Here is a 141,946-nt window from a genome sequence, read left to right as displayed (position 1 = left end):
GTATTGACCCAAGTTATATCAGCATGGTAAAAGTGTAAAGATGAAAAGCAATACATAAAGTCATTGTACTCCAAAAACTTACCATTGAAATCTACAGCTTGTGTCTCAAATAATCCCTGTACAAGAAAATCGAACATAAAAGGAAAAGAAATTAAGAAAATTACTACTGACCCAGAATAGAGGTAATATGTTCTATTTTACCTGAAAATAGTGGCATTGAAATTTACAACTCATCCTGCAAAAAAAACAAGACCTTGAATGGTTATATCAATGGAAAGTTGGTTAATTTATCCAACTTTCATGTGAATGTTCTCCTTGTGGCTGTAGATGATAGCGGGAGCCAAGGTTTTCAGGCAATCCAAGAATCGACCCTTAAGAAATGTTTAATGTTGAGACATCGGCCAGGTTTTAATTACATCCCTGGTTATCTTTCCATGGAGTCTTCAGGATGGTGCCTGCGTCTGACACATTGGTTAAACAGTATGTCATTATACGAGTCCAGGAAAAGCCGCAGCACCGTACAGATCTTGTCATGTCGTCTGCACATTGTAACCTGTTCTCATCATGTTCCTAGCCAAGCCTTCCCTGACGCCCACAAATCACGAAAATAGACAACACAGCCTTGTTCGGAACGGTTTTATAAGGTGACAGAGTCTTACATAACAGCAGGAGCTAGAAGATATTCACCCCTGTGTCTGCGCTGTCTAAGTAAAGGACAGTCGCAGGGGCGTTAAGGGCAAATTACTGTCTTCAAGTTGCAATCCAAAATCCACATCCGGCATTGTCCTTAGATGCCTCCGTGTAAATCAGTTCTAGCAAAATAATATAATAATGACCCCAAATACCAATATTATGTTGTCCATTATTCCAGGTGTGGCCACTAGAGGTCACAGGGAGACCAGGGAGTTCCCATGTAAAGGAATGTTGGCAAGGACCAGTGTGAAAATCCCGACATTCCCGGCACTGGCTCTGTGTTGTGTTCTTGAGAATCCGCCATCTAATGACATTTCTAGAGAATTTTTAGCCTCTGGGAAGGTAGAAAAAGTGATTCTAGGAAAGAACTTCATACCAGAGCTGAAAACTAGGAGTAGAAAGACCCACCCCGGAGACGAAATCTGGGTACACGGCCAAAGATGGGAACCCGAAGAATGGACAGGAAATTGTTAAAAATGTTTGCATCGAGGTTTTATGGCTAACATTGGTTTTCAGTTTCCATGTCGCTCTCTATGTATATAGTCTTTTAGTTTTCATTCTGTGATGTAACACTAGCTTTTTGTCACTTTTCAGTCTGTTTTGGGGGGCTGGGGCAGGTGGGCAGTACGGGGTGTAAGCAGTCATTTCACTTCTATAAGATTGTAGTGTTATGATAAGAGGTAAACCAGAGTCAGGTAACACCACTGACAATAAGTGATGGAGACTGCGCAGTGACCTCTGTATGGCGCAGGGCATGCCCACTACATGGTGTCATGGATGTCAGTAGGTATATGAACAGGTCAGTCCTTACACCTACCTGCACAATAACCTCTGTATGGCGCAGGGCATGCCCACTACATTGCACCATGATTGTTAGTAGGTAGGTGTACCCATGTGCTCATCACATGATCATGGTCAGATTTTTACCCACTACAAGTAACACAATGAATGACAGCAAGCAGAAAACTAGAAAATCTGGAGGAATCGATACAGAAAGTATATTGGAAAATTGTAGAACGTTTTATTATACAAGGAATAACATTTGTCTCTGAATCTCGGTCTGAAAGTGAACAACCCCTTTAAAGAGTTAGTCGTCAGAGGGTCAGACATGACTCGAGACACTTTCCATTTGGACGGAATCATCTCAGACCCAAAATTAATTTTGGGAAACTTGCTCGCTTTTACTTCTATTGTAGCAACAAAAGCAGGGGAGATGGACCAACTTCTTGCACCCCCCTAAGAATACACAAACCCTAAAGCAGCGTTACTCAATCTTCTCAAGCCAAGTACCCCCTTGTGGAAAGGTTCCAATGAAGTACCCCATTGTGGTGTCCATTACGTGATAGATCCTGCACCTGATCTCAAGTGGGGAAGAAAGACTGGCACACCTAACGTGCCAAGGAAATCCTGTTGCTTGTGGGGGCACCAGCGGCAGACACACCCTAACAGTTCTGAGGGTCTTTTAGCTTCTGACCAGCTTGTCACTCATCAAGTCACATGTTGATGGGTGCTACCTGGCAATGGCCATCAGCCCCATCCAGCTTTCCACTTACCCTGAATAACTGATATATTACATTCCTCCTCTGCCTTTGAACTTGCCAGCCTACACTTTAGCTTTGACATGAACCAGGAGCTCTGGATGAGCAGAATTACAGTCATCACTTCCTGACTGCCCTTTCCAGTTCCCATAGGTGCAGCTGAGAAATAGCAGAAGATTTTCTTTTTGTGGTCATAGCCTTGTGTTGTGCATAGTAACACCATACCAGAGCGCAACGTGATACAGGAAGGCAGCAGCTTGTAGCACAGTGACATCCATGACCGAGCAATAACCGAGCCAACTCCTCCAGGACATCCTAGCACCGGCTATTTTAGGTGCCTTATAGTCGGTGACAAGATGCCAGCCAAGGCCTGAATTCTGCCTTTTGGGCAACTGGACTCCTCCCTGGTCTGACATGGCTGATAACAGGGAGCAATAGAGGACATTGAAGTACACTGGGACAGAGCACCCATTTATGCCCCAGTTCACACAGTGTCAGTGTGCAGATCTCAGAACAGACTGCTATACAGTGTGGAAGTAATTGACATGTAGTGCCGGTGGCGGGGATTAGAGCGGCACACGATAGCCGTACAGTGAGGCCCTTGGAAGGGAAGAAAAATTCCTTTAGTGTACAGAGATCCAGGAGGAGGTGCAGGAAGGTAGACATAGTAATCTCATGTACAATCTCTACCCCTCCCCCTTATAGCAGGACACAGAGGGGCTGTATACAGTGACTAAGCCCCAATCCTTCTCCAGGTTAATCCCATATGCAGTCTAGGAGCTGCAGTGACCTAGTATCAGAACTCCATACACCCTGCGGATAATCAGGTGACTGCTTTATAGAGGGGAGGGTGCTGTACATTGGGCAGAGCGCCTGCTTCCTCCTCCACCCTCTTACTTCTCCTTTAGCTACCTCCATTCACACAATTTTTTATCTGCCAATTTTGCATATATTGGTGGGATGTGCCAACCACCTAGTGTGTATGGAGCCACCATGGTCGGGGGCAATACGGTGGCTCAGTGATTAGCACTGCAGCCTTGCAACGCTGGAGTCCTGGGTTTGGCTATAGAAATAGCCACAGCAGCAACACATCGCAATTTTTTTTTCCCCCTCCACAGCCAGCGCTTCCATAGGTATAGTTTGTTTTTTTTTGTTTTTTTTTTTTTTTTTTATAGATTGTACATTTTTCCCTATCAGTATGTCTTTGGAGTATGGGATGGAAATCCACGCAAACACGGGGAAAACATACAAACTCCTTGCAGATTTTTTTTTTGCCCTTGGCAGGGTTTGAACCGAGGACTCTAGCGCTGCAAGGCTGCCGTGCTAACCACTGAGTCACCATGTGGCCCCTTTCCATCACATGCAGTGATTTCCAAAACTGTAACGGTTCCGCTGTCCATATTTTTCTGCAATGTGTGCGAAGCCCATCCATTCTACAGAGATTGTACAGTGTTGCCTATTTTGTTCTGTTCACGTCACCCAGAGATGGAACCATCTTGAAACCTCCAGGTCAAGTGTCAAACCAGGCAAATTGAATTTCAAGTCCCTTCAAGTTTAACTAAAGAGTGCCTACAGATGGTTGCTAGCCAAACAATACGAGGAGAAGCCACGGGGAAAACATTGCTGCTCTGGAGGTGACTAGAGTACAAAGCGTGGTATAACAAGAAAAACTTCGAGGTCCCCTTCTATGGCTGTTGAGTGAACATTCTGGGCTCCCCATGGACGCACTCATGTCCTGAATGGGGAGAGGGAATGCCCTACCCAAAGAGTTAGAAATTTTAGATGCCATGTCAGCATTTATAACAGGGCTAGATACTTATATAAATACACTTGACCTTGATGGTTAAATTTATTAGCACTAGATTTTTTTTTGATAGGAGCGAGATACAAGGATTCACTCTCATTACCATATGGGGTCATTGGCATTTGTCCAATTGGACTCGTTTTGCCTTCCGCTGGATAAACACTGTAGATTTATAGCTTGTACTTCATTACATAGTTAAGGTTATAAAACGAAAATGTTCGTAAAGGGTCAGACAAAAATAGTTATAAAATTTTACTATTAAGTTCATAGAACAATATAAAACTTTCTACAGCAGATTTAAAAATATCAAAAATTAGTATCTAAACTGCCTGGTTATTGCAGACAAACATGGGCTCAGCTTCACCAGTCACACAGTCTCTAGAGTTAGAGGATTAGTTATGGTCAAGCAAGAGACCACCAAAGTTGGGACAGAAGAACACGCCAAATCTCAATCCAAGGGGAAATTCCCACAGATTGTCGCATACAAGTCACATGCTTCAGGTTTAGCTTCAGGCTTCTGTACCATCCATTTATCCCAGTTGCAGGAACCAGAGAAACCAGTCACTTCGACCTAGACCGGTGGTACCAGAGGAATAGGTCTAAGTGAAGAAGGAGACGACAGGCAATATCCATTTCAGTACGACTTGTTCATGGAAACCAAAGCCCAAACCCAAAAAGTTGACCTTAAATTCCATTCACCAAGTTGGGGAGTTAACCGAGGAGAAGCAAGGTCACAAGGAGATCCAGTGAAGACTGCTACCAAAAGAGCAATGGCTGAAGATGTTACAAGATAAGGGTGGAAGAGTTCTTTCCTTTACACAAGAGCCTACAACATGGACATTGTGATATGTTGACATTACTTCTCGGAGTTAGTAGGTTTCACCCTCTCAGATGTATTGTAACATTGAAATCTTGGGCCAATGGTACCTTAGATGCCAACAATCATTGGAATGGGAAGAAGTTCCTCTATATTGAGTCACAGTTGGACCCTGCCGTCTTCATTGTATGAAAGAGGTCACGACACAACTTCAAAGTCATCCAGTCTACCCCTGAAGTCCCAGTACAGTAAAGAAAAAAAAAAGCTATGTACAAAGTTGTGTCCTCATTGAGGTAGCCATGTCTAACTAGAAGTGTTTGAAGTAGTATCTGTCTAGGAAGATTGTGTCTGAGGAGTCTCGATTGAAGAGAACTACACGGGGCTTTCGGCTAGGAGGATCACCAGGTCCCTCTCTGTTTGGGTGAGCCACTCGTAAAAGCTCTTACACACCATGTACCCAGCCACCTTTTTCTTCATGGTGGTTGAAAGCGTTGTCAGAGAAGGAGAAGAAACATCTTGCTTCTCCAGGAGTGTGGTTAGGTTGGAGCTGATGGCTTTGGAATTATTCTCTGCAATTTCAAGGAGGTTGAGAAGTTCCCAGGCTTTAGGATTGAGGGATCTCTGCCATAGAAGAACTGAAGCCAACCACTCACTCAGAGACAAGAAGGCTCGGAGGCTTAGAGTTAGGCGCTTCCACGGAGAGGACGGGAGGTTGTTCTGATCCAGAGTTGGCAGGTCTTCTATCGTGGCTTGAGGGACAGCAGCTCCGTTAACTGAAAATGGAGCCCCTTGATGACTGAGCTGTGGGGAGAAGCAAGAAGTGAGTTACCAGGGAAGACATTTTAAGAAGATGAAGTCACCGTTTGGAAACATTACTTGTAGGTAGGTGGCAGAGAAGACAAACAAGCTAAAAATACTGAGTTACACTGCCAAGAAAACCAACAACTGGAACAAAGTGTCAGAAGAAAATAGATTCACTTCAGAAGAACAGGAAATCAGGCCTACAAGTTATGTCAGTCAGGTCATCTTTGTGGCAATTTGCCAGCGTTATGACAAACATTCTCTCCTACCATCCATGTATCTTTCAGGATCACCATTAAAAAGTAGAACTTTACAGAAACTTTGTAAACATCTATGGACTAATGAATGCTCCATATGGGAGTGATGGATCATTTGTGGTCCCCGATATGTCCTGGTGGTGCTCCAATCCTACATGTAGCTGATGCTCAGGATCAGATGACTAACTCACAAACCCGCCCACATCACCCACCCCCTTTAATTTCCCTAGATGCCACTTACGTATTGCTCCACTAGGCTGTCAGCTTGGGACTTTGCCATGGAGACCAGTAGCAGCGCCTGCCGCTTGGATTCCTTCCCATCTTGTTCTTGCGAGAGACTCAGAATTCCAGCCAGATGTTCTACTGACAAAAGAGTAGATTAGTAATGGTAAAGTCTCAGCCAGATCTGACACTTTAACAAGCAAGAAGCAATAGGAAAAGTCCCTTTAAGAATTTACTGCAGAGACGCCTCTACTAAGGAGGAAGAGCCACATAAATAAGGAGGCGCTGAGACAAGAACAATGGCCCATTATTAGGTCCCAGCGCAGATTCCTGAGAGGTTAAGAATCACACACATAACCACCAATATCATCCCATCCCCGATCTGGTCAGAGATATGGGTAAGCAGCAAGAGAATGTAGGACAAGTGACAGAATTTGGAGAGAGGTGACAAATTGCAAGAGAGGTTAGGGACAAGGGTAGCATATGTGCACGCATGGGGGGGGGGGGGTTGGTTCAGGGTACAGTGATGACAGAACCAGACAGGAGGGGGATCTCACAAGAGAATGTTTGATAGTTTATATAACCTGGGGGTGGGGGAGCATAAGAGACTAGAGAACCGCAGGAGGAGGAGAGAGGAGCAGAGGCTAGAGAACCGCAGGAGGAGGAGAGAGGAGCAGAGGCTAGAGAACCGCAGGAGGAGGAGAGAGGAGCAGAGGCTAGAGAACCGCAGGAGGAGGAGAGAGGAGCAGAGGCTAGAGAACCGCAGGAGGAGGAGAGAGGAGCAGAGGCTAGAGAACCGCAGGAGGAGGAGAGAGGAGCAGAGGCTAGAGAAGCATAGGAGGAGGAGAGAGGAGCAGAGACTAGAGAACCGCAGTAGGAGGAGACGGGAGCAGACACTAGAGAACCGCAGGAGGAGGAGACAGGAGCAGAGACTAGAGAACCGCAACTAGAGGAGGAGGAGGGGAAAGAAGTGAAGATAGGAGAATATTTTATAGTTGACAGAATTTGGCAAGAGGGTGACAACAGTACCAAAGAAGAGAGGGAACAGAAGTAGGCAGCAGAATAACAGAAAGCGAAAAGAATTCCAGGGGGCGACAGAAGATTGCCACCAACATGTCGTAAGTTATGGGGAAAAAAAAAAAAAAAAAAAGTTGCTAGTGGTGAAGTCTTAGACAGGATAATACATGAAGGCAATCACCAGAGACCGTGTACCACTGACCTGTTGTATCTAAGCCTGTCACTCCTGATACTACCTTCACATTTTCTGTATCTAATCCAGTCATGTGAGATACTGCCTGCTATGCTGCTGTATCTAATCCTATCATGTGCAATACCTACATTAGTTACATAGAACATGTGCACAGCTGTGAGATCACGTGGGATACATTTGGCTGTAAATGTATAGTCCCTAGAAGCGGCTGCGTCACACGGTTCGGTCTCCACATTCCGTTAACCCTCTGCTATTCCAGGCTTGTCGCTCCACACCCCTGTGTCAGCAGCGCACGAGAACAGGGGCTAGAACATTGTCCGCTCTAGAACCTCCACAGCAGAAGCATGCTTGTACTTATAGTCCCCCTACTTATAGTGCCCTTTAGAGCAGCAGCCGGTCGTATATGTAGTATCAGACAGAAGGTCACAGAGTAAATGCAGGAAGATATTCTATACACCAGCTGGAGCATGCTGGGACATCAAGGCTACAGGAACAGGTGGCTGACAGGGATACAAAACCTGTTTCGGGATTTAACTCACTATTGTTCCCCGTTTTCAGCCACTCAAGGGTAAAAACCACCATGCACCCCCCCCCTCACCAAGTTATACAACATATCTAAAGCATTATATATACACGTGACTGATAATAGTATAACACGCCAGCATTAATATAACATCCACAAACATTTACATCATTTGTCACTGATATCGGTCCTCATATAATCCTCCAGTACTGATATGGATGTAATACTGAAGCATTAGAAGGGGAGCAACAGATATCAGTCACATATGATGAAGTCTTTGGGGATTAGATCAATGCTGGAGTGTTAGAAGACGAGCGACTGATATCCATCACATAACCTCCAGAGACATTTACATCATTTGTCACTGATATCAGTCCTCCTCCTATACTACTCCTGTATTGTCACAGTATATAACATCCAGACACATCATATGTGACGGATATCAGTCATCCTTATAACACTCCTGTACCATTATAAATTGCAACTTCCATGCTACATTTTTGAAACACATCATCATGTGAATCCCATCAGCAATACGTGAACATCAGGTGTCTTGCTGAGAGTTGTAGTTCTACAGCACAAGTCCCTTCATCTGCACACAGAATGTATTAGACATTGCCTTTATATAGTCACAGCTGCGCATTAGTCAGTATTAGCAGATGCTGGGAGTTGTAGTCACAAGTAAAGTATACAGAATGTTGTGCTATGCACTGGTATCTGCTCATATGGAGGATTGTCATGCCTTCAGCTGCTCCTACCTGCAATGATCTCCATCCCAGCTGCACACTCCACTAGTGCCCGTGCCCTTGTAGTGAGGCTGGGGCTGCACTTCCCTCCTTTATCCCGGCTCCTGTCTCCGCCCTCCTTTGGCCCACACACACAAGTTCCCTGGAAGTTCTCCTAGTGATGTCAGCACATACCTCCCCCAGCCGCATGCTATATGCTCTGCCACCTGTAGCTCACTACCCACACAACAGGGTTCTGCGGTGTGAGGGCACCCCAAGAGCTGACCGTCTAAGGCCGTGGCAACACGTTGCGGAAACGCAGCTTTTTGTTGTTACAGATTTTGCTGCGGTTTTAAGAGTGACTACAAAAGGAATGGGAAATATATAGGAAGTTCTTATATGTTTACAGGTCTGGCTTTGGCTCAAAAAATTGCAGCAAACTCTGCAGCAAAAAACAAACAAACTGCGTTTCCACAATGTCCGTCTAAGGCCCCACAGGCCAGAAACGCCACGCTAAAGCGCTGAGGGAACAACCACGGCGGGAACGCATCGCAGATCTTCATGAACAGAAAGTTTACTGAGTTTTCCTCCGCGGACTTTCTGTTACAATTATATTTGTGCAAAGCCGCCGGCATTTCCGTAGATAATAATTGACATGCTGCGATTTTAAAAACCGCAACGAAGCATGTCCGTGCTGCAATTTTTTTCTGCAAAGTGGACATGGGATTTGCATGAATCCCATCCACTTTGCAAGTACGGTAAAACGCCACGATTTTTCCCAAATCGCGACGTTTCCGGCCCGTGGGGCCCCGACCTAAGGCAGCTGTCACACATGCAGGTTATCCTTCATACCTGCTCTCTCTTTACAATCCTCAACTGGTTTTGGTTTCAAAAACTGCATCAAATAACCGCTGAGTGTGTCCTTATCCTAAGAAGATCCCACAGGACTGCTGGGAATCTGCTCCATATGTCGCATTTTTTTGTTGCAGATTTTGTTGTGGATTTTCTATAGGCTCGGTTGTGGATTGACAGACGGTGAATGACATATCTGTAAGTCTCGCTGCTACTGTATAATTCTGCAGAATTTCTGTTCCAAATACTGCAAAGAAATTCTACTGGCTTTCAGTCCTGTGTGAACATTCCCCAATGCATGCAGATGGCTGTGCTAAAAAAAATGGCTGTAAAGACAGATGAAGAGATCACATATTTGTATCACATATTTAGTACACCCTGGCGGTCTGAGTAGGGGGCAACATGGTCACAAGTCCGGCAGGTGTGTGGCCCCATCCATGCCGTGGTTCAGGAAAGTGGCGGGGATGGGGCAAAACAGAAAAAGTCACAATTTTTTGGTGCAAAAACATGATTTGTGCTACAAAAAAAACCCAAAAAAACAACTGGTGTATGGCTAGGGTCACATCCGCGTTTGGGGGATCCCCAAGCAGACCTAATCCGCATAAAAAAGTGGCTACCTTAGTAAACCTGTGGACCCCATAGACTGTAATGGGGTCCATGTGGTTTCTGCATAGAAAATGCGGAGAGGGGAACAGAATCCCCAAACGCAAATGTGAACCAAACCTTAGAGACATAAATCTGCCCCAAGTGTGTTTTAAAAATGGCGGCCACATGGCCTAGGGCCAGGTACACATGCACATATACATACAGATTGCTTGTGAACCAAACATAGAGCGGGATCCGGGAGTCCGAATATCGTAGTCATTTAGATTTGTTTTCTGAAAGCTGCGCTGTGATTGGTTGCTATGGACAACAAAGCCCATTTTTCTTTTAGACATGACAATGAATCTTCCCCCAGGGTCACACATGGTTAGAGATGACAGGAGTTTAATTTTTCTCTAAAAATTCAGGCAAATCCCGTTCACTCATCTTTATTGTTGGACATTGTGGACTGTGGCGCCATGTCCTATGAATAGTAATCCAACCTCCTGGTATACACTAAAAAAAAAAATGGCGGCATGGACAGGAGTTGTAGTTTGTACTCTAATGAAGACATTGGATTGTGATCTCTTCTGGTATAGGCCTGAAGTCAGTCTGGGGGGCGCCACCAGTGTTGGACTTGGGGCCACCAGATAACATGATCTGGGGCCCACCCTCCAATAACCAATAGGAAATAGACCATAGTGTTTGCGTGCTTTGTGATAGACAAACGTTGTGGGCCCATCGGAGGATCCTCTGGTACTCTGTTGGGTCAGTCAGACACTGGTCACCACAGTTCGGAACATTACGCTACTCCGTATGATTATGGAAAGTAATTAAATGACATAAGTATCTCCCCATGTAGTGACGTCCTGGTGGAGCGGCCATGTTTCCTGGACCAGGATGTGGCAGGATATGGTCGCCTCTTATCGGATGGTGTTGTCTGCTTGTGGTCAGGCAGGATACATCTCATTTTGGCCCATTTTCCAGTTAACTCTTTCAAACTTGTGTCCATTGGTTTGTATTACTGAGAAATATGGAGGCTTAAAGCAAAAAAGATTCCAGGAACTGGGAGTGCTAAGGATAGAAATAATGCCATGACGTATGTTCCCTGGTTCTAGGAAGCCGTATCAATGGAGGGATAACAAGAAATCCCATTCTCCATTACCTGATCTCTGCTTCGTAATGGCTATTACCTCTCACTTTTCTGCTTTGCTCCCATCTGATCCTCTTTGGTGTTTCCTTTAGTCTCCTATAATACAATTTTCCCCCAGACCAGTAGTGGTGGTGGTTCTGACTGGTCTGACTACAATATTTTTGGGTCCTAGATGGTGGTATTGATGGGTCTCTGGTGGCAATTTTGGTAGGCCTTTAGTTGGTTTGGTGATGGGTCTTCAATGGCAGTTGTGGTGGGTCTCATGGTGGATCTGTGATGGAAGTGATGCTGGGTCCTGTGGTGCATCTCTGGTTGCAGAAATGATGGGTCTCTGATGGCAGTATTGGTAGATTTTTGGTGGCAGTGGTGGTAAGTGTCTGGTGGCAGTGGTGGTGTTGGGTCTCTGGTGGCAGTGGTGGTGGGTCTCTGCTGACAGTATTGGTAGATTTCTGGTGGCAGTGGTGGTGTTGGGTCTCTGGTGGCAGTGGTGGTGGGTCTCTGATGGCAGTATTGGTAGATTTCTGGTGGCAGTGGTGGTGTTGGGTCTCTGGTGGCAGTGGTGGTGGGTCTCTGATGGCAGTATTGGTAGATTTCTGGTGGCAGTGGTGGTAAGTGATGGCAGTGGTGGTGTTGGGTCTCTGGTGGCAGTGGTGGTGGGTCTCTGATGGTAGTATTGGTAGATTTCTGGTGGCAGTGGTGGTGTTGGGTCTCTGGTGGCAGTGGTGGTGGGTCTCTGATGGCAGTATTGGTAGATTTCTGGTGGCAGTGGTGGTAAGTGTCTGGTGGCAGTGGTGGTGTTGGGTCTCTGGTGGCAGTGGTGGTGGGTCTCTGATGGCAGTATTGGTAGATTTCTGGTGGCAGTGGTGGTAAGTGTCTGGTGGCAGTGGTGGTGTTGGGTCTCTGATGGCAGTATTGGTAGATTTCTGGTGGCAGTGGTGGTAAGTGTCTGGTGGCAGTGGTGGTGTTGGGTCTCTGGTGGCAGTGGTGGTGGGTCTCTGATGGCAGTATTGGTAGATTTCTGGTGGCAGTGGTGGTAAGTGTCTGGTGGCAGTGGTGGTGTTGGGTCTCTGGTGGCAGCATTTATGTATCTTTGATGGCAGTGGAGGTGGTGGGTCTCTGATGGAAGTAGCAGTGGTAGTAGGTCTCTGGTGGCAGTGGTGGCTCCTGTAGCAGCAGCAGTAGTAGTTGGTGAAGATGTGTACGTGTGTTTTTATATCCAAGCATCCGATAATTTAGCATGATTTGAGTATAAGCTCATCCTCATAACCCTCCACATGATAGAGTTCCCCTTTGAGTCTGAAGATTGTGGCATGGCAGTGTCAGGCAGTGCAGCGAGGGCCGTACTCAGTAACCTCTGCTCTTCATTACTGAGATTCTTGGCTTCTCTCTTTGGCTCGGTATAATTATTACCTTATCAGCTGAGAATTCTTATTTACAGGAAACAGTCTGGAAGAAAGAAGTTTACGGTTGGACGGGTCAGAGATGAGTATGATGGAGAGGTCACTGCTGACTGTGGTCGTGGGTGCAATTGGCAAATCATTGAAAAGAGAACACAAGCAGTAAAGGATCTTCAGGAGATCTTATGGGAGGTCCCACACTGAGAGTTACATAGTGAAAAAGCAGGGTCCCCAGCAGCACAGAGTATTTCAGGAGCGGTGTGTGCTGATCTTGTTAGAGGCAGTGACCTCCTTCTTGTATATTGCACCTGAACTTAGAATCTGACCTAGTGGCAAGCTGGTGAGGATGCCGGGGTCCATATGCCATGTAAATATTATATGGTGTATCATTTTACCTTTTATAGTTATTATCAGTGGTCATTTTGTGATACAATGGGGCAGATTTACTAATAGTGCCTAGTGTTATAGACCAGGCAGTCTTATACTACACCAGATTTACTACAGTGACTGATGCTTTTTGATGCATTTGGTGTCGTGTTAGTTTAACTGTGCACCACTTATTAGTCAACATAAAAATTTTGCTTCATCTAGAGGGCACAGCGGCACATACTTAATCCCTCCCTTTTCACATAAGCCACACCCCTTCTTGTACAAGACGTCTAAAACATTGATAAATGTGGCGCACATCATCTTAGACAGTTTTTGGCACAAATTACACCAGAATTCTGACACTATTTGCTTAAGAAATCTCCCTCAATATTGCTTGTAAAATATCCTGGAGGGATCTGCAGGTGTATGGTTGCAAGTCAAAAAGGACCCCAGCTCGTAATCAGTAAGTAAGGGCCCCGGCTCGCGATCCTCACAAACACTATCATTATACTCGGGCGGTCATTTCAGACCCCTGAGTATAACGATCGGAGGCCCAGGAGAGGTGAAGGAACATAAGAAACACTGTTACTTACCTCTCCTGGCTCTTGAAGGCTTCAGGCCTACTTGTTTGACTTCCCAGACGTCGCATGGGCTGGGGCTTGTGTCATTATGCGTTGTGACGCAAGCCCCGGCTCAAGTGATGCCTCTTCCATCATTGAAGATGGCCAACATCAGCTGGGAGTGCGCCTGAGCCCAGGAGAGGTAAGTAACAGTGTTTTTATGTTTGTATCCTCTCCTGGGTCTCTGATTATTATACTCTAGGGTCTCAAAAGTTCGACACGGGTCCCCGCCATTCGTAGTTATGTCACTGCTTCCAACAAAATGAATAGCAATCGTGGAAACGGCCTAGAATATCTACGCTGTTTCTGCCATTTCAGAGCCCAGCCTGTTTCTGTGGTCCCGAACACATCAGTGGGCTCTAGGAAATACGGACCTTAGAATAGTGAGAACCTTATATTGTATTTGATATAAGGTATTTCAAGTGTCTGGTTGGAGATCTAATGGACCTGGGTTATTGTTCACACTGACTCACACAGCGATAGGTTTCACAGTATCACAGGTATCTCTTATACATACCGCCCACGCTTTCCTACCCCTGTCCCGCCGTCCCGCGCAGCTCCCTACATGTCCCGCTATGTCCCTTTAATGGTTTACTGATCAATCATTCCTCCGATCACCGCCTGCTCTTATAACAGATAAAAGGCTGCGGTGATCGGAGGAACACTTTACTATGGATCAAGGACCTTGTGTGACATCACACGGTCACGTGAATAGGTGGGCATGCCAATGTCCCGTGCAGTGAAGAGAGAAGAGATCTGTGTAAGGTACTGAGAAGGGAGGGGGGGTGTGAGATGCAGGATGGAGAGAGAGACAGTGTCTGTGTGTGTGTCTGTCTGTGTTTGTCATTATACTGTGGGCAGAGATGGAGGGGGGACATGAAACGGGGGGAAGATGAAAGGGGTTATGAAACTGAGGGAGAAATATGACATTACTGTGCAAGCAGCCATTTTCTAGTGGCCTGTGGGCATGCACAGTCTGCTCTGCTCAAGGCCCGAGGCCTAGAAGTTATAAGCCATCGCTGGAAGAAGAGGCTGAAGATGACACTGCTGAAGAAGAGGAGGCGGCACTGGAGAGAGTTCTCTCGCAGCATTGGGGCCACCCCCAGTGCTGTCTGAGCACTGGGGCCCACCCCCAGTGCTGCGAAAGAACTCATTTACATACTGACAAGAACCCGGGATTATAGGCGAACAGCGGCTCGGAGAAGACGATGAAAGGTAGGAGACGAATAGCCTTTCTTAAGACTATTCCGACGCGGTACCTACAAAAAATTGTGTCTGACTGATAGGATCCCTTTAATGTCCCCTCCATCTGCCACCAGTTTTATGTTCCCCATTATCTGCCCCTAATTTAATTGCCCCCTACATCTGCCCCTAGTTTAATGCCCCTTCATCTTTCCCAGTTTAATTGCCCCCCCTGCCACTAGTTTAATGCCCCCTTCATCTACCACCAATTTAATATCACCCCCAAAGTTTAACATAAAAAAAATCACTGATCCTCACCTCTCCTCGCATCCCTGCTGCTCTGTTTCTTCATCTGGAACTGTTCAGGGAGCAGCGGGTGCGATGTGAGTGATGTTGATATCCTGTTACACCATGTAATATGATAATGTTCTGGTTTCATCCTTAATGTAAATCATTACATTTTTGGGGTCACTATGGGTCATGAAAGGGTTACTCTGGCCCACACTGACCCCCTCTGATGGACCCCTTCATGTCCACAGCCCCAGGGAGCAATAAAATAGAGACTCTGCACCTGACCCAGAATCCGTCACCAAACGCTGAGAATATGTGGCAGATTTCCCAGAGACAGCACAGACGTCAGGCCTGGCCCATCGCCCATTATGTAGGAGCTGCCAGTGCCAGTGACATGATCTTATATGGAGGTGTCTGTGCGTGTAATATGTCATCGAGGCCACAAGATGGCAGCAGAGACATAGGAAATAAAATTCAGAAGGAAAAATAAAGAGGAAAAACTAAAACTGAATTTTTTGTGTATTTTCTTTCTCAATGTTCCTGCAAAATTGCAGTAAAATCTGTGCCTGTACATGGGGTGTAAACTTTCCATTGGGATTTGAAGGATTGAATTTATTTAAAGGTGGTGACCACTGTGAAGTTTGTCACTGAGTCCTTTATGGAATTATACCTATGAAGAGTATTGTCACCTGGAAGAGCGCCTCCTACAGTTACTAGGTGGCATCTAATGTAGCATGATGGCCCTGCTCTGCCATCTACTGGGAAAATAGTGAATTAAAAGTTATAATAAAGCAGAGCTGTGCCCTCCTCTGCAGTTTACTAGGGAAATACTCCCCCTGCTGGACAATGCAGGATTTAGCAAATAGAATATTTAAGGAGAGTGACCAAAGTAAAAAGGAGGTTTAGAAAAACATGGCTGCTTTCTTCCCAAAACAGATCCCCACCTGTCATTTGTGGTAGTTTGCCTCAAAGCGAATAGGCCTAAATTGCATAGAAGTTTGGAGGAAACAGAGGAGTCTGGAGGGGACAGAAGGGTTTGTAGAGGACAGAGGGGTCTAGAAGGGACAGAGGAGTCTGGAGGGGACAGAAGGGTTTGTAGAGGACAGAGGGGTCTAGAAGGGACAGAGGAGTCTGGAGGAGACAGAGAGGTTTGGAGGAGACAGAGAGGTTTGGAGGAGGGCAGAGGGGTTCAGAAGACACATGGCAGTCTGGAGGAGACGGAGGGTTCTGGAGGAGATAAAGAGGTCTGGATGGGATGGTTGTGTCTGGAGGGGACAGATGGGTCTGAAAGAGACAGAGATGTCTGGAGGGGAGTAGGGGGGTCTGGAGGGGACAAAGGAGTCTGACGGGGATAGAGGGATCTGGAGGGAACAGTGAAGTCAGAGGGGTCTGGAGGAGATAAAGGAGTCTGGAAGAGACAGAGGAACCTGGAGGTGGAAGGGGGCAGAGGAATCTGAAAGAGACAGAGATGTCTGGAGGGGGATAGGGGGTCTAGGGGAGACAAATGAGTCTGGAGGAGACAGAGGAGTCTGGAGATGGAGAGAGGGATCTGAAGAAGACAAATGAGTCTGGGGGAGACAGAGGAACCTGGGGGTGGAGAGAGAGGTCTGGAAGGGGGCGGAGGAGTCTGAAAGAGACAGAGGAGTCTGGGGGGGGGATAGGGGGCCTGGGGGGGTCAAAGGAGTCTGGAGAAGGACATTGGAGTCTGGAGGAGACAGAGAAGTCTGGAGATGGAGAGAGGGATCTGAAGAAGACAAAGGAGTCTGGAGGAGACAGACAGGTTTGGAGGAGGCAAAGGGGTTTGGAAGACAAAGAGATCTGGAGGGGACAGGATTTCTATTTTTTCGCAGGGAGACATTACATAATAATATTACATAAAGTTTATAGGTTACCGGAAGCGGTTGTCCGCAGTTATTTTGTCTAAAGGTTGTGCTACCAAGTATTAGGCTGAGGGGGCCAATACTTCTGTCCGGCCCATTTTTGGAGTTTTGTGTAAAATGATCAATGATGTGACTTTTTTTTCATTCTCTTTTGTGTTTTTTCATTGCAAGCAAAATAAATGAAGATATTAATACCAAAGAGTTTGTGCTTGCAATCATTTTCTGGAAGAAACTGAGTATTATCTGACAGAATTGCAGGGGTGCCAATACTTTTGGCCAATACTGTAGCTATCTGAGGGTTTATTCTTTGCGTGATGAGTTGTACTTTTATTTGGAACCATTTGGGGGTATATATAATGTTTTGTATTGTACATGTCATCTGAGGGGTTAAGTTTATGGAGTTGGAGCATTTTCCCACTCCTTCAGCTAGTCCTGAGTCCCTGTTGCCACCAAAGCCTGCTAGGATCTTAGTAGGGTTCAGGATACGACATCTTACGCCAATGACCAGGCCATACCAGTATGAGTTTAGCAGCTTTGGTCCAGCTCACTGCCGAGTTCTGGGAAAAACTATTCAGGCTTCAGTCATAGTAATCAGATTTTTTAGGGAGCCACAAGGTACAAGAGACACCTGCTAGTCTTTAGATTCTTGGAGAAGACGATGGGAATTTTTCAAGAATTCCTCAGCTTATAAAAGTGAAATAGACAATCCATATACAAGTAAGCTAAATAAATAAATAATACATTATATGATAAGCTGAATGGCACTACTAGAAAATACAACCTGTCCCATAGAAAACAAGCCCTCATATGGCTAAAATGGAAAGTTACGGATTTTGGAAGATGAGAAAGAATAACATATAGATGCAAAGTGGCAGGAACATGAAGGGGTCAACAATGGCAGTAATGTGTGCATATAGTGGACATTGATGTAATGGCGAGGTTCTCAGTAGTGCTGCCTTGAGTTTGGGGCCAGTAACTTCACAAGATGGGATCTCAGCTGAGAAGAAAGATTAAAATTGTCTTGTTTTCACATCTTTAATGGTCACGATAGGGATTTTCTGTGCACAGATCTGCCGTATGACATCACATGTAACGGGAATCAAAAATAATAACAGCTCAGAACTTTATATCTATGACTAGGTAAAGTGTATCTGGTCCTGGTATCTTGGATTCAGAAGAAGGTGATGATGGATCTGGTCTCCAAGATTCCTCCTGAGGATGGAGCCTTCATCTCATGTTCATCTGTACGTTCAGAGGGGGATTGTTCCTATATAAACATATATGGTAGATTAGTACTGGGCACCCATCACCCCCTCACATCCTCTACAGTCTCTATTGCAAGCCATAGACATCAGATTCAAGTCATTCATGTATATTGAGATTTACAAGGAGGAGGACTATCGGGAATAGCAGTGCCAATCCTATAACTATCCCCAGAAATAAGACGCAGTAGAGTTATATGGTTTGTCAATGGTCTATATGGAAACTTCCCTCGTGCTGCACCTTCCTACATCTCTTCTCTTTCCTTTTTGTACCATCTTGGACAAGTACCTGGATTGGCTGAGGATGCAGGACAAGGTGCCAAACAGCGCAGGTTTACACAGGAACGTAAATCATGGGGCAGAAGTCTAAATTGGGCGCCTTTTCCAGAAAAAAAGCAGAGGAAAGAAGGGAAGTGGTTGTAGATATAATGTAAAAAATAAAAACCCCTCAGCAATAATGACAACAATGACGCTCACCTCTGCCTACAGAGAACTGTAGTCCAGCCGGTGGGCAGATACTGTAACCCGCACAGCTACATTCTTCTCCACAACTTCCCTTATACTAACCTACTGCTACCTTTTATGAGAGGGTTAATGGTCTCCTGACTGGGTAGGGCGCCATGTCTGCTGTTTCTCTGCTTATTTAACCCTTGCTTGTATCTCAATCTTCTCTTCTGGTGTAACCTTTGGATTGCCAATCACGTTTAACCTGGGCTACATGACCGGTCTCTGTTTTTGCCCTTTGGACTTGTTACTTATTTGTCGACTACTTGGCTTCGATCCCCTCAAAATCCGCCTCTATACAATGGTGGTCTATGGAGACCGCTAGCTTTCGTTTTCATGCTAGCAGTTTTTTGCTGTTAGCAGAAAAAAGAAGCGACATGACCTTTCTTCACGCAGATTCCACCTGAGGAAAGCAGTAGAAGTGAATAGGAGACGAAAAACACATTGCGCTTTTTGCAGAAAAAACAAAAACGTGACGCGTTTTTTATGGTCCATTCACTTTAGGGGGGGGGGGGGGGGGGACCGCCTGGCATTTTCTGAAGCGGTTGTTACCAAAAACTGCTCCAGAAAACGCTCCAAAAAACGCTTCCTAATTACGAAGCGTTTTTTTTTCCGGACTAAAATAAGCCAGGCGTTTTTTACGTGTGAACTAGCCCTTAGGCTGAAGACGTACACAGAGTTTTTGTTCCTTTTTGTGTTGCAGGTTTTTTTAGCCAAAGCAATGGGTGGATTCAAAAAGATTAGGGGGGATATAAAAGAATAACTTATACTTTGTCCTGCTGAATCCATTCCTGGATTTGTCTCCAAAAACAGCAAATTCTGCAACAAAAACTTACCACACTATTACATCCAGGACATATCTCTACACCCTTACAATCGCATTATATATAATATGTCAGTATCAATACACCATTGTCTACTTCCTCCTTGATCACAACCTGAGGTTAGAAGAGTCTATAGGAAGACAGAGGAGACTGGAGGAGAAGGGGAGGTGGGGTGGATAGCGGCATCTGGAGGGACGCCTCTGTCAAGGTACAAAAATACTGCCTTCTGCCTAAGCTAGTTCGCAACCCAGACATTAGGCATGATGCCTCATGCTCCCCCCCCCCTAGTGTCACCAGGAACAGTAGTAGAGCCCTGTGCCAAGGTGCCGACCGGTACCAGCGATTGCTGACCACTGGTCTAGAGGATTCAGAGGAATCTAGAAAGGAGTGAAAAGAACCCGGAGGAAGACAGAGAGGACTGAAGGGGAACAGAGAGATCTGAAGGGATGAGACGAGTCTTGGGCATACAGAGGAATCTGCAGGAACAGAGGAAGGTGGAAGGGACATAGACATCCGAAGGGTGATACAGGAGTCTGAAAGAAAATAATATAAGGGAAAACAAAGCAGGAGATCATAAGAGTCTGGAGGATACAGAGTAGTCTAGAAAAGGATATAGGAGTCTAGAGAGGTCTAGAGGGGAACTCAGGAATCTTAAGAGGACAGAGGAGTCTGGAGGCAACAAAGGAGTCTTTAGGAGACAGAACAGTCTGGAGGGGACAGAGACTCATCACACAGGAAAGAAGTCTGTGACTAAAATATCTTCTACGCAACAGAATGTCCTACATATTCCACCATGGTGACCACCAAACTACCTAGAAAGCTCAACACACAGCACGAGACTCAGTGTAGTCACATACTTCTATTAGTAATGCAAAATACAACCATATTGCCTCTTCAATCCAAGTTCAGGTCTCCAGTTCATGGCTACATGTCCTGATTCCTGTCTCTGACTTCAGGGTGTTCTTATCTATTGTCCATTGTCCTATATTCCCCTCTTATATACCTGCAACCAGTGCCCCCCTGCACCATAGGATCTACTATAGGTAGAAAGGGCTAACGCTCACCAGATACATTCAGTCAATCTCTTGGCCAGCTCTGTCTGTTTGATCTTCTTCAGGACTATGGACGTGACCTTCAGGGCTCCTTCTCTCGTGTAGTGACTGATGAGACGATCTGTCACATCAATACGGTCTTTATCCTCCAGTTGCACTCTAGGAATGGGCTGGAAGTCATGACTTCCTAAAAATTGCTCATCTCTCAGGACCGCTTTAAACATTTTAAAGCTGTCCTTATCAAGTTCCTGGAGGACGGAGAAGATGAGGTCCTGATCACTTACAGCCATTGTGTCGATACACAGGAAGCAACTGCCGAGACGTCTAAGACGACTCTCTCCTCTCACTTTCACTTTTGATAGTTTTTTTCTTAGCAGTAAAGTTTCTGGGTGTATATGGCAAACAACTCCTTGTGTAATAGACGTCCATGGAAAAATGAATCAACACCTGGAGCCTGAATAATACAGGTTACTTCCCTCCCAAATCCTGAAGATAACCAAGAAAAGGTCAAAAATATGTGTAGACTGTGAACACCTAAAACATAATTTTTAATGATCAAATAAAAGTACTAATAAAAAATACAACTCGTGAGGAATTTGAAACTGTGGAAAGACCTCACTCATGGACTCCTCGTCCATTCATCTCCTGATAATGCTATACATCTCTACCCTACGCGTTTCACTGTAGGTGGGCTACTCTCATGAGGGGAACTAAGGCTAATCGCTGTATAAAGCTAGAGAGGTGTAAGACCAGGATAGTACGGAGGCAGAAGGTGGCCACCGGCTAGTGACACCACCTCTCTGCCTGTCAGTCAGTGCTGGAATGACCGCCGGAAGGGGAAACAACCCTGGGATATACACATAACTGTTACTGAATGGCACATGAATTTTAGTGTAAATTGTTACCCACTTTCTAGGGTATTTTGTATAGATAGGTTCCTAGGAGCCCTAAGAGTTTTCTACACTATGTTTTATAGATATTTTCCTAGGAGCCCTGACAGTGTTATACACTATGTTTTATAGATAGGTTCCTAGGAGCCCTGACAGTGTTATACACTATGTTTTATAGATAGGTTCCTAGGAGTCCGGACAGTGTCCTACACTATGTTTTATAGATAGTTTCCTAGGAGCCCTGACAGTGTTATACACTATGTTTTATAGATAGGTTCCTAGGAGCCCTGACAGTGTTATACACTATGTTTTATAGATAGGTTCCTAGGAGCCCTGACAGTGTTATACACTATGTTTTATAGATAGGTTCCTAGGAGTCCGGACAGTGTCCTACACTATGTTTTATAGATAGGTTCCTAGGAGCCCTGACAGTGTTATACACTATGTTTTATAGATAGGTTCCTAGGAGTCCTAAGCGTGTTCTACACTATGTTTTATAGATAGGTTCCTAGGAGCCCTGACAGTGTTATACACTATGTTTTATAGATAGGTTCCTAGGAGTCCTGACAGTGTTCTACACTATGTTTTATAGATAGGTTCCTAGGAGTCCTAAGCGTGTTCTACACTATGTTTTATAGATAGGTTCCTAGGAGCCCTGACAGTGTTATACACTATGTTTTATAGATAGGTTCCTAGGAGCCCTGACAGTGTCATACACTATGTTTTACATATAGGTTCCCAGGAGTCCTGACAGTGTTATACACTATGTATTATAGATAGGTTCCTAGGAGCCCTGACCGTGTTATACACTATGTTTTATAGGTAGGTTCCTAGGAGTCCTGACAGTGTTCTACACTATGTTTTACACATAGGTTCCTAGGAGCCCTGACAGTGTCATACACTATGTCTTATAGATAAGTTACTAGGAGCCCTGACAGTGTTATACGCTATGTTTTATGGATAGGTTCCTAGGAGCCCTGACAGTGTTCTACACTATATTTTATAGATAGGTTCCTAGGAGTCCTGACAGTGTCATACACTATGTTTTATAGACAGGTTCCTAGGAGTCCTAAGCGTGTTCTACACTATGTTTTATAGATAGGTTCCTAGGAGTCCTGACAGTGTTATACACTATGTTTTATAGATAGGTTCCTTGGAGCCCTGACAGTGTTATACACTATGTTTTATAGATAGGTTCCTAGGAGTCCTGACAGTGTTCTACACTATGTTTTATAGATAGGTTCCTAGGAGTCCTAAGCGAGTTCTACACTATGTTTTATAGATAGGTTCCTAGGAGCCCTGACAGTGTTATACACTATGTTTTATAGATAGGTTCCTAGGAGCCCTGACAGTGTTATACACTATGTTTTATAGATAGGTTCCTTGGAGCCCTGACAGTGTTATACACTATGTTTTATAGATAGGTTCCTAGGAGTCCTGACAGTGTTCTACACTATGTTTTATAGATAGGTTCCTAGGAGTCCTAAGCGTGTTCTACACTATGTTTTATAGATAGGTTCCTAGGAGCCCTGACAGTGTTATACACTATGTTTTATAGATAGGTTCCTAGGAGCCCTGACAGTGTTATACACTATGTTTTATAGATAGGTTCCTAGGAGCCCTGACAGTGTTATACACTATGTATTATAGATAGGTTCCTAGGAGCCCTGACCGTGTTATACACTATGTTTTATAGGTAGGTTCCTAGGAGTCCTGACAGTGTTCTACACTATGTTTTACACATAGGTTCCTAGGAGCCCTGACAGTGTTATACACTATGTTTTATAGATAGGTTCCTAGGGGCCCTGACAGTGTCATACACTATGTCTTATAGATAAGTTACTAGGAGCCCTGACAGTGTTATACGCTATGTTTTATGGATAGGTTCCTAGGAGCCCTGACAGTGTTCTACACTATATTTTATAGATAGGTTCCTAGGAGTCATGACAGTGTCCTACACTATGTTTTATAGACAGGTTCCTAGGAGCCCTGACAGTGTTCTACACTATGTTTTATAGATAGGCAACTACGAGCCCTGACAGTGTCATACACAATGTTTTATAGATAGGTTCCTAGGAGCCCTGACAGTGTCCTACACTATGTTTTATAGATAGATTGCTAGGAGCCCTGGCAGTGTCCTACACTATGTTTTATAGATAGGTTCCTAGGAGTCCTGACAGTGTTATACACTATGTTTTATAGATAGATTGCTAGGAGCCCTGGCAGTGTCCTACACTATGTTTTATAGATAGGTTCCTAGGAGTCCTAAGCGTGTTCTACACTATGTTTTATAGATAGGTTCCTAGGAGTCCTGACAGTGTCATACACTATGTTTTATAGATAGATTGCTAGGAGCCCTGGCAGTGTCCTACACTATGTTTTATAGATAGGTTCCTAGGAGCCCTGACAGTGTTATACACTATGTTTTATAGATAGGTTCCTAGGAGCCCTAAGAGTATTCTACACTATGTTTTATAGATAGGTTCCTAGGAGCCCTGACAGTGTTATACACTATGTTTTATAGATAGGTTCCTAGGAGCCCTAAGAGTATTCTACACTATGTTTTATAGATAGGTTCCTAGGAGCCCTGACAGTGTCATACACTATGTTTTATAGATATGTTCCTAGGATCCCTGACAGTATCTATTTGAACATCTCTAATAATGACTCCAAGACTCCTGACTTGTTGTTTTTATAGTTTTATTACATAAAATCTTTATGTTGATAACAAAAGTTAAAAAAAAACACATTACCATAAAATTCAAGTGAGCAGATTTTTAACAAAAACATTGTTTGAGAACCTCCTTAAGAAGCTTAAAAAATCGAGTTTGTCAATCCTTGATGAAAACCACACAAGCCTATTCACGTTTGACCCCTGGTCCTACATGTTAAAAACATCTGCAATATGTTTTGTGTTCCAGGGACTAAATTAATGAAGTATTTTTCACCTAGAATTACAGATGTCTTGGAATTCTTTCACAGACTGTAGAGGACGGGGCCGAGTGGTGGGGATGGTGACAACTTCATTACTTCTAGAAGATATTGGACCACAAATTGTTCAAAGATGAAGAGGTCTCCTTGGTCTGTAGCAAGTAATACTAATACCTTATAGGCACACGACCATCTCTTTGGTAGAAGTGTCAACACATTTCCTTTGGTAGAAGTGTACGCCTTTGGCAGTCTACTCCGCTTCTTTGTTCGTCATTTTGTAGAAGATATTTAGAGACAAGACTACGAGGAATTTATCTTTAGCTTTTCTATCTTCAGGATCTCTTCTATTCTCTCATCTTCTCCTGGATGTCTCGATGGTGTCTCAGTAACTTGATCAGCCTGAACTGTAGCAAATGAATGAATAAAATATCATTACACACAGAACTCGTCTTATTTTAGAGATCTATTCAGATGTGTCGATAACATTCATTTTTTCGAGTACTCTACAATTTTTTTACTCCTCTTTGCAGCACTGAGGAACGATAGTTCAAAAGTTTTTAAATTTTGCCCATTGCTTATAGAGATGCGTGAACTTATTGCCATGCTGGAGCTTTGCAGGAAATTTCATCAGTTTGCATGGTGCGATAAATTGTGGAAAATTTCTGATCAACTAAAATTTTAGGCTGTTCCCATGTTCCCACAAACACCTCTCCAAAAGATTACTCCACTTCATGCTGTCCAACACCACCCATTACTCTACATCTCCGTTTTACCGGTTTTTTGTTTCCTTTGTCTTTTAGGTTTGGTATCTTCAGTGGCTTGTTGGCTTTCCCCTGTAGCGCCCACCGTGGATTGTACATTCGTGGTAGGTTTGTTGCTTTTTTCTCCTGCAACATTCTGCTTCTGGTCTGCCGCGCTGATCTGTCCACCTCCCGTCTGAGGAGCTTTGTACAAGAAATGGAAAAATCAAAAACACAAAAACATGACTACTTCAAGCTCCAACAGACAATGTGGCTACACCTTAGTCACTGATCCAACTGTGAACTACTGCGAAAACCTGAACATAAGGTAACCTTCCTTATTGACAAAATTTGTCTGGATTTTCAATTTTCTTATCTTTTATGCACACCAATGAGACATAGCACAGTCAGCAACTAGTCATAGTCAGCAGCAACTTGTTCGGCAATTTCTGCTCCAGTTGCTCTTCTGTGGGATCAGACCAGATGGAATAACCTTTGCTCCTCATGGACATCAATGAGCCCTACTAATTCAGCAGTTGTCCTTCCTTGGACCACTTTTTGGTAGGTACTAACCACTGCCTACTGCGAACGTCACACAAGACCTGCTGTATGGAAATGCCATCAGACAGTCGCTGCCATCACAATTGGGCCTGTGTCTCAGTTACTCCGATCCTTGCGCTTGCCCATTTTGTCTAATACCAACGTAACAACGTTGAAAACTGACTGTTGGCTGCCTAAAATATTCCACCCTTGTGATCATATAATGTTATTTATTTCATCTTAGTGTTATGGCTGATCCTATATATTGTCCATTTTTGAGATGATCATCCCCCTTGAATCCCATTTATCACAGCAATTTTGGGTGGTCATCTCAGAGACAGGGGCATAACTACTGTAGAGGCAGGTTGCCACAGGGCCCGGGCCATTAGGGGGCCTGGTGACAGACGCTACCGCTGCAGGGTTTTTTTGTTTTTTTTTAATAGGCCGTTACAGGCCCTATTTACTTGCCGATCCTGGCTGGGCCAGGATCGGCAAGTGACACCGCGGGCCCCACAAATACTATCATTATACTCAGGGGTCTTTGCAGACCCCCGAGTATAATGATCGGCGGACCGGGAGAGGTAAGGGAACGTAAAAAACACTGTTACTTACCTCTCCACGATCCTGCCAGGCCTCCTTCATACTTGTCTGACGTCTCTGACGTCACATGAACCCGACCTGCTTCCCGGGTCATGTGACGTCTGACGTCATTAAAGAAGGACAAGAGTGGCGGCCGACAGCATAGGAGCCGGGAAACAGGTAAGCAACTGTTTTTTTTTAATGTTTTTATTTCCTTGGGTCTCCGATTATTATACTCTGGGGTCTGAAAAGACCCCAGAGTATAATAATTGTTTATGGGTGTCCACAGTGGGACATAATACTTTGTGCAGGGGCCACTAATGGACATAATAGAGTGCAGAGGAGGGGGTCAGTCGAGGTCTTCGGCGTTGGTGTCGGTTGGGGGGGGGGCCATGTCAAAAGTTCACCACGGGGCCCCGCCATTCCTAGTTACGCCACTGCTCAGAGATATTTTACTTGGTATACAATTTGTAAGACCACAACCCAGACATGAACTTTAATAACTTTAAGAGCAATTTGGACTCTTATCCTGTATCTTTCTATATATGGCTCCACTGAGAAACACAAGTCTCCAGGAGATGTTTCCAGGGACAGAACTTTTTTCCATGTATGTTCATGTCCTTGCTCTAAAGGGCAGATACACCAAATACTCTCCAAAAATGATCAACACTTTTACTCTTCATAGAGCGCACAGTTACAGTTCACTTACAGCTTGGTTGTTTCCTTTCTTGTTTTTTCTTGTTGCTTCCCATTTCTGGTTGTACAATTTTGTCACCTTCCTTCTCAGTCGTGGGTTTGTGGTCCACAGCTCCATCCAAGGTTTGCTCTTTCACAGTTGACTTCTCTGTGGTTTTAGTCTCTGCATGTACATTAGTGTAACATCATAAATAACACTGTTATTCCAATTGTATAGCTGTTGTATGAAATAGCGTCCATGTGCCACCACACAATGTATGGGGCCACCAGCCTCCTGCTCCATATACTGTGCCTGACCAGGTGGTTGGTGGGGATGTGGGGTGTCGTGCTCCCACAATCTAATATTAATCATCTACCCTAAGGATAATTTATTACAATTAAGTCTTGGACAACCAATTGATGAACTTTTTGAGTAAGGAAAGTCATCAAATGTCCATCACGTGAAACTTACTCAAACGTCTTCAGTCCTATCCAACACAAATTCGTACCCTTCAATACCACCCAATAATCTACATCACTGTTTACCGGTTTTAGGTTTCCTTTGTCTCTTAGGTTTGATATCTTCACCGGATTGTTGGCTTTTCTCTGATTTACATCCTAGAGCGTCCCCCATGGATTGTGTAGTCTCAGTTGGCTTACTACTTTCTTCTGCTTCAACATTCTGGCCATCTTCCCCGATCTGTCCGCACATCTGAGGAGCTTTGTACATAGATTAGAAAACAAAGGCATAAGAGACATGACCATTAAATGTCACCTCATATTGACATGCAGAAGAGAAGTTTACAGTCTTGTCCAAAAATTTTAGGCAATTATATTCGTCAATTACCAAAAAGTAAAGTGAATGAAGTCAAGTGAAATATAAATCCCCTCACTATTCGGTATGACCTTTACCCATCAATTCTCCTTGGTACTTGCAGACAGTTTTTCGAGAAACTTGGCAAGGAGGATGTTCCCGCCATCTTGGAGAACTAAGCACAGATCTTCTGCGGATGTAGACTGGCTCCAATCTTCTGTCTCTTCATGTCCTCCAGAGACCAGGCCTATATCTGTACAGGTCATATCATCACTTCCAGGATTCCTCCTCCTCCAAAGGTCACACCAAATATTGATGGGATTTATATTTCTCTACATTTCTGTTTTAATTAATCAAATGTAATATTTCACTCACCGGCCTCGGTTACATTTGGGGCCTTCTTCACATTTACCTTTGTGATATCTGGTAAGATAAAAACAACGCATCCCATTACAGCCATGTTGTGGTCCAGCGGCTCATCCTACTCCACGTATATGAATGGTGACCGCACAGGTAGTTACAAAAACATCTAAAGCAGAGCATGGTGGGCCTCCATGTTGGGTGTCATGGTGCCAGGGATTAGTATGGAGCTTTACAAGGATTGGATTTTTTCTGCCCAGTGCATTAGGCCCAGTTCACATCTGCGTTCGGTATTCCATATGGGGAGTCCGCTTGGGGAACCCCGAACGGAAACCTGTCCAAAATCTGTCCACATCCTGTCTGAGGAGCTTTGTACAAGAAATGGAAAAATCAAAAACACAAAAACATGACTGCTTCAAGCTCCAACAGAGAATGTGGCTACACCATAGTCACTGATCCAACTGCGAACTACTGCGAAAACCTGAACAAAAGGTCACCTTCCTTATTGACCAAATTTTTCTAGATTTTCAATTTTCTTATCTTTTATGCACACCAATGAGACATAGCACAGTCAGCAACTAGTCATAGTCAGCAGCAACTTGTTCGGCAATTTCTGCTCCAGTTGCCCTTCTGTGGGAAAAGACCAGATGGAATAACCTTTGCTCCTCATGGACATCAATGAGCCCTACTAACTCAGCAGTTGTCCTTCCTTGGACCACTTTTTGGTAGGTACTAACCACTGCCTACTGTGAACATCACACAAGACCTGCTGTATGGAAATGCCATCAGACAGTCGCTGCCATCACAATTGGGCCTGTGTCTCAGTTACTCCGATCCTTGCGCTTGACCATTTTGTCTACTACCAACGTAGCAGCGTTGAAAACTGACTGTTTGCTGCCTAAAATATTCCACCCTTGTGATTATATAATATTATTTATTTCATCTTAGTGTTATGGCTGATCCTATATATTGTCCTTTTTTGAGATGATCATCCCCCTTGAATCCCATTTATCACAGCAATTTTGGGTGGTCATCTCAGAGACAGGGGCATAACTACCGTAGAGGCAGCGGAGGCGGTTGCCTCTTTGCAGACCCCCGAGTATAATGATCGGTGGATCGGGAGAGGTAAGGGAACATAACAAACACTGTTACTTACCTCTCCACGATCCTGCCAGGCCTCCTTCATACTTGTCTGACGTCTCTGACATCACATGAACCCGGCCTGCTTCCCGGGTCATGTGACGTCCAACGTCATTAAAGAAGGACAAGAGCGGCGGCCAACAGCATATGAGCCGGGGTACAGGTAAGCAACTGATTTTTTTTAATGTTTTTATTCCCCTGGGTCTCCGATTATTATACTCTGGGGTCTGAAAAGACCCCAGAGTACAATAATTGTTTATGGGTGTCCACAGTGGGACATAATACTGTGTGCAGGGGCCACTAATGGACATAATAGAGTGCGGAGGAGGTGGTCAGTCGAGGTCTTCGGCGATGGTGTCGGTTGGGGGGAGGGGCCATGTCAAAAGTTCACCACGGGGCCCCGCCATTCCTAGTTACACCACTGCTCAGAGATATTTTACTTGGTATACAATTTGTAAGACCACAACCCAGACATGAACTTTAATAACTGTAAGAGCAATTTGGACTCTTATCCTGTATCTTTCTATATATGGCTCCACTGAGAAACACAAGTCTCCAGGAGATGTTTCCAGGGACAGAACTTTTTTCCATGTATGTTCATGTCCTTGCTCTAAAGGGCAGATGCACCAAATACTCTCCAAAAATGATCAACACTTTTACTCTTCATAGAGCGCACAGTTACAGTTCACTTACAGCTTGGTTGTTTCCTTTCTTGTTTTTTCTTCTTGCCTCCCATTTCTGGTTGTACAATTTTGTCACCTTCCTTCTCAGTCGTGGGTTTGTGGTCCACAGCTCCATCCAAGGTTTGCTCTTTCACATTTGGCTTCTCTGTGGTTTTAGTCTCTGCATGTACATTAGTGTAACATCATAAATAACACTGTTATTCCAATTGTATAGCTGTTGTATGAAATAGCGTCCATGTGCCACCACACAATGTATGGGGCCACCAGCCTCCTGCTCCATATACTGTGCCTGACCAGGTGGTTGGTGGGGATGTGGGGTGTCGTGCTCCCACAATCTAATATTAATCATCTACCCTAAGGATAATTTATTACAATTAAGTCTTGGACAACCAATTGATGAACTTTTTGAGTAAGGAAAGTCATCAAATGTCCATCACGTGAAACTTACTCAAACGTCTTCAGTCCTATCCAACACAAATTCGTACCCTTCAATACCACCCAATACTCTACATCACTGTTTACCGGTTTTAGATCTCCTTTGTCTCTTAGGTTTGGTATCTTCACCGGATTGTTGGCTTTTCTCTGATTTACATCCTAGAGCGTCCCCCATGGATTGTGTAGTCTCAGTTGGCTTACTACTTTCTTCTGCTTCAACATTCTGGCCATCTTCCCCGATCTGTCCGCACATCTGAGGAGCTTTGTACATAGATTAGAAAACAAAGGCATAAGAGACATGACCATTAAATGTCACCTCATATTGACATGCAGAAGAGAAGTTTACAGTCTTGTCCAAAAATTTTAGGCAATTATATTCGTCAATTACCAAAAAGTAAAGTGAATGAAGTCAAGTGAAATATAAATCCCCTCACTATTCGGTGTGACCTTTACCCATCAATTCTCCTTGGTACTTGCAGACAGTTTTTCGAGAAACTTGGCAAGGAGGATGTTCCCGCCATCTTGGAGAACTAAGCACAGATCTTCTGCGGATGTAGACTGGCTCCAATCTTCTGTCTCTTCATGTCCTCCAGAGACCAGGCCTATATCTGTACAGGTCATATCATCACTTCCAGGATTCCTCCTCCTCCAAAGGTCACACCAAATATTGATGGGATTTATATTTCTCTACATTTCTGTTTTAATTAATCAAATGTAATATTTCACTCACCGGCCTCGGTTACATTTGGGGCCTTCTTCACATTTACATTTGTGATATCTGGTAAGATAAAAACAACGCATCCCATTACAGCCATGTTGTGGTCCAGCGGCTCATCCTACTCCACATATATGAATAGTGACCGCACAGGTAGTTACAAAAACATCTAAAGCAGAGCATGGTGGGCCTCCATGTTGGGTGTCATGGTGCCAGGGATTAGTATGGAGCTTTACAAGGATTGGATTTTTTCTGCCCAGTGCATTAGGCCCAGTTCACATCTGCGTTCGGTATTCCGTATGGGGAGTCCGCTTGGGGAACCCCGAACGGAAACCTATATGCATTAAAAAGCAGTTAGCTAAGAAACCACAGAGTTTCTGCTCGGTTTCCGCACGAATCATGCGGAGAGAAAAGTGCTACTGTTCTGAATACGGAATACCAAGATGTGAACTGGACCTAAGCTTCTCCCCCATCAGCTATGACTTCTCCACTCTTGACTTGGTGCTTCAAGGCCCAAGTCATTTTACAATGGATGATGAATGTAAAATGAGTGTCCCCTTCTCTGTGTCACCTTTATTACCAATGGACACTTTCTTCTTACTTCCTCTGAGTTCTTTCTCTAGATCGACCCGGATCTGATTTTCATTGATTTTCTTCAGAACTTGTTTGACTTTTGCTGGCCCATATTTTATGGTGTAGGTTTTCAGGATGGTTTCGGCCACCTTCAACGGATTCTTTCCTTCTAGGTGTTCCTTCTGGATTTGTTCATAACCTCGAGGAGCCTCAGATTTGCAGAGGGCCACAATGAAGTTTTCTAAGTTGGCCTGTGATAGGCGTTTTAGATGCTTTCCCAGAATTTTCACAACATTTGTAATATTTGTACAATTGGTGGTGCTGAAATCCCTGAGGAATAAAGATCAACACTCAGTTAGTGACCGACATAGCCGAGATGTTTTGTATACGCAATAAAGAAATATGTTAAACATACAAAAGATCAATTTCTTAGTAAGGACATGTGTAGAAGATGTGAAATCTGAAAGTATTCTGCCTTGTGTCTTGACTGTAGAAACTTTAGAAGTGCTGTCGTGAAAAGGCAAGATTACAAGTTTGGCAGAATTATGATGCCGGCTGTGCGAAGCCAGTAGATGACCATGCATTTCACTAAACTTTACAGTCTCTCTGCAAAACAACCTATGGGCAGGCACTCATGTACTGACTGCCCCACCTAGTGATGCCCCACATACTGACTGTCACATACTGACTTCTCTGTGTACTGACTGCCACATCTACTGATGCCACCACATACTGATTGTTTCACATATTGATTGGCTCTCGTACTGACTGTCCCTTACATAGTGACTACCCCACCACTGACTGCCCTTCACATAGTGACTGCCCCACCTACTGACTGCCCCTCACATAGTGACTACCCCACCACTGACTGCCCCTCACATAGTAACTGCCCTATGTACCTTTTAAAATATTTCCACCTCCCCCTATTATACATCCTTCTTCACCCCTGGGCATGGCTGTAGGCGACTGAAATCGAAGCCAGTGTCAGCTCATTGAGGCAGAAAAATGGCCGACCATACATGCGCAGTCGGCTCTGCCAGCTGATGACACGACAGAGAGGTGTCAGCAGAAGAAGACAGAGGCGTCGCTGGAGCGTCTTCGGTGAGCACAGGGGACGCCGCCTTTCTAAAGACTCTTCTAAAGAAGATTTTTCCTGCGGCGTTTCCACTTTGTGCAAATTGCGGTGTTTCAGGCCCCGGCTTAAAGGGGTTTATTGGCTCCAATTGGATTTTTCATACTGCTGACATATTGATAGGATTGGTCATCAGTATCTGATCTTTTAGGGTTTGACACCCAGGCCTGGCCCAGATCTGCTGCTTGGCAGTCACCAGGCAGTGTTATAGCAGTAGACATGAAGCGTGTGCAGTATCAGCCATATGGTGGTGGTTCAGGGGACTTGCAGCTCCTGTTACATGAATAGTAATGTCCTGCACATGCGCCCCCTCCTACTGCAGCACAATATGACCTGTAGTATGAAAATCGAAAGTCCCTTTAAGAAGTTTTTTCTGGAGTCTGTATTTATTTAGAGGGCCATGTCTGGGTCAGTATTAGTTTAGGGAGTCCATATTTGCGAGGTCTGGAGACTGTATTTGTATAGGAGGTCTATAGTCTCTATTTATTTAGGGGCCTGGGTCTGCATTTACTTAGGGGTCTGGCCTTGGGTCTGCATTCATCTTGGTATGTGAACATGGAACAGATTTCTGTCATGGAAATTTGTAACTCGTAATACTAAAAATGAAATGAGACTTTCTCTTTGTTACCAGCCCCCCGCCTAACAGCTGTGTAAGGGGTTGGGATATATTTCACTGTTTGCCTCAGGCAGCAGAAAGGTAAGGTGCACACCTACATATGGGGCCTGGGGAATGGTGCTTGTGTAATCTTGAGGATTGTCAGCAACAGGTAAGGTGAAGTGTGGGGAGGGGGAATGAGGGTGGGGGCAGGTTTACAATAAACTTGCTCATCCACTCACTCAGACAATAAGATTCTTACAAGTCACCGCAAGCCTCGGGGTAGCTGCGGGGAAATACAGTAAAGTTCCAGTAACTAGCAAATAATACATGCGGCCAACAAATAAGAAAATGGCCTATTTTATCTTCTGCTGCATAAAAGATGCAAAGTTATCTGCAGCAGATCACGCTGTGTAAACTAGGGTGTAGTCCTAATAATCTATGAAACCATACGGGGGTGAAGAACCACAGTAGCTGTGTATGGGAACTGCCCGCTGGCGTCCCGGCTACACGTTTTTGTTTTTTTTTTATCGAAGGTCTCCGTCTGTGCCAATCAAAAACACCAAGTGCACGAAAAAAGTATGGGTGTCACACTAAAAAAAACATGCCCAGGATGCTTGCCAAAAAACGCACCCTTCCCCTAAAGGGGAGGGAGGTTCCTGACCAAACTCTTCCCCACAAGGACCAAAAGGTGACCGAGTGGGGTCGAGTAACCGATGGACCATCTGCCGGAGCAGGAGGTCCTACCAACGTCCGTTTTCCCCTCGGGCTGCCACCACCAAGGGTACTCAGGACTACCAGTCGTCGAGTTTCTCTTTGGGCTGCCACCACCAGAGATATTCCTTGACTCAAAGAGGTCTGCGCCTGCCCCGGTTCCCCAGGACAGGTCGACTGACAGAGGAGAGAGACCCATTACAGGCCTCATCTCCAGACAACCGTCAGGAAGCATCCCAAAAAGGTACAGCATCCCTTCGTTGACACACAAAAAAGGTGACGAGTGAACAAAAGAGGTGAGAAAAACACTTATATAAGTGGTAAAGTGCCCATACGAGCCTGGTTTACCGCCAGATCTATAAAAATTCTCCTATGCTGGAAAACCAGGCATAAAGGAGTGGGTGCTCAGCAAGGTGTGATTCTAGTGCCACGCAATGTGCCAAAATCAGTGAGTTTCCCAAGCTCAGTGATTTACGGCACCCCGGGGGCCACTCAACCCCCAGGGCACGACACCAGAGACCTTCGAGCGCTTCCCCGGCCCATGGTAAGATCCCCAGGGAGCATCCTGTCCCCCTGGTGGTCGTGTTGACAGCGTCAGTGGCGTTCTGCCAGCCCCCTGCAGTGGGTCCATCACCTCCACTGGCGGAGCCGGCGTACTAACCACGTCCCCCATCAACAACGCCTCAAGTGGTTCTCCGTTCCTACCTCCATAGATTTCGGCCTACTCCTGCTGTGGCTGGTCCCGGACCGCACTCTCCAGCAGTTTCACCTACTCTCTACTTCTGATAAGAACAGATACTACACTTGATCTTAGCCATAAGGTCCCGGCTACATGTGCCATGATCTAATTGCGGATATTGGGCACCATAAACACTATTATTTGGCTTTGATTAGACTATGACCTTCTCCAGATCTCTAATAACTGAGAGCGAGTGACAAGGAAAGTATCAAGCCACGAGCTCATAAGACTTCACACAGGTCTCTCGTCTTGTCCTCACGTGTCTTCCTCATTGTCAGAGCGATCATGTCTAAGGATGTACTAAGAAGAAGAGCGGGACTGTGCAACCTGTGGGCGTGGTTATGCAGATGAAGGGTGTGGCTATGCAGATAGGACTGGGGAAAGGTATTGCATCATTTCTACCTGAGGAAAGTTACAGACAAAACAGGTTTAGAGAGTATATTAGCAAATAACTTATATTACAATGAGTCTCTGTGGGGAAGGGGTTGGGTGAGTATCACGTACTGTATGTACACAAAATATATGGATGTGTGGTCAATGGTCACAGGTGGGGCAGGGGGCATTATGTAGGGGCCTCTTGAGGGATCATTATATTGTGTGTGCTTTTAGAGGGGGCATTCAATGATGTGGGGGGGCTCCACTAAAGTGTTAAAACGGCTGCGCTGGAAGGGAACGTATTCAGGAACATAAAGGTGTCGCAAGGGGAAGTCTAGAAGGGATGAGGGAGTCTGAGTGGTCTGGAGGGGACAGAAGAGTCTGAAGGGACAGAAGAGTCTGAAGGGACAAATTAGTCTGGAGGAGACAAATGGGTTTAGAAGGAATAGAAGGGTGAGAGGAGTAATATGAGAGAGGAGTCTGCAGGAGAGCGAAGAATCTGGAAGAGGTCGTAGGAATCAGAAGGGAAAACACATCTGGAAGGGACCGAGAAGTCTGAAGGGGACAAAGAGGTCTGGAAGAGGAGAGAGAATTCTGAAGGGGACAGAATAGTCTTAAGATGGGCAGAGGAGTTAGAGAAGAAAGAGGAATCTGAAGAGGACAGAGGAGTATGGAGAGGACAGAGGGGTCTGTAGAGGCATAGAAATCATGTTATACAAATATCCTACATACCGTATATATCCCTCCCACATACTCCTTCAGGAGTACAACAGGAACTCCTACAGGTTCTCTATAACTTACCGGAGACTTTGGGCCAGTTGCTTCTGGTTGATCTTCTCCAGCACTATCTCTACTACGTTCAGGGCTCCTTCACTTGTGTACTGGCTGATGAGACATTCTGCAACATCCATATAGTCTTTATCCTCCAGGTGTCTTCGAGGGACGGCGCTGTAGTTATGACTTCCTAAGAATTCCTCATCTCTCAGGTAGGTCTTAAACCTCTTAAAGCTGTCTTTTTCAAGTTCCTGGAGGAGGGAGAGAATGAAGTCCTGAACACTCTCAGTCATTGTGGCAAATTAATACTGGGAATGACCCAACAGACAAAACTCTCTTCTGACTTTCACTTTCAATTGTCTTATCAGGAAACATTTCCATGTGTAATTATAAGAAACAAATCCTTATAACTGTTCTTTGTGGGGACATGATGCGACACCCCAAGCCTGATAAGGTTTTCGTACTGTGTATAAGGGATGGGATATGAAATGTAACTGTGTATCTTGTTGTTGCTATAATTCTTAGAATACTTGAGACTTTTGTGTTGAATGTAATTAGTATCTCAGCTGCTATACGGTGTTGGTATAAACTGTACATAGTGTCTTTGGGACAGAGGTATTTGAAGTTAATATACCTCGATATACAACATCGTATGCTTTGTTATTTTCTGCCAGTAGTGTGTTGACATTTTTTTGTTTGTAAAAGTTGCCATATTCTGACAGCAGTCACTTTTTTATTTGTCTGTGTCGGGGGATGTCTTTTTTTGCGGGGCCGGGTGTAGTTTGTAGTTGTTGCATTTTCGGGAAATGCTATTGGTTTGATCACTTTTGATTGATATTTGTATGATAATGAAAATAGTGAAAAAACAGTGGTTTTGGACTTTTCAGTATGTTTGCAGCTACGGCATTAAGCATCCAGGCAAAATATTTGTATAGCTTTGTAGAGCGGGCGATTTCGGACACAGGGATACCTAACGTGTATGTGTTTCACAGTATTTAACTACTTTTATATGTGTTCTAGGGAAATGGGGGGGATTTGAATTTGTAATACTTTTTATTTTGTTTTTTTTGTTTTTTCCTTTTTTTTTTTTTTTTTTTTTTGTATTTATTAGACCGCCTAGGGGTATTGACATGGGTGGGCGGTGCCGCGGATTGTCAGAGCGGTGGGGGTTGGCAAACATGGCTGCTCCGGAGCGTTAAAGAGAGCCTCCTGGAGTATCGTTAAGGTAAGGGGCAAAGTGGTAAAGTATATGTATATGTGATTGTGTGGGGTTAGGGGCTAGGCTGTAGAGGGCAATATGAATTTTATTGCTTGCTATGGTCCAAAGTGTGTGAGATTGCAGAGATGGTGGTGTGAGTTTGGGTTTTGTGGGGGTCCTGGCACAAACGTATGTGCGCTATTGTGACGAAAAGTAGTCTATTGCGCAATCGGGTGTATTAACTGTTTGTGGAAAATTTCAGCCAAATCGGTGGAGCGGTTTTTCCGTGATTGAGGAACAAACATCCAAACATCCAAACACACAAACTCACAAACTTATAATATTAATAGGATATTTTGTATTCGTGGGGCATTAGTTTTCATGGATCTATCATATACTTGGATGTTCACAAGAGTATGTTCACATGGAGTTTTTTGCAGGCGGATTTTGACGCAGGATCCGCCTCAAAATCCACCTGCAAAGGGCAACGCGGTGGCTCAATGGTTATCACTGTAGCCTTACAGCGCTGGAGTCCTGGGTTTGAATCTCACCAGGAACAACATTAGCCAGGAGTTTGTATGTTCTCCTCGTGTTTGTGTGGATTTCCTCCCATTCTACAAAGACATACTGATAGGAAAAAGAACCCCTATATGGGGTTCACAATCTACATTAAAAAAAATCCACCTGCAAAAACATCCCCCATTCATTTCAATGGGAGTCACTCACTTTTTTTCCCGCTAGTGATTTTTTTTCAGCTAGCGGGATAAAGAAGCGGCATGCCTTATCTTCACGCGGATTCCATGGCTGAGTCAGCTGCGGCGCCTGCAGCTCGAGACGCCCTCCTGCTTAGGCCCATTCATCCGGACCTAATCAGGAGTGGGATGCCCCAACGGGATGCCAGTGCACTATATCAACATCCTGTCGCGGGTAGCCGTGCCAAAAAGCCATATGGCAGAAAAGGTTTCCGCCGTGCTGATATATTTGAATGATGAGATGCATCGGTCAGAGTGTTGCGGCACCCCTGGTGGGTTTCGATGCCACCCAAGTTGAGAAAGGCTGGTTTATACACATGAATGGAATGGATAAATCTCCTGCAGTTGAAGAATTGACACCCCATATTATTTTCTACATATTTATTTACTTGTGTTCTTATATTGCACCCACATATTCCACAGAACAGATATTGTCATTCGTCCTTGTCCCAAGTAGGGCTCACAATCTAAATTCCTTATCAATTCTTATGTTCGGCATTTTTTTTTAAAGATTCTTAATGACCATGGGGTCATGTTTCTTCAGAATTAGACGGAATGTATCTTTATCTTTAGGACCCCAGGATCTGACATAACTGTAGAGTTCCCTCATCTTGTCCTGGCTGGTGCTTTTTTTCCAGATGATGTCGTATTGTTCCTGTGTCAGTAACTCCTTGTCTAGAAGATCATCCAGCACCGGATCCACTTGTGTGATTGAATTTATTAACTTCTTTCGATTTTCAATAACAAAATGTTTTTTATCTGCATTAAAGAAAATATCATTAGAGAGGAAGTGTATTTCCTTATGCTATTCATTGACACAATCCAATCCCATGTGACTGCGGACAAAATAAAAAAAAATGATGCTGATGTAGCAGAATTAAAGATCACAGACCTACCTTACAGTGTTAATAAAATTGATTCAATGTGGAGGCAACTACCAAGTAGAATGCTGTCAGTACCGCGAAAATAGGGGTAGTACACGTATACTAGCAAGTTTTTGAGGTACAGTTTGTCAGCTGCCTCCATGCCGCATCAATGTTACTATACTTTAATGTGATCAGTTTACTCCCAGTCATATTGACAGTAGTTCATTTCAGTGGCTTACTTTCAATGCCACCAGGAGTAACCTAGATAACATAGCTAATGCAGGGACTCCTATGTAGTTTAAGGAGCCCCTGCACTAACTCATGCTGGAGCATTGACTAGTGTCCATTTTTCAATGTAATATTTAGATGTCATCTCAAGGATGTTTCAGTACATAAATATGTTTTAAATTTGTTTGGTCTCTAAACTTTCAGACAACTTAGTTTCATTTAATAGAGCAAGTGATTCTGGATGTGCTTTATCTAAAATTGTTATTTTCTGCCTAAAAAGCTTCCGAAAGTTCATGCCATTAGGTGTCTTCCCTCAAGCTAATTTGCAGTTCATTCCCTGTTACTAAGTACATTCCATCCATAGACGCAAGATGGGTTCACAGTGAATGGAAGGGGGAGAGGGGTCTTTTCTCTCTTCATGTAGTTATTGTAGAGGGGAGATGTTATGATCCGGTCTTTGCGATCTCAGCCTGTTAGGTTCAGGCGCGGAGTGTCTGAACGGCATACGGCACATGAATCGTCTGATGCGCTACAGGGGAATGTTCACACTGGGCATGCTATTTCTGCGGTAGCACTCATGCATAGATCAGGTGATGAGTTGCTTTGTAGGTCAGTGCCTTAATGTGTATTTGTCTCTGAAGGGGTTAAGTCCTCTGCAGTGCTGATTGCTAATTACAGGCTGTGGGCGGTTCTTGTGCTGCTTCCTATCCCCTCTCTGGTCACGCCTCCTCTTTACTATTTAAATCCACTGTGCATGCTGTCAGATGCCAGTCTTAAACTTCAGTTTCCTGTGTTCCAGAAATGGTCGGTCTGCCTGAAACTGCTTGTTCATCTGTGTCTGAGTCCTGGCCCTTTCAGCCTTCCTTGCTGCCTTATCATACTATCTGGATATTTGTTAAGTATTGAGCTTCCTTATCTAAGCATAGTTGTTCCAGGTGCAGTGAACCCTAGTTTTTTTTACTGCTTGGAAGTTTGGACTTTTTGTAGCGTTTTTTTGTTTCCTATCCCTTTGCATAGTGTCATTATTTCTGTGTTTCACGTTTATTTTCTCCTCTATACTTTGTGTTCCCTCATATTCACCGTTAGTTCAGTCGGACACTTGTGCGGGCTATTTCTGCATCTGACATCTCCTTCCTAAATATGAAACTAGTCAGGTTTTCTGTTTCCCTTGTAGGCGAGTTATTTCTCTGGCTGTGTTCGCTCCCTCTCAGGTTAGTTAGTCGGGCCCATGGCTACTTCTAGTGTACAAGGCAGGGTGTAGGAGTATCACACACAAGATATTCCAAACCGCTCATACTCTTGTTTTTCTTATGTGTTTTTCCTTACAGTTAACTGAGAATTTATCAGTCAGGGGCCAGTCCTTTATCAGAGATCCTCAGACCATAACAGGAGAGGCTGATTCTACTCATAGCACAACTGCTTTTGCTGTTCCTTGGATGGAACATTTTGCACATCTCACAACTTATGATACAATAAAAGCCCTCAGTGTATCTACCTCTGTCTGCTTCTGTGATTACAGATGGAATATCATACACAGACAGGAAGCAGCTTTACTGACTGTTCTCATAGATTGCTCTTTTTCTATGTCTTGCCTGCTTATATCTACCTTATATTTATCATCCAGTGTTCCTATATCTCCCATATTATGGCTACTTGGGGATTTCTCAGCTATTTCTTTGCTATTGTAGTTACCCCTTGTAGAATTCCATGGAATGGAAAAGGGAGGGAAAAACTGCTCCTTATTGCACAACCCCACAGCCTCAGGGCCCCTTCACATGGCTTAAGCACTCAGCTCATTCCGGCTTTACACGCGCTCCCATTGAAGTGAGTGGGAAGTGTTTAGAAGTGCTCGCGTGTACGGCTCGGAATGAGCTGAGCGCTTACGCCGTGTGAAGGGGCCCTCAGTCTTAATGGGTCTATTAGCAGCAGAAAAACTGATAGAACACCATGTATAAAGGCTTATACAGTCATAGAACAGACTGCCCAACAAGACCTTGCAGAGATTTCAACATTTCATGAAAACTCAGGTAACCTTTAAGGCTGAAGCCCCACATTGATGAAATAAAGCTTTTTTTGTTGCAGATTTAGTTGTGGTTTTTAGCCAAAGCTAGAAGTGGACTGAGCAGAAGGGAGAAGCATAAGAAGCTTCTTAGATACTTCCCATTCCTTTTGTGGCCTTTCTTGGCTTTGGCTCAAAAACCTGCAGCAAAATCTGCAACAAAAAAGCTGTGTTTCTGCAACGTGGGGCCTCAGCCTAAAGCATATCTCCCAACCGTCCCAGATCCAGCAGGACAATCCCAATTTTACACTGCTGTCCCGCCATCTCAGCTTACGGTTTGTCCCTCTATGCCCCTGAAATGTTTTGCTGTTAACAAACCTTGTTTGGGTAGAGTAAAGGCTGAATGGTAGATGCTAAATCCTAGTGGGCTAAAGGACTTTTAATGACGTCATCACCTTGTGATCAGACTCGTGTGTGGACGGAGCTATTCTGGATACTAAGGGATAGTGCTGTGTTACACAGAGAGAGGAAGCTGCTGGGAACGGAGACTGATGGAAGGTAAGGAGGAGAGAAGAGACCGCATGTGTGATCAACGGGGGGACATGGGGGAAGATATAGGGGGCAATTAAACTGAAGGCAGATGAAGGGGGAAATTAAACTCGGACAGATAAAGGGGAACATTAAATTAGTGGCAGATTAAGGGAGGACAGTATGCTGCTGACAGATGAAGGGGGGGCATTAAACTGGGGGCAGATGAAGGGAGACATTAAATTGGTGGCAGATGAAGGGGGACATTAAACTGGGGACAGATGGAGAGGGACATTAAAAAGGGAACAGATGGAGGGTGAAATCAAACTGGGGGCAACTGGAGGAGGACATTAAACCATGGTAAGTAGCTGGAGGGGGACATGTCTGCCTCTTGTTACCCCCAGTTTAATGTATCCCTCCATCTAGCCCCACTGTTTAATGTCACCCACCAGCTGCCTAATAGTTTAATGTCACCTTTCTATTTTTCACCAGTTTAAACTGGGGCATGAAGAGAGGGACTTAATACTGTAGGGCAATTGGAGGGGAACATTATAATGTGGTGGCATATAATGTTAGGGTGACTGTAAGAGCATTATACTGTGTGGAGGCACATGGGAAAATGGATGAGAATGGGCAGAGTCAACGTAGAAGTGGGTGGAGCTAAATTTCCCACAGCGCACATAGAATGCCGCACATTTTGTCCCTTTTTTTGTCCTTTGAAAGTTGGGAGATATGTTTAAAGCCACAACTGGACATTCACTTTAGGAATAGTCCAGACTTACACTGTGTCCTATTGATGTGTCTACTTATTTGTCACATCACCTGGCTGTAAAACACAATGTCTCAAGGCTTTACCTGGTATGGTTTTATCTTTGGTCTAGTGAAAGCAACAAACATTCACAAATTAATAAAATGCTATAATCTATATTAATTGTGATGTCATTTAGTGTCACTCTATACAGCGCAGTCATAACATTTACCACTTAATGGTTGTTTTCGAGTTCTTTTTGCCGTTATATTTTCTTCTTCGTCGTTCTCTCGTTTGTGTCCTCTTCCTCTCGTTTGCATATTCACAGGTGACTTCTCTGTGGTTTTAGACTCTGCACAAACATAAGAGTAAACTGGGTCATAAGTGACATAAACAACATTGTTACTCGAAAGAAAATCTGATCAACCCTTTTTAGAAAAAAAAATTATGGAAGCCATTTACCAGTTTTTGGTTTTCTTCCCCTTTTTGGTTTGATATCTTCACCAGGTCCTTGGCTCTTCCCTGCAGGGTCCTCAATACTTTCTTCCTGCTCTGTTGTATCGGCACATCCACCACTTGTCTGGGGAACTTTGTACATAAAGTAACAGAATATAATAACCCAACAAACTCGACCATTAAAAGTCACTTAATAATCACTAGAGATGGGTGATCCTGTGAGGATTCGGTTTATTTTGGGTTTGAGTGGTTCAATCCTAGGATTCATTTTGATTGAAACTTGTTTGTCTGCCCAGAAGTATAGTTACTACACTGTGGGGTCTCTTCAGACCCCAAAACTTATAGAAGCATCCAACTGTACTGGAATCAGTGGAGCAGTGTCTATTATGTGTGAAGAGCTCCCCTGGAGCAAGGGTTAAGCGGTGAAATTGAACATAAGGCTCCCCTAAACCAGGGTTTCTGATCTATACTCACCTCTCCTTGGCTCAGCGTCCTCTCCTGTGCTTTTCAGTCATGTGACTGAAGCCTGTGATTAGGCCCCAGCGGTCACATGGGGAACAGTGGCGTAATGATGTCGATGTGGCCCCATGTGACTGCTGAGGACCAATCACAGGCCTCAGAAGGGACATTGTGAAGATGGACAAAGATGCTGAAGATAGCCGGTGCCAGGATGCCCAGGAAAGGTGATGCCGGACAAAAGTTTGCACCCGGGCCCACAAGACACTTTTTACAACACTGCCTAGAACCCCTGAGGAATGTCCCCTACTAATCAGGAGGACATGAAGAGTTCAATTTTTAGGGTGAATTAGGGATAGTTTTGGTACTGTCCTTGTCAGGACAGGAGTCATCTCACTGGGAAACAGGGTGTAATAAGGGTGAGATCCTATCCTTTCTCGTAAACATGGACTGATGACTGGATTAGGGTCCTGCCCCCTCCCCCCCCTAGGATGCAGTAAGACGATTCCATATATCCAAGCACATTTTAGATTTATGACACTTGTGTATACACTATTGATTTAACCCTATATAGGATATTTTTATTGCATCAGGTAAAAGTTGTGTTTTAATACTTTTCTGATCATTCGCTGTGTGTGTGTTATTATTTTCACTTACCGCTCTTCAAAACATTTGGAGATTTATTTTCCTTTTTCTTCATGTTATCTGATCAGATAAAAGCAAGACATTATGTTATAGCAATGTTGTGGTCCAGCAGGTTGGTCATTCTAGTCTGCAATGGATATGTGACTGCAGATGTAGGAGTTTAAAAAACAAAACCAAGAGTACTTTGGGCCAACACCGAGTCCACATGATAGATTGATGCAAATAAAGGAGCCTTTCTAGACAAATGGGGTTTTCCCATGAACATAACCATATTGGATTTACAGACAAATAAAAGTTAAACATTTTTGAAAATATAAATAGTTTTATAGATTTCCTCTGTCATAGTGGTGAGAGTTTATTATCTTAATAGGCTGCCAATGGATATGTCCATAAATGCAGGAGCTTTCTATGATCTAGGACTTGTCAGAAACCCAGCCATGATGTCCTTATTGTGGTCAGGTTATCTTCTCATACATGTAGTGTCCTCCTGATAACCAGCTGTTATGTCCTTATTGTGTTGTTCGGTTATCTTCTCATACAAATGTAGTATCTCTCCTGATAACCAGCCATGATGTTCTTTGTAGTGTCCACTTGATAACCAGTCATGATGTCCTTATTGTGGTCAGGTTATCTTCTCATACATGTAGTGTCCTCTTGATAACCAGCCATGATATCATTATTGTGGTCGGGTTATCTTCTCATACATGTAGTGTCCTCCTGATAACCAGCCATGATGTCATTATTGTGGTCGGGTTATCTTCTCATACAAAATGTAGTGTCCTCCTGATAACCAGCCATGATGTCTTTATTGTGGTCAGGTTATCTTCTCATACATGTAGTGTCCTCCTGATAACCAGTCATGATGCCCTTATTGTGGTCGGGTTATCTTCTCATACATGTAGTGTCCTCCTGATAACCAGCCATGATGTCTTTATTGTGGTCAGGTTATCTTCACATACATGTAGTGTCCTCCTGATAACCAGTCATGATGTCCTTATTGTGGTCAGGTTATCTTCTCATACATGTAGTGTCCCTCCTGATAACCAGCTATGATGTCCTTATTGTGGTCGGGTTATCTTCTTATACTTGTATTGTCCTGCCTAATAATAATAATTGTCTATAAATTTATATATGGTTATGTTCATGGCACATCCCTTTAAGTCAATCGTATTATAATGTATCGCACGGTCAATGGTTTGGTGAAACTAGTTCTCACACATAAAGACATATGAGGAAATAGATAAACTATTCCATATGTTTCTCTTTAGTATCAGGTATTGGAAAGAGGGTATAAAAACACAGTCTTCTCTAAATTCCTAGTAAAATTGTCAGTGTTAGTGGCTTGTACCTTACAATTGAGGGGCTCATTTTTTCCAAAAAATACAAGAAAATTCAAGAATATTAAAAAAAAAATTCCGGACTCCTACATCTCCACCTTGAGTGGTCATGCTATCTACCAGTAATGCTGAATAGGGCTATTTTTTATGTTCATCATTGAGGTTTAGAGCTCCACATTTTGTGTAGGGCTGTTATGGGGTTTCTATAGAGGTTTATAAGCCCTCCACTATATCTCCATACACCTCCATGTGTACATATTCATGGTGGAGATGGGGATCAGTTGCATAAACCACAACCTGTAAGGAGCTATGCTTGTATGACTTGGGTGTGGAGAGAAGTAAGCTTTAGCACCAGACAGTCATTTCTTATGACTTGGTGCTTTAAAGAAGACCTTTCATGACCTCCACCAAATATAGCTCTTTTACATCCTTCAATAGGGGCCACTCCACTGATTCTGATACAGTTGGTATTTCTTCTGTAGCCCTCACTGTTTCTGAGCAATCGTTTCTGTTAGTTTCAGCATAATTTTGCTCCCTACTACCAGGTGGGCGGTCCTTGTCTGTCTACTCTAGTCAGGGACTTCCCACCTGACAGTAGGGAGCAGAATTGTTTGGAAACTAAAAGAAATGACTGTTCAGGAATGGTGGGGGCTAGAGAAACAATTCCAACTGCATCAGAATCAGTGGAGAGGCGCCTATTGAAACATGCAGAGTTGGTGTTGGTGGATGTGATGAAAATACCTCTTTAAGACCATCATAAAGTTAAGCAACCTTGAGTGGATGGAGAATGTGAAATGAAAATGGTTGACAGCGCCCCCTTCAGTATGTCCTCTTTATCACCAATGGCCAATCTGGGACTTGATGACAAATATCTAAAAGTCTGTTTTATCTACCTGTCTGCTTTTTAATTAATTTTAGATCTTTCTGTAGCTCAATCCGGATCTGATTTTCATCAATGTTCTTCAGAGTTTTTAAGACTTTTCCTGGCCCGGATCTAATAGTGTAGCAATTCATGATCTTCTCAGCTATGTACATGGGACGTTTTCCTTCCAGATCTTCCCTCTGGATTTAATTGACTCCTCGAGGAGGCTCCATCTTGCAGAGCTCCAGCATGAAGGCTTGTAACCTGGTCCGTGTCAGCCGTTTGAGATGTTTTGCCAGAGTTTTGGTGGTATCCTTAAAACTTCTACTCATAGTTGTACAATTACAGACCCTGAAATCACTGAGGAATAAAGATCAACATCTATTATATATATTTGTATTATATATTTGATAAAGCAAAAATACTTAAAACTTTCTAATATATGGGAACTTTTACACCTTGCAGAAAATCATTTTGCAGATAATAGACTTGCATTGGTAATATTTAGGGGTCAAGAATCGGAAATTGTTGATTATGTACATAATCTGTTTTCCCTTAGTCCTAACAGCAGCACAATATGGGGTATTGCTGCCCCTGTGTGCTGATAGGACAGGCGGAATTTTTAATTAATATAATGAATATACATGACTACACTGCGCGTGTTAATACAAAAGTATTACAATATATACCTATAGGTAGGGGAAGATTGTGCTGCTGTTAGGACTAAGGGAAAACAGATTATCTACATAATCAATGATTCCCTTACATCCGTACCAGCAGCACAATATGGGGATATGGCAAGTAATCCCCCTAGAGAGGGTTTCCTCAGCTTACAGATTCTAGGACTGACCAACCAAAGGTGGTGGCATCTGAGACACGGGAGCTCAATCAATAGTGTTTCACAAACGTCACATGTGAAGACCAGGAACCTGCAGCACAGATCTGATCTAAGGGCAGAGCCCCATTCTCCACCCATGTAGCAGAGACCGCTCTCGTAGCGGTGGAGGCAGACACAGGAAAATATAAACTGACTCAGGTCAACAGGCCGACCGGATGGAAAAAGAGCAATCCGGAAGATAGGCAGGTAAATCACAATCACTGTAAGGATCACGTGAAGCCTACTGCAACCGACAGTAGCCAACAAACAAGTAAGAGGCAATTTGCCACCACTGGTAGAGTACAAACAGAATTGAACTCTAGACCCGATGCATTCAAACATAATAGTCTGTTTCCCTACAGACTGAGCCACAAAAATCTCCCTTTTTAAAAGGAAACTTGCTCACTACTAAGAGTAAACTTGGTGCACCCTCAGCTTACCTCACCTGGTGATGTGCGAGTTGCTGGGAATCTAGAGAGCCTCAAACTCACTGTCATACGACAGGCTTCTGTTCACATTAGCTGTGATTTAAGTCAGTGGCAGAAGCCCAGCCAGTCCGCCAAGCGACCACGGAGTCAGATCAGAGAAGAGAAAACTCCCCCACAACTTCCACGGCTGTGACTGTAGCACAGGGTAAGCGCGAAAGGGCGCTGCCAAAAAACAACAGGAAGGAAGTTGACAGAGTGCCCATAGCAGTAGAAATGAGTGGAGGAATCAGCTTACCTTACTTCTGGGCAGTGAATCAAGCTGCAGCTGAAGAAGTAGACTTCAGTATAAAGCTAGATCTTTCAGAAAGAAAGAAAAGGAAAAGAAGAGGAAGGCTTTAAGACACCTTCTTCCAAACCATACAGGAGGCCACAGAGACTCCTCCACGTGTCTGCACACAGGACAGAAAAAAACATGGAGGGGAGGAGTTCTCTGTGCCCTCCTATAGGGTGTAGTCATGCATATTCATTATATTCATTAAAAATTCTGCCTGTCCTACCCGCCTCAGGTTATGATCCAAAATACGTGTAGCTGCGACTGGATGCAAGTGCAGTGCACTCCGCTCTGGATTAGGCCCAAATGAATCCGCCTGAAAGAATGAGCATGTCGCTTCTTTTTCGGAACAAAGCTGGAACAATCAGCTCCCAGAAAAAAAGAATTGACCAGCTCCATTGATTTCAATGAGAGCCATCTTTTTGGTCAGGATTTTGAGGAAGATACGGCCTCAAAATCCTGACCAAAAAACTCCGTGTGAACTTACCCTTAGAGCAGGGGTGAACCTACCTTTGTCGCTGCCCGAGGCCGACGACAGAAAGCCACACCCCCCCCCGTGAGGTGGGGGCGGAGCGAAAGGGACGGGGCGGAGTGGCGTTAGCAGACAGAGAGCAGGCAGGGATAGGACCTGCTCTCTGCCTGAGCATGAGGGGAGGCCGCTGGAGCAGCGCTGCTCCGGCGGCCTCCCCAATCCACCGCTCGGTGACAGTGACGCTAAGCCAGTCCAGGACAGCTTGTCCTGGACTGGCTTAGGTAAGCAAAAATGCCACCCTCCCTGGGGCCATGCCATAGCGCCGCCTGAAGCGTTCGCTTCAGGTCGCCTCATGGGAGGTGCGGCGCTGCCTTAGAGAGCTAGAAACTGGATAGACATGTTCCTAGGAGTGTTCTACACTATGTTTTATGAAGTAAAAGGACCAGCAACTCAGATTCTATATGAATCTGGTAATAAGAAACTGCGCTCCCCTCCTTGTTTGATAAATACGGTTTTATTGGCAACAAACGCACAACACGTTTCGGGCCTCTGACTACGCCCTTCTTCAGGTGTAATAGTTTCTACAAGTAAAACATAAAATCCCATATCTTAGCTATACTCTATATTCGAAATCAAAAAAGAGAAAATGTGACCAGCGTCTAATACATCATGTGTACTTATATACACAAACTAAGTCAAAACATATCACAATCTAAAAAATGTATAGGAAGAAATCACCGTAAACATACGTACATAATAACAATAAAAATAATAATAAACATAAAACATTAAAATCACAGGACGACCCAGAGAATGGAATGTCACTGCGTATGTCATTAATGTTAAACCGTTTTCATATTGCCACAATAGGTGTCCATTGTATGTCAATGAACGAGTATCCATAGTCCTATTAAGAACTGTTAGTGTTCTTCAAATCCAAACAGTCAATGAACTGTGTCCTGAAGGATACAAGAAATCATCAAGGGAAACACTGCGAGAAAAAAATGGTTTTTTTTCTCTCAAAAGACACAGCAAATCGGATAGGTTTCTAATGAATTCCATCCCACTTTGCGGTAAAATATGCACCAAAGACATGCTGAGATTTCCAAAACTGTTGCGGTTTTGTAAATCGTCAGCTAAAACAGGCTTCAGGCGTGTATGGTAATGTCCCAGACGTCATGTGGTCTGGGACATTACCATACAGGCTCGAAGCCTGCTAGGAGTAACATCAGATCCAGAAAGGTGAGTAAAAATGTTTATTATGTTCCCTCACCTCCCCTGGGTCTTTGATTATTATACTAGGTGGTCTGAAAAGACCCCTTGAGTATAATAATAGTTCATGGATGGGCAACTGTGGGGCTTAATAGAGGTTGCAGGGTCCGGTGTGGCCCCTGCAACCACGGTTATGCCCCACAGGGGCCCCCTGCAACCTCTATTATTCCCCAGAGTCTATTGTGACACTGTGGGGAATAATAGAGGCTGCAGGGAGGAGTCAAAGACGTCTGTGTTGCAAACTTTACAGAGTCAAGTCACAGTTGGAAGAAGTGGTCATGGCGGTCCAAAGGGAAGAGATGGGAAAGACGTTTCCTGTAAGTATTACTGCACAAAATATTACTGTATTACTGCATTGTATTCACTGTACTGTCGCCACTAGCACCCCCCACCCCAGCTGCCTGAGGTGGACGATCAAAAGATGAATATACCCCTCTCCCCCCCCCCCCGGTATTCAGTCCGGGGGGAAGGGGGGGCCATCTTTTGATCATCTGCCTCAGGCAGCAGAGAGGCTAGGTTCACCACTGGCGGGAAGAACCATGATGCGTTGCTGCCGATGAAAAAAACAGCACTTCAGCCATTTTGATTTTTATCCACTACCATGTTCACCATATGGGAAAAATATTTTTGGATGTTTGTAGGTCAAGCACTTGTGGACGTGGGGGGTGTCTAATGTGTATGTGTTTGTTTTTTTATTTAGGATATTAGGGAGAGGGGGATGAGTTGATCTTGACTTTTTTTTAAACATTTTTTTTTTTTTACTTTAAAAATTTTTTTTCTTTACTTATTCATTTGTTTTTATTTCCCATAATACAGTGGAGACTCGATGGCTCCTGAGCGGGAACAATGTTTAAGGTGCTGACATTCACTGCAATAGTATGGTGGATGTCTGCAAGGGGTTAATGGTGCTCTAAAAAGAAATAATAATGATAAGAGGTTAGAACGATACGTAATACTGTTACCCTTAAAGGGGTTGTCTGGATTACTTGAAATCCCTACACTAGTCTAAACACCTCCCCCTCCTTTTTTTATAAATAACATTACTAATCAAAAATGTATAGTTACCAATATTTTTTGACTATCAGGTGATGATCCATTTTCTATTTCTGGAAACGGATCGTCACTACTACTCCTCCCCCCATCCACTTACCCTCCAGGCTTCATCTGGCGTGACGGCTCCTCCTTCTGTAATGATTCGGCAGGGTGCATGATCTTCTCCTCTGCCAGTAATTTACCTCTACTGCGCATCCATGCAAGTCCAGTAGAGGTGGATCATCGCTAGAAGAGAAGAGCTTGCACAAGACACAGTACAGGAGGAGGAGGGGCCCTTTCACAGGAAGAAGCATAGAGGGTAAGTATATACTATGGGTCGGAGGTTTGGCTGAGTAGGTAGGGAAGGGCAGAATAGCTAGAGAAACAGGGAGGGGGTGTATGCAGTGGCGTAACTACTGGGGTTGCAGGGGTAGCGGCTGACACAGGGCCCGGGACATTAGGGGCCCGGCGACAGCCACTACTCCTGCGTTTCTTTTCCTTTTCTTAATAGGCCGATACCAGCTGGAGTTACTCCAGCCGGTAACGGGCCCTGTTTACTTACCGATCCTGGCAGTGGCCAGGACTGGTAAGTGATGCCACGGGCCCCACAAACATCATTATTATACTCGGGGGTGTTTTCAGACCCCCGAGTATATTGATCGGAGATCCAGAGGAGGTAAGGGAACATAAAAAACCATGTTACTTACCTTTCCACGCTCCGGACCTACTTCCAGCTTTGGGTCTACTTCTGAACGCTCCCTGATGTCACATGACCTGGGACGCAGGTCCCGGTCATGTGACGTCCCAGGTCATGTGACGTCCCGGACGTCATTGAAGAAGTCCGACACCACCGAGGACTGCAGTGGAGCCGGAGGTAGGTAAGTAACATTGTTTTTTATGTTTGTATCCCCTCTTGGTTTCCGATTATTATACTCTGGGGTCTGAATAATTCTTCATGGGTGTTCACAGTGGGGCATAATACTGTGTGCAGGGGCCACTATGGGGCATAATACTGTGTACAGGGGCCACTATGGGGCATAATATTGTGTACAGGGACCACTAAGGGGAATAATAGAGAGCGCAGGAATGTGGGTGGAGGGTCGGTCGGGGTCTTCGGCGGGCATCGGTTGGGGGGGCCCCATGTCAAAAGTTCGCCACGGGGCCCCGCTGTTCCTAGTTACACCACTGGGTGTATGGGAGGAGAAGGATGTAAGGTGAGAGGGGTTAGTGAGGAAGTTGCATAGCAGGAAACAGAAGCATTTAAACAAAGGCAGGAGACACTAGAGGCCCCCAGGAACACCTAGAAATCACTCAAAACATGCTAAAAGGTATATGGGTGCATTTAGTAACCCATTAATAGCACTAACAGACTCTTTAAAAAACACATTTTTTAACCCGGAAACGCCTTTAACCACTATATCAGAGGAGGGAGTGTTATATCTGTTCTACGGTGCCCAAAAATTGTATACAGTTAGGGCCAGAAATATTTGGACAGTGACACAAGTTTTGTTATTTTAGCTGTTTACTAAAACAGGTTCAGAAATACAATTATATATATAATATGGACTGAAAGTGCACACTCCCAGCTGCAATATGAGAGTTTCCACATCCAAATCGGAGAAAGGGTTTAGGAATCATAGCTCTGTAATGCATAGCCTCCTCTTTTTCAAGGGACCAAAAGTAATTGGACAATGGACTCTAAGGGCTGCAATTAACTCTGAAGGCGTCTCCCTCGTAAACCTGTAATCAATGAAGTAGTTAAAAGGTCTGGGGTTGATTCCAGGTGTGTGTTTTTGCATTTGGAAGCTGTTGCTGTGACCAGACAACATGCGCTCAAAGGAACTCTCAATTGAGGTGAAGCAGAACATCCTGAGGCTGAAAAAAAAAGAAAAAATCCATCAGAGAGATAGCAGACATGCTTGGAGTAGCAAAATCAACAGTCGGATACATTCTAAGAAAAAAGGAATTGACTGGTGAGCTTGGGAACTCAAAAAGGCCTGGGCGTCCACGGATGACAACAGTGGTGGATGATCGCCGCATACTTTCTTTGGTCAAGAAGAACCCGTTCACAACATCAACTGAAGTCCAGAACACTCTCAGTGAAGTAGGTGTATCTGTCTCTAAGTCAACAGTAAAGAGAAGACTCCATGAAAGTAAATACAAAGGGTTCACATCTAGATGCAAACCATTCATCAATTCCAAAAATAGACAGGCCAGAGTTAAATTTGCTGAAAAACACCTCAAGAAGCCAGCTCAGTTCTGGAAAAGTATTCTATGGACAGATGAGACAAAGATCAACCTGTACCAGAATGATGGGAAGAAAAAAGTTTGGAGAAGAAAGGGAACGGCACATGATCCAAGGCACACCACATCCTCTGTAAAACATGGTGGAGGCAACGTGATGGCATGGGCATGCATGGCTTTCAATGGCACTGGGTCACTTGTGTTTATTGATGACATAACAGCAGACAAGAGTAGCCGGATGAATTCTGAAGTGTACCGGGATATACTTTCAGCCCAGATTCAGCCAAATGCTGCCAAGTTGATCGGACGGCGCTTCATAGTACAGATGGACAATGACCCCAAGCATACAGCCAAAGCTACCCAGGAGTTCATGAGTGCAAAAAAGTGGAACATTCTGCAATGGCCAAGTCAATCACCAGATCTTAACCCAATTGAGCATGCATTTCACTTGCTCAAATCCAGACTTAAGGCGGAAAGACCCACAAACAAGCAAGACCTGAAGGCTGCGGCTGTAAAGGCCTGGCAAAGCATTAAGAAGGAGGAAACCCAGCGTTTGGTGATGTCCATGGGTTCCAGACTTAAGGCAGTGATTGCCTCCAAAGGATTCGCAACAAAATATTGAAAATAAAAATATTTTGTTTGGGTTATGTTTATTTGTCCAATTACTTTTGAGCTCCTAAAATGTGGAGTGTTTGTAAAGAAATGTCTACAATTCCTACAATTTCTATCAGATATTTTTGTTCAACCCTTCAAATTAAACGTTACAATCTGCACTTGAATTCTGTTGTAGAGGTTTCATTTAAAAAAAAAATGTGGTGGCATGCAGAGCCCAACTCGCGAAAATTGTGTCACTGTCCAAATATTTCTGGCCCTAACTGTATGTTGCCAAATAACATTTCCATGTAAAATAGTAGCCCACATACCAGTGATATACCATACTGCCACCACTATTCACTGACCATACACCGTCTACCAATAAGTATTTGGACCCTTGTGGTAGAATAGACAAACAACATTTATTCATATTCAATAGTTGGTAGAACCTCCACGAGGGGCAATTACAGCCTCAACCCTCCGGGGCTTTCCACAAGTCCTTGTATGATGGCTAGTGGTATTTTATTCCATTCGGCTTGGAGAAGACAGGTAAGTTCTTTCACCGATTTTGGACGGCTGCTGCACCCCTTAGTTTGGCCATACAACTGGATAGGGTTCAAGTCTGGGCTCTGGGCAGGCCTGTCCAGTCGGTTAACCTGATTGTCACTGTACCAAGCCATGGTAGACCTCACTGCATGACATCTGGTGTTGTCATTCTGGAAGTAACATTGGTCCGACCCATAGAACCGCCATAATGTAGGAAGCACACTGTTATCTAAAATAAGTGCAAATCTAAAAAGTGCAATAGGGGTCGGCATTGAGTTTACAATGCACTGGGACCGAGGCGTGACATACATCAGGACCGCAGATATCTTCATTTGCATGGGTGTCCAAATACTTATTGGTAGACAGTGTATAATATACTGCTCAGTAAACATCACAATACAGTGCTCAGATAATACAATCACCAAGCTTCATACAAGTCAGTTGATAACAATACAATAATACTGATTTCCAGTCATTTTTTAAACATTTTACCTGTAAAAACGCGCAGTCAACAACCATGTGACGAAGCTGAAACGTTCGTTAGATTCTCCTGGATGATTGAATGGGTATCATATGTATATGAAATGAGTTGTGTAACTGCAGAAGATTATATGTCTCAAGAGCGGGAAACTCTGCAGGAACAATGTTCAAAGTTTCTAAATGGGGGCGGGCCAGTAAAATAGCTTTCACTACTGTGTATATTACAAAGTGCACGTACAGTTTGACCTTCTGTACCTTAATCCTTACAGCTCCTTCTGTATATACACCCATAAGTATACTACTTATTCGAAATTCTAAAACGAAACTGAAAACCTTCAACCAATAAAACTGCCGCGACCCTGTCCAGGTATTCATTGAGATATGGACGCATTGCGTCCACTGTTACTGGACTCCGACCTTTTTTCCAGCACTATCCCTAACCTTTCCTTTACCTCCCTTGTAACATCTGGACTCCACGTGTGATCCTCCAAATATGGAGCACTCGTGCTTACACTTTGCTCCGAACTTACAGGAGCCCTGTAGAGAAACAGAGTATCTTTTGAGAGGCCACAGAGAACCCCCGACGCCTGTTGGAAAGGGATGCCCCAACCGTGCAGGAGCCATCACTCTAAGCCACAATCCAATATCCTTGTGATCCCACTGGATACAGGGCCGCAACGCCTTGTGCTGACAAAATTATTGTCATAACACAACTATGCCTTCCCCCATACAATCTGTACACCTAACCCATGGCATCCATGTAACAGAAAAGGGTGGAGCAATTCTCCGGCACCTTTTCCCATATCACACTTGCCAAAATTACAAATGCTTGTGACCGATTGGAGAAAGTCTGGGGGATCAACCTGTAACGCCGCTTTTTCTCTTCCTCATTCATGGACTCATCCTTCTTGGCTCTGTACAAATTAAACCTCTCCAAAGTGAGCAGTGAAAAGCTCTCAACGTACTCCCCTTTCAATATGTTATCCCGAACCTCTTGCTTCAAATGCGCCCCCAAAGATGCTTCCAAGCACACAAACTTCCCCTTCCAAACTTCCTGCGGCTTATCCTTCTACATGCTGACAGAACCGGACAGGGCAACACATCCCCATGCCCGTCCCACCCCCCAAGGTACTGCCACATTACGCTACCAACTAAAACCTAGCCCGCCACCTACCGATGACCCCGACCACTCCAATGCCAGCAAATCCACCCCTAACCAAGCAGGTACATGCGATGGCACCATACGTGGCGCCTGAATCAGTGTCATCTGTGTGTTTACATAGAGATATAACAGACGTGCTTTATCAGCAAGCTGCAATTAGCTGAAAGGATTGTCCTTCCAGCAATGAGTTAGTGACGTCACTTGTCCTATCTCCGAGGTCCATGGTTATAACAACGATGTGTAAACAATGGGAGGAATAAATTCACATAGCAGTCAAAACAAAGCAGAATTTCTAAAGCAATATATTTAGGAAAAGTCTTCAATTTACATAAGCTACCAGTATAGATAGGATCCTTGAGATGGGACAACCCCTTTAATACCCCTCTGAACATAACCAGGAAGTTTTTGGTGCTGTGACACAGACATTTACCAAAGTCCAGGTCACAGCGCCAAAAGAGTTGCACCAAACACAAAACACATACATGACCCCCTCATTAGCGATAGCGATATATTACACGCTAAAATAATAGCAATAAAATTCATCACTAGAGATGAACATATAAAAGGTTTAAGTTCCATCAGTCAAATAACATATTTTCACCCATTTAATGTCACAATATAAAATCCCAGTTTCTGGCAGCTTTTAGATGGGTAAAATAGCTGGTGTGTTTTTTTGTTTTTTTTTAAGAACCCATAGTACAAATGAAACATCTGAACTTCCAGTAGTTTGGGGTTAAAGCAACATTTTAATGTACAAAAAATGGCATCTTCTATTTTCACGGCCCAATTCTGTGCAATATCTGTAGGGTCAAAATACTTAGTATACCCCTTGATAAATTTCTTGAGGGGCCTAGTTTCCAAAATGAGGTCACATTTTGTGGGTTTCCACTGTTGTGGCATCTCAAGGGATCTGCAAATCTGACGTGGTGCCCGAAACTGATCACAGCAAAATCCCTCCAACAGCCAGTTAGCGCTCTCTCTGTTCCAAGCTCAGTTTACGACTAGAGATGAGCGAACACTGTTCGGAACAGCCGTTCCGAACAGCACGCTCACAGCACGCTCCCATAGAAATGAATGGAAGCGGCCGTCACGCGGGGGGTTAAGCGGCCGGCCGCCGGCAAAGTCTGCGTGCCAGGTGCTTCCATTCATTTCTATGGGAGCGTGCTGTTCGGATCGGCTGATCCGAACAGTGTTCGCTCATCTCTATTTATGACTACATATGGGGTGCTGCTACGTTCAGGAGAAATTGTGTAATGAACTGAGGGCTACTTTTTCTCTCTTAACTCCTTGTGAAAATTTTTCCTTTTCATGTCCTAATGATGGTAAATACTGTGAAACAGCTGTAGGGTCGAAGTGCTCATTTTAGTCCTCTTGATAAATTCCTTGAGGGATGTATTTTTTTATTTTCTGCATCCTGTCGTGTGCCCAAAGAGCAGGTTACAGCAACAGATGGGGTGGTTTTGAGCTTCAGGGCTCGTTCACATCTGCGCCCGGTCTCCGTTCTGCAGTTTTCCGTTTCCTGCACAAAACAGAGGCAGGAGACGGAAACCTGCAGGACTCTTTCTCACCCATTCATTTGAATGGGTGAGAAAGTTGTCCGGCCGTGAGCGGCGGTGAGTGTTTTATGCTCTCCGCCGCGAAACCATTTTTTTTAATCCGGACACAGAGTCGGACATGCAGTACTCTGTGTCCGGATTTAAAAAAACGGTTTCACGGTGGAGAGCATAAAACGCTCACCGCCGCACCCAGTCTGTGGTTTCCGTCTTCTTGCATGCAGAAGACGGAAACCACAGAACGGAGTGCCGAATGCAGGTGTGAACCTAGCGTCAGAGAAATTGTACAACAAATCATGCGATGCATTTTCTCCTTTAACCCCTTGTGAATGTCCAAATTTTAGGGTTACATTATATAGTATTGAAAAAAATTGAAATGTGTATTTTTCACATTTATTTCTTTTAAATTCCTTAAAGGGTTAACAAACTTCTCAAATGCGGTCTTGGTGGTGCTGTTTTGAAAACGGGGTGATTTATGGGGGTTCCTAATAGAAAGACCTTTCAAAGCCACTTTGGAACTGAATTAGTATCTTAAAAAATTGGTTTCGTAGGTTCTCTTGAAAACTCCTGTTAGACTGTAAGTCTTATAATGTCCAAAAAAATTAGCTGAATGTTTAGCATTTGATATGAACATAAAGCAGAGATATGCAATATTGTATTTATTAACTAATTTGAGTGGTATCACTCTTTATACGAAAAGTGGATCATTTCAAACTTTGAAAATTGCATATTTTTCTGAATTTTCACCAAATTTCCTATTTTTTCATAAATAAACACAAAACATACAGCCAAATTTACATCAAACTTTGTAAAAGCGTTCCAAAGTTATTACCACAAAAAGTGACACGTGTTATATTTGAAAAATAGGGCTGTGTCATAAAGTCCAAAACTGGCTGTGCTGCCAAGGGGTTAAAATGGAGTCATCGCCTAAAAATTTTAATCAGGCCCCCCCCCCCCAGTGCGACCCCTACTGCGCCATAACACCCCTTGTAGTTGCAAAACATGTCGAGCAGTGTTTGGCCTGATGTCACAGTTTTTATAACTTATTGTATGAAGCTCGGAACGTGTAAACTCTGATTTTTATTATTTGAGGGCCTTTCTATATTTCGCCTCAGGCAGCAGAGAGGCCGCCCCTGCTCTCTCGTCCTGAAAACATGATAACAGTAGGGCACAGGGACTTCTAGCATTATAGATGACCATGGTATTTAGAGTCCTGTCCCTTCTTTTTTTTTTAGGGAGGCCTTATTTTAGGGACAGGTTCCTGTCAGGGCATTTGCTACTAGAGCAATGTCCCTTAGCTAGGCCTGTAGGGTCATATTCAGAATTGCACCCTGTCTAGCGTATTTTTGTACTTTTTTATCTTTACTGTCCTTGTATTGTATAGCCTATCATTATTTTGAGGCTTCTCTCATTTTTGGTCCGGCTGGCAAAACACATTATATGTTCTCCTATTATCCGGCTTCATCTTAAGTGGTGAGTAGGTCTGGTTTAATTTTCTTGGAGGCTGCTGTGCCTTGCCGTATGGATATATTATCACTTTACCTTTATATTGATATCTACTGGTCCATGTTGGTTTTTTGTTCTTATAGCAGGACTATTTTTAATGTTAACTATTCAAAGTTACATTTTATATATATTTCACAAAAATCTATTCCATTTGGACTTTCTTCAACAAATACAGACAGGAAGATACATTACAAAGAAAGTCATTTCACACAATGGGACTGAGGGCCCTGCTCGCAAGAGCTTACAATCTATGAGGTAGAGGGAGTGACACAAGAGGTAGCAGGGTCGGCATTCCTTATACAGAAGTCAGACAATTTTGTAATAGAGGTGACTGTCATTACACAAATCTGAAACTTTATGAGCCGTCACCAGTTGTGTCCTTTAACATGTGGATGGAGCTTGGACATATAGAGTTAGCCTGAAATGACATCATATCATATGGGGTAATGTGGGAGCGGGGACAAAGGAGGGATAAATTTGGGGATTCTAATTACGGTATGGAAGGGTTTACATTAGGATTTGTGATAGGCCTGTCTGATAAGATGTGTCTTCAGTTTGCGCTTGAAGCTGTAGAAATTGGGAGTTAATCTGATTGTCCGGGATAGAGCATTCCAGAGAAGTGGCGCAGCCCGGGAGAAGTCTTGTATACGAGCGTGGGAGGTTCTTATAATAGAGGATGTAAGTGTTAGGTCATTGAATGAACAGAGAACACGGGTTGGGCGGTAGACAGAGATGAGGGAGGAAATGTAGGTAATGCAGTATTATGGAGAGCCTTGTGGATGAGGGTGATAAGTTTATACTTTATTCTATAATGAATAGGCAGCCAATGTAGCGACTGACACAGACCAGAGGCATCGCTGTAGCGTCTAGGCTGATAGATGAGCCTGGCCGCTGCATTCAGAATAGATTGTAGAGGGGAGAGTTTAGTAAGGGGAAGACCGATTAGTACGGAGTTACAGTAGTCAAGGCGAGAATGAATAAGAGAGACAATAAGTGTCTTTAGTGTATCTTTGGTGAGGAAAGGGCGTATTCTGGAGATGTTTTTGAGGTGGAGGTGACATGAGCGTGCGATTGATTTAATATGGGGGGTGAAGGGGTCTGAGTCAAACATGACCCCGAGGCAACGGGCATACTGCCTAGGAGTTATAGTAAGGCCGGAGATTGCAATGGATATATCAGGGACAGATCTATTAGATGGTGGAAACAGTAGTAGTTCAGTCTTAGAGAGATTTAGTTTCAGATAGAGCAAAGACATGATATTTGAGACAGCAGAAACACAGTCACTGGTGTTCTGTATTAGTGCAGGGGTGACGTCACAGGAAGATGTGTATAATTGGGTGTCATCAGCATAAAGATGGTTACCGGAATGCCAAATCTGGTAATGCTTTGTCCAATGGAGGCTGTGTAGAGAGACTAGAGCAGGGAGCCTAGGACTGAGCCCTGATGAACCCCAACAGCAAGGGAAAGAAACAGAGCCTGCAAATGATACGCTGAACGTGCGGTCTGAGAGATAAGAAGAGAACTAGGAGAGCACAGTGTCCTTGAAGCAGACTGAGCGGAGCATAGTGAGGAGGAGATGATGGTAAACAGTGTCAAAAGCTGCAGAGAGGTCCAGGAGAATAAGAAGAGAGAAGTCAGCATTGGATTTACCGTCAGGAGATCATTGGAGACTTTTGTGAGAGCCGTTTCAGTAGAGTGCAGAGCACGGAAACCAGATTCTAAGGGGTCAAGCAGAGAGTTAGAAGAGAGATAGCGGATTAAACTAGAATAGACCAAATATATATCCTTGTACCGTGTTAGCCAGTGGATATGAAATGAAAGAAATTTTTTGAGAGAAGTCCTCAGTAGTTGATACCTTTTTTAATGGCTAACTCAAAAAGTTTTTTGATGACATATCGAGCTTTCGGGACTACTATAAAGGTCCCTTCATCAGGATGGTATAACACAATGTCTGAAGGTAGGCATATATATACAGAGAAATGGAGTGTTAGATGCAAAATAGATGGAAAACAGAACATAAACAGTTTTAAAAAAAACACATATATATCAGTTCGCAGGAAAGTTCTCTGGGTTTATGGCTTCTTTGATCAGTGACGTGGTGTCTAGTGGTTATAAAAGGCCATAAAACCCTGGTCCCTGTTTAAACCTTGTTGGAGAGTGCAAAAGGTCTTCATAAGTTTAAATTCCCATATGAGGCGATCTTTTCTGTCTCTGAAATTCCCCCTTAGTACCAGGATCTTCATATCCTGGGTCATATTATGATTTTGATTACAGAAGTGTTTTGGCACCGGGAGGTCCATTCTTTGCTCTCTAATCGTATGTCTGTGTGAGTTCATCCTGGGGAATTTCAGAGACAGAAAAGATCGCCTCATATGGGAATTTAAACTTATGAAGACCTTTTGCACTCTCCAACAAGGTTTAAACAGGGCCCAGGGTTTTATGGCCTTTTATAACCACTAGACACCACGTCACTGATCAAAGAAGCCATAAACCCAGAGAACTTTCCTGCGAACTGATATATATGTGTTTTTTTTAAAACTGTTTATGTTCTGTTTTCCATCTATTTTGCATCTAACACTCCATTTCTCTGTATATATATGCCTACCTTCAGACATTGTGTTATACCATCCTGATGAAGGGACCTTTATAGTAGTCCCGAAAGTTCGATATGTCATCAAAAAACTTTTTGAGTTAGCCATTAAAAAAGGTATCAACTACTGAGGACTTCTCTCAAAAAATTTCTTTCATAGAATAGACCAGGCGTTCCAATATTTTAGAGATGAAGGGGAGGTTAGAGATGGGTCGATAGTTAGCAGCACAGGATGGGCCCAGGGAGGGTTTTTTCAATAGCGGGGTTATAACAGCATGCTTGAAAGAGGATGGAAAAATTCCAGAAGAGAGCGAGAAGTTAAATATTTTAGTAATGTAAGTCGTGACAGCAGGCGACAGAGATTGGAGAAGGTGTGAGGGGAAGGGATCACTGCTGCAGGTTGTAGGGTAAGATGAAGAAAGTAGCTGAGAGACTTCCTCTTCTGTAACAGGTTCAAAAGATAAGAATGGACAGTCTGAAGTGCGGTTGGTGAGGGGACTAAACTAGTAAACTATCAGAATGTACAGATATATGAAAGGTAGAGAGGTAGAAAAGTATGGGGGAGGGGTCAAGACCAATTTCTGGTCTGGTACTTGGGTTTGTACACGACCATTATGAAGTCCCCAGAATTGTTGCTCCTCTGGTTTTCTCGTTAGGAATTACAAGTAAATGACTTCGTACAAGGGCATTATGACAAAGGATTTTTCAGATTTGTGACACTTTGTGCTTGCAATTTGGTAGTTGTGGCATGGAAATCCATGTGTAACATCTCTGCCTGTTCGGGTCTCTGCGCCACCCTCTGCTCGCGTGCTGCGGCGCAGGAGGTGGGTGCAGTTTGATAATTTGCTTGAAGTTTTTAGTTGCACCGTGTGAACACGGCTCTAGTTCTGTATTGTATTTGCACCACACCCGTCTTCTGCCCTTGTTGCCTCTGTCCATTCAGTGGTTTGATTTTGTCTTGCCTGTGATTGACAGCTTTCCTTCCTATCAGGTTCAGGGCGGGTTCTTCCGCCCCTATTTAGTCTTGGCTCACAGTCACACTGGTGCCGGTTATTGCCTCTTGCTTGCAGGTCTCCTTGCTGTTTACTTACTTGTATTCTAATCCTTGACCTCTGGCTTCCCTACTGACTATTCTTTTGGACTCTGATTTGGCACGGCATCGCTCGACTGTTACCGAACCCTGGCTAGCTGACCTCCCTTTGTTGTTGTTCGTCTTGTCTGCGTTTTGTGTATCACTTAGACAGGAAGGGACTGTCTTCGTGGTTGCCGCCTATTACGTAGGATAGGGCCTGGCAATAGGGTCAGTTGGGGGCTTCAGCTTAGGGCTCACTGTCCCTTGTGCCCCTTCCTCCAGGGTTCGCCAGCAGCTTCTGGGGAATTATCATCTGGCTATTCCCTAACACCACGGATGTGCCAATGGCATTGGATTCAGTTTGTGGACAAATAGTTCCCTCTCTGCTGTATGTTTGAGTGAATGTCTGGGGTGATTGTACGGTTGTTCTAGTTCTTGGTCCATTGTCTCAAAGGGCCTATAATGTTCTGTGAAATCCTTGAGTACCAAGCTGTTAGTACCCCAGTGGGGCATCTGGTCGGCTGTATCTTGTTAGCACTCTATATATTTCACCAAGTTTTACATGAATTATGGACACAACGGACCTTTCATTGCTTCATATACTTTTATTGTTTTCCTTTTTTCTTGAAACTTCAAATATAAAAACTTTATAAAACTTTAAAATGTCATCGACCATCTCTATTCCCAGATTACTGGTCATATAATCAGTTATTAACAGGGTCTGGAACTTCTGACAGAACTGCTCGGCTTTTGAGATTCTTCTTTTGCTTTAAAAAAAAACCTAAGAAATACAGCCAGATAATAAGACTTCAGGTTGTCTATGCCGGGTCTTGGGTCATTTCTTATAATAAAGCTGTCATGTATCTGCTGAAACCTTGTAGATGCTTTTCCTAAAATGTAGAGTTTGATGTCCAACTCAAACTGAGCAGTGACCAGAAGAGACTTAGACTTAGCATCTTCAAGTGTTGTATTGATCATCTGTAGCAGTTCCTGGCAGTAAGTGTCATCGTAGTCCTCGGTGGTTTTCTCCTTCTCGGTGACGTATCTGTCACACATCTCTATCAGTGAGGAGGCAAGGTCTTCGAGCATTTCATATCGTTTATGAAACTTTCCAGACATTTTATCAATAACTTTTAAGAAAAATTCCACATATATATGCCTTATTTTATTAATAATAAACTCAGCACAGGGTTCTTTTAACTTTTTCACAGCCAATAATGTTTCATTTATATCAGGTCCTTTGTTGCTCATGTCTTGTCTAAGTTGTCGGAGAATTGCTTGGCTCACATTACTTCTCTCCAATGTCTCAAACTGTAAACAAAACAGGGTCTTCTCCCACATGGTATTAAATTTATCTTCTAATTCTCCATCACTTAGCTCATTGTTCTTCTCTCTGCAGGCTGCAGAGTTCTTCGATTTTGTTTTGAATTAACCTCTGATATTTTTTCTTTATCTCCTGAATCTTTAGGTTTCCTTTTTGTATACCAAAGTGTTCTTTCATAGTTGTCAGTAGCATTTCTCCTGAGCTCTTTTCTTAGACTTGTAACTCTCTTTATAAAAGCCTCGCGATATCTTTCTATCAGATTAATGTTTTCTGATTCACTTACAAAATATTTCTTTATCAGGTCGATCATTTTCTTCTCTTCATCATTCAGAAATCGATCAAGATCTCTGTAGGTCTCGTCTCTGTTTTTATCAAAATTGGTAATTGGTTGATGTGTAATGTTACTTTTATTCCTCACTACCCATTCATGGACCTCTTTGGTAAAATTCCATTCCCACACAGAGAACTGCATTGATAATTTATTATAAGCTTCCGCCTCCAGACTGTTTCTGAAGCTGAAGATGAAGTTCTCATGTTTGACGGACGTCCACAAACTCCTCACCCATTCACAAAATTCAGGTATTGTTGGGGCTCTGCCTTGATGTTTCTGGTTTATTAGGAATTGTAATAGATATTTCTTAAGCTCAGAAACATATTCACTGTATCCTGAGCTTACAGGAGCCATTGGTGGGACCCCCTGCCACAGTCCTGGAATGTACCAGTTGTGATTTTTCAGGTCATAGTCCATGACATCATTGAATTTCTCAAAGCCAATTTTCTTTTCCATTTTTGCAGCCACTTTTGTCATTTCATCTAATTGTTCTAGAAGTTTCTTTCTATCTCTCATATTCTTGTCATGGGCAAACACATCACTCATATTCTGATGGACAAACTGACAATTTGGTTTCTTCCCAATCTCTTTCATCCTTAGAAATGCATGGACCACAATCTGTAAAATATCTTTTATCTCTGTGGTATTCTCCATGGCCATATTGACTATGGTGATGTCACTCAACCCAACCACTAATGTGGCCAACTCATAACTGTTATCAAGTAAAGACAATTCAGGAGCTTTTAACCCTTCAGTGTCAATCACCAGAATAAATTCACAGCCAATCTGCTCCTGGAAGTTCTCCTTCACTTTAATAAGGGTCATGAAGGCTCCTCGGGTGCATCGTCCATTGGCCACAGGGAACTGTAGACCAAACATGGTGTTCAGAAGAGTGGACTTCCCCGTACTCTCCACGCCCAGAACAGTTATCACTCTCATCCTACATTGTCCTCCGGTCTTCTTATCCAGCTCAGTCAGGACATCAGTTATCCACTGTAAGGGAATGTTGGAGGCATCTCCATCCATCAACTCCAATGGGAACCCATCCAGCAGGAGATCGGCAGCAGTGCCTGGGAGGTGACTGAACTGTTTATCAGCTTGTTTTTTTACAGTGGAATATTCGGCTTCATAGAACTGTTCTAACTCACGGAGGAAATGCTCAATTCCTAAAGAACTCTCAGAAATTCTCTTATCAAGCTCCTTAAGTTCTTGGGGGTCAATTGATGCATCAGGAATGTTACACTTTTCTTGTAATTTGGATATATTTCTTCTAGCAATAGAATTGAGATCAAATTTCATCCACTTCAGATAATGTTGTTTCCAATGCTTAGATAAATGAGTAATTGCACTAATAAATAACGTCATAGCTTCTGGGAGATCATGGGAATTTTGCTTTCTGAGGAGTGAAATACGATCATCTTGTACCTTTGCCACATACATTTCTTGATATTTTCCACCTTGTTTTGTCATTCGGCATAATTCCTTTTCTAATTTAGACAATTGTCTCCACAGATCTTGCAATGTGAAGTTCTTATTCTTAAACTTTTCTACATCTTTTATCATTGAGGTGATGATCTGGGCATGTTCTCTTGTTATCTGTAACTCAGGAGAAGCTTCATCTATATCAATGTTAAGATCAGAAGATTGTTTACTGATATCCTTCAGTGTTACCAGTTTAGGATTATATTTTACTTCACCATCTATGATTTTTTGTATCTTGTTCATGAGATCGGCATCATTCATGGTAGATGATTTTAGGACTACATTTATTTTCTCAATCTTCAGGATTGGGATTAGATCTTGTATGTGATTTCTTGTCTCTGGGTTAACAGATCTGTCTCTACCTGGAGAGATGATGAAGTAAAACCTGGTGTCAGATGGACTGCAGGAAGATAATAACCTGAATTGTCTCTCACACATACTCTCAATAAATATAAAGGTGGCCGATGAGATTCGGGTGAGAAATGTGAACTGTTCCCAGTTGGACTCCAGGTCTCCACGTAGGTTGGCCACAGCAATAGGCTCGGAGAAAACATCTGATTTCCCACAAGGAAAGTACCAGGACATCTCCACCAGCCCATCAGATATCTTCCTCTCAATGTTTCCTCCTTCCATGTTGTCATGTATGAAGAAGTCATGATGTTGTTCGGGGCTCAGAACTTGGTTTAACAGCTTAGATTTAGACAATTTATTTGGTCCCAACCTGACGAAAGAGAAAATCGGCATTTCAATATTCACCACATTGTCTTCTCTGAATCCTTTACTGTCTGCTAGTGACTGAGGTCTCCATTTCTTCACAATGTCTCTCATTGCCCAAAGCATGAAGGTGCAGCCTGAACCATCACCAGCGGGAAGCAGGAGAGGAACAGCAAACTGGCACATGGACATTTTAGTTACAATTTCTTGCTGTAACAATGGGTCTGAGCAATGAAGAAGAACACAGAGAACATCTAGTGGGTGGATGGGACAAGAAGGATCTTCTTCTACTTCATTCAGAAGTAAAAACAGCTTACTATTGTTTTCTGATTTTTCATTAGATAACTGATTTTGGAGCTGAATATGTCTTGCCCTTCTGTCCAGTCCTATAATTTTTGTCAAGCAATACCAGGGGGTGTCTTCAATTTTCTGGGGTTGATTGATGAAAAGATTATCTGTTCCTATGCTAAGAACATCTCCCACCGTCAGCTTGGAATCCAGATGTCTTTTCATGTCAAGTTGTTCAACAAGTTCCTGAAAATGTTTCAACCGATCTGTGGAAAGATAAATACAAAAATATGATTTTGGAATAATTTAGAATATGAATAAATAACACACCGCACTCATACTAAAGCCCTGGCACAATGTGCACTATTTTACATGGTACCATCAAGCAACTTCTCCTGTAATCATTCAAAAAGGATTTCGTCCGGCAATCAGATTATTTAAAATGTAACTTTTACTTCATTAAATATAAAAAAAGAAACATATACATGCTCCAGGAACAAGAAAAAAGGAAGCACAGCTTACGCGCTTCAGGACATGATGTTGAGTCCCTTAGTCATAGCATACTAAATGAACCATAAGACCACTCTTATATAGTGTGTCCGACCACACCCTTTGGTTATTTTAACTCCATAGTTACCATTCAACAAGGAAAAAATAAATAAATAAATGAAGCAGAAAAAAAAAAATCTATAAAATAACAAATGCATGATTACAATCTCAAAATTGACAAGAAATAGATCCCAATAACATCACATAAAATTAACTTTATGTGATGCTACTTTATTAAATTAATTTTATGAAAATGAAATAAATAAATAAAAAAATATAAAAAAAATTAAAAAGTATTAAAAAACGCACGGTCTACAGATTTCTAAAATTATTTTTTCCGGTATGGTAAACGTCATAGCAGGAGAAAAAAGTCAAAAGTGACATACCGCCGTTTTTTCACTGCCTCTGATAAAAATTTGAATAAAAAGTGATCAAAGCAATAGACGTTCTCTGAAGTGGTATAGCTAAAAAGTACACCTGGTCCTGCAAAAAATAGATGCCCTATACATCCCCATACATGGAAGTATAAAAAAGTCACGGGTGTCAGAATATGGCGACTTTTTTTTAAATTTTGACAGTTTTTTATTTTTGTTAAAATGTAAATAATACATTTGATATCCTTGGAATCGTACCAAAACATAGAATACAGGTGACATGTCAATTTGGCTGCACAGTGAACGCCGAAAAAACAAATCCCGTATGAAGGCCACACAAATGCACTTTTTCTTCATATCCACCCCATTCTGAATGTTTTTCCAGCCTCCCAGTACATTGTAAAGAACAATAAATGGCGGCATCAAGAAGATGCTGTTTTTGCATTTTCATTATTTACTCTCTTCATTCCCAAGCCATTTTTTGTTTTATTTTTCTGTTCACCCAGCCATAACTTTTTGTTGGATAAATCACGCTTCCTAACGGCAGTATTAAATATTTCATATAATGTACTGAGGGATTGGAAAAAAATATGAATCGGGTGACATGAGTTGTAGCTAAAAACTTCTGTTTTAATTTAGTGCACTGGACCTTCCAAGATCGACCAGAATTGCTCCAGTAGTATTTTGTTAAGATTGGTGTAGGAAATGCCAGTCTTAATAAATACCCCCAGTGGGCTCTGAGGGCAGTTCTCACTGATGTGCACCCCTCTGCGAGCGACTTCCTTCTGTTTACACCTGTGCCTGGTATTTGTCCACTTGCAAAGCATTTTAAGAGAAAACCGCTTTGGTAGAAAAAGGATTCCAAACGTTTACACAGCAGATACCCAAATCTGTCCTTTTAGACTGATTAGTCAATGGGGGTTCAAAAAAACTGACCATTTGTGATCTGTTTGTGCCTGTTTTTGACCAATCCTTTTTTTTTTTTTTTTTTTTTTTTTATCTATTTCTCTTCTTCATTCTGAGCATGTGCAGAGGGAAAAACAGATTGCAAAACGGACACAATCTGATTACTATATGTTTGTAATCCGCTTTCCATAGGCCTCAACGGTAAAAAAAACCAAAAACGGCTTGGTTGCTGTCCATCTGGTATCCTTATATTTTGAACAGAGAAAAACTCCTGCAAGTCTGACTTTTTTCTCTGCCCAAACGACTGGATACCAGATGGAAATAATCCAAACAGGCACCTGCAGATGGTTTTACCACCTATTGAAATCAATGGTTTTAAAATGAATTGTTTGAAATTAGCTTATGGCTAAGGCCCCACTGGGCATACACACAGCACTAAAGCGCTGCGGAAAGAACCGCTGCGTGAACGTATTGCGATTCTTTCTGCAGCGCTTTTAAGAGAAAGTTCGCTGAGTTTTCCTCTGCGGACTTTCTCTTAACATTATATCTATGGGAAAGCCGCCGGCGTTTCCATAGATATAATTGACATGCTGCGATTTGCAAAGCTGCTATGGCTTTGCAAATCGCAGCGTGTCCGCGCTGCGTTTTTTTTCCACAAAGTGGGTATGGGATTCACATGCCTCCTATCCCCTTTGCTTGCACTGTAAAACGCTGCGATTTTTCCAGCAGCATCTCCGCTGCGGGCAAATCACGATGTTTATGCCCAGTGGGGGCCCCGGCCTATGAGTATTTTGAGACGGTTTCAAAAACTGATTTCGCACGGAGAGCCAAACACACATGTGAACCCGCCTGAGGTGTATTCAATCGTCGTTTGTTTTTGGTCACGCTTACCTTCTGGAGATTTTGCCATGACTTGCTTGTGATTTTCCTTCTCTGTGTTCTTTGTTTTCTTTCCTTTTACTTTTTGGCATTCTGTAGAACAGAAAGCAAATCTGTTAGGGCCCGTGCACACGGAGTTAACACGTGCGCATTTTAGCAGAGTACACGTGTAAAAATAACACTCCCATTGTCTTCAATAAAATTTTTTACACGTGTACAAAACATGCCAACAAAGATTCCCAGTGACCGATCTGCTTCACTATATCACTACCAAAAGTTGAATCCTAGATAGGTATGAACCAACTTCATGCCTCAGCAGGGATTGATCTAACCCAGCCCTAGGTTCTTCAGTAGTCTGGAGACAACTGGCCACATTCCCAAATTCAGAACTGCAAACATCCCCCAGTGACCCCTACTCACCTGATCAATCTTTAACTTGTATATTCTAACCTCTAACTTATCAATATAGAGATCCACATCTTCACTGTGTATGATGCCAGGGTGAGAAGTCTAACCAACTACCACCATTAACCACCACCACTGTTTGAGGGATGTCGCATAAAAATGTCTTTAATCATTCCGAGGCCTTGGCCCAGCCCCACTCCGCCTACTCTTCTTGAGTTCCTCCAGGAATTCCTCCTTATCCAGAGAATGGAGGCACTGTTTGTCGAGGACTCTCCCGACCCCTCCAGGTTTGAACAGCTCTGGTGGCCCTTGGTGTTATTCCACGAGTCTTCTGACTTTTCCTCTTCTTTCTCTTGAGGGGGGGCCTGGTTGCGTTCCTGACCTTTCCTTCTCTTCCCTTCTTCTTCTCTTCTCTCCCTTCCCGGTTGCCCTTCTTGCTTTCTTGTCTTGTTCCCCCCTCCCCTTGTCCATGTTTGTGGCTCTGTCGTTCTGTTTGTATGTCTTACCCTTTTGGGGCCTTGCCCCCTCTGCTTGTTCCCAGTACGGTCAGTTCGTATTTTGTCCATATTTTGCTTTAGCAATGATTGTTCCCGTATTATACTGTTCCTTATCAGTTGGGGGTGTCCCCCTCATCTGCTCATGTCGATTGGGGCCTGCATGCCCCATTTACAGATTCCCTTGTTTGTTTTTGTTTTTTATTTACAAAACCTTCAATAAAACCCAATTATACATTAAAATAGCTTTAAAACATCCGCTAAACCCCAAGTTCTAAATCCAAATGTCAGCCCTGATAACTACCCGATAACACGAAATATAGAGCAATCTTCTTCTTTTTCACACTGTCCCACCAACAAAAACAATAATATCTCATCACAACCCACCTCAGAACCAAAAACAAACTTCCCAGAAGAAAGTCGCACAAACGCACTTTTTCTTCTAATCCACCCCCTTCTGAATGTTTTTTCAACTTCCCAGTAGATTGTACAGAATAATAAATGGACGCATCATGAAAAAAAATCAGAGCAGAAAAATCAAAAAGTTATGGGGTTTGGAAGGGGGGGAGTCAAAAACGAAAATCGAAAAATTCCTCTGACATGAAGGGGTTAAAATGAACTATTTGAAATCAGCTTTCGAGGATTTCTGGACAGTTTCAAAAACTGATTTCACACGGAGAGCCGGACACAGATGAGAACCCGCCTGAGGTGTATTTGATCGTCATTCATTTTTGGTCACACTTACCTTCTGGAGACTTTGCCATGACTTGTTTGGGATTTTCCTTCTCTGTCTTCTTTGTCTTCTTTCCTTTTCCTTTTTGGCTTTCTGTAGAAGAGAAAGCAATTCTGTCAGATTCAGATCTATTTCAGGGGTCGGGTTGTCAACACAATGGAGCAGATTTAAGGTCCATTCACACTGAGTTTTTTGGCGCTGATTGTGATGCTGAATCTGCATCAGAATCCACATGGAAAAAAAGACAATGGGAGGCTTTTTTTCCAAGTGGATTCTGTCGCGGATTCAGCGTCAAAATCAGCGCCAAAAAACTCAGTGTGAATAGACCCTTACCAAGCTAAATGTGCCAGAATCCTGGGCCTCACCGTCTGGTATCAGACACTTTGATTCATCTTGTCCAGGTTTATATTTGGCAGGACATTTCTATTTAACCCACTTCAAATACAGATATAACACCAGAAATGGATTAAATTGACAACAGCAGCCATTTTATAATTGGATGTGACAGATTAATTCCCTGAATGGATGTGCCCCCAGGTCATTGTACCCATGTGTGCTATAAGAGGCCCTGTCCGAGCACAAAATATGTGGAATTCTGGAAAACCACCAAGCAAAACATACCTCTGAGCCCAAGCCAACGCACCACTGTTTTCTCTTTGGGGCATTTCTGTTGTTGACTACTGAGATGTTGCGCCGCCCTCAGGGCCCACCAACCCATGAAAGAGCATCCCAGGACCCACACTAATCCGGAGACACGATCTGAAAGGAGAAAAGACAACACCAAGATAGCAGTTTGCAGACTCCACAAAAAAACATCTCCAAAATCAATTTTTTTTTTTTTTTTGTTAATGTAACAAACTGATTAACTATCTTAGGCATACATAAGACTAAAAGCTCAAAGATTTCCAGCGACCAATTGGCTTCACTACTTCATCACTACCAAAAGCTGAATCCTAGATAGGTATGAACCTTCTTCATGCCTCAGCTGGGATTGCTCTGACCCAGACCTAGGTTCCTCGGAAGCCTGCAGACGTCTGGCCACATTCCCAAATTCAGAACTGCAAACACCCCCCAGTGACCCCTACTCACCTGATCAATCCCTAACCTGTATATTCTAACGTCTAACTTATCATGATAGAGATCCACATCTTCACTGTGCAGGGCTCCGGGGTGAGAAGACTAACTATGTACCACCATTACACACCACCACTGTTTGAGGGATGTCACAGAAAAAAGTTTTTGAAATATCTACTAAACCCCAAGTTCTAAATCCAAATATCAGCCCTGATAACTACCTGATAACTTGAGATATAGAACAATCTTCTTCTTTACACTGTCCCACCAACAAAAACAATAATATCTCATCACAACCCACCTCAGAACCAACAACAATCTTCCATTCCTCCCACCACCTCCAGCCCAAATCATAAGTGATCCATATACCTTCTACCAGAGAACCCTGGATTAAGCCTCCTGCGGCCTGAAGAACAGATCCTAAAGGTCCTCCAGACATAACTCCCCTGTCTTCTCGGCTCCCAGCGCCTGCTGATGCAATCGGTACCACTGTAAATGAGATAATGTGTAAGCAATGTACAGTAGTCATTCAGTCCCTTCATATAAACAGCCACAACCCGAAACATTAAGGGACAACATTAGTAACTTGTGCAAACAACGAACGACTGGATGAGATGACACAGAATTGGCACAGATAGCCATAATGTCACCCAAATGATTACAGCGGAAACATATCTTTTGTTTCTGAACCTATCACCCTTATGTAGAAAGCCTTCAGAATGGTTCTTACCTGTCTTTAAGTCATTCCTGAGCTTCTCGGCCTCCTGTCTCTCATCTATGGCTTCTAAAACAGTCAGGGTCATCTCAGCCCCGTAGGAGTCCTTGTAGTATCCTCTGATCAGATCCGCCACATCTTCAGTGTCTGCCTCCTCCAGTTTACCTCTCGGGATCTTGCTGAATCCTTCCCTTATAGCCAAGTCATTTAGCTTATTCTTGAATTTCTTAAATGATCTTTTTCCCAAATTCTCCAATCCTTGTACCAGGACATCTCGCACCGTCTTCTCCATCTCCTCCTAAGCAGCGACTCTGCAGGTAATCTCGTCCCTTGCACAATTTCCTTTTATTTTGCTCTTCTTGTGTCCTCCATTAGGTCAGTGATTTGCCTCCTTCCTAAGAGTGGTCAATTTCTTTGGACACTTCTGTAACATTGAGAAGGAGGACTTCTAGGGGTTAATATACAGAAAGCTATACTGGACCTGCAGCACATTGTAATGTATACAGAAGCTATTCTACTGCTGCACCCTCCCTAAGTCTTGGGAGACATCAAAATTCAGTCCCTTGAAATAATTAAAGGGGTTGTCCAGGTTTTATATTATTTTTTTTTTTACATTAAAGATATTTATTCGTTTTTCAGTACGTTTTTAAGTTTTTAAGACCTATCCTTAGGATTAGCAATAAATATCTGATCTGAACAGAAGGCACCCACACCAACCAGCTGTGCAGGGCTCCTGTGCTATACACAACAGGTAGCTCCAGTCTTTATATAATGATCGAGTGCTGGTTTTGCAGATCAGCTCCCATTGGCTTCAGTGGGCTTCAAGCTACAGTACAAAGACTATCTACTTCTGGCCTCATGTTGTACATAATATGGTTATCAAAAGTGGCCCCGCACCGCTGACTGGTGCGGAGGCTGGTTTTTGACCATAAACATGAAAAACCTGGACAACCAGGATCAGCTGTTGGCCATAAAAGCCTAAAACTAATGCCCGGTTCACACATGCTGATGTGTTCTGTCCGTAAGGGTCCGCATGAGGACCCCTACGGACGGAACACAAGCGCAACTGCAAGCGCTGTGCAGTTCAAGCGCACGGGCCTCATATACTATAATGGGGTCCGTGGGCTTGCCGCACACGGCCCGCACGAACGCTTGCAGTTGCGCTTGTATTCCGTCCGGGAGGGTCCTCATGCGGAATCCTTCCGCACGGAACACATCAGCATGTGCGAACCGGCCTTTTAAGTTCCAGTAAGAAATGTTGATTTTCTTCCGTAGCTGCTGTGCAGAGAGATAATGTGCTGTGCGCAGATACATACAATTTAACCCTTCCTGCTGCAGCTGATTTTTGTTTTTTACTTCCTGCCTTCCAAAAGCCATAACTTTTCTGTTCACAGAGATGTATGATGGCTTCTTTTTTGCAGGACAAATTGTGTTTTATAACGGAACCATTTCATATTTCATACAACGTACTGGGAATATGGAAAAAAAAACCTGGAATGGGGTAAAATGAACTGCATTTGCGCAACTTTCTTATGGGCTTAATTTCTACGGCATTCACTGTGCAGCCAAAATGACGTTACCTGTGTTCTGCGGGTCATTCTGATTATGACAAAACCAAATAATATTGGATTAGTTACAATTTAAAACCTTAAAAAATATCGAAAACTTTGAAAAAAAAATTCATGGAGTTGCCATATTCTGACACATGGAACTTTTTATATTCCCATATACAGGTCTGCATAAGGCGATGTATTTTTGTGAGGCCAGATATTCTTTTTATTTAAACCATTTTGGGGAATGTTTTATTGCTTGTTATTCAAATACACTTGGGTATAAAGGGTTAATATACAATTGATGAGTATTCATCATGAGTGAAAAATCTAATTGATATTTTGGCTTTGTCATGTGGTTTGTTGGATTTACATTTTTTTCACAGATTAAATATTAATAAAATACTGTAAGTGTACGGCTAGCTCTGCTCATGCCGAGCCGTACACGCGAGCACTTCCCATTCACTTCAGTGGGAGCGCTCGTAGTGAAAAAAGCAGCCCATTCATTTCAATGGGGAGCGCTCGTAGGCCGGCTCCCATTGAAATGAATGGGAACTGCTTTATACGCCGCTGATTCTGAATGTGTTTTAACGTTCAGAATCAGGCAGCATATCAGTAGTGTGAATGCACCCTAATACTTGCAGCCACCATGAAATTAAACCAGGTATTGTATACCAATATTTTTTAAGCATTGTATTGTTACAACTGACTTTATGTATGGGGCGTGGTGACTGTATCTTGGTATTATCTGAGCACTGTATTGTGGTGTTTACTGAGTAGTATATTATATGGCCAGTGAATAATGGTGGCAGCATTTTATGATTAAACGTTATTTGGCTAATACTTGCACTGTTTGGGCACCAAAAGGAGGAGGTAACACTCCTGTGAGGTCCACTAAGGGGGTAAATGGTAACAGTAATAGTTATAGCTCTCACCTCTTTATCAGCTTGTTCACATAATATCTCCACCCGAACCTTCACCAGACTTCTAAAATGGTGCAGGATCCAATTGTCCATCAGGGGTTAATTCATGAAAAACTCTAAGACTTATCTGAAATTATAGAAACCACAACTATATGGTTAACTCTTTTCGAGGGGATTTTGTGTAGAACCATGTATGTTACAAACTGGTAAGAATCAGAAACTCCTACAAGAACACAACCAACTACAGTAGACGTAAAGAAATAATATAACAGAGAGTCCCTGAAGGAGAGTATCACTGCAGATGTAGAAGACGTGTAAAACTGTCAGCATACAGATAATGTAGTAGATGTCACCTGCAGTCCTATGTAACACCACAGATAACACAGTGATAACTCTCTGAGTACAGATAATGTAGTAGATGTCACCTGCAGTCCTATGTAACACCACAGATAACACAGTGATAACGCTCTATATACAGGTAATGTAGTAGATGTCACCTGCAGTCCTATGTAACACTACAGATAACACAGTGATAACGCTCTATATACAGGTAATGTAGTAGATGTCACCGGCAGTCCTATGTAACACTACAGATAACACAGTGATAACTCTCTATATACAGATAATGTAGTAGATGTCACCTGCAGACCTATGTCAAATCAAATCAAATCAAAAATGCTTTATTGGCACGTCCGAATAGGTATTTGGCATTGCCAAAGCTAGTAAAGTGGGCGGGGGGGGGGGGGAGTTGGGTTGGGTGGGTGGTGGGTATGGGGGGGTGGTTTGGGTTATAACAGTCCATGGAGTCTCATCTTCCTCTTCGTTGGTGACCGCTATATGGGGGGGTGGGGTTGAAGGTGGGGGTGGGGTGGGTGTATTGGGATAAATATAACAGTCCATGGAGTCTCATCTTCCTCTTCGTTGGTGGCTGCTATATGGGGGGGGGTGGGCTTGGAGGTGGGGGTGGGGTGGGGCGGGTGTATTGGGGTAAATATAATAGTCCGTGGAGTCTTATCTTCCTCTTGTTTGGTGACAGCTTGCCATGTATTGGGCAGCGATCTCCACAGTGGCCTCTTCTTCTCCCAGTAGGATGTAGAGTTTCCTCTTCTCGTCTGCAGATATGAAGTCTGGGATGAGGGCAGACAGTCTTTGGTAGTAGACGGCCCTCACAGCTGAGTATGTAACACCACAGATAACACACAGGGATAACTCTCTGAGTACAGGTAATGTAGTAGATGTCACCTGCAGTCCTATGTAACACCACAGATAACACAGTGATAACTCTCTGAGTAAAGATAATGTAGTAGATGTCACCTGCAGTCCTATGTAACAACACAGATAACACAGTGATAACTCTCTATATACAGATAATGTAGTAGATGTCACCTGCAGTCCTATGTAACACCACAGATAACACAGTGATAACTCTCTGAGTAAAGATAATGTAGTAGATGTCACCTGCAGTCCTATGTAACAACACAGATAACACAGTGATAACTCTCTATATACAGATAATGTAGTAGATGTCACCTGCAGTCCTATGTAACACCACAGATAACACAGTGATAACTCTCTGAGTACAGGTAATGTAGTAGATGTCACCTGCAGTCCTATGTAACACCACAGATAACACAGTGATAACTCTCTGAGTACAGGTAATGTAGTAGATGTCACCTGCAGTCCTATGTAACACCACAGATAACACAGTGATAACTCTCTGAGTACAGGTAATGTAGTGGATGTGACTTGCAGTCCTATGTAACACCACAGATAACACAGTGATAACTCTCTGAGTACAGGTAATGTAGTAGATGTCACCTGCAGTCCTATGTAACAACACAGATAACACAGTGATAACACTCTGAGTACAGATATTGTCGTATATGTCACCTGCAGTCCTATGTAACACCACAGATAACACAGTGATAACTCTCTATATACAGATAATGTAGTAGATGTCACCTGCAGTCCTATGTAACACCACAGATAACACAGTGATAACTCTCTATATACAGATAATGTCATAGATGTCACCTGCAGTCCTATGTAACACCACAGATAACACAGTGATAACTCTATATATACAGATAATATAGTAGATGTTACCTGCAGTCCTATGTAACACCACAGATAACACTGAGATATCTCTCGGAGTACAGATAATGTAGTAGATGTCACCTGAAGTCCTATGTAACACCACAGATAACACAGTGATAACTCTCTGAGTACAGATAATGTAGTAGATGTCACCTGCAGTCCTATGTAACACCACAGATATCACAGTGATATCTCTCTGAGTACAGGTAATGTAGTAGATGTCACCTGCAGTCCTATGTAACAGCACAGATAACACAGTGATAACTCTCTGAGTACAGGTAATGTAGTAGATGTCACCTGCAGTCCTATGTAACACCACAGATAACACAGTGATAACTCTACAGATAATGTAGTAGATGTCACCTGCAGTCCTATGTAACACCACAGATAACACAGTGATAACTCTCTATATACAGATAATGTCATAGATGTCACCTGCAGTCCTATGTAACACCACAGATAACACAGTGATAACTCTATATATACAGATAATATAGTAGATGTCACCTGCAGTCCTATGTAACACCACAGAGAACACAGTGATAACGCTCTATATACAGATAATGTAGTAGATGTCACCTGCAGTCCTATGTAACACCACAGATATCACAGTGATAACTCTCTGAGTACAGGTAATGTAGTAGATGTCACCGGCAGTCCTATGTAACACCACAGATATCACAGTGATAACTCTCTCAGTACAGATAATGTAGTAGATGTTACCTGCAGTCCTATGTAACACCACAGATAACACTGAGATATCTCTCGGAGTACAGATAATGTAGTAGATGTCACCTGAAGTCCTATGTAACACCACAGATAACACAGTGATAACTCTCTGAGTACAGATAATGTAGTAGATGTCACCTGCAGTCCTATGTAACACCACAGATATCACAGTGATATCTCTCTGAGTACAGGTAATGTAGTAGATGTCACCTGCAGTCCTATGTAACAGCACAGATAACACAGTGATAACTCTCTGAGTACAGGTAATGTAGTAGATGTCACCTGCAGTCCTATGTAACACCACAGATAACACAGTGATAACTCTCTGAGTACAGATAATGTAGTAGATGTCACCTGCAGTCCTATGTAACACCACAGATAACACAGTGATAACTCTCTATATACAGATAATGTAGTAGATGTCACCTGCAGTCCTATGTAACACCACAGATAACACAGTGATAACTCTATATATACAGATAATATAGTAGATGTCACCTGCAGTCCTATGTAACACCACAGAGAACACAGTGATAACGCTCTATATACAGATAATGTAGTAGATGTCACCTGCAGTCCTATGTAACACCACAGATATCACAGTGATAACTCTCTGAGTACAGGTAATGTAGTAGATGTCACCGGCAGTCCTATGTAACACCACAGATAACACAGTGATATCTCTCTGAGTACAGGTAATGTAGTAGATGTCACCTGCAGTCCTATGTAACAGCACAGATAACACAGTGATAACTCTCTGAGTACAGGTAATGTAGTAGATGTCACCTGCAGTCCTATGTAACACCACAGATAACACAGTGATAACTCTACAGATAATGTAGTAGATGTCACCTGCAGTCCTATGTAACAGTACAGATAACACAGTGATAACTCTACAGATAATGTAGTAGATGTCACCTGCAGTCCTATGTCACAGCCGATGATTCTTTATGATGTTACTGAGTTATACTCACGTGTGTCGCAGCTTTTTCCATAGTGTTTCTCCATGTTATATTGGTCTGTATCTCCCAGATCTCTGAGTATTTCTACACAATACAGAACATTCTGGACTTTGTTTCACTTTCACTTCCAGGTCTTTTGTTTTGTAGTCTCAGATATTTTTCTCACTTCCTTTCTATAGCTATTTCCTGAGTCGCCGCCTTCATAACAAGAAAAAAAAAAAGCCCAGAAGACCCTTTAACCCCTCCTCAACATCTTCTGGAAATGTTGTCTACGTTACATTACAGAAATACTGAAGTGCTTGCAGCTGTGTAGCAGATTCAGCAGTGGAAGGAACCAGAGGAGGAGCTGTAATAATTAGGTTCCTCTGTTTTAGCGGATATATACGGTAATTATTTTGCCCAGTAGGTGGCAGTATCACACAGTTGTCTCCTGCTGCTGGACCGCACTATGTTTGGTGGAACATTGCATCTGTATATTGCAGTCAAATGCATCTAGACAATCCCTGTATTCCCATGTTGACAGTCCTCAGAGGAGCAGAGATGAGCGAGTAGTATTCGAGTAGTATTCATTCCAATACCTCTCTCCCATAGGAATGTGTGTAAGCGGCTGAACACCAAGGGGTTAAATGCATCAAATATTCACTGCGTTTAACCCTTTGGTGTTCGGCCGCTTACACGCATTCCTATGGAAGAGAGGTATTCGATCGATTATAGAGACATAATACAGATGATACAAGGAGCACCAGGTGTCATCCATGTGGAAAAGCCTTTCCTTAGCCACACATTAGTTATACCTGAAGAAAGGCTATCAGGAATGGAGGGAGTGAATAGGATGGAGGTGGACGGATACTAGAGGAAGGAAATATTTACAATATTACCGTGAGAGACAGAGAATGCCTCAAAAGCAACAACATTATGTGTAGGGTTATAGCTATGGGATTTAAGGGGCAGCAATTGTTACCGGGCCCTGGAGCCTCAGAGGACTCAAAGACTTATTTACAACATAAGAAGACACCAGTATTATAGATAACAAATGGTAAGTAAGGCCCAATAGATTTTGCATTGGGGCCCATGAGTTGCAGGTTCATACCTCAGGGTGTATTAGTGCCATCCACAGTTTTATAATTTGAGCCCTTTTTTATGCGCTCTCTGGATGTCCAGGATGGAATACATTGTAGATGGGTGGCCCAATAATACTTCAGTATGACGGGCAACAGTAGTTCCCCTTAAGAGCTACCCAACGTAAGGACCAAGATAGTTATCTCATGTCTTCCAGAGTGCCATATAGGCCCAAAGATGGCTGATACTAACAAGGGATGCCAGGGAGAAAATAATTTATAAATTATACTGAATCCTTTTCCACAACCTTACATCAATCGTCTCCGGATTGTTTCACGTGACAAGTTTCACATTTTAGCTCCCAATGCTTTCTCCATCCATCCTGCAGCCCCAGGCCAGGGGAGGTTCTTGCTTTTCCAGACGTGATCTCTGCCTTCTCTTCTACTAAAAACCCCAAGATTGTTCAGATATCCATGTTTTAATGGTAAAAACCATTCATAAGAGTTAAAAAGTCAAGTCCTGTCCCTACAACACCCTTGGCTACCTAACTAATATATATATACAGTACAGTGCAAATGTTTAGGCAGGTGTAGAAAAAATGCAGCACAGTAAGAATGCTTTCAGAAATAGAAGGGTTAATAATTTAATTTTGGCAATGAACAAAATGCCAAGTTTGGGGGAAATTTAAATCTCATCAATATTTGGTGTGACCTTTTCCCTTTGGAGGAGAAGTCCTGGAAGTGATGATATGACCCCTACAGATATAGGCCTGGTCTCATCATCATCCAGTCTGTCTGGGATAACATGAAGAGACAGAAGGATTGGAGCAAGCAACATCCACAGGAGATCTGGGCTTAGTTCTCCAAGATGGCGGGAACAACCTCCCTGCCGATTTCTGCCAAAAACTGTCTGCAAGTACCAAGAAGAACTGATGGAAGGCAAAGGGCAAAGGTCTCACCGAATATTGATGGGATTTACATTTCTCTTTTTTTCATTCATTACATAAATAAATAATTCCTGATAAAACTTTTGCACAGTGCTGTATATTTATGTATTTGTAAATCTCCAACTGTGGCCCTAACAATAAATAATGTCAAAAGGTCATATTATTACAATAATTACATCAACAAATCACTATAAAAACATATAAAATCATAGGAGAGGTGAAGGCTGCAGCAGAAATCAAGGCACATCAAGATTATAAATAATTGGTATAAGTTGAAAGAATTGAAAATTAATAAAGAGCTATCAATAAATATTAAATCTCTAATATATATATACTGGAATAGTGATATTTATATATTTGCACTTTACACTACGCTAAGGACTCACTGGGGGAAACTTACTAAGACCGATACATCGCACCATACAAGATACATAAACCCCCGGGACAGTGAAGTTATACACTAGCTACACTAACACTAGTACGGTCGGTCTTCCTCTATGCTATTATTTCATTTTTGTTGCATAAGACTTGTTGACTAGAGATGAGCGAGTAGTATTCGATCGAGTAGGTATTCGATCGAATACTACGGTATTTGAAATACTCTTACTCGATCGAGTACCACTCGCTATTCGAATGGGAAAGTTCGATGCAGAACCAGCATTGATTGGCCGAATGCTATACAGTCGGCCAATCAATGCTGGTTCTTCTCCTACCTTTAGAAGACTTCTCCGTGCAGCTTCCCCGCTGCGTCTTCCGGCTCTGAATTCACTCTGCCAGGCATCGGGCCTGGGCAGAGCCGACTGCACATGCCCGCGCTACAAGAAAATGGCCGCTTCCGGAGACATCAGCAAAGGGGGACATGACTTTGGGATGGGGGAACCAATATCTCCTGCAGTTTATTCTTGGTGCAGTAGTTGTGTAGATTTAGGGTGCATTCGCACAATGTAACGTGCAGCGTGATCTGGCATGTATACGGCGTGGCAGAGTTTGCGCGCCATAAAAGCTCCCATTGATTTCAATGGGAGTTAGGATCGTATACGCCGCGTTATTTTGTGGCCGCAAAATCTGCCACGCCGTATACGTGCCAGATCGCGCTGCACGTTACATTGTGTGAATGCACCCTTATACAGACTGGTTCATCTTTAAGAGTATATGTGTGTATATTCAGCTTTAGAAGTATATATCTGTGTATATTGAGCTTTAGGAGTATATATCTGTGTATATTCAGCTTTAGGAGTACATTCAGCTTTAGTAGTATATATATGTGTGTGTGTGTATTCAGCTTTATATAGCGCTTAGTGTGTTACTGTAGGGAGGGAGGAGTTTAGGAATAGATGTCACTTCCTGTTTCATCAATTTTCATCCTCTTTCTCTCACCACAAGGCTTAGAGGAAACATGTCTGCTGTATCAGGGAGTATAAAACGGGGGTCTATCACCTCACACAGCACTGCTGTGACCACATTCACATTACACAGCACTACTAGTGTAGTATCACCAACTATACTGTATATGCAGCAGTATTACCTCAGGATATATACAGTCACAGAGTCCCCTCATGTATTTTCCACAGACACTGCAGACATGGCTGATATATCATATATACTGCAGTATTACCTCAGGATATATACAGTCACAGAATCCCCTCATGTATTTACCTCACACATGGCTGATATATCATATATACTGCAGTATTACCTCAGGATATATACAGTCACAGAATCCCCTCATGTATTTACCTCACACATGGCTGATATATCATATATACTACAGTTTTACCTCAGGATATATACAGTCACAGAGTCCCCTCATGTATTTACCTCACACATGGCTGATATAACATAGATTACTGCTGTATGATGCAGGTTGTACATGGGGACTGAGGGCTCTCTATGGTGGAGCTGGGAGGTGACATGTAATGGAGACTCTGTGGTGAGAGAGGGACAGCCTGATATCAGATATACAGTGAGGTGATGTTAATGGAGACTGCACTGATAATCCCTGTATATGTCTCCATCTCTGCTAATACTGATCATGCTGGGGCAACACGGTGGCTCAGTGATTAGCACTACAGCCTTGCAGTGCTGGAGTCCTGGGTTGGAATCTCACCAAGAACATCATCTGTAAAGGGTTTGTATGTTCTCCCCGTGTTTGCATGGATTTCCTCCCATTCTATGAAGACATACTGATCCCTATGTGGGGCTCATAATCTACAAAAACTGATCATGCTGGGGATAGGTTAAAGTTAATCATTTCTATGTAATTTCTCAGGGCTGTATACAGGTCATACTTGGTATACCCATACTGTATACAGGTTATTTTTAATTGGTGGAGGGTTCTTGGAACTGGTTGAAATTGTAAGCGGTGGGGAAACATGGTGGTTAGCTTCCCCTAGCATTATTTATCTTGATCTGGCCGGTCTTTGGGCTCCTGCTGGGGGGTGTCCTGGGGAGTGGGTTATTATATGTGGTAAAACTGCCATTCTGTGTGTTATGGTGCCCCCGAGCCTGTGTTTGTGGCTGGGGGTAATTTGGTGTGGGGGAACAGATTGGTGTCCAGACCTTTGTAGCTCCAAGGACCCCAAGAGTTTGTATCCGGAAAAGTTAAGTGGTTGTGTTATTATTTCCTCTTCCTTTATATGGCGTCTAAAGATCTATTTATGACCTCCGTGTTAGGGCCCAACACATTTAGACAACGGATATCATTTAAATACTGCACCGCATTACTGCATTTCTTAGTCTTCATGTGTAGCCGGTGATTTTGGAACATTTGGGGCATTTTTTTTTTTTTTGTTAATGGACAATAGTGCTGATGCAAGATACATCAGCTGTGAGCAGATCTCACTACCTACCAAAGGAACTACCACATGTTATCATGATAGCTGCATATGTCCCCCACCTCTGCAAAAAAACATTTCTACCTGTTATATCTACATGCTGTGACCCCCTCCTCGTGTCCTCCAACCACGGTCGGGCTGTATTATCAACATCACTCCGCACAGAGAACTAAATGATCCTGCAGTGTGTCTGTGTTTCTTTCATTTTAGTTGCTATGATTCCTAGTATTTCTCTATCTGCCATGAGCTTATATGTGTTTTCTCTCTTGTTATATACTACTGTACCATCTATGAAACTGTATCACTGAAATTTCCCCATTGTGGGACTATTAAAGGATTATCTTATCTTTACAGCCAGTATCCAGATAAGTATATGGATTACCATTATTATTTATTACATCAGATAATGCAGCTGGTCCCAAATACTATGACATATACTATGTGATTGGATATTTCTCAGTGGGGTCCTATAACAGTATAATTTTGTACCCACTGACAGCTGCTAAGCCTTTCCTTATTAGCTACATGGCTCTGGATTATTCTGGAATTGGTATGACTTAATATTATTGCTCTTACAGTATTCAGGGTGAGTCATTTAAGTTATTATTTCTTTTAGAGCACCCTTAATGTCATTGTGCTGTATAAATATATATATATATATATATATATATATATATATATATATATAGGGATTTGCATACATAGTTCCAACATAAGTATGATACATACATGTCTAACTAGCTGAGTGATCTAGTACGAGTAGAAGAGAGGACCCTGTGTGTTTGGGTCTCCAACTTTTAGGCCAGTGTTTTACTTTGTTGCTGTCACTGGCCTTGCCTTATTATGTAACCCTAAAGGGCATGGTTGCTTAGGATTGGGACGCATACAACTGCTTCCAAACCATTATGTAACGGTGGGTGGTTTGCAATACACTAACAAGCTTTTTTTTTGCCACTTCTTGATCAAACGTGTTTAACAGAATGTAATATAGTTATTTACTAATGTGTTTTCTTAATACTTTAGCTTAAATATAATCCTAAACTATAGTTATTGTTGTGCAGTATAATTCGCACTGTTGACATTAAAAATGTATTTTAATGGGTCGTTGTAGTCACTTATAATTTGGCCAGTAATGGGCAACTACCTCGGGTGTAGCCCAGCGCAGGGGTAATCATCAGAGGTATGCCCCCCTGGTGTGGAGGAGTGACCATCAAAGGTATGGCCCCCTTGTGAGGAGGAGTAACCATCGGAGGTATGACCCCCTGGTTTGGAGGGGTAACCATCGGAGGTATGGCTCCCTGGTGAGGAGGAGTAACCATCGGAGGTATGGCCCCCTGGTGTGGAGGGGTGACCATCGGAGGTATGATTCCCTGGTGTGGAGGGGTAACCATTGGAGGTATGGCCCCCTGGTGTGGAGGGTTAACCATCAGAGGTATGGACCCCCTGGTTTCGGAAAACCAATTAATTTTAAGAAGACCCTGTTAGGGTAAGTCCCTAGAGTCATGGCTATCAGTTTTCACGTGCCTGTGCAATAAATTGAGCTTTCCGAGCTGGCGCTGGCTGCGGTTGAAGTGAGAGAAAAATATTTATTAAAAAAAAAGGCATGTTTTGATAAAAATCTATAGCTTCAAGGACCCTTTCTGTTGACTTGTATTTTTCTTAGTGAAGATATATGAACACTTATATTAACTAGAGTTCAGCGAGTATATTTGATTGAATACCTCCCCTGCATAGAGACATGTGTAAAAACAAGTGCCAGGGAAGGTGGGAGGGGAATCAAATATTTACGGAGTGGTATTCGACCGAGTACACCAATAACTATGCAAAGGGAAGTATTCAATCGAATGCTACTCGCTCATCTCTAATATTGATCAACTCATACTTCTCTTAAGGTTGCCGACAGTGTGATACCGCCATAGCTGCAGTAGTCTATCACAGCCAGCTAGTGAATGGAGCCCAGCACTTCTTATCATGATAACCCCATGCTCTGTTTGCAGAAGCTATATAGGCCTATAGCCCCCCCTTGTGGAACGGGCAGCATCAGGATGGTGCTGGTCCATGTCCAGCAAAGACGAGAATTTCAGTTTCTAATTTCCGTCTTGGTGCCCCTTGGGCCAGTGCATGCGGCTAAGGGTAAAGGTCATCAAGAGTTCTTAAAATGGCAATTTCAGTATTATAGTCTATTTCTCTTTACTAGTTTCTGACTATAGCCAGATCACTTTAGTTGCATCTTCAGCCACATTCATAGCTTGGTATTGTCGGGCAGGTAGTATGGGGACTTGTAGTATGTAAAGTTTCTAGAGGCTAGTGCATTCCTACTCAGTTTGGTGGCGGTCGAGTCCATTTAAGGTGTCAAATGGCCTCTTCTGTGGTGGTTGAGGAGTCAGGTGGAAGTTGCAGGCAAGTTATTGTGGACTTATTTTGACTAATAAAGGTTAGCCGTCATGGTGGTGAACAGGCTGAGCTTTGGAAATGGCCAACCTGAAGGATGTCGTAATAGTAACGTCATCCAGAGGCGGGCACAGTGGTTAAGCACAGGGTTGTTGGTGCCCTATAAGTGTACTGGCTCTGCTAGATTTGCAAGCCGGAGCGTGCCGCCCCCTTTATTTATTTATTGCTGTCTGGCCGGGTGCTGTATATCAGACAGCTGGAGATCTCACAGTATTCGGGAATCCCAATGGTCTAGCACGTCACCTGACTCCTTCTGTCATTATTTTAGTTCTGTGAGTTTAATAAAGCTGTGGCCATTTTGACACCCAAAATAAAGTGTTTTGTGCATTTATTCCAAAGTCAATACTTACTGTAGCTTGGGTGGTTTTAGGAAGGAGTGAGGGACATCCCATATCCAAAAGTCAACTAACTTTTTTTTTTTCCGCATCATTTCTCATTGCATTATCAAAGCGTTTTCCTCTGTGGACTTCCTGCCCCTATTATTCCTATACAGATAAGCCAGTGTTTCCGCAGGTATAATTGACATGCCGCGATTTTCAAAAATGTGGGTGACACCAATGCAGGGTGCGGTAGAAAGCCCATACAGAGACCATTTTATACAAAGTGGATATAACAGATATAACTTGTAGTAAACCATCAGAATGCATAAATACATGAAAGGTAGAAAAGTATTGGGGGGAGGGGTAAAGACCCATTTCTGGTCTGGTACTTGGGTTTATACACGACCATTTTGAATTCTCCAGAATTGTTGCTCCTCTGGTTTTCTTTTTAGGAATTACAAGTAAATGACTTTGTACCAGGGCATTATGACAAAAGATTTTCAGATTTGTGATATTTTGTGCTTGCAATGTGGTAGTTGTGGCATGGAAATCCACAGACGTGCCAACCGCATTGGATTCAGTTTGTGGACAAATAGTTTCCTCTCCGCTGTATGTTTGAGTGAATGTCTGGGGTCATTGTACAGTTGTTCTAGTTCTTGGTCCAATGTCTCCAAAGGCCTATAATGTTCTGTGAAATCCTTGAGTACCGAGCTGTTAGTACCCCAGTGTGGCATCTGGTCGGCTGTATCTTGTTAGCGCTCTATGTATTTCACCAAGCTTTACACGAATTATGAACACAACTGACCTTTAGTTGCTTCATGTAATTTTATTGTTTCACTTGAAACTTCAAAATTAAAAACTTCAAAAAAAACTTTCCAATGTCATCGACCATCGCTCTGCCCAGATGACTGTTCATATAATCAGTTATTACCGGGGTCGGAAACTTCTCACAGAACTGCTTGGCGTTAGAGATTCATCTTTTGCTTAAAAAGACATAAAAAATAAACACAGTCAGATAATAAGACTTCAGGTTGTCTATGCAGGTTCTTGGGTCATTTATTGTAATAAAGCTGTCATGTATTTGCTGAAACCTTGTAGATGCTTTTCCTAAAATGTAGAGTTTGATGTCCAACTCAAACTGTGCAGTGAAGTGAAGAGACTTAAATTGATCAGCCTCAAGTTTTGTATTGACCATCTGCAGCAGTTCCTGGCAGTAAGTGTCATCATAGTCCTCAGTGGTTTTCTCCTTCTCGGTGACGTATCTGTCACACATCTCTATCAGTGAGGCCACAAAGCCTCTGATCATTAAATACGATTCTTTAAATATAAATACCCACTTTCCGTTCACCCAATACTGATCTAGATGACGTTCTTCATCAATATTAAACTCAGCACAGGGTTCTGTTAAAACTTTCACAGCCAATAATGTTTCATTTATATCAGGTCCTTTGTTGCTCATGTCTTGTCTAAGTTGTCGGAGAATTGCTTGGCTCACATTACTTCTCTCCAATTTCTCAATCTGTAAATCTGACAGGGTCTCCTCCCACATGGCATTAAATACATCTTCTACTTCCCCATCACTTAGCTCATTGTTCTTCTCTCTGCAGGTTGTCAAGAGTTCATCAATTCTTTCTTCAATTAACATTTGATATTTTTTCTTAAACTCCTGAATCTTTAGGTTTCCTTTTTGTATAGAAAGTATTATTTCGTACTTGTCAATAGCATTTCTCCTGAGCTCTTTTCTTAGCCTTCTAACTCTCTTTATAAAATCCTCGCGATATCTTTCTATCAGATTAATGTTTTCTGATTCACTTTCAAAATATTTCTCTATCAGATCGATCATTTTCTTCTCCTCATCATTCAGAAGACAATAGAGATCTCTGTAGGTCTCATCTCTGTTTTTATGAAAATTGGTAATTGGTTGATGTGTAATGTTACTTTTATTCCTCACTACCCATTCATTGACCTCTTTGGTAAAATTCCATTCCCACAGGGAGAACTGCATTGATAACTTATTATAAGCTTCCGCCACCAGACTGTTTCTGAAGCTGAAGATGAATTTCTCATGTTTGACGGCCATCCACAAACTCCTCACCCATTCACAAAATTCAGGTATTGTTGAAGCTCTGCCTTGAGGTTTCTGATTCATTAGGAATTGTAATAGATATTTCTTAAGCTCAGAAACATGTTCACTGTATCCCGAGCTTACAGGAGCCATTGGTGGGACCCCCTGCCACAGTCCTGGAATGTACCAGTTGTGTTTGTCCAGGTCATAGTCCATGACATCACTGAATTTGTCAAAGCCACATTTATTTTCCATATTTGCAGCCACTTTTGTCATTTCATCTAATTGTTCTAGAAGTTTCTTTCGGGCTCTCATATTCTTGTTATGAGTGGACACATCACTCATATTCTGATGGACAAACTGACAGTTTGGTTTCTTCCCAATCTCTTTCATCCTTAGAAATGCATGGACTACAATCTGTAAAATATCTTTTATCTCTGTGGTATTCTCCATGGCCATATTGACTATGGTGATGTCACTCAACCCAACCACTAATGTGGCCAACTCATAACTGTTATCAAGTAAAGACAATTCAGGAGCTTTTAACCCTTCAGTGTCAATCACCAGAATAAATTCACAGCCAATCTGCTCCTGGAAGTTCTCCTTCACTTTTATAAGGGTCATGAAGGCTCCTCGTGTGCATTGTCCACTGGCTACAGAGAACTGTAGACCAAACATGGTGTTCAGAAGGGTGGACTTCCCCGTACTCTCCACGCCCAGAACAGTTATCACTCTCATCCTACATTGTCCTCCAGTCTTCTTATCCAGCTCAGTCAGGACATCAGTTATCCATTGTAAGGGAATGTTGGAGGCATCTCCATCCATCAGCTCCAATGGGAACCCATCCAGCAGGAGATCGGCGGCAGTGCCTGGGAGGTGACTGAACTGTTTCTCAGATTCATTTTTTACTATTGAATATTCGGCTTCATAGAACTGTTCTAACTCACGGAGGAAATGCTCAATTCCTAAAGAACTCTCAGAAATTCTCTTATCAAGCTCCTTAAGTTCTTGGGGGTCAATTGATGCATCAGGAATGTTACACTTTTCTTGTAATTTGGATATATTTCTTCTAGCAATAGAATTGAGATCAAATTTCATCCACTTCAGAAAATGTTGTTTCCTATGCTTAGATAAATGAGTAATTGCATTAATAAATAATCTCATAGCTTCTGGGAGATCATGGGAATTTTGCTTTCTGAGGAGTGAAATACGATCATCTTGTAACTTTGCCACATACATTTCTTGATATTCTCCACCTTGTTTTGTCATTCGGCATAATTCTTTTTCTAATTTAGACAATTGTCTCCACAGATCTCCTTGTAATGTCAAGTTCTGATTCTTAAACTTTTCTACATCTTTTATCATTGAGGTGATGATCTGGGCATGTTCTCTTGTTATCTGTAACTCAGGAGAAGCTTCATCTATATCAATGTTAAGATCAGAAGATTGTTTACTGATATCCTTCAGTGTTACCAGTTTAGGATTATATTTTACTTCACCATCTATGATTTTTTGTATCTTGTTCATGAGATCGGCATCATTCATGGTAGATGATTTTAGGACTACATTTATTTTCTCAATCTTCAGGATTGGAATTAGATCTTGTATGTGTTTCTTTGTCTCTGGGTTAACAGATCTGTCTCTACCTGGAGAGATGATGAAGTAAAACTTGGTGTCAGATGGACTGCAGGAAGATAATAACCTGAATTGTCTCTCACACATACTCTCAATAAATATAAAGGCGGCCAATGAGATTCTGGTGAGAAATGTGAACTGTTCCCAGCTGGACTCCAGGTCTCCACGTAGGTTGGCCACAGCAATAGGCTCGGAGAAAACATCCGATTTCCCACAAGGAAAGTACCAGGACATCTCCACCAGCCCATCAGATATCTTCCTCTCAATGTTTCCTCCTTCCATGTTTTTATGTATGAAGAAGTCATGATGTTGTTCGGGGCTCAGAATTTGGTTTAACAGCTTAGATTTAGACAATTTATTTGGTCCCAACCTGACGAAAGAGAAGATCGGCATTTCAATATTCACCACATTGTCTTCCCTGAATCCTTTACTTTCTTCTAGTGACTGAGGTCTCCATTTCTTCACAATGTCTCTCATTGCCCAAAGCATGAAGGTGCAGCCTGAACCATCACCAGCGGGAAGCAGGAGAGGAACAGCAAACTGGCACATGGACATTTTAGTTACAATTTCTTGCCGTAACAATGGGTCTGAGCAATGAAGGAGAACACAGAGAGCATCTAGTGGATGGATGGAATATGAAGGATCTTCTTCTACTTCATTCAGAAGTAAAAACAACTTACTATTGTTTTCTGATTTTTCCTTAGATAACTGATTTTGGAGTTGAATATTTCTTGCCCTTCTGTCCAGTCCTATAATTTTTATCAAGAAACACCAGGGAATGTCTTCAATATTCTGGGGTCTATCAATGAAAAGATTATCTGTTCCTATGCTAAGAACATCTCCCACCGTCAGCTTGGAATCCAGATGTCTTTTCATGTTGAGTTGTTCAACAAGTTCCTGAAAATGTTTCAACCGATCTGTGGAAAGATAAATACAAAAATATGATTTTGGAATAATTTAGAATATCAATAAATAACACACCGCACTCATACTATAGCCCTGGCACAATGTGCACTATTTTACATGGTACCATCAAGCAACTTCTCCTGTAATCCCGGCTTCTCAGAGACAACGTGCTGCAGCTGCTTCATCATTTACAATAAGGAGATACTGAAATATGGCTACATGGAAAAGATGGCAGAAAAAAATCTAATGCTGCACCAAAGCCACAAAACTCAACTACGTAGTCAGAATTGTTAAGTGTTAAGAGAAGCCATCAATAGAACCCACTGCCTAATGTATGACAGCGGATCTCTGCTGGGAATAAGTTTTGGTTTTTTTTGACTCGCCACCTTCCAAACCCCATAACTTTGTTATTTTTTCCATTCACAGAGCCATATGAGGGCTTATTGTTCACGGGGCAAATTGTTCCTCATAATGCTACCATGTGTTATTCTGTACAATGTACTGGAAAGCTGGAAAAAAAATCAGAATGGGATAGAATTGGAGAAAAAGTGCATGTGTTTGACTTTCTTACGGGATTTGTTTTTATGACGTTTACTGTGCAGATAAAATGACATGCTACCTGTATTCTATGTTTCGGCACAATTCTAGAATACCTTATTTATATAGTTTCATTTACATTTTAACCCCTTAACAAAAATTCAAAAGTCTGCAAAAGAGGGAGATATAGGACTTGTTTTTGGCAGGGCTAGTTGAACCTTGTCATTTAAAATTTTAAAGGGCAGTTCGGCAGTTTTGATTTTTTTTTTCCGCTACGGGGTCCTCCATACAGGAAAAATACAGTATTTTTATAAGTTTGTAGACTGGGCATTTAATTTTCAAATTTTCTACTTTTATACGTATTCTAGGGAAAGGGGGATACAGCATTTGTATGACAGGCTGTATAAAGCAACCTGTCATACAAATTAATGCCAGACAAGCCTGGGAGCCTTCAATTGGCTCCTGTATGTCATGACAATGGATTGCTGTCCCCAGATCTCGTTCTGGGCACCAGCGATCCCCTTCAATGGGAAAATGGCACCAGGGTCAGCTTTGATCGATGCACTGGGTGCTCTAATGTTCATGACCAGTGTGTGCACTGATGGTGAGCATTAGTGCTGGAGCTTTGCTGTATAATATAGCAAAGAGCTGCTTAGCTCTTTATTTAAATATTTGACATCCGCTATACTATTATGATCTTTGTTTGGTCTCAGATATTCATGGCTTGTTCATCCCCATACAGGTTGCATTTAAAGATTGTCCTGGTTCTACCGATAACGGCATTTTTATGCTTACATAAATGATCCAATCACCTGACAATCAAACATTTGGCCCATTAGACAAGTGATCACCTATACACCGGCCCATTATCAGGAACAAGTGTTCCTAGGAAATCTTGTTCCCATAATTGACCCAATCATTGCCCCATGTAAAGGAATCTGAAATATCAAACTATATTGAATCTGGCAGCCGGAAGACCAGGACACGATTTGTGAGGAACAAAGTAACCGATTACGCAGAAACTCTGATCTTTTCGAGGCTAAACATTAGACTTATCAGTGCAGGGTTGTCTTGACAAACCCCACGTAAATGCTTGCATTAAATGTCAGACAGCAAAGCTTTTGCCAGCACTACGACCAAAATATTTCTATAGCAAGACTGTTTAACCCTTTCCTAGGAAGCCATTCTCTGTTTTTGCAATTTTATTATTTACTATCTTCATTCCAAAGCCATAACTTTTTTTTTTAAATTCTGTTCACCTGTTTTTTTATTGGAAAAATCACGCTTCCTAATGGCACTATTAAATATTTCATATGATGTGCTGAGAGATTGGAAAAAATATGAATTGGATGGCATGAGTTGTAGCTAAAATCTTCTATATCAATTATACTGCCCTGAACCTTCCAAGATCGACCAGAATTGCTCCAGCAGAGGATTGGTTAAGATCGGTGTGGGAAATTCCCCCAGTTGGCTCTGAGGGCGGTTCTCACTGGTGTGCACTCCTCTGCGACAGACTTCCTTCTGTGACACCGGGTTCACACTTACGTCTGCTTCACTATTTCATCACCACCAAAAGCTGAATCCTAGATAGGTATGAACCATCTTCATGCCTCAGCAGGGATTGATCTGACCCAGTCTTAGGTTCCTCAGAAGTCTGTAGATAACCGACCACATTCCCAAATTCAGAACTACAAACACCCCCCAGTGACCCCTACTCACCTGATCAATCTTTAACTTGTATATTCTAACTTATATCTTATCATGATAGAGATCCACATCTTCACTGTGTAGGGCGCCGGGGTGAGAAGTCTAACCAACTACCACCATTACACACCTCCAACATTTGAGGGACGTTGCAGAAAAAAGTCTTTAAAACATCCACTGCACCCCAAGTTCTAAATCCAAATGTCATCCCTGATAACTACCTGATTGTTATGTCAGTCCAGGTAGCTGCAACGGGGCTAAGGAATAGCAGTAGGGAATCTCGCCCTGCACTACTCCCACTAGCTATCCCGGTCCCTGCCTCACGGGTGTGGGTCGGCTGTACTCAGGCGAAGCCTGACCCCGACAGCTCCTCGCTCACTGATACCGTAGGCCTAGAGGGAAGTGGGAGAAGGAATGCCCTATAAGATCTCTAGGGACTGGAGACTAAAGGGGGTCACCCCTAACGAACAAGTGAAGCTGCTACTGACAGGGACTGACAAGGGTGTGCGCTGACTAACAACACAAGCAGCACACAGGAAACATGTGGGAAAGGTTCCCCAAACCAATATGGGAAGGAACTTTACACTAGGAAACAAACACAGGGAAACTGAGTAGAAATCAAAGGATAAGGCAATTCACTCACACAGTCAATTATACACAGAGGGAGGATTGGTGAACACAGAAGGGAAAACACACAAACCAACTCGTTCACCCAAACCTCCCAAAAACCAACCACGGAACTTCCTCTATCCAAGATAACCACCTACTCCTCCTGCTAAGGCCTAGCTCTGTAAAAGCGACACTCAGCACAGAACCATGGGAGGCATGGGTTTAAATACAGAGTAGAGATCACTCCTCCCAGGTGCAAATGGGAGGACAGACTAATCAACCAGGAGATAAAGCTGCCTACCATCAGTGCGCACGTGCAAGTCAGAAGGTGTGCACCAATACCCACGACAGGACAACCCCGCAGCGCCAGGATGCCACCCCAGACACTGCGCAGCCAAAAACTCCCCAGGTAAGAAAAATAGAAAGTAATGAACCAAAATACTCCTAACACCTGATAACACGAGATATAGAACAACCTTCTTTACATTGTCCCACCAATTAAAATAATAATATCTCATCACAACCCACCTCAGAACCAAAAACAATCTTCCATTCCTCTCACCACCATACCAAATCGTAAGTGATCCATATACCTTCTACCAGAGATCCCTGGATTAAACCTCCTGTGGCCTGAAGAGCAGATCCTAAAGGTCCTCCAGACATAACTCCCCAGTCTTCTCGGCTCCCAGCGCCTGCTGATGAAATCGGTACCTCTATAAATGAGATAATGTGTAAGCAATGTACAGTAGTCATTCATTCCCTTCATACTGTATAAACAGCCACAACTGAAACATTAAGGGACAACAGTAGTAACTTACACAAACAACGAATGACTGGATGAGATGAAACAGAACTGATGGCCGTAATGTCACCCAAATGTTTGCAGTGGAAACATATCTTTTTGCTCCTGAATCTACCAGCCTTATGTAAAAAGCCTTCAGAATGGGGAACAACTCGACTAGAGCCAAATTTGGTAACCACTCCTCCTCCTTCTAACTTGATGTTAAAGAGCTTTTGCACCAACTACCAAAACCTGGTAAATAAATCTCGCACCGTATCCGTCCGCTTGCTGTTTTACGAGAAAAACATTTTGGTACAAGAAGGATTCCAAACGGTTACACAGCGGATACCTGAATCCATCTTTTTACACGGACTGATGAAAAAACTAACCGTTTGTGTCCTTTTTTTTGTCCAATCCATTTTTTTGTTCCCCTTCTTCATTCTGAGCAGGTGCAGAGGGAAACACGGATTGCAAAATGGACATGAACTGATTACTATCCGGTTGTAAAGAAACGCTTTCCATAGTCCTCTGTTAAAAACAACGGATTGGTTGCTGTCCATCCTGTATCCTTATTTTTTGGACAGGGAAATCAGCTTTTGCAGATTTTGAGATGGTTTCAAAAACTGATTTTAAGCGGAGAGGTGAACGGAGATGAGAATTCTCCTGAGGTGTATTTCATCATCATTCATTTTTGGTCACACTTACCATCTGGAGACTTTGCCGTGACTTGTTTGGGATTTTCCTTCTCTGTCTTCTTTGTCTTCTTTCCTTTTACTTTTTGGCTTTCTGTAGAAGAGAAAACAATTCTGTCAGATTCAGATCTGTTTCAGGGGTCGGGTTGTCAACACAATGGAGCAGATTTACCAAACTAAATGTGCCAGAATTCTGCCATAATAGTCGGCAACATGAAAAAGTGACTGAAATGCTGTGCACCTCATATATTAGAGATTTTAGGTACTTCCCGACAAGGGGCACAGCTTAGCAATGTGCGCCAGAATTCTGGAGCAAAGTAAGCCAACTATTATGTGGTATATACTTCTACTGGACAGTCTAAAGATGCGGCAGATTTACCGACTGGTATCAGACACTTTGATTCATCTTGTCCAGGTTTACATTTGGCAGGACATTTCGTATCTAACCCAATTCAAATACACCAGAAATGGATTAAATTGGAAACAGCAGCCATTTTATAATTGGATATCACAGACTAATTCCCTGAATGGATGTGCCCCCAGGTCATTGTACCCATGTGTACTATAAGAGGCCCTGCCCAAGCACAAAATATGTGGAATTCTGGAAAACCACCAAGCAAAACATACCTCTGAGCCCAAGCCAACGCACCACTGTTTTCTCTTTGGGGCATTTCTGTTGTTGACTGCTGAGATGTTGCGCCGCCCTCAGGGTCCACCAACCCATGAAAGAGCATCCCAGGACCCACACTAAACCGGAGACACGATCTGAAAAGAGAAAAGACAACACCAAGATAGCAGTTTGGAGATCCTCCAAAATACCCCCTCTAAATCAAAATTGTTTTAGATTTTATTTTTTAGATTACAAACTGATTAACTATCCTAGGCATACATAACACTAAAAGCTCAAAGATTTCCAGCGACCAATCTGTTTCACTATTTCATCACTACCAATAGCTGAATCCTAGATAGGTATGAACCATCTTCATGCCTCAGCAGGGACTGATCTGACACAGCCCTAGGTTCCTCAGAAGCCTGCAGACGTCTGGCCACATTCCCAAATTCAGAACTGCAAACACCCCCCTGTGACCCCTACTCACCTGATCAATCTGCAACTTGTATATTCTAACATCTAACTTATCATGATAGAGATCCACATCTTCTCTGCGTAGGGCCCCAGGGTGAGAAGACTAACTATGTACCACCATTACACACCACCATCGTTTGAGGGATGTCACATAAAAAAAAGTCTTTTAAACATCCAATAAACCCCAAGTTCTAAATCCAAATCTCAGCCCTTATAACTACCTGATAACACGAGATATAGAACATACTTTTTCTTTACATTGTTCCACCAACAAAAACATTAATATCTCATCACAATCCACGTAAGAACCAAAAACAATCTTCCATTCCTCCCACCACCTCCAGCCCAAATCATAAGAGATCCATATACCTTCTACCAGAGATCCCTGGATTAAACCTCCTGCGGCCTGAAGAACAGATCCTAAAGGTCCTCCAGACATAACTCCCCTGTCTTCTCGGCTCCCAGCGCCTGCTGATGAAAGTCATATGTAGAAAGTCATATACATTGGAAGGAGGTCAGCTAGTGACTGAGCACTGTTGGCTGGTCACTAACTGGTTAAGGTTCGTTGTCCAATTTCTGTAGTAGTGTGAACTTGAGTTTATATTATTTTTTTTATGTCCTGGTATAGTAAGATCACTACAGCTGGACATATTCTTGCAGGATTTTCTGGTTCTTACCTTTCTTTAAGTCATTCCTGAGCTTCTCGGCCTCCTGTCTCTCATCTATGGCTTCTAAAACACTCAGGGTCACCTCAGCCCCGTAGGAGTCCTTGTAGTATCTTCTGATCAGATCCACCACATCTTCAGTGTCTGCCTCCTCCAGTTTACCTCTGGGGATCTTGCTGAATCCTTTCTTTATCTCCAAGTCATTTAGCTTATTCTTGAACTTCTTAAATGATCTTTTTCCCAAATTCTCCAATCCTTGTACCAGAACATCTCGCACCGTTTTCTCCATCTCCTCTTAAGCAGCGACTTTGCAGGTAATCTCGTCCCTTGCACAATTTCCTGTTATTTTGCTCTTCTTGTCTCCTCCATTACTTCAATGATTTGCCTCCTTCCTAAGAATGGTCAATTTCTTTGGACACTTCTGTAACACTGGGAAGGAGGACTTCTAGGGGTTAATATACAGAAAGTTATACTGGACCTGCAGCACATTGTAATGTACACAGAAGCTATTCTACTGCCGAACCCTCCCTGAGGTAAAGTTCATGTGTTTTTTTGGTCAGGATTTTGAGGCCGTATCCGCCTCAAAATCCTGACCAAAAAGACAGCTCCCATTGAAATCAATGGGAGCCGGTCAGTTCTTTTTTCAGGAGCCGGTTTGTTCTGGCTCCCGGAAAAAGAAGCGAGATGCTCATTCTTTCAGGCGGATTCACCTCGCGACATCCACCTGAAGACACTCCCTCACGACTAGGCCCATTCACTATTGAGCTACCCCGTGTGAACTTACCCTAATAGTTATAGCTCTCACCTCTTTATCAGCTTGTTCACACAATGTCTCCACCCGAACCTTCGCCAGACTTGTAAAAATGGTGCAGGAGCAAATTGTCCATCAGGGGTTAATTCGTGAAAACCTCTAAAGTCTATCTGTAATGAGAGAAACCTCAACTATATGGTTAAGCCTATTGTGTGAATCATGTATGTTACAAAGTGGTAAGAATCAGAAACTCCTACATGAACGCAACCAACTTTAGAAGACGTATAGAAATAATATAATAGAGATTCCCTGAAGGAGAGTATCACTGCAGATGTAGAAGATGTGTAAAACTGTCAGCATACAGATAATGTAGTAGATGTCACCTGCAGTCCTATGTAACACCACAGATAACACAGTGAATCCACAATTGCAAACAGTTACAGACCCACAAATTACAGTGATGTGAATGGGGCTTTACTGAGCTTTCAATAATACAAATAACTGTACTGAACGGTAAAGGTCTCTGCATTTGGTACTTTTGAAAAATTACAATATTGTTCACTATTTACATCGCACAGGATCTGTTTTATAGTGAGCGGCAATGTTATTACAGCCTGTAGTAATATCATGTCTGCTATAAAACAGATACTGTATGATATAAATAGTGAAGGAGCCCCCACGCAGTACAATCTGCTCCACTTTCAGTCCGCACAAAGTATTATATGCTCCACCTTGAGCCTCCAATCAGTATTATATATTCCACAGTGGGACCCCCACACAGTATTATATGCACCACTTTGAGCTCCCTCACACAGTATTATATGCTCCACAGTAGGCTAGGTTCACACTTGCGCCTGTATTCATTTCGGAAATTTCATTCCCCATTCTGCTTAAAAAATGCAAACAGGACTTTTTCTCTCTGCATTTTTCCACATTTTTCTAGCGGAAACCCAGCAGACCCCATTATAGTCTATGGAGTTCACAGGTTTCCACAGGTAACCGCTTGTTAAGCGGATTAGGTTTCTCGGGTCCCCGAGCAGACCTGAGGAACAGAAAGCCGAACGCAGGTGTGAACCTAGTGCTAGAGATAACTCCATGTTACCTTACAGAAGTACTGTTAGTGCATGCAGCTCTGCAGCAGATTCAGCAGCAGAGGGAACCAGAAGGGGCACTGTAATAATTAGGGCTTCCTCTGTTTTAGAGGAGATATTTTTCCCAGTAGGTGGCAGTATCACACAGTTGTCTCCTGCTGCTGGACCGCATTACGGTTAGTGGAACATGGCATCTGTGTATGGCAGCCAAATGGTTTTTTAGCATCTAGGCAATCCCTGTATTCCCACGTTGACAGTCCATCCTTCAGAGGAGAATGACAATGGTGACATCACAAGTTCCATTAAATTTTAGTTTTTTTTTTAATGGGATAGATGCAGACTCCTCTCATGCATTCGAACAATAGATAGGGCAGCAACAGTGTGAAAGTGACCGGATACAAAGTTATAAATATCTGTTAATACAATTACTGGAGGTGGGTATATTGATTCGTTTAACCCAGATTTTCCAAATTGTTATGTTGTTTTTTTTTTGTTTTTTTTTTGTGAAACCAAGCTAATGTAGATTTGTCTAGGGCAAACCAAGATCCCAAAGTATAATAGGTGGAGGCTTGGGGAGGGGGGTAAGCAAACAAAAAACATTCATATTCGCCTTCTGTTACCTCTTTTGGGCCTTCTTCCAGTGTTCAGTTCTCTCCTGGTGACATCATGCGCCTGAGGTCACCGTTGAGCCCTGTGATTGGATGAATCTTGATTATTTACATCTCTCCTGGGACTCCACCTATTATACTCTGGGGTCTTAGCTTTGACTGTGTTTGCCTTAGAGAGCTACAAACTGGATAGATAAGTTCCCAGGAGTTCTAAGGCTCTGTTCCCACGGAGTAACGCGACGCTCATTCTGACACGCAAACACGTGTCAGAGTGAGGCGCTTCAAAACAGATCCCATTTACTTCAATGGGTGCCAGCTTACGTGCGCTACACATTGAAATCGATGGATTACAAAGCCTCCCATTGATTTCAATGTGTAGTGCGCGTAAGCCAGCACCCATTGAAGTCATTGGGATCTGTTTTGAAGCGCCTCACTCTGACACTTGTTTACGTGTCAGAATGAGCGGTGCGTTACTCCATGGGAATGGAGCCTTAGAGTATTCTACACTATGTTTTATATGAATAGAGCTCTAGGAGTCTTGACATTGTCATACACTATGTATTATAAATAGAGAGTCCTAGGAGAACTGACAGTGACAGCATGTACTATAGATAGAGAATTTTAGGAGTCCTGACAGTGTCATACACTATGTATTATAGATAGAGAATCTTAGAAGTCCCAATAGTGTCATACACAATGTATTATAAATAGAGAGTCCTAGGAGAACTGACAGTATCATACACTACGTACTATAGATAGATATTCTTAGTAGTCTTGACGGTGTCATACACTATGTATTATAGATAGAGAATCTTCGGAGCCCTGACAGTGTCATGCACTATAAATAAATAACACGTAGCTAAGTGTGTGGAGATAGCAATAACTCCAAACAGGAACAATCAGGATGCGCGCTCCTCACCAAGAGTGACATTTCAAATACATCAAGGTTTTAATACGGACACGATATACAAAAAGTCAGCTGTAACTATACAATGCTTAAAAAAATACTATATACAATAACTAAAACACATGGTGGCTGCAAGTATTAGGGTAGGCCACAAATAATACTGATTTCCAGTAACTTTTTAAACATTTCACCTGTAAAAACGCGCAGTCAACAACCATGTGACAAAGCTGAAACGTCCCTTAGATTCTCTCGGATTATTGACAAACTTGTGTGTATATGAAATGAGTTGTCTGCTGCAGAAGATTATCTCTTACGGGAGGCAAACTCTGCAGGAACATTGTTCAAAGGTCAGTAGAACAGCTTTCTCTTCTGTATACATTACAAAGTGCAGGTTTAGTTTAACCCTCTGTATATTAACCCCTACAGCGCCTTCTGTATATACCCATAAGTATACCACTTATGGAAATGTCCAAATTGTCCATAAAGAAGGGGACAAAATCATGTCAAAGAAAGTAACGGAGGAAACTAGAGGAGTGACATGGGTGGAAAATGTGTGAAAGAACCTCCTTTACTCCATGTATCTCACTGCTGCAGAAGGACGACATTACCTGTAGAGTCGCTGCATGGGAGGAAAACTCACACTCCTAGCCGCATCAGTAAACAAATCCAAAACCACCGAATGAACAACCTTACCCAAACCCAAGTCTCCAAAAAAAAAGAGTCCCAGATCTTCAAATCCTCCCTAAGATCCCTCCCCAGGCACATGTAATGCTGGGGGTACAAGTTCCCCGCTGTCGTCGCACCTAACACCCATCCCATTGGCAGAATTACGACAAGCAAAATTCAGTTTTCCCAACAAGGACTGGAATTGCCTCAACGTTAAATTCTGCCATCTGCAGGCCCGTTTTATCTCTCCAGCAACTGGACCGGCTTGTCCTCTGGTAACCATAACCAACATTCCATGCTCACCTGGGGAGTGACCCCATTTTAGGAAATGACACCCCTCGAGTAGTTTAGCAAGGCGTAGAGTGAGCAGTTTGTCCACACAGGTAATGCAGGTGGTGAGAAGTGAATATGTAAGATGTGTAGAGTACATTGGGTGACACTATGTATCTTGGACTCAATACATTGTTGGCCTTTGTTTTTTATTTGATAATTGACACCTTTTGAGAATATTTTTCAGACGTGCGTAAGGTCTTAGAATTGTACATAGGATTATACAGTATAAGCAGATGAGACCAGGAAATGTCTTTGTGCTCCCAATTGGATAAATCAAGTTGAATGTCCAAAATGAGGGAAGCATAAATAAATGTGTCAGAAGAAGACTTGGATTGCAAGATATTTTATGGCTGTAGGTTGCCAGGTAAAAGGGAATAGGGATTGTATGGGATTGACAGGTCAGGATCTAGAGAAATACCCACGGCCACATTCCTGGAGAAGTTGATTTTATAGTTACTAAGGATGGGCGAACGTCTGACTACATTGTTGTCCTTTATTTGAAAATTGACCCCTGATGGTGAATATTTTGCAGAAGCGGATAAGGTCTTAGAATTGTACATAGTCAGGGATTATACATCAGTATAGACATTAGTTTGGGGGTCTTTTGGTGTTACCAGTGCTCCTATGGTGTATAGCATGGGGACCGGAACACTGGGGTGTGCACTATGCACCAAGTATCCCAGTATCTGAGTAATATACATTGTCCCACCTGCTTACGGCCACCACAGGGGGACAAAGATGGGCTATTTTTAATGGACACGTGAGTGAAAAGTTTGCACAAAGTGGGGAGCGTAGTTATCATAAAATACTGATCAGTGATTTTCAGAGCTGGTTGAGGGCTTGTTTTTTGCAGGATGAGCTGTACTTTTCATTACGGCTCACAAGACTTTTTGATCACTTTTTATTCCAGTTCTGTGAGAGGAGATGACCAAAATAGTGTTTTCTGACTTTTATTTCTCACTGTGCGGTTTAATGAATACTTGTTATGGATGTGGTGATTCCAAATATGCATTGTTTTCACTTTTGCTATACATAATAAAGTATTTCTATTGGTAAACAGGTGTTTTTTGGTCTTTCACCAAAAAAAAACCCCGTTAGCCCCTCTCCCTGGTGGCTCAGGGGGCCTGATCTAACATTGTGTAACCCCTTAGATCATGTTTGTCTATGTCATCTAAGGGGTTAACAGCTGTAATTGGCATTAACTCGGGTTAGGGGTGGGTGATACCCGCTGTCCATGGTGCCTGCACAGCTCCAGCCATAATAGTATGGCTTGATGTGTTAAGTAGTAGCTTCCCATGTCGCAGAATTCTTCTATGGAGCGAAAGCCCTCCCTATCCCAGTCAAAGGTCACCTGAAATATCTGGAAAAGCTGCGATTATTTCTCCTGCAGTTCACACGGGAGAGTTTAATGCAGGAGATAAACATTTCTTACTAGAAACCATTTACTGAAGTTTAAGGTCCTTTCTGGGTAATTTTCTGCCCGTACCAAGCGTTGATGGGCGATTTAGCGATATACTCACTTGGCTTGACGGAGTGTGCATTTGTTTTCGGTGGGGAGCAGAGAGAATGCCACTGTCATCTGTGTTCAGTGAATATATTGTGATGTGTGTGGCCTCTGTTAACTTGGCTATATGCATTTGATGTATATTGGCTAAACTCACCAATTTCAGCAGCATTGGTTGTCTATCTAATGTGTATGGGCGTCTCCGGACTCTCTTCAGACAGCTGATAGTGGGGGAGGTAAGGCCGAGGAGATTTCACTATGTCAGATTCTGTTGAGCGCAACATTGGGGTGACAGCTATCTGGAGTGTATGGATCAGCTTCATTGAGGAGTCTGCCAGAAAAATAGCCTCCTTGTACTATAGGTGGAGTATAGCCTATAGAGATGAGCGAGTACTGTTCGAATCACCCGATCCGAACAGCACGCACGCATTGAAATGAATGGAAGCACCTGGTACTTCCGCTTTAACGCCGGCCGGCTGCTTAACCCCCCGCGTGCCGGCTACATCCATTCATTTCAATGTGTGCGTGCTGTTCGGATCGGCTGATCCAAACAGTACTCGCTCATCTCTAATAGCCTACTATATATCAACCCCTATATTGTATATTAAGCTTATACTGTATATAAACCCTTATTGTGTATACCATCCCCTTCACTGTATACCGATCCCAGTATTGCAGGGCCATTTTAACACATTGGTGGGGCATGTGCAAAGATTTCAGAAGTGCCCCCCCCCCTAGAAATACCTGACCTGCGCAAATTCTAATGCTACCTCAATGGCCCCCACATACCGTAGTATAATGCCATTTAGTGGCTTTCACACAATATAATGGCTCCATAGTGGCCCCATACAATATGCCCCTTATAATGCCTCCCTCTAGGTTGCCCCTTACAGATTCATGTCCCCCCTCCATATTTACCCCACAAATTCATGACCCCCCCCCCCCACTGTGTCAGCCCCCCAAGTTGCTACCACCGTGTCATGCCCCCCTCTGGTTTCCCCCTTAGTATCATGTCCAGCCACAATGACATGTCCCACTCAGATTGCCCCTCAGTATCATGTTCTTACCCCAGGTTGCCCTGACAGTATCAAGTCCTCCCACCCCCTAGGTTGTTCCCATAGCTTCACTCTCAGGTTGCCCCCACAGTTTCATTTGTCCCCGACCCCCTTCCAAGTTGCCTCCACAGTTTTTGTGTCCCCAACTCTCTGGTCCTGGAGTCTTTAAGGAGTAACAGGTGTAATGTAAGTGACGTCGCTACATATTGACTTCTGCTCCTAGGACACTGAGAGCAAAGACAGCGGCCGGGTGGTGAAGCGGAAAACTAACTACTTCATCACTGGCTTCAACTCATCGCCGTTCAGAGGACACCAATGAGTTGGGGTAGCTCAGACCCACTGACCACGACAGTAGACAACAAATGAAGGACTGTCCCGCTGTTCAAAAGGGGCCCCCACTACCAGAGGGCCTGGTACAAGTGTATTGTGGCCTTATGGTTAAAGTGACCATGCTGTACTGTATATCACTCCCTGTTCTGTATTTCACCCTCTGTACTGTATAAAACCCTCTATACTGTGTATCAGCCCCTATAGCTTCTCCTCTCTTCTGTGTACAAGAAACGACAGTCAGAGGAAGAAGAAGGCGGGAATTGAGAAGAAAAAAAATAACAGGAAACTGCAACAAAATCTTCTTTCACTTTCTGTTCGGTTCAAAACCCGGTGCAGAGGGACGAGATAACCTGTAGAGTCGCAGCTTATTAGCAGATGGGGAAGACGGTGCGAGATGTCCTGCTCAGAGCGCTGAAGAGCCTGAGAGAAACCGCATTTAAGGAGTTTAAGTTCAAGTTAGAAGACTTAGATGTCAAGGAAGGATTCAGCAAGATCCCCGGAGGTATGCTGGAGAAGGCGGAACATGTGGATGTGGCCAGACTCATCATACAGAACTACACAGAATCCTATGGGATAGAAGTCACCCTGACTGTGCTGGAGGCCATAAATGCGAGAGAAGAAGCCGCAAAGCTTATGGACGCCCTAAAGACAGGTAAGATCCAGAAACCATGTACGACCAACTATAGAAGACATATAGAGATAATGTAACAGTACCTGAAGGGTAGTATAACTGCAGATGTAGCAGAGCTGTGCCAGTGTACAGATAATAGTATATGTATATAGTATAATAGTAGATGTCACCTGCAGTCCTATGTAACACCACAGATAACACAGTGATAAATCTCTGAGTACAGATAATGTAGTAGATATCACCTGCAGTCCTATGTAACACCACAGATATCACAGTGATAAATCTCTGAGTACAGATAATGTAGTAGATGTCACCTGCAGTCCTATGTAACACCACAGATAACACAGTGATAACTCTCTATATACAGATAATGTAGTAGATGTCACCTGCAGTCCTATGTAACACCACAGATAACACAGTGATAACTCTCTGAGTACAGGTAATGTAGTAGATGTCACCTGCAGTCCTATGTATCACCACAGATAACACAGTGATAACTCTCTGAGTACAGATAATGTAGTAGATATCACCTGCAGTCCTATGTAACACCACAGATATCACAGTGATAAATCTCTGAGTACAGATAATGTAGTAGATGTCACCTGCAGTCCTATGTAACACCACAGATAACACAGTGATAACTCTCTGAGTACAGATAATGTAGTAGATGTCACCTGCAGTCCTATGTAACACCACAGATAACACAGTGATAACTCTATGAGTACAGATAATGTAGTAGATGTCACCTGCAGTCCTATGTAACACCACAGATAACACAGTGATAACTCTCTGAGTACAGATAATGTAGTAGATGTCACCCGCAGTCCTATGTAACACCACAGATAACACAGTGATAAATCTCTAAGTACAGATAATGTAGTAGATGTCACCTGCAGTCCTATGTAACACCACAGATAACACACAAGGATAACTCTCTGAGTACAGATAATGTAGTAGATGTCACATGCAGTCCTATGTAACACCACAGATAACACAGTGATAACTCTCTGAGTACAGATAATGTAGTAGATGTCACCCGCAGTCCTATGTAACACCACAGATAACACAGTGATAAATCTCTAAGTACAGATAATGTAGTAGATGTCACCTGCAGTCCTATGTAACACCACAGATAACACACAAGGATAACTCTCTGAGTACAGATAATGTAGTAGATGTCACATGCAGTCCTATGTAACACCACAGATAACACAGTGATAACTCTCTGAGTACAGATAATGTAGTAGATGTCACCGGCAGTCCTATGTAACACCACAGATAACACAGTGATAACGCTCTATATACAGATAATGTAGTAGATGTCACCTGCAGTCCTATGTAACACCACAGAAAATACACAAGGATAACTCCCTGAGTACAGATAATGTAGTAGATGTCACCTGCAGTCCTATGTAACACCACAGATAACACAGTGATAACTCTCTGAGTACAGATAATGTAGTAAATGTCACCGGCAGTCCTATGTAACACCACAGATAACACAGTGATAACGCTCTGAGTACAGATAATGTAGTAGATGTCACCTGCAGTCCTATGTAACTCCACAGATAACACAGTGATAACTCTCTGAGTACAGATAATGTAGTAGATGTCACCTGCAGTCCTATGTAACTCCACAGATAACACAGTGATAACTCTCTGAGTACAGGTAATGTAGTAGATGTCACCCGCAGTCCTATGTAACACCACATATAATTCCTCTATAGTAATGTGTGTAGTGACTATGACTGGACTGACCTTGGCGCTCCTGCTCTTTGTATCTTTCAGTGGACGGCTATACGTTCCAGGAGCCGAGCAGTGAAGCAGGTGCATCGTATAGAGGTGAGCAGCAGACTGGAGACTCCTCATGACTTTCAGTATAGTTTAGTAAAACCTAGTAAAGTTATATGTATAAGTTCATAGTGCCAGAGCTTACAGGGTGCAGGAGTCTCATGTAGTCTCATCCAGGTTCTAGTGACACATAACACAAGGACATTACATATATAAATGGTACAGTTGATGAGGCCAAACACTACACCAACACATGAAATAAAAAATTTCAATAATAGAAATGCATCAGAACATCTGTAGAGTTAGTTTGTGATACAAGTAGGAGGCTTATGTTAAAAATAGAAGATGTTCATTGAAAATGAATATAAGAAGAAAGACAGTATATCGCCCGCATGATACACACCGTCTTATTATTCCCTATGAAAGTGAAAGACACAAAAGCAACAAAACTGCCTAAACCACACGGAAAGAGGACGGGATAACATAGTAGAATGGGCTATTCCATACCATAATTCCTATAATAGCCTGTGGGTGGTGAATGCTGCGGTATGACATCCATCAGACTCCTCTGATAACCCCTTCTTACTTGGTGGCCTTAATAATATAGTACTGCCCTGGGACTGACACAGGGGCTATGCCCGCGCCAGTGCTACCAGCTGTATAATACCCAACTCTCATTACTACTCTCTGAGATAACCGATTCTGCCAGTACACCCGAATTGGTGAGAAAGAGGGGAGTGCGCCTTCTCTCACCACTTTGCCCACCCAACACAACCATGGGTTGCCATGAGGCCTAACAATGGCCTCCAGGCTGTCCTATATGGATGCTTGCCAGAAACAGGGTCTAACAGGCATATGTTTAAACGTACAATATACTGCACTACTTAAGCATTGCAGTATATTGTAGAATTATATTATGTCCAAGTCCCTTTGCGGTACTTAAAAAAAGAATGCACTATGCCCCAATTTTCTGTTCACCTTATCTTACCCAAGAAAGAAAAAAGTGATGAGAAAATTGTATAATCAAAATGGTGTCACTGAAAACTACAGCTCACCCCACAATAAAACAATCCCTGCAAAAACTCAGGCAACTGAAAACTAAAAAAGTTATGGGTATCAGAAGATAGTGCCCATATGCAAACTTTTTTTTTTTTTTTTTTGCAAAAAAGGGATTCATTATTGTAAAGAGGTAAAATATGAGGAAACTGTAATCATAACGAAGGGCTGAAAATAGTTACCGTACATTGTAATCTCTTTACAGCAGAGTCAATGACATAAAAACTGAAGCCCGATTCACATCTGCATTCAGTAATCTGTTTAGGGAGTACACATGGGGACCCCCTGAATGGAATACCGAACGTATTGTCAAGCGGTGAGCTTATGAAAGCCCAAGGATCCCATAGACTATAATGGGGTCTGTGTGTTTTCCACGCGGTGTCCACACGAATCATGCGTAGAGGAAAGTAGTTCATGAAGTAGTTCTCTCTCCGCATGATTCGTGCGTACACCACGCGGAAAATACACGGACCCTAACTAAAAGAACTGCAGCATTTTGAGACTGAAATAAGCAATGTGAGACTTTCAGGTGCAGAGAGGTGACAATACCTCGCTGCAGTACTCGTCATTCATTCATGTCCGCTTCATTCTATACAGTGTTGTACAGAGCGGCTGCTGGCACGTGGCTGGTTTTCCTGTGATAACACGAATATCTTGGCAGCTGCTCAAATTAGTGAAAATGATTGATGAAGGTTCACAAATATTTTTGATCAGACAGTAACAGGCAGGGCTGTTGTAACATGTCAACGAGACAACAGATCTTGATGTCTCATTGACATGTTAAAACATTGACAGAAATTCTTGCAATGAGACAACTAATATATACTCACAATGAAATAGGTTTTCATGAATTCCAGGGTTTTCAGGCTTTATTCACACAGTCACACACTGTTTTTTTGACAGACTGTTTTTCACGGCTGTGACATACGGTATCGGTGTCTGTTTTCACGGACACACAGGCTCAATAGAAAACAATGGATCCTGTCATGTAAGGATATGGTCATGTAAATAAGGCCTAAGTCTACATTCACACGGCCGTGGGTGACAACGGCTGTGAAAAATGTCTATATGTTTTGCACCGGAGGGTTGGCTGTTTTCATTGATCCCTCAGTACATTGCAGTGTACTGAGGGATGTGTGAAAGACAAATATAGAGCATGATCTATATTTTGACTGTCATGTGACGGTCAATTAATGTGGCCGTGTGATGTCTGCTAAAAAAAATGACCATCACACTATTGTGTGAATATAGGGTAAGTCATTCCTATCAGATCGGTGGGGATGCTACACCTATCCCCCAAACGAACAAAAAACACACACACTTCAGCCCACATCATATCAGCGCTGTAGATTTATGGTACCAGACACATAAATCTATGATGGATTTCACCAAGGGGTTAATGAATTTGCGGCATGACCAAAGACTTTATTTACGGCAATGTAATGTTGGATATTCTGTGGTCTTACCTCTTTATTCTTTGTCAAATTTTTCAGCGCCAGTTCAAGAAACAGCCCAAGAAGCGACTTCCAGAGGTGAGAAGTGGGCAAGACACTCCTTATAAGACGTCTTCGTAAACATAGTCATATAGGGAAATAAAGGGAAAGGCGTAAAACAAGTCATATAATGGATTGTACCACAGCGAACTCTACAGAATAGTGGCTGAGATGTGATCAAACCTCATCCATATGATGTAACCAAAATCTGTGGTGTATAGTAGCCTGCAATACAAAGGCTATGGAGACCCATGGAGACTCCTGAAAGGGTTCACCAACAAAAGTCATTCAATTTTATGTAGTTTGTGTCATAGTAAGGGTAAGTTCACACAGGGTTTTTTGGCCAGGATTTTGAGGCCGTATCCGCCTCAAAAACCTAATCAAAAAGATGGCTCCCATTGAAATCAATGGGAGCCGGTCAGTTCTTTTTTTCCGGGAGCCGTTTGTTGCGGCTCCCAGAAAAAGAAGCGAGGTGCTCATTCTTTCAGGCGGATTCATCTCACGATATTCACCTGAAGACACTCCCTCCCGACTAGGCCCATTCATTTGGGCCTAATCCGGAGCAGAGTGCGCAACTGGATGGCGGTACACTGCATCGGCATCCAGTCACAGCTACCCCTATTTTGGACCGGAACCTGAGGCGGCCTCCGGCTCCCTGTGTGAACTTACCCTGACATTCAAGGACACTCGCTACTAAACTTCACTAACACAAATTCAGCAGCTGTCCATTGTGGTCCCAGGCTTGGGCCCCATACACATGACCCATTGTGCTGTCTGCGCAGTCCACTGATGCTCCGTTCTGTTCCAGTGATTATTGAGCTGGTCCTATCCTGCTCCCTGACTTTGTAACAGAACGCAACGAAACCCCCATTGAAATCAATAGGAAGGTGAAATGAACTCAGATGACGCTCGGACATTCTGCTATTAACTTGTTTGTGTGCATGTGGCCTATGGTCTTATTCACAGATATTCACCTTCATAAAGGACCCATTTCTTTCTAATAGGCACATGCAGACCTCCTTTGGTCTGTGGGAAAAGATTGGAAACATGGTCTGTTATGGTCCATTTTGTGGACCAAAAAGTTCCATTAACCTTTTCGCTGCCAAGGGTCTCTGGAAATTTTGCACCTCCAGTAGCCAGAGCAATTTTCACAGTTTTGAGATGGACAAATCAAACCTAAATTGCAACATTAAAAAAGCATCCAACCCCCCCATACCTATATATTTTCTTAAAGTAGACACCTGCAGCATTGTCAGAATGCCACTTGGTACTGTATACGAACAGGTACCTTCATGCAATTTTGATTTAAAGTGAATGTTTTATGAAAAAATGCAAATAAATGTATATTAGTTGTTAAAAGCGGAAACCAAACAAAAAATTAAATGCACCAAATCTCCTAAAAATAAGAGTTCAACATGTGCAGAGTTCATACATATCACTATGGCCTGAACCCGCATGCACGTGTCTTCAGAAAATCGCTAGAACTGGAAGGAACAAAATTCTGCTTTTTAGCTGGAAATGTTAAAAAAGTATCATCCTATAAAATGTAGGGATTACACACCATGAAAAGTAAGTGAACCCCTAAACCCTATATATTTTTTGAAAGTAGACAATCTGAAGATTACAAATGTCTTAATGGGTCATCGATAGCCACATCCACCTTCATGCAACTTTGCGACCAACACAAATAATTTTTTGAAAAAATACGCTAAAACACATATTTGCACCTAAAACTCATGTTCAATCTCACATTCATATACAAAATACTTTTAAAATAATAGCTTATGGTGTATACAATGTGTATATATACTATATGTACCGCAAACATCAACTACAACAAGAGCTCGGACTCCCAAAAACACGAATACAGAAGACAAGCAGGATTTTGCTGTTGTTCACTAATATGTTAAAAAGCTATACTGCACCTACCAAACTGTGACTGTGATACCAAAATCTAACTTTTTTCAGAGTACACAGCATACCGTATATAAAAACACAATTTAATAGTTTATATATACAACCACCTTCATTCAACTTTGCTGCAAACAGAGATTGCTAGCAAAAATTGCGCAAAAATTCAAATTTGCCACTAAAGTGCGGCTCAAGAAATCCCTTTCTGCAAACACAATGTACTGTCCATAAAACTGCAATATGTGAGGAGTTCATACATACCACACATGTATATATTTACAGGGGCGGGTGTTAAAGAATCGCCAAAATCGCAGAAATGTGCCATCCCATTTTGTGCATGCAAATTAAATAGGACTTTTCATAAAAATGTTATTTTCCATCCCCCTATAAAAATTTTAGCAATCTATACGTTCATCTCTAGTGATAATCGTTATTACTATTATTTTAGTGTGTAACGGACATCACTAGAGACGTATTATACTGTAGAAAGCTCAGGTATAGACAGGACAGGGATTGGGTGAAATGTAAACTTTATTTGCGACTTTATGTATATGTTGTGTAAGTGTTTGGTGCGACTTTTTTTTTTTGGCTTGCGACCTGGACAATGGTAAACGTCTGGGTCACAGCGCCAATAAACTTCCTGGTTATGTTCAGGAGGTATAACATAAGAATACCCCACTAGTAAAGCTCAGGGGGGAATTACATTATAACTGTATGTGACAATCAGAGACAAATGTATAGTATACGCTTTGATTGGCAGGAGAAGGGTTAATAGGGACAATAGAGTCCCTGCTACCCCCCTCCTGCTGTCACATATAAGTTATGCAGAGAGAGAGATCGTTTCTGTGTGTGTGTGTCTCTCTCTCTCTGCTGGGCTGCTCCATGTCCCTCTCCCTTTCTTTAGATTGCAAATTGCTTGCTTAGACAGGAGGGGGAGGGGACACTTTGGAGCTCTATATCTTTGGACTGCATCAATATATCTTGATGCTTTCAATTGCATTTTAAAGAGGAGAATCTCATCTTTAAAATGATATCAAAAACAGTTTTGGAGAAATTCACTGTTGAAATGCTGTCGGGAATTGAGATCTGCAGTTGGATCTCAATGCCAAAATAGTGTTTTCAACAGTGAATCCCTCCAAGACTGTAAGTAAAATCATCAAGTCCCTGGTATCATTTTAAAGATGAGAGTCTCTTCTTTAAAATGCATTTTAAAGCATCAAGATATGTTGATGCAGTCCAGAGATATCGGCATTAGTAGGGAGGACGTACTAAGTACGTCCTCGGCTACTGAAGTGCCACCTTGGGAGCACGTACAGTGTACGTGCCTGGCAGTGAAAGGGTTAACGTCTATGGATCACCTGCCGTCCTTGTTCAGTCCCTTTTTCATGGACCACAGACAATGGAAAGTACAGAATATTTAGGCGAAAACAACAAAAGGTTGATCCCTTACTCATAGACGTGAATAACGGATGAACCACAGATGACCCAAAAATAGAAGGAGGGCGTGAAGTCTGTGAGTATCAGAGATCACATGTCCACATGGCATCTGTTCCTGGTCATCTGCTAAGAACATAAGTAAGACTCTCTCCAGGAACCACACGATGGAGAACAAACCTGAAGGTTATTCTCTGTAATAACAGATGTGATGAATGATAGAAAGCGCTAAAGCTGTTTTCTAATGTAAATAATGGCCGTGTTATGGGCATTTTTTTAATGGATGTTACATGGCAGCATTAAATTCAACTCCTGAATGGAGGATATTCACATGACGGTTATTTTGAAGGATCATCAACATATAGGCCATGACCTATTTTTGTCAGTTTTCACAAACCCCCTACATACATTAAAATGTATGGGGATCAGTAAAAACTGGTGCACCTCGGATGCAAGATATTTTGCACCTTGGTTGTGCGAATGTAGCGTAACACCACATACAGATCATTGTGGACAATTTACATGTGACTGGTGTATAACTTCATCATGAACGTTGCCTATACATACAGATAGATGGCGGCTGCTTGATAGGAAACATGTAAGATAGATAATCTCTCATGTTGTATATTCTTATTACAGATGAGAAGCATTTTGTGGACAGACATCGTGCTGCGCTGATAGAAGATGTTCCTTTGGTGCCTCCGATCCTGGATGATCTTTTTCAGGATGATTTGCTGACAAAACAAGCCTATAACAAAATATACAGAAAGAGCACCTCCGAGGAGCAGATGCGAGAGCTTTACACTTTTGTTAATACTTGGAGAGATAAAGACAAGGATCAGCTCCTGAAGTCTCTAAGAAAGCATCACGCACCTCTTATCAAGAAACTTGAAAGCAAATAAAGCCTGATGGAAACTAATGGAATTCTGGTTAGAGAATAAGGTGAAGGTCACATCTGCGCCGGAGTCTCCGTTTGCCACAGAAACTTTTGAAAATCGCCTCCCCGACGGTTTCAGTTATGTAACACCGGACACCCGACAGACACCCAGTGGACCCCATTATAGTCAGTGGGCTCTACCGGTGTCCATGTGTAACTGCTAAAACAGTGGTCAATCTCTTCATCATTTGGATTCCGCCAGTGGAGAGAGCGGCGCAGATGTGAACCTAGCCTAATGCTTCATACACAACCTACACTGAAAAAAAAATGGACTTACATGACCGTAGTGGTTTTTGCAGTCCACAATTTGCTGATCAGCAACACTACACCTCACTCCAAAAAGTCATTCCGCAGACGTCCGTGTCCAGCCGCACGCGCCTATAGAATTCTATGGGACAGGCCGTGCCGTGCCGTGATGTCCGTGACTTTGCGGACCTGTGGTATTCAGTGCAGACCTCGGTCACGGCATGGCACACCACAGATAAAATATCTGGTGGTGTAAGAGGCCACACTGAATCCAATGTGTCCGCAAATGGTCCGCAATTGAGAACCCACAATTGCGGACCATTTGCGGACTAAACTTCCTGTGGTGTAAGGCCAGCCTTACAGTCCATTTTTAACATCTGTATTCTATTTATGTGTAATGCCTAATGTGTATGACCGAGTGTTCAGGCCAAGTGTGCACTGATATTTTTCTCTGTGATGTATTGATTTCTATAGTGGTTTCTAATCTGTTCTGTTCCAATGACACGTAGCAGGATAGGACTTTTGGATGCCTCCTCGAATGGCACAATCGGACGTGTGCACGGGGTCTAACGGATTTTTCATTTTAATGTCCATTTGTCATCCAAAAATGGATGAATGAAATTCATCAGACGGTGACTCTAGTTCATCCAATCTACAGTCAAGTTGGGAAACCCAAATAATACACTGACCCGAAAAAATTCCTTAGCCCCTGTGATCAGTGTCCTAAAGCTGCAGTTATATGGAGTGTTTGTGTCATACAGTACGTCATTTTGGGAGATATAATTCTATTGTAATTCTTAATGGGGTGGGCTGTCTTCTAATAAATGGTGCTCTGAACAGTTGCATTGTGGGAATTGTAGTCTTTAATACACTTTAGACAGTCATATGAAAATCACAGGCGAGTTTACGACTAATAGCAGAAAACTATGGCAAGTAGAGACATTCCCTTTAACCCACACAAACCCAAGTGACTAACATCAATGAGTGAAGAGCTGAACAGCCAGGGAAAGAAAAACACTTTACGGTACATGTTTGTCTAGATATTAGCAGTTTGTGTATATCATGTGTGGGATGACGCATGCACGGTTGGTGTGTGTATGACATTAGTCCTATGTGTGAGATTTGTGTTATGACATGAGTCTAGGGTTAAGCTGATCTTGAGATTTCAGGATCGATTTTAAAATCCGATTTCTGATCATTTGCCAGCCGATCCCGATCGCGAAATTTGCTCGATCGCCGATCGGGCTCCGATCTTTCCCGATCGGTCAACCCTAGTAATGATATATACATGAATAGAGTTGAGCCAATCTTGAGATAACCTCTGACCTCGATCCCACCGGAAAAGATCGGGATCGGAATTCCGATCATCGTGATCATTAAATTTACTCGATCGCCGATCGGAATCCGATCTTTTCTGACCCCGATCGCTCAACCATACATGTGTCCTGTGAGCCACTGGCCTACGTGCTCCATGTGTCTTATGTGATGTGATACCATCACAGTGAAGCCTTGTGTTCAGCCTTAAACTTGTGGAGTAAAGACAAAAGTAACAAAAAAGAATAAAGAAAAATGATGACAGATATTTATTACCAAACGATACATAATACAGACAAGATATGGACAACATGTAAATGAGAAAATATAATGAACCATTACATAAAACCTGCACCAATCACATATCACATCCCATTCCCTACCATTTTATATCAGTCCAAGGCCATCTCCTCAGATCCTACAGCGATTAATGGAAGATTCTTTTGTGTGTGACCCTCTGGGGTATAGATGTCACTGCAGCCCTGGAGAATCTTACCCCAGAACTATCACACTACCTAAATTTAGTGAGTTGTTAATTCCTTATCCACATGAGCAAGAGGAAAGATTGGGCCCCATAGCAAGATTTTGACTGGGCTGTCCCCAGACAGTATATTTCCCCTATACTGGCCCATACATGGTATACTGCCTCCTTTATTGGCTCCATACAGTATACTGCCCCATTTACAGGCCCCCCATAAATTGTTTCCCCTTTATAGACTCCTACAGTGACATTAGGCCGCTACCTAGTGGATTAATACATCAGGAAATGTTTTGATATTCACTTAGCTATCCCCACTCCAGCCGCTCGCTTCATAACACGCGCCAGCCCTGGAGGCTGAAGGTGTTGGCAGGACTGGGGATTGGGAAATCAATATCGGCCACTGGAATAATCCAGAAGGTGTCTGCCTATTTAAACCCCCCTCCAAAAAAAAAAAAAAAATCAGCATGGGGCCGGGCTCCATAGCATGTGCTATGCTGGTACTTTCGGTCCTACCGATGCAAATCATGCACTCTGCTTAGTTAGTGACCCTAGATACACATAGGTTTTATATTATTTCTGTTCTGTATGATGTCATCAGATGTGTGCAATGTAATGATGTCACTGGTGTAATTGCAGTGATCTGCTCATTAGGTTACAATTCCCACTGACACAGTATCCTACCAGTAATAAGTAGCACTAGTGCATGGCTGTGCCTGAACGCTGGGAGCAGAGTATGGAAATGATAAGCCACACCCACTGGGCGGGGCTCAATCTAATTAATAAAAATAATTAGTTGGATAGAAAACTGCTGACTGAGTTAGGGCATTGTACCCAGAATTTTACAGAGGGGGTTCACCCATATGATATAATGTCCCCTTTAGAGCCCTCAAACACAGTATAATGCCTCTATTACCCCTCATACATTATAATGTCGCTATCCTCCACACAGTATAGGGCCCAGAAAGTGAGCAGTGTGTATGCTCTCAGTATTCGCTGCTCTGTGGACCCCCTGGAGCTCACTAATATGGAGCAATGACAGTGCCGGGTGCAGAGAAGGAGCAGGAAATCCTACAGTAAGAGCTGGACCTCATCGGTCACCTGTGAGCACTTTCAGTATTGATAGAAGTGCTCGATGGTTACTGGCATGGCTCGGGCCCCAATAAGTGTCAACTTTCCTGATGATCATCGTTCAATAAAACGGTGGTCGGTCAGGCTTAGCAAGGGGTGGATTTAACTGTGAAAACACCCCCTTGTGTACACCCCTGTGTGTGGTAGTTGAGTGGGAGGGGAATTGCCCAGGACTGCACCGGTATATATGCCCCACAGGGTCACAGCTCTTTTCTCTTCTCTCCTATCATGCCTAGCCTAGGACACATTACATTTTATATATTGTACTTTCATAGTGTTCATTTCGGGCAGTGAAATGTTAATATTGTTGAATATGTACCTAAAATGAATTATGTTTATACTATATATTAGCTATATCATGTATGACTATGACATCATCTCAATGATTTCTACCTCTTATGCCTGGTTCACATCTGCATTTGGTAATCCGTTTGGGGAGTCCGCATGGAGACCTCCCAAACGGAATACCAAACGCATTGGCAAGTGGTAAGCAGAGAAAGCAAATGGACCCCATAGATTATCATGAGGTCCGTGTGCTTTCCATGCCCTGCCCGCCAGAGTCATGCAGACATAAAAGTAGATCATGAAGTACTTTTCTGTCCGCATGTTCCGTGCGGACACCGCGCATAAAGCACACGGACCCCATTATAATCTAAGGGGTCAGTGTGTTCTCATATACTCTCCACTTGCCAATGCATTCGGTATCCCGATCGGGAAGGGGTCTCCCTGAACGGATTACCAAACACAGATGTGAAACAGGCATAATTCTATAGTACCAGTGTGCTCTACAGAAGGATTATCAATTATCACCTGATGTCCTGGGTCATCATCACCTGAAACTGATGGGCATTGTGCTCTCAGTTCCACTTCTCTATCTCTTTGATGACTGGTTCATTGTGTTTCTTCAGAATCCCCCAGACCTTATTCTTGTTTCCACAGCCCCAACCACGCACAATTGTAAGGAGCTCTCTCATTTGATCTTCAGTTGTTTTGGCACTTGTCACGGTACTGAAGGCTTGATTTGTTAGAAGATCCTGACTCTTCAGGTCATCCAGAACAGGCTTGATACTCTTGACTCTTTCTACTAGTTTTGAATGATATTTATCCAAAGCATGCTTAGAAGATTCTCCTACAAATACCAGAATATTACACACATAGTAAGTCATCCCCACCACTGTCATCAGCCATGTACATGAACAGACTATTACACTAGGCAATGCTACACAATATCTGGTATATCGACAGTCAGTAGCATAAAGGTCTGTTATATGTATGTAGTCACAAACCAATGAAGCAATGAGTAGATAATTTTTCTCTAGATCTATAAATTATCCAGCAAGTGCATTGGGGGTGGGGACTGGTTTGAGAGATTTGGCTTCAGACAGCCATGACACAGGCAGAGGTTAAATAAAATGTCAATGAGAGCTAAAGGAGCATTGTTGGGCAGTGATCCAGAGCTGAAGCACATGCACATATCTGTAGATAAATAAGACAAGTCAGGTGGTTACACGTCTACACCCAGATGATTTTTGTTGCATTGTTTCACTAGTTTGCAACAACACAGTTATGTCTCTGCTCCAATTGTACCGGTTTATTATGCTGAGTGTCATGCTTAACCCCATTTTTCTTGGTGTATGCTGCGTGTATGCAGAGATGTAGTAGAGCTGGGTATGCTGTGCCTATGCAGAGATGTAGCAGAGCTGGGTGTGCTGTGCGTATGCAGAGATGTAGCAGAGCTGAGTATGCTGTGCCTATGCAGAGCAGTAGCAGAGGTGGGTATGCTGTACATATGTAGAGAAGTAGTAGAGCTGGGTATGCTGTACGTATGTAGAGAAGTAGTAGAGCTGGATATTCTGTGCCTATGCAGAGATGTAGCACAGCTGGGTATGCTGTGCCTATGCAGAGAAGTAGCACAGCTGGGTATGTAAAGATGTGGCAGAACCTTACTCCAGGTAACAACTGATGGCAGATTTTTAAATGATATCCATACTGAGATACATATGATCACATGAAGCTTATGCAAACAAAAAATTAAATACCTGTGCAAAGCCAGGTCCTCCTGCTAGTTCTTAATAAATTTCCTCCATTTTTATTTGGCTGCTGTTTTGTCCAGGTTCTCCTTGCTAATATAGGGGGAACTAATAATTGGTTTTGGTTCTATTCTGTTTCTCACTTTTAGGCTAAGGCCCAATATTCCAGAAAAGACAGTGACCCAACAAGCATAAAATACAACAGTGTTACCTCTCAGGGCAGCTTCTCTTGTCCGTTCTTCTATATCTGCTAATAAAAGTAACACACAGACCAGAGTAAAAAAAAAAGGGATCATTTTAGGTGAGGTATAGAAGTACAAGGCCATAGTCTGTAGCTTGGATATAATAGTATAGTATTCACTTCTTATAAAACCTACAAATCAAATAACCTAGGTATATCTACATAGGAAACTACCCCTAACCAAAAGCAATACACAAACCCATCAGGAATATCCCCATTAATAATAAATATCCAGACACTATTTTTTTTCAATCAAAATTATCACGTTTATTCAATACAAATAATAAAAAAAAATTCATGTTGTTAAACAACATGAAGAGAAGCAGGATCACGGGGCTTCTACATAAATAAATCACAATCACACTATCATAATAATTCTCACCACATATGGTCCCCAAACTTACACATAGAAGCACCGTGACCTCCACCTGCAGCCCCTACTCGCGTTTCGCCTCCGCTTTGTCAGGGGGCTGCACAGTGGAGGGCACAGAGCTGGATCCATATAAAGGGAATAACCACCTGTACATAATCACCTACATGATAGTGGCGCCATTATGGTTCCCCAGCTCACTAGATCCCAAATCTCGCGATAATGCACGTAATCACAAGCATGCTCACATCTGATTCATCCAACGGCACATAAAAAACTCAAGCCTATAATATAAATATAATCATACATTCATAGCCAACATTTCCTCTCTTCTTGTTGTTTTAACAACATGAATTTTAAAAAAACGTTTCTATGTATTTAATAAACTTGTGATATTATTGATAAAAAATTTTTTGTGTAACTAGGAATGGCGGGGACCAGTGGCAAACTTTTGACATGGGGCTTCCCCACTGGACCTCCTTCAACCCCACCCAAAAGCGGACCGCCGACACTGGGATCTTGTACTCTATATTTTCCACAGTAATGCTGGTTCTTACTAGAACTGTTCTATGATTGCGCCATGGACAGTCGCGTAACTACCTGGGTAGCGGCTGCTATAGGGCCAGGGACATTAGGGGCCCGGTGACAGCCGCTACCCCTGGCTGGAGTAACGGGCCCTATTTACATACTGATCCTGGCAGGGGCTGGGATCGGTAAGTGACGCTGTGGGCCCCACAAGCACTATCATTATACTCTGGGGTCTTTTCAGACCCCCCAAGTATAATGATCGGAGGTCTGGGAGAGGTGAGCGAACATAACACCGTTACTTACCTCTCCACGCTCCATACAGGCATCGGGCCTAGTTGTGTGACGTCCCTGACGTCACTTGACTGGGACCTGTGTCTTGGGTCATGTGACGTCCGTACGTCATTAAAGATGGCCAACACCACCGAAGACTGCAGCGGAGCCGGAGATAGGTAAGTAACAGTGTTTTTTTATGTTTGTATCCCTCTCCGATTATTGTCTCCGATTATTATACTCTGGGGTCTGAAAAGACCCCAGAGTATAATAATTGTTCATGGGTGTTCATTATGGGGCATAATTCCATGTGCGGGGGCCACAATGGGGCATAATAGTATGTGCAGGGGCCACAATGGGACATAATACTGTGTGCTGGGGCCACTATGGGGCATAATACTGTGTGCAGGGGCCACTATGGGGCATAATACTGTGTGCAGGAGCCACTATGGGGCATAATACTGTGTGCTGGGGCCACTATGAGGCATAATACTGTGTGCTGGGGCCACTATGGGGCATAATACTGTGTGGTGGGGCCACTATGGGGTATAATACTGTGTGCTGGGGCCACTATGGGGACATAATACTGTGTGCTGGGGCCACTATGGGGACATAATACTGTGTGCAGGGGGCACTATGGGGTATAATACTGTGTGCAGGGGGCACTATGGGGTATAATACTGTGTGCAGGGGCCACTATGGGGCATAATACTGTGTGCTGGGGCCACTATGGGGACAAAATACTGTGTGCAGGGGCCACTATGAGGCATAATACTGTGTGCAGGGGGCACTATGGGGCATAATACTGTGTGCTGGGGCCACTATGGGGCATAATACTGTGTGCTGGGGCCACTATGGGGACATAATACTGTGTGCAGGGGCCACTATGGGGACATAATACTGTGTGCTGGAGCCACTATGGGGCATAATATTGTGTGCAGGGGCCACTATGGGGCATAATACTGTGTGCAGGGGCCACTATGGGGCATAATACTGTGTGCAGGGGCCACTATGGGGCATAATACTGTGTGCTGGGGCCACTATGGGGCATAATACTGTGTGCAGGGGCCACTATGGGGACATAATACTGTGTGCTGGGGCCACTATGGGACATAATACTGTGTGCAGGGGCCACTATGGGGCATAATACTGTGTGCTGGGGCCACTATGGGGCATAATACTGTGTGCTGGGGCCACTATGGGATATAATACTGTGTGCTGGGGCCACTATGGGACATAATACTGTGTACAGGGGCCACTATGGGGCATAATACTGTGTGCTGCGGCCACTATGGGGCATAATACTGTGTACGGGGGCCACTATGGGGCATAATACTGTGTAATGGGGCAGAAAAGAATGCGCAGGAATGTGGCGGGGGGGTCAGTCGGGGTCTTCGGTGTCGGTCAGGAAGGGGGGAGCCATGTCAAAAGTTTGCCACGGGGCCCCGCTGTTCCTAGTTACGCCACTGGCAATGGACATAGCTAGACAAGGATTCTATACAGAGGGGACGGCTCTATGGACAACGTGAATGTGTTACCTCTTGTCAGCGTTCCTCTCCACACAGTTTCTGACTCTGAGTTCCTATTCTCCTCAAAGCTTAATGTAATTGACATTGTATCTTTTGTGATTGCTCTTTTTTTAATGTTGATCTCCGTGAAGGAAAAAAGCTCCATTTCTTTATGGACTATGAACTGCAAGGTCTACAAGAAACAATGCAAGAAATAAACACATAAGCAATGCATCTCTTCTACAATGTATTTCTACAAGGTCTGCTCTGGCATCCGTTGGGTGCCTTATAATGGAGATGATGATAATATGGCAGGCACTTTTTGGGGGGTTTTGACTGTCTTTGTACTCAGTACAAATTACTGAGTTTTCTTGGGCTAAGTTCACAACCGCATAATTTCAGGTCATTGCTCATGGTTTTTAGTCCATTGTTCTGATCCTAAGACTGAATGCAGATGAAGCACATTCTGTCTGCATCCACCATCATTGAGTGTAATGTACAACACGAGGTGGAAGCTTCTTGGGCCTTGTGTGTATACTTTGCAGATGGAAGATAAAGTCCTCCAGGTATGATTGTAACTTCCATCTAAAATATTAAGAAACAGAAAGGAAGAAAGATTCCATCTTGTTTACTACATTACAGTGAATGATGATGGATGAAAAAGGAAGGTCCTTCATATGCGTCCATCATTATATTGGTTTTACAGTCCGTTGTTCTACTCCTATGAAGGATAAGAGCAAAGGACTGACATGAAGCTTTTGTGAGCTTAGCCTTATGGGTTGTCATGGTGGCCAGGAACCTGATATGATGCTTGGTGTTAAAACATTGACAGGCAATGACATAGTAGTGCAGTGTATTAATAAAGTGAGAGAAAGCTTGCACAGTTATGTTCCATATGGGGTTAAAAAAAAAAAGTCTAAAAAAATAAAAAATACAATTGCTTGTGAAAGAAGATGCAATAATCTAGTGAGTGATCAGGTTATTGCACTTTGCTGGGGGCAGCAGTCATGACAAGACAGGGACAATACCAAATATAGGAGAGTGGAAAATGATATATCAGCAGCTGTAACCTGGAGAATGAACATAAGGAACAGACCAAAAGTGCAAACCACAAACATGAATGTCAGGAACATATCAGGAGCTAAAACCAGGAGCCTGTCCATAATGTAGACACAGGAACAATCTAGTAAGTAGGCCGCCAGGAACAAAGGGCATCCTGTCATGAAGTGTGTAATAGTACTAACAATACTATTGATGATATGGTTTAAAGGGATTCTATCATTAAAACACAATTTTTTGTGACTAACCTTAAGAAAGGCTATTTTTCTACCTTTAGATGTTTTCTCCGCACCGCCGTTTGGTAGAAATTCTGGTTTTCGTCAGTATGCAAATGAGTTTTCTTGCAGCACTGGGGGCGTCCCAATGCTGCGAGAGAACTCTCCAGTGCCGCCTCCATCTTCTTTAGGAACGGTCTCTTCACACGTCTTCTTCCGGCGCTGGGGGGTCAAACTTCTAGGCCTCGGGCCTACTGTGTAAGCGCCCATTTTTCTTGTGGTTGCGGGTATGCGTAGTCGGCTCTGCCTGAGGCCTAGAAGTTTGAAACCCAGCACCGGAAGAAGACGAGTGAAGAGGCCGTTCCTGAAGAAGATGGAGGCGGCACTGGAGAATTCACTTGCAGCATTGGGGACGCCCCCAGTGCTGTTTGAGCACTGGGGCTCGCCCCCAGTGCTGCAAGAGAATTAATTTGCATACCGATGAAACCGGGATTTCTACCGAGTGGCGGCGCGGACAAGACATCTAAAGGTAGGAGAAGTATAGCCTTTGTTAAGGCTATTCCTACGTGTTAGTCACAAAAAATTGCGTTTTAATAATAGGATCCCTTTAAAGTAATACATAAAAACCATGCAGTTCTCACTGTAAATTATATATTAATGTAGAGTAAAAGCTTTCAAGAAGCTACATTGACAAAAAATAGTAATGATAATGACATTGTTTAAGATTGTGTTTTCAGCGTTACTTCATATATCCAGTATTCTGTTACCTCCGGATATATTTGTGGCCTTGGCTCAAAGAAGTTGTATTCTGCAATCTGTAAACTGTAATTTGTGTTGGTATACAATTTTTTGTCGAGGGGAGGTTTCACAATCCTCTTATAGCCATCGCAGCTCTTTTGTTCATCGAGATTCTAGGAAAAAAAAAGAAAGAGTCCTGATAAGCAATAAAACAGAAATGTACATTGAGGTGGACAAATGGTTTGTCACCTTTCAATTACTTATTGCATAGGTTAGGGCAGTGGCACAACTAGGAATGGTGGGGCCCCGAGGCGAACTTTTGACATGGCCCCTCCCCTTCCCCTGACCGACACTGACGCCAAAGACCTCGACCGACCCCCTCCTCTGCATTCCTGCGCGCTCTATTATGTCCCTCAGTGGCCCCTGCACACAGTATTATATCACTTACTGGCCCCTGCACACAGTATTATGTCCCTTAGTGGCCCCAGTACACAGTATTATTTCCCATAGTGGCCCCTGCACACAGTATTATGTCCCTTAGTGGCCCCTGCACACAGTATTATGTCCCTTAGTGGCCCCTGCACACAGTATTATGTGCCTTAGTGGCCCCTGCACACAGTATTATGTCCCTTAGTGGCCCCTGCACACAGTATTATGTCCCTTAGTGGCCCCTGCACACAGTATTATGTCCCTTAGTGGCCCCTGCACACAGTATTATGTCCCTTAGTGGCCCCTGCACACAGTATTATGTCCCTTAGTGGCCCCTGCACACAGTATTATGTCCCACTGTGGACACCAATAAACAATTATTATACTCTGGACTGGTCTGAAAAGACCCCAGAGTATAATAATCAGAGACCCGGGGGAATAAAAACATAAAAAACTACTGTTACCTGTCCCCCGACTCTGCTGCAGTCCTCTGCTGTCGTCCTTCTTCAATGACGTTGGACATGACATGACACCGGACGCAGGCCGGGGTCATGGGACGTCAGACGACTAGGCCTGAAGCATGCCCGGATCGTGGAGAGGTAAGTAACAGTGTTTTTTATGTTTCTTACCTCTCCCGGGCCTCCGATCATTATACTCGGGGGTCTGCAAAGACCCCTGAGTATAATAATAGTCTTTGTGGGGCCCATGGTGTCACTTACCGATCCCGTCCTTGCCAGGATCGGTAAGTAAATAGGGCCCGTTACCGACTGGAGTAACTCCAGCCAGTAACAGCCTATTAAAAAAACAAAAAACGCAGCGGTAGTGGCTGTCACCGGGCCTCCTAATGTCCCGGGCCCTGTGGCAGCTGCCCCCACTGCTTCCGCGGTAGTTACGCCACTGGGTATAGGTAAGGTTTTTCATGGCAGCTGGAAGCTTACTTGAGGACCCCAGACTTACTTATCATTCCTGTTAAACCCTGCCAGAGGATGATAGGATGATATCACAAGTACAACACAATGCAATACTGAAATAGATGATCAAGGAATTGCATGTTAAATATGAAGATCCAAAAATTTTTTCTGAATATCATGTAAAAAAATAGACATTGAAAAAGTAGAATATAATGGGTATCATCTTGTCCCTTAATGTCTAAGTTAAAGGACCACAAGACCTTTCTCCCACTCCACATTTAACCTGAGCGCAGCCAAGTAATGTACTTGGACTATTTCCGCTCTTCCATTAAAGTGAATAGGAGAGCTGACCAGTAGAGATAAGCAACTTTTTTAAAAATTTTATTCAGTCGATTCACCAAATTTACTTTAATGATTTGATCCAAATTAATTTGCAGCAAATCGCTTTAACCCTTTCCTGACATCCACCCTAATAGTACAGCGCTGCCGGGTAGGACTTCCTGCAAACTGTGGTGGAAGCATAGTGTGCACACACAAACTGCTTTACAGGTGTCAGCAGTATGTAACGGGTGACACTGTCTTCTAACACCCGATTGTGGGTGTTAACCCCTGAGATGCCGCGGTTAAACAGGACCGCGAGATCTCAGGGGTTATATTATACATTGGAGTCCCGATTGGTCCCCCCTGCAACGTTTTCAGGAGGTGCCGCTGCTCCTATTCGGCAGCCCGGTATCTGCCCCATTGCTGTTCCTCCGCATACCTGGTTGATCCTGCCTTGAATGGAAACTGTCAGCCTATGCATCTTCACCAGCTGACAGCCTCCTATACACTGAGATACACGCATATTACAGCAGAGATCAGAATATCACTGTTTCAATCCTCCATGGGGACAAAAAAAAAAAAAATCTTTAAAAAAAGTAGTGGCCCCTATACAGTATTATATGCTCCCAACCTCCCTCCCCCCCTTTCCCAGAGCTGCTGCTATTATTATACTCTGGGATCTTCTCCAAACACAAGCCCCATTTCTGAGCTCTGACAGTCTCCACATTTGATTGGACAGTGTCAGAGAGCTCTAAGTCACACCCTTAATATCAGGGACCAAAGAAAACAGCAGCGACTGCTCCGAAAAAGTTGGGGCTTGAGAGAGAAATTCCAACTTACCAGAATCAGTGCAGAGGTGCCCATTAAAGGGGCTCTATCATTGGGAAAAGTCATTTTTAGATGAGCACATCCTTTAGAAAGGCTATTTCACACCTACCTTTTGTATGTAAATCGCCTCAGTGGTTTTTGAATGAGCCCGCTTTTATTCATATGCTAATTAGCCTCTTGGTGCACCCCAGAAGTCTCATCGTGCACCCTCTGCTATTCTTTCCTATGTATGTGTACAGCACTGGCTGCTGCTGCTTCCTGCTTGCACACACAGATAGGAGCTTCCACCGTGCACCTGAAGTGTCTGTGTGCACTGTCTGTTCTATGTGTATATATAGCAGAGGCTGCTGTGCTGATCACTCATCTCTGCTGTGCATACACATGGAGCAGACAGTGCACACAGACACTTCAGATGCACAGTGGAAGCTCATTAACATATGAATAAAAGCGGACTTATTCAAAATCTACTGAGGCTTTTTACATACTAAAGGTAGGTGTGGAATAGCCTTTCTAAAGGCAATGCAAGGATGTGCTTACCCAAAAATGACTTTTCCCAATGATAGAGCTCCTTTAAAGGATGCAAACAGTTGTAATTGGTGGGGCAGAGAACTGGCAAATAAATTTTAAGCTAAGACCCCACGTTGCATAAAAGCAAGCTTATTTTGTTTAGAGTTTGCTGCAGTTTTTGCAGGCATTCTCAGCTTACAAAAATGGCAACAAAATCTGCAACAATAAAAAAATCTACTTTTCCGCAACAAAGGGCCTTAGCCTTAAAGGGGATTTTTAATTAAATTGATGGCCTATGCTTAGGAGACACCATCATTGTGATCTCCCCTACTGAATTATAAAAAGTTAGAATGACAGCTACTGGTTACTTGCTGCTGAAGGTTTCCATTATAGAGTGGGACCCATGCTAAAACCCTTGAAGTAATGGTGCACCCTCCCCGTATCAGCTGTATTTTCACCATATTCTGCATTATACAATGTTGAGCACAAAATCATTACCGTTAAACTGGGTATTGCAGGAATCATGTAGAGGTGAATTCTGTACTCCGTAAATGTATCGTCTTCTGCACAAACTACCCGGAAGTATAAGAGAACATGACCTCTATATGGGATAGGCTTCTTCCTTCTAAAAAGAGAGGTGGAACGTTCTCCAACCGCAGCAACGCAGGAAAAAGTGGGGTTATCCAGTACAACATAAGAAGAATCAATTTTAGTTGGGATTTTCAAAGTAAGTTTCCCATCTTTGAAGTCACCATATTTAATCATCGATTTGTCACCTTTAAACTCTGCAAAAAAAAAAAAAAATCCATATACATATATATTTCTCTTTTCTTTTATTTTAAATGCAGATTGTGAGCCCCATATAGGGATCACAATGTTATTTTTTTTCCCTATCAGTATGTCTTTGTAGAATGGGAAGAAATCCACAAAAACACGGGGAGAACATACAAACTCGTTGCAGATGTTGTTCCTGGATTCAAACCCAGGACTCCAGTGTTGCAAGGCTGCAGTGCTAACCACTGAGCCACTGTGTTACCCCTATATACATATATATTTCACATGTATGCATGTTAATCTGTGCCTCACATCTGAGACACAATAATACCCCTCTTCTCATGATCTCCCCTCTCGGCATTGCTTGGATTTCTGCATTGTTTACTAATATTTCAATTATATATACAGTATTATCACAAGTCTATGCAAATCATAATCTAAATAAAATAATATCAATCACATTGTACATAGAAAACATAAATGAACATTTGTACTCATGTCTTTTTCCAAAAGCTAATTGCCAAAATAAGTTTCAATCAAAGGGGTTTCCCAGCCCCAAATTGATTTTTCATATTGTTGGCCTATCCACAGGATGGGTCATCAGTATATGATGTTTGGGGGTCCCTCACAGATCAGCTGTTGCAGCAGTCTCAGAGTGCCAGAAGTTGCTAGTGGACTGGGACTTCATTAAACTAATAGGAGTGATGCAGTAGCCCTGTCTACTATATAGCAGTAGTTGCACAGAATATCACAAGTGTTGCACCACCTGAACTGTGTGCGGTCCGGTTTTCAAACCCTAACAGATGACATACTGATAACCTTTCCTGTGGATAGATAAATATGAAAAATCTATTTGAGGCTAAAAACCCCTTTAAGGAGATACAATTGGAAGTGTGGGTTTCACAAGTGCATTGCTCAGAAAATAAAGGCACACAAAACTTGGTTACTGACAAATCAAGCAAAACTAAAATGTATTAATATAAACCATGCCTAAAGACAAATAATTTTCATAAGACCTCTGAAGATATGTTAAAGAGAAGTATGGAGCTGGAAAAGACTACGAAAGCCAAAGACGTGTGTGTTCAGCACTTCATGGTTAGACTAATTGTTTACACACTGCGAAGATTCAGGAATCTGCTGGAGAAGGACTGGCCAGAAGACACAGTGGCTGGATACCCAGGGGTCTACTGTGGAACCAAACCTCCAAGCTATACAGGGTGAGAGGACTGGTGGAGAAAAAGGGAATAGTCACAAGACTACTACCTCTCCTCCCGTGCAACGTAGAGGAATATTGAAGATGTTAGTGGTTATACAACTTTATATTACACTAGCATCTGCCCGCGACTTCGTCTGCGGGTTGGTGTTGTCGCTGAGCCGCTTATAATTAGCCAATTGCTGTTGTGGATGATCCGCCTGCTCCCACGTCTCGGCTCTGCTACATCGCTGCATATGGAGAGCGTACGCAGCTGTGCTGCAGTGCTGCCTAAGCTCTGCTACATCTGGCCATTTGGATTAGAGAGGTGTTCTTATGTCAGCGTCTGAGCAGCTTCTGTGTTGGAAACGGATGTTGCAGAAATTTTCCACAGTTCGATCAGCCTGCTCCCGTGTCTCGGCTCTGCTACATTGATGCATATGCATAGGATACCCGGCTGTATGTACATGTTTGTATATGGAGAACCTATAGAGGTGTGCTACAGCACTGCCTAAACTCTGCTACATCGGCAATTGTGATTACAGGGGTTTTGTTATGTGACTGTGTGAGCAGCTTCTGTGTTACAAAGGGCTGAACGGATATTGCTGAAATGTGCCAAAGTTCTCCCCCCTTCCTCATCAGAGGCAGAACAACACATTCCCTGTAGTACTCACAAACTCTACACACGATATAGTCCTCTTGCCCTCACACAGCCTGCATGTTCTGTAGTCTCCTGATCTTCTATGAGACTCCATTTTCTTCAGCTTTCACACTGTCCAGCTTAATCCTATATAGCTCCGCGCACTGCCTAGCATGATCCTATCTGAGAATGGCTCAAGGACCTGTGTTGACGTCATCACAGGTCCTTTAGTGTAGTGTGAACCTAAATTCCTTCACTGTGGCCATGTAGTGACGTCATTTACCTGGATAAAAAGTAGCCTATGTTTTAATCAGGGTTCCTATCTGTGTTTGTGGCAAATTTCATGCAAATCCGTTTAGCCGTTTTTGCGTGATTGAGGAACAAACATCCAAACTCACAAACATCCAAACACACACACTTTCACATTTATAATATTTGTAGATAGAAAGTAGAATTTGCAGTTTAGTTATGTTTTATCCTGCAGGAAATTGCAAGGGTTAGTGTGAATTGAGAACTCAGTCATTATCCACCAACATGACGTCATCTACAGCATTAAATGAGTCATTCCTATCTCTCCACCTCTTCCCCTGTCCCTCTCCATAGACTGCACTGTAAACTGACACTATTTATGTACGAAGTACGGAATGAAATCACTTAAATAAGGATATGGATTCATGTAAAAATAAGATTACTTACACTTTAATACATCTAAAATTTGGCAATGGGAGTTACTTCAGCACAGATCTCCGCTGTTGAATTGAAAACATCAGGATGGATGATCTGTGTTACTTACCTTCTAGATATACATAATGTGGTAGGTAGACGGTTGTCACTCTGCCAGTCTTGACTTGTACATTAAATATGGGACCCAGCAATTCATACCCATTATCATGGATCAGGTCCATGAAGGCTTTCTCATAATCCAGTGAATATTCAATAATTGTTTTTGATTCCACCTTAAACTTTATCCCAGTTTCTTGACAATGGAAAAATGACTCCACTTCAATCCTGGAAGAGATTAAATTCATTCATTTATTCATTCATATATCCATGCTATTATCTGTACTGTATTACCATTACCTCTTAATATGGCACTAGAAAGGGTTTCTAAATGGGAAAATTCCATTGAAGCCTGTAATATACATCACTTAGGCCTGTAGTTTGTTTATGGGACATGTAATATCTCATTTTTGGGTTGGAAGTTTGATGATAATGGATTTGTGGTCCGAGTTTTCTCTTCCTTTTACTATTGTCAGTCAATAGGACAAGGTGGCCAAGAATGTTAAATTACCGTACTGTTCTTACCCTCAGTCAGGTCTCCAGCCATCTCTCATCATCTCCTAGACTCTTGGCCTTGGCATATGGAATTCTCACTTGGTCTTTTTCTAAACCTTTACATATGACCCACCGTGAAGCTGATGTGCACAACACTGCACTTGCCATGTCTTCAGCCCCTGGACTGGAGCACTAGCAGACAATACAATGTCTTGGTGTCGTGTACCTTATCGAGTGATATATTATTAAAGAGAAACTCCACCTAAAAATAGTAGTTGCCTTTGTGTTCTACTATGGTACCCAAGGAGGGGTCTATAATTTGCAGTATTGCATTGTAATAGCAAGTTGGATATGTGTAAATGTGTGGATAACTATACAGTCCAGTCATATTAATGTGACCACCGCCTACTTTTGACGTCAACGTTAAATAACCAATCGCAGAAGGCATGTGTCATCAGTCATCTGGGTGCACTCATCATTGTGGAAGGCACGATGGGTCAACACAAGTATGCATCTATCCTTGCGGACCATGTTCACCCCTACATGCGAATTGTTTTTCCTCAAGATGGTGGCATCTACCAGCAGGACAATGCGACGTGTCATAAGGCTCGCAGTGTACATGTGTGGTTCGAGGAGCATCAGGATGAGTTTACCATACTCCCTGGGCCAGCAAATTCCCCGGACTTGAACCCAATGGAGAATCTGTGGGACCAGCTCGATCGGGTTGTTCGCGCCATGGATGATCAACCACGTAACCTAGCGCAGCTGGCCATGGCACTGGAGTCGGCATGGCTCAACATCCCAGTGACCATCATCGCAACATCCCCTCTCTTCCTGCACGTCTCGCAGCGGTCCGCTCTGCCAAAGGTGGTTATTCTGGATTTTGACTGGTGGTCACATTAATGTGACTGGACTGGACTTCTGCTAATACTGATTCAGATCACAGTCTGCATTTGCACTAGAATAACACTACATAGGCACGCATACATGTTCTGGGTTATCAATGAGTGTTACTAGGAAGATCCAATGTTCAGGTGCTGGTGAGGTTCTGAGGACCTTCTCCTCTCACTGCACCACCAGTACCATCCTCCTAGTGATTTCAGTGGATATTTCAAGCTATCAGGAGCTTTAGCAGGCATCAATGACATCTGTTGAGGCTTTCTGTGACCATTGGTGGTCTAGTCTTACCTGTATTTGTTGTCACTGATGACTTGTGGCTTCACAGGAGATGGCTCTTGGGTCTAACACAGAAAAGTTAATATCAGAATAAACATCAAGTGGCATTAATGATAAAGAATAGAATATAACATTTCTATATACTGTATGGAGAACAGTGTTGAGAGTCACTCAAATAGTGTTACATTATGGAAAAAGCAGGGTCCCATATCATCCATATAATTCATAGTAAGCACATTCTATTATATATGGTTGTTTGGCTATTACTGATATAACCTGGGTATCTCCTGTATAATATGGATAACACAGGTATATTTAATTTTTTAATTTTAATTGTTTGTGTAGTGGCTCCATAAGAATTGGCCAGTTTTGCACTGATCTATTTTGTATGTTCTTTTTGTGTGTGTCCATAAGCGTCATGTGATCATGTGTATCTCAGTTTGGATATCAGTGAAAAACCTGCAATCGGTTGTTATGGAAACCTGGAGTAAAGCTGTGTGTATGTGACCTTGTGTAACAATTTCATCCACAGAGTCCTGCCCCTTTAAAGCTGACCTACAGCAGTGAAGAAAAATGGCTGGGTTGTTATGGAAACCTGGAGTAAATCTTTGTGCACGTGGAGACTAAGCGTCTGGGAGCTTCTATTGGCTGATAAGGGACATGTGACCATTTTGTATGGCGGTTGGAATATGAGTGTAAGACTTGCAGGCTTGTGTTGGCTAATACAAGTTATTTTTCTGGGAATACTGTATCTCAGGAAAACGGTTCGTCCTAGAGAGCTGAGACCTGGTCTAAAACCTTCCCAGACACCTGATGTATCTGTGTGCCAAATTTGGTGAATATAAGTTAAGTTGTTTGGTCGCAAATAAAGAACAGACAGACAGACAGAAACTTTTATATACTGTATATATAAGAGATATGTACAACTGGTATAAGTTATACATCTTCTTGTATATAGTGATATGGACCATGCCGGTATAATCTAGGTATCTCCTGTATATAATTATATATGTACAGCTGGTATAAGTTATATATCTTCTCGTATATGTTGATATGGATCATGCTGGTATAACCTGAATTAATATCTTCTGTGTAATATATATATATATATATATATATATATATATATATAAAACTTTTTTTTTTTTTACCTTTTCGGAGTGATTGGATGCCATTTTATGGGTAGTAATGTAGGAGGTTGATGACGTCTTAGCAGTTACTTCACTGAATGGCTTTTTCATCACTTAACAAAAAACACAAAATCTGTAAAACACAAATATTATAAAAATGATCAAATGATAAAAGTTTTAAAAATCTAAAAACTTACAAGTATTAAAAAAAAAATCAACTTCTATCCAACTTTATATTTGAATTACCAGTTACGTTTGTTTTACGTTGTTATCAATATGTCCGAATAACATTCCTTATCCAGTACAGCAAACATGGTCATGGTGATTTTTTTAAAACCATTTAATATCACAGGTTGGCAGAACTTTAAAGCAACTTTTTGCCTGCAATGTACAAAATTCTGAAGGATTAGGTTATAAATAAATGTAGAAACAAACCAGTGCATTTGCAAAGATACAGAAGTATGTAATGTCATTGTAGGAAACGAAGTCCAGCTTAGAATCGAAGCAGAAAGGGTTACATCCTGCCCGAGACCTGCGGGGGTGTAGTTGGTTCGGTCCAGGGCGGAGTCACAGCTTAATACTGTTCCTGACAGGATATCTGAGGAACTGACCTCAGCTGCGGGGCAGTACAAACTCTTCTCATCTATTCTACAATCATCTGCTGATACCACAGCTCCGGTCATGGCTTTCTGACCCCGACTTTACCCCCACATTGAATTGAATAATGAAACAGTAGTAATATAATGAAGCAGATACAATAGCAGGGAAGTATTACTCTAGCGCATAGCAGTAACATGAAACCTCGTATTTCAGCTCTACCAGGAAATGGGAAGATTACACAATATTTGGGCGTCACCTCTGTGCAGAAAAAAATGGCCCGAAAGAGACAACTAACTAATGGAAAGGAGGCAGAAAATTAATATGCAGTCCAAAACATGTAAAGTAACAACTATAGAAACACCGCCGGACTGGGGCAAGAAGGTTCCACCTGTAAATCCCAACCCAGAGGCCACTGAATGTTACTAGAAAGTCTGTATTTAACAACCAACATCTCACATCTTATATGGGAGAGATTATTCGATGAGAATTTAGGATCCAGAGAGTCTTCTATGGTCTTAATATAATATAGGTATAGTATAGGTAGTCAGTGAAACGTTATATAAAACACAAGAAAGTGACATATATATATATATATATATATATATATATATATATATAATATTAGGACAGCATTGGTAGAAAGGTAATGGGGCCCCCCTATAAGCAGGGGTTCCTAACAATGTAAGAGATACTTACTGGTTCCAGCAGGAAAAGGGTGAGGCTGAGTATCTGTTGGGGCATATGTATCCCAGGAAGAGTCACGTACCCAGAAAGTGACCTCACACTCACCAGGTGTTTACTGTAATCTGATTGGCTGAAGTGAGGGGCTGGGCAAACATCACTCCTCCTCCTTTACAATATTAACACTGAAGAGTCCTAGAATGTTTTTGTTTCCCTGCACACCTATATACAGGGCTGGGTTAATAATGGGGACAGTGGTAGTGGGGGGCAGTTTTCCTGGCAAACCAATCACAACAGGGAAAACAAAAATACACTCTTACATGGGCTCTAAACAATCTTTAACTATATGGAAGCGCAGGGCAATTCTTCAAGTATACAATGACATCTTGTCATTTAGAGGGCCCGTTCACACGGAGTAAACGCACCTGTATTTTGGCAAAATACACGTGTAAAAATAAGACTCCCATTGACTTCAATGACATTTTACACGTGTATTTTGATGTGTTTTTTTACAAGTGTAAAAAAAATGCCATTGAAGTCAATGGGAGTTATTTTTACACGTGTATTGTACCAAAATACACGCACGTTTACTCCGTGTGAAGGCTCCCTAAGGAAAGATGGGTTATGGGAAAAGAAGAGGGAAAGGAAGGGATATTGTATACGGTACACACTGGCATCCAAGAAAAATAAAGACCCACTTAAAGAAAATCACTTCCCGAGAGACTGGCCAAGAGGTAAGGCCAAAGAAAGATCGGCGTTGGTTTGGTATAGCTTGGTACGATGCCGATAATTGTAGTGAAATGAGTAAATCGGCGTGTCATTTTTATTGATATTTTTGAAATCTCTGAATAACCTTACTCTAGAGACAAGGCCATAAACATCAACTAATGTCGGTTGGTAGGGGTCTTTGGCGTGTTAAAAGTTCTATGGACGAGCACTATCAGGAGGGGAGGGGGGCGTTCCTCCCCGCTCTCACAGTACAGCGGTACTGTGAGGAAGGGCGTCCCTGACTGACTGTCAGAAACGCCCTTCTGACGGTGAAGAGCTACGGTACCGGCACCAATAGCTCTTCACCCTGGGCACAGAACATGAATTTCTAGCGGTATATAAAATCACATGTGCCCCAAGTGGTGAAAGGTCCTCTTTAAGGATTCAAAGAAATGCCAAAAGGAAGAGCTTGATACTGAACATATTGGAAACATCCATCTAGATCTACCACTACTCTTAATATGTTGATTCTCCTGATGAATGGGAATATGATAAATAGGGGTCTTTCAGTCGATAACCGTCATCCAACAACTGAGAAACATCTGCTGTACATTTTATTCTCTACATCCTGAAATTTCTTCAACCTCCAGACACTGTTTTGGCTTTACAGGTTAATAATGGTTCTGAATGAACTTGTTTTCTTTTTGACCACAAAAGGAGGGAGTATAAAAAACTAGAACCTACTTCCTCCTCCAACAGGTCGAGGACTTCCTTCTCTAGGACTTCCTTCTTGTAACTAGAAACCTTGGAAGAGGATGAGTGGAAAATTCGAGAGTTACACTTAGTCCGTGGATTTCAGATACTGTAAGTCTGTTTCAAAATATTTGACCAGGGGACAACACAGTGTTGCAGTGCTGGAGTCCTGGGTTTGAATCCTGCCAAGGACAACATCTGCAAGGAGTTTGTATGTTCTCCCTGTCTTTGCATGGATTTCCTCCCATACTCCAAAGACATACTGATAGGGGAAAAAATTTAGCTAGAGAGCCCTATATGGGGCTCACAATCTACATCAGGGATGCTCACAATTTTTCAGCATGTGAGCTACTTTATTAGCTGACCAAGGCAAAAGATCTACTAGGGCAGGGCCGGGCCTGTGGGTGGGGCCGGGCCTATGGGCAGGCTTGTGGGTGAGCGTGTCTGTGGGCAGGGCCGGGCAGATCGTGACAGCAGGAGACAGCGGCGTTCTGTGGCTTCTCAGGGATCCCCGCTGTCTGCTTGTTCACAGCGTAGGCTGAGAGATATCTCTGAACACTGGCAGGCTGGGGATGCGGCAGCCCCGCCTGCCAGTGTCCGGAGATGACTCTCAGGCTGCACTGTGAACAAGCAGACACCGGGGATCCCTGCATCCCGCGATCGACCCATACGTCCTTTGCGATCTACAAGTAGATCGCGATCGACGTATTGGGCACCCTTGATCTACATTAAAAAAATATATGTTTGACCAGGCAAGCAGAAAACTTTTTAGCCTTCCACTTACATGTCTCCTGGTGTAATTGGCTGGACTTTGAAACCAGACTCTTGGAGGAACTCAAATCGGAACCCATTTTTCCATTTCCCTCCTTTTCTCTGCTCGGTTTCTCTGTTCCACCTTGTCATATTTCATAAATTGACAAAAGCTTTTCCTGAACCTAGATCCCAAAGTGTTAGGAAACATTCTTTTCAACAGCTGCTTTTTCTAAAATATAATCTAACAAGGGCCCAAATAAGAATTTATTCGCAGCGAGAGAAAGACCCACAGTATCTTGCAAAATTTAACATTTTTGTTAAGGAAATGTAAATAAACGATATATATTTGGTATCCCCAGAATTGTACCAAAAAAAGGTGACATGTCATTTTGGCTGCAGAGTGAACGCGGTAAAAACAAAGCCTGTAAAAAAGTCACACAAATTGATTTTTTTCTCCAATTTTACTCTGTTCTGAAATTTTTCCAGATTCCCAGTCCATGGTACAGAATAATAAATGTACCATTATGAAAAACAATTTGTCCTGCAGACTTTAAGCCCTCTGTGGCTCTGCGAATGGAAAAATAAAAAAAGTTAAGGGGTTTGGAAGGCGGGGAGTCAAAAAATAAAAATCGAAAAGTGTCACTGGCGGGAGGGAATAATATATAAGGTCATATAACTGAAGCTGTACAAGCTGTCACCAGCCGGTATCTGTGAATCTACAAATACGAAGTGCAATAGTGGAATAGAGTAGGAAGGATCGCTTAGGATAAGAAATGTTACGTTAGCGTAACGTGGGGAGGTGTAGAACAATGTGATTAGGTCATGGGAAAAACTGCTGAAACGTGATTTTAGGGCAGTTTTGAAGCTGCTGTAATTGGGTATTAATCTGATTGTCCGAGGCAAAGAATTCCAGAGCACCGATGCAGCTCGAGAAAAGTATTGGAGATGGAAGTAGGATGTTCAGATATGAGAGGAAGCAGTACAGAGAGGTAGACTATGAGATTAATGATGAGAGAGCAGATGTAGGCAGGTGCATGGATTTGTGGATGAATATGAATCTGATCATTTTAACTTTTTTTCTGTGGTGGGTGGGCAACGAGTGAAGTGACTGACACATGGTGAATGCATCTACGTACTGGTTTGAAAGAAAGACGTCTGGCAGCTGCATTCAGGACAGGCAGGTTCGCATAGGACCAAAGACATCTTCTGCATGGAATATGATAGCGCTATACTAGTACGCAATATAAAGGAGGAAGAGAATTACAATAGCAAAGGTGAGAAAGAATCAGAGCGGAAATGAGGGATTTTTTGACATTTTTATGGTGAGAAAAAGGCAGACTCTGAATATGTGAGGAGGAGGAAAGGTCTGAGTCAAATACAACCCCCAGACAGCGGCCATACTGCCTCAATGTAAGAGTAACAACATAGATAGAAATGGAGATAACAGGGTCAGGTTGGTTGGTAGATGGAGGGAACGCAAGAAATTCAGTTTTTGACAGATTCAGATGAAGAGATGACATGATGTTAGAAAGAGTCACTGCAGGGTAATGTCACAGGATGACGTATACAGTTGGGTGTTATCAGCATAAACATGGTATCGAATTTTACTGATAGTAATTAGAGATGAGCGAGTACTGTTCGGATCAGCCGATCCGAACAGCACGCTCCATAGAAATGAATGGATGCACCTGGTACTTCCGCTTTGACGGCGGCCGGCCGCTTAACCCCCCGCGTGCCGGCTACGTCCATTCATTTCTATGCGAGCGTGCTGTTCGGATCGGCTGATCCGAACAGTACTCGCTCATCTCTAATAGTAATGTAACTTTACATTTGGTGCATTAACATATCCTTTATTTATATTACAACAACATGAAAAGTGAGATAAACCAGGACAGACGGAGATGAGGATACATGTTGTCTAGCTCACAGATCTGGGATTCTAGCTCATCCATGATGCGGCCGGTCTGAAGTATCATGGATGATCACAATGGCTGGGTACTGGATCCTCTTTTCAGTTCTTTATTGTCCATGACGTGAGACCGGATTGGATCTTGGCAAATAGACTGAATGTGGTATAGCAGGTGGAGCGGAAATGTATGTTCTTAAAAAGGATAGATCCCTGAGGATGACTTAGTTATGGCATTTAGTCCAAGATTTTTCCAGGTTCAGGTTGCTTAGATTCATTGATGAGAGAAGTTCTTAGACTTTAGTAATTAATGCTAAAATAAGTTGGTCAAACAGAAAAAGGAAATACAATTTGTTTCTTGAAGGTTGAGTGTACTTCTGTATTATTCTCAGTGGAGAACAGTCTGAACTTTCCAGTTTCCAGTGACTTGTTGCACCTCTTTAGAGCATCAAATAACTTTTTCTTATCTTTGTGTCCCAGCCTCTGATATATTCATAAAGCTCCCTCATCTTCTCTTGGTGGGTGGTCCTCACCCACACAATATCGTACTGCTAAGGTGTCATAAGCCCCCGGATCATCTAGAACTGGAGGAATGGAGGAGACATTCTGTATTAGAGTCAGTCTGTGTCTGTCCACAAAGTGCTCCTTGAGAACGGTCCCCTGCAAAACGAGACCAACAAAAGAAAACAAAAAAACACATCTTATAAGGCTCTAAGAGTTGGAGATTTATATATAGTTTTGATATTTCTTCTCAACTCCCTTTTAGAAGTGTGCAGTCTCTGCCTCTGTCAGAAAAGCCTTTTCCATCACTTTATAACACAGCTATGGATGTTCTTGGTCAAGTCACGTGGGTTGAAGTTCTCACTCCTTTACATGAATGGAAGAATTGAAGGCAGAGGAGTATGACAGGTATTATATATTTCAAGCCGCCTCGAGACCATGGAGGGTATTTCACTCCTGACAGGGTTTTTAAAGAGTAGGTATCTAAAGGCGGTCTATCTGTTGACTGAAGTATGTGGTTGAATGGTGGAGGAGATCTCTCACCCCCGCTCTCTGTCGCTCTCCTTCCTTACTTCACTTTCTGCAATTCACTTTTCCTTACTTCACTTTCTGCAACTGATGCCTTAACCCAGTGGAGGGAAACTGGAGGATTGGAGTAGTCTTTGTGGTGGTGATATAACGGATAGGCCAAAGACATTCTACCAACTCCCCCAACCCACCTTCCAGGCCGAACAGGGGCCCAGGTGCTTCCAGTCTCCACCCTAACCCAGTGGCTAGTGATCGGCCAGGGATGTTTCCAGTAAGAAGTAGCTAAACCCAGGGGAAGGCACCAATGGGGAACATACACATAAGGGAAGCTGCAAAACACTACAATATAGGGGAAAACACACAAAATAACATATATACACACAGTGACACAGAACATAATGAAGTAAAACTGTAAATCCGCTGGGATGCTGCAATTGTTTATTGTCCAGAAGGCGTCAGATGAGTTTATGATTTACCACATTTCTTATTTTTCTCCAATTAGGTGTAAAATACTTGTGCACAATAGATTTATCATGTCTGTGAGATTCAATGATCTTGGGTAACTTTAATAAAATACATATTGAACCATTAAGTGTGCCACCAATTCTAAACCTAATCTTCATACCTTAATTGTCCAAGGAAATATACAAATTGTGTAATACATCTTACCAAAGAAAAATGCTCCTTTCTCCATTTCATAGGCTAATTCCTACTACAACTCTTCTCTTATCAAATATCATATTCTCCATCTCTCTTTCTGCACCCCGTAGACTTATTAGACTTTGATTAAGTGAGACTTGATCTATCTGTGAGGCTGAAGGGATGTATTCAGAGTAGGATATATATTCTAACAGTGGTAAGAGACTGAGCAGATAAGGTAGTAAATAGCCTGATAAATGGAGAAAAAAGCATTTTTCTTCAATAAGATATATACATTAGATTACAGAGTTTCTTTAATTCACTTCCAAATATTCACATATGCAAAGTTACTTTATAATTGGAGGTATGCTTTACTATACAAGAGAGAGCGTGCCCTAACCTGGGATAGCAACTGTACAATCTGAATATTGAGACAATGAAAAGAATGGGAATACTACTAAACACTGAAAACATACAACACTAGGGGCAACACGGTGGCTCATTGGTTAGCACTGCAGCCTTGCAGCACTGGGGTCCTGAGTTCAATTCCCGCCAGGAACAACATCAGCAAGGAGTTTGTATGTTCTCCCCCTGTTTGCGTGGATTTCCTCGTCTTCTACAAAGACATACTGAATTTTGGGGCTTTTCATACAACCCTTCGAATCTCACTTTGTCACCTGCTGTATCAACCCCATTCCCATCCTATTTAATCTCAAAAACAGCAACTATATTTATCCCAAACTTAACCCAATCACTACTGGAGTCCTAAAATAATTTACACATCCTGTCCCCCCCCCCCTCCAACTGGAGGGATAAGAAAAAAGACCCAGTATTTGTCATCATTGTTGCAGGTTAAAGGAAGAATGGGAACTTAAACTGGGCCCTGAAAAAAATCTAAATGTGGCCCTACCTTATAGGCGGGTTGGTTTGGCAGAAGATGGATCCAACATAAGTAGGTATGTACAGAGGTGCAGCTATAGGGGAGCAGCAGTAGCATTTACTACCAGACCCTGGACCTTGAGGGGGCCCAAAGGTTGAAAGTCAGCTTCTATTCCTTTTATATAAGAGATAACCTGGCCCCCTATGGCCCTTTGTAGTGAGAGCACTTAAAGGGGCTCTATCACTAGATTTTCGTGTTTTTAGCTAAAGATATGCCTGAATAGCCTTTAAAAAGGCTATTCAGGTGCTGATAATCGTTTGTAGAAAGACCCCCCGTTTTTGTTAATTACCGTGGAAATCAATATGCAAATCAGCTCCCCCGTACACTGTGGGGGTTCCGGGCACCCCCTTGCGTCATACGTTCTGGATGTCCACCACTGCCTCCAAGCCCTCCTCCTCCTGCTTATTCACCGCCTCCATCATCGGAGGTTTTTATTGAAATCACACGCGTGCGCAGTAGCGCACTGCGTACGGTCCAGCGCCATTTTCCTATAGTATACATTGCGAGCTGGCGCTGGAGCATGCACAGTAACATTAGCAGCACCTAAAAAGCCTTTTTAAAGGCTATTCAAGCATAGATTTAGCTAAAAACATGAAAATCTAGTGATAGAACCCCTTTAAGACAGCAGCATCACCAACCAGTGGTTACAGGAAGATATGACAACAGCTCAAGAGACATTTGTCTGGGATATTTCCAATTGTGCGGAAATTACAAAACTTTTGCAGGCATCACTATTATTGTATCCTGAGAATGGTTGGATAACCAAAGTGGCACACATCTCACTATGCTGAGATTGATGTAGGATTGGAAAATGTAAGTGTTTTTTATGGGGGGATGAAAGGATTTTACGTGAGTCACGTGACTGCAGGAGGAACACATAGAAGCTATAACTTATTACTACTGGAGAAGATTCTCAGCACTACCCACTAGTGGACATGTTTATTTCTGCAGCAACAAGTCATCAATAAGCAACAACTGGGAAGGAGAAGTCATTACAAATCACATAAAGCAGAAATTTGGGCTCTCCCACCTCATCTCACGAGTCCTGCAGTGCACTCTTCAGGCACCAGCTGTAACCGTTCTCAAAGAGACGCATCCAGGGAGACATGCCCTGG

At 42.8% G+C, this 141,946-nt stretch overlaps 7 protein-coding genes and 2 pseudogenes across 13 annotated transcripts in view; 1 reads left to right on the top strand and 8 right to left on the bottom strand.

The window, feature by feature from the left end:
- Nucleotides 1-4,307: 4,307 nt before the first annotated feature.
- Nucleotides 4,308-8,666, bottom strand: LOC142217590 (cardiotrophin-1-like). 2 transcript variants are annotated; one of them, XM_075285891.1, is made up of 3 exons: nucleotides 8,624-8,666; nucleotides 6,152-6,270; nucleotides 4,308-5,653 (listed from the first exon to the last, which is right to left on the bottom strand). In XM_075285891.1, the coding sequence occupies exons 1-3, from the start codon at nucleotides 8,637-8,639 to the stop codon at nucleotides 5,225-5,227; spliced, it is 564 nt and encodes a 187-aa protein (XP_075141992.1). In that variant the 5' UTR covers nucleotides 8,640-8,666; the 3' UTR covers nucleotides 4,308-5,224. The 2 variants fall into 2 exon arrangements, with proteins under 2 accessions (XP_075141992.1, XP_075141991.1); XM_075285890.1 differs by having other exon boundaries at nucleotides 6,152-6,273; nucleotides 8,624-8,660.
- Nucleotides 8,667-17,863: 9,197 nt separating this feature from the next.
- LOC142216259 (apoptosis-associated speck-like protein containing a CARD) lies at nucleotides 17,864-20,878 on the bottom strand. The gene is made up of 2 exons (XM_075283952.1): nucleotides 20,571-20,878; nucleotides 17,864-18,183 (listed from the first exon to the last, which is right to left on the bottom strand). The coding sequence occupies exons 1-2, from the start codon at nucleotides 20,846-20,848 to the stop codon at nucleotides 18,144-18,146; spliced, it is 318 nt and encodes a 105-aa protein (XP_075140053.1). The 5' UTR covers nucleotides 20,849-20,878; the 3' UTR covers nucleotides 17,864-18,143.
- Nucleotides 20,879-34,101: 13,223 nt separating this feature from the next.
- On the top strand, nucleotides 34,102-114,587 carry LOC142217585 (apoptosis-associated speck-like protein containing a CARD). 3 transcript variants are annotated; one of them, XM_075285885.1, is made up of 5 exons: nucleotides 34,102-34,318; nucleotides 104,595-104,910; nucleotides 106,678-106,731; nucleotides 109,230-109,268; nucleotides 113,214-114,587. In XM_075285885.1, the coding sequence occupies exons 2-5, from the start codon at nucleotides 104,634-104,636 to the stop codon at nucleotides 113,474-113,476; spliced, it is 633 nt and encodes a 210-aa protein (XP_075141986.1). In that variant the 5' UTR covers nucleotides 34,102-34,318; nucleotides 104,595-104,633; the 3' UTR covers nucleotides 113,477-114,587. The 3 variants fall into 3 exon arrangements, with proteins under 3 accessions (XP_075141986.1, XP_075141985.1, XP_075141987.1); XM_075285884.1 differs by lacking the exon at nucleotides 34,102-34,318 and having other exon boundaries at nucleotides 104,578-104,910; XM_075285886.1 differs by lacking the exons at nucleotides 34,102-34,318; nucleotides 106,678-106,731 and having other exon boundaries at nucleotides 104,578-104,910.
- On the bottom strand, nucleotides 38,291-47,694 carry LOC142217583 (uncharacterized). Of its 3 annotated transcripts, none has more exons than XM_075285881.1 (6): nucleotides 47,638-47,694; nucleotides 46,069-46,397; nucleotides 43,851-43,898; nucleotides 42,744-42,869; nucleotides 42,514-42,633; nucleotides 38,291-38,671 (listed from the first exon to the last, which is right to left on the bottom strand). In XM_075285881.1, the coding sequence occupies exons 2-6, from the start codon at nucleotides 46,208-46,210 to the stop codon at nucleotides 38,418-38,420; spliced, it is 690 nt and encodes a 229-aa protein (XP_075141982.1). In that variant the 5' UTR covers nucleotides 46,211-46,397; nucleotides 47,638-47,694; the 3' UTR covers nucleotides 38,291-38,417. The 3 variants fall into 3 exon arrangements, with proteins under 3 accessions (XP_075141982.1, XP_075141981.1, XP_075141983.1); XM_075285880.1 differs by lacking the exon at nucleotides 47,638-47,694 and adding an exon at nucleotides 47,360-47,521; XM_075285882.1 differs by lacking the exons at nucleotides 46,069-46,397; nucleotides 47,638-47,694 and adding an exon at nucleotides 47,360-47,521.
- Nucleotides 62,872-70,732, bottom strand: LOC142217550 (up-regulator of cell proliferation-like; annotated as a pseudogene).
- Nucleotides 71,103-72,756, bottom strand: LOC142216742 (apoptosis-associated speck-like protein containing a CARD). Its single transcript, XM_075284774.1, has 4 exons — nucleotides 72,480-72,756; nucleotides 72,119-72,238; nucleotides 71,297-71,434; nucleotides 71,103-71,110 (listed from the first exon to the last, which is right to left on the bottom strand). The coding sequence occupies exons 1-4, from the start codon at nucleotides 72,754-72,756 to the stop codon at nucleotides 71,103-71,105; spliced, it is 543 nt and encodes a 180-aa protein (XP_075140875.1).
- Nucleotides 87,162-94,402, bottom strand: LOC142216741 (up-regulator of cell proliferation-like; annotated as a pseudogene).
- Nucleotides 114,588-117,416: 2,829 nt separating the features above from the next.
- LOC142217584 (NACHT, LRR and PYD domains-containing protein 1b allele 2-like) lies at nucleotides 117,417-127,188 on the bottom strand. Its single transcript, XM_075285883.1, has 5 exons — nucleotides 127,134-127,188; nucleotides 123,669-123,812; nucleotides 121,658-121,820; nucleotides 118,922-118,960; nucleotides 117,417-117,809 (listed from the first exon to the last, which is right to left on the bottom strand). The coding sequence occupies exons 1-5, from the start codon at nucleotides 127,158-127,160 to the stop codon at nucleotides 117,538-117,540; spliced, it is 645 nt and encodes a 214-aa protein (XP_075141984.1). The 5' UTR covers nucleotides 127,161-127,188; the 3' UTR covers nucleotides 117,417-117,537.
- A 14,518-nt stretch (nucleotides 127,189-141,706) lies between these two features.
- Nucleotides 141,707-141,946, bottom strand: part of PFAS (phosphoribosylformylglycinamidine synthase) — a 9,754-nt gene continuing 9,514 nt past the window's right edge. Inside the window, exon 28 of one of the 2 annotated variants that reach the window (XM_075285836.1) lies at nucleotides 141,707-141,946. This exon is cut by the window's right edge and continues 244 nt beyond it. In XM_075285836.1, the coding sequence (XP_075141937.1) occupies nucleotides 141,868-141,946 (79 nt within the window). In that variant the 3' untranslated portion in view covers nucleotides 141,707-141,867. The other variant, XM_075285835.1, reaches the window with a different exon arrangement.

Source organism: Leptodactylus fuscus, chromosome 8 (genome assembly GCF_031893055.1).
Source record: "Leptodactylus fuscus isolate aLepFus1 chromosome 8, aLepFus1.hap2, whole genome shotgun sequence".
NCBI lineage: Eukaryota > Metazoa > Chordata > Amphibia > Anura > Leptodactylidae > Leptodactylus > Leptodactylus fuscus.
Note: the sequence above shows the minus strand (reverse complement) of the source record. Positions and strands in the feature narration are given on the sequence as shown.

Coding starts and splice junctions, on each gene's coding strand:
- LOC142217590 (XM_075285890.1), bottom strand. Junction 5,654..6,151: donor ACAGCCTAGTGGAGCAATAC/GTAAGTGGCATC, acceptor TTCTCCCCACAG/CTCAGTCATCAAGGGGCTCC.
- LOC142216259 (XM_075283952.1), bottom strand. CDS start 20,848: ATGGCTGTAAGTGATCAGGACCTCATCTTCTCCGTCCTCCAGGAACTT. Junction 18,184..20,570: donor AGATTGACTGAATGTATCTG/GTGAGCGTTAGC, acceptor ATGTTTATATAG/GAACAATCCCCCTCTGAACG.
- LOC142217583 (XM_075285881.1), bottom strand. CDS start 46,210: ATGTACATAGCTGAGAAGATCATGAATTGCTACACTATTAGATCCGGG. Junction 43,899..46,068: donor ATTAATTAAAAAGCAGACAG/GTAGATAAAACA, acceptor TTATCTGATCAG/ATAACATGAAGAAAAAGGAA. Junction 38,672..42,513: donor TCGAAAACAACCATTAAGTG/GTAAATGTTATG, acceptor TCTTTAATGCAG/ATAAAAAACATTTTGTTATT.
- LOC142216742 (XM_075284774.1), bottom strand. CDS start 72,756: ATGGAGAAGACGGTGCGAGATGTCCTGGTACAAGGATTGGAGAATTTG. Junction 72,239..72,479: donor CAGGAATGACTTAAAGACAG/GTAAGAACCATT, acceptor TCTCATTTACAG/TGGTACCGATTGCATCAGCA. Junction 71,435..72,118: donor CCAGGGTTCTCTGGTAGAAG/GTATATGGATCA, acceptor TTCTCCTTTCAG/ATCGTGTCTCCGGATTAGTG.
- LOC142217585 (XM_075285885.1), top strand. CDS start 104,634: ATGGGGAAGACGGTGCGAGATGTCCTGCTCAGAGCGCTGAAGAGCCTG. Junction 104,911..106,677: donor TATGGACGCCCTAAAGACAG/GTAAGATCCAGA, acceptor TGTATCTTTCAG/TGGACGGCTATACGTTCCAG. Junction 106,732..109,229: donor AGCAGGTGCATCGTATAGAG/GTGAGCAGCAGA, acceptor CAAATTTTTCAG/CGCCAGTTCAAGAAACAGCC.
- LOC142217584 (XM_075285883.1), bottom strand. CDS start 127,160: ATGATTCCTGCAATACCCAGTTTAACG. Junction 121,821..123,668: donor GGCCACAAATATATCCGGAG/GTAACAGAATAC, acceptor TGTTTCTTGTAG/ACCTTGCAGTTCATAGTCCA. Junction 117,810..118,921: donor AAGAGAAGCTGCCCTGAGAG/GTAACACTGTTG, acceptor TGGTATTTGTAG/GAGAATCTTCTAAGCATGCT.